The sequence below is a fragment of the Phyllobates terribilis genome, unplaced genomic scaffold (genome assembly GCF_046119375.1).
Source record: "Phyllobates terribilis strain yellow unplaced genomic scaffold, ASM4611937v1 Scaffold_1__5_contigs__length_1240528914, whole genome shotgun sequence".
In the NCBI taxonomy this organism is placed as follows: Eukaryota; Metazoa; Chordata; class Amphibia; order Anura; family Dendrobatidae; genus Phyllobates; species Phyllobates terribilis.
In genome coordinates this window covers 594,190,967-594,295,673 of record NW_027362761.1, presented here as the reverse complement: position 1 = coordinate 594,295,673, position 104,707 = coordinate 594,190,967, and the positions used below count along the sequence as shown (strand labels likewise).

Sequence of the window (104,707 nt, the reverse complement as noted above, 5' to 3'; positions counted from 1 at the left end):
CTCTTCAGCTGGAATTTTTCGTACATCTTCAACCAGCTCTCTCTCTAGGCCTTAACAGTTCTTTCTTTCTACAAATTTTTTTAAACAAAATCAAAGCATGAAAACAAGTCTTTCCACCATGCAACATCTTCCATACTGCCCTACGGTGGTGAATACCACTCAAGTGGTCCTACCTGGTTCGCAGGCAGAGATACCTGTTTCCAGCTGGCAGTCCTTGGCACCTGACTCGGTTCTCCAAGTGTCTCGTACGTCAGCATGACGGGCCTCCTCATTTCTCGAGTCGACATCCTCCTGGTGTGTTGTTCCTCAGATACCACGGGTTCTTCGGTTACAGGAGTTTCTTCCACCGCAATCATTTCCCGTGCTTCCTCAGGTGCTCTTGGAGCTGCCTCTTTAAGTCCCTGTACTTCTCCTGAATTGCCTGTTTCCGCATGGTCTGGTAATTCCTCTCCTCTGGAGTGTCGATCGGTCTCTTCAGTGATCCGTATTCGATCATCAGATTTCATTTGTACAGATTGTAAAAACAATTCATCTGTATTCCTTGGTACAAACTCTGGAGCCTTGGGACTTAGTTCACTCTCCTGAGGATGGTACATCCCTCTCCTTGCCGGTCCGAGAAATACAACGGTGTGCTCTTCCTCATCGGAACTTTCAAGGTCACTATCCACCTCCGGAGCTTCAATCTTTGGTGGCCTCTTAGTCGATCTCGGCCCATGTCGGTCTACTTCTGGGAAGCCTTGTCATGGTGGGAGATAATCACTGGGTAGTAAAAAATTCCAATGGACTATTCTGGTTTTATTGTCCTCTCTTTCCAATCGGATTTCATACACTGGACTGTCATTGGCTTTCCTCTTTACGACCAGGTACACTTTGTCTTCCCAGTAAGAATGAAGTTTTCCTGGACCACCTTTTTCACATACGTTCTTGACTAGCTCCTGGCTTCCTGATGTCAATTCCGCTCCATAACATTTTCAATCACAGTACTTCTTACTCTTTCTCTGTCCTTGCTTAACCACTTTGGACGCTATGTTGCATGCCTCTGCCATCCGTTCCTTTCATTTCCGAACGTACACTTCATACGTTTTATAGGTCTCTGACACCGTAGAACTGAACATGTCGATTGGCAGTCTTGGCGATCGTCCATACAATAGAAAGAAAGGTGAGTAACCCGTTGCCTCGCTCTTTGCAAGTTATAGGCATGTACCACTTTTGACAGAACTCTGCCAGTGTTTCTTCTCGTCAGCTGTTAAAGTGCACAACATCGACAATAATGTCTGGTTAAATCGTTACACTTGTCCATTACCCTCTGGGTGATAGGGTGTTGTGTGGGATCTCTGAATTCTACAGTACTTTCCTAGCTTGGCAAAGAGCTGGTTCTCAAATTCTCTTCTTTGGTCATGGTGTAACCTCGTATGGAACCCAAGCCTCAAAGCAAAATCATTGAAGATCTTCTCTGCCGCTGTTTGACTAGCTTTATTGGTGGTGGCATGTGCTTGAGCGAATCAAGTAAAATGGTCCATCACCACTAATATGCATCATAACCACCCTTGCACGTCTATTGAGACCATTTCAAATGGATGTTTGGATGTTGCCCATAGATGCACGGGTTGATGTGTTGGGACGTTTAACTTTCAGACACCCACACTCCCTGGTCACGTACCTCTCAATATCTCTCTGCATGTACGGCCAGAAGAAACGTTCAAGGATCAAGTTTGTTGTCCTTTCCACTCCCAGGTGTCCCATGTTTTCATGGAGTTCTTTGAAGACCAATCTACGGAATACTCTGGGTAGTACCAACTGCCGGTTTTGTCCTCCTTTACGATACAGGATACCGTCTTCACTGAGGTAGAGCTTCGTTCATTCTTTAACTTAAACAGATACTGCTGGTGACTCATTATCTCTCTCACTTTTACTTGGAAACCGATTTTGGTCCATATAAGGTAGTATTCTACCATTTATCTGATCTTCCCGTTGTGCTTTATGGAGTGTTCCTTTTTTTTACTTGTTGAATGAATAGGGGGTGATCTTGTTCGCTTTTACACTGGTTTCCACTGTCAACTGACACCACAATGGTGTGTCTTCCTCTTGATAAGCTTGTACTGCTTGGGTAGTGCTCTCAATTGCTTCCAGACTGACTTCCTCTGAGCAATCCTGCATGATCTCCTCAGGCTCTAGTGGCATTCTCGACAATCCATCAGCACCAGCATTGCATTTTCCTGGCCTATACTTAATGCTGATATTGAAGTACGCTAGTTCAGCGACCCATCTCTGACCCGATGCATTCAGTTTGGATGTAGTGAGGACATAGGTCAAAGGGTTGTTGTCAGTGTATACCTCAAACTGTTTGCTGTAGTAGAGGTAATCTCTAAATCATTCACAGATAGCCCATTTCAATGCCAGGAACTCCAATTTTCCGGAATGTAGATGGTAATTCTCTGCATCTGCCAATGTTCTAGAACAGTCACCGATGACTCTCAATTTTCCATCTTGATGCTGATACAGGGCAGCTTCCAGTCCAACTTGAGAAGCGTCACAATGAAGAATAAATGGTAAGTTGAAATTAGGATATCCCAAGCTGGGTGGTTTTACCAGGTAGTCTACTAGTTCTTCCAATACCTCCTGGGGTCTGCTGTCCAGAGAATCAGCTGTTGGGACGAAACGGCATTGTTTCTTTTAAGCCCGGCCCTACCCACGTTCTACGTTTTCTCCGTGGGTGTTGTTGACTCTGTCGTCCCTCCCAAGAGGAAGTATAGTGTGGCGGCAATCCTGGAGAAGTTTAGAACGGAAGTATGATAGTAAGAGAGAAATCCTAAGATCTGCCTCAACTCCCCGACAGTAGAGGGCCGCTTGTCTTTTAAGGCCAGTACCGCAGCGATTTCTGCTGGGTACATGGTATATCCTTCTCCAGACAAAATTTTCTCTAGAAATCGGACTTGAATTTTGAACAGTTCACACTCTTTTGGAGCCAACTTAACTGTGTTGTGGATACCACTGTAATACGGTCTTCACGTGTTCCACATGCTCCCGGAAGGTTTTGCTGTGTACCACATTGTCATCAAAGTACCGCTGGCAGATATTATCGGTCAATCCTTCTAAACATGTCACCATGCTCCTCAGGAATTCTGCTGGAGCTGAACTGAGCCCAAACGGTATGCGGATCCACTCATATAACCCCCACGGTGTGATGAATGCTGTCAAGGGTCTACTGCACTCTTCAACAAACCCTTGATAGTATGCTTTACCCTGATCGAGGATAGAGAACCAGGTACTTCCCGATAGGCTATCCAGAATATCTTGGATCTTTGGTATCGGGTGTCGATCAGGTACTGACTTTCGGTTTAGTTCCCGGTAATCACAGCAGAGTCTGAACGTACCGTCCTTCTTCTTAACACAGACAATAGGAGAGGAATAAGATGACTTTGACTTTTGGACCCAACCTCTGTTAATTAGATCTTGTAAATACTCTTTTGCTTCACGGCGTAATGGTTTCGGCACAGACATGTAACTTCTGGTTACTGAGGTCGCGTCTTTCAAATTGATTTTCAAATGCAATGACGGGATACAGCCTATATCAGAGTCATCTTTAGAGAATGCATGACTCTCTTCTCTCAGCATCTGTTTTGCTATCGCTATATCTTCAGCATACAGGTGTTCCATGGGTACTGCGGGATTCCGGGACCCCGAGGTGGGTCGTGCAATTTCCTCCCCTGGGCAACTCCGGTTCCTTGGTGGGGAGATTTAGTTCACGGTAGACCCCTGGGCTGGTCTCACACTGGCAAGATATACCGCTTTAACAGTTTCAATGTGACCTAACACAGTCCTTGGATCCAGTCTAATTTCGTGTTTGATGGTATTCATCACCAGTACTGTCACTCGAGCAAAGCCACAAGTAGGAATTGTAAGCACAGTCTCACCTTGAACTAGGCCTTCCGGAAGTTCTGAGGAGTCTTTTGGCACCAACAGTCTCTTCTGGACTTTTCTTCCTGGTTCTACCCGGACTCACCCCCACCATTTGGTTTGAAGGGATGATGGTTGGGCGCAGGCCTATCTTGACTTCTTTTAGGCCCATTGTTTTCTGTGCTTTCTTTACTCTATGAATCATATTTTCCGCCACGGCGTTGGGTATGGCGAGCGATGTGGCGATTGCATCCACCACCAGTGTCCCTGACTTGTGTTTCGTGATGACCTCACTGATTACATTATAACCCAGGATAGGATCCTCTTCCATGTTCTGATCACTGGTCACGAGAAAAGGTACCAAAAGCTCAATGGTGTTACTCGTCTTCGTGGCACTGAGTTGAAAAGTCACTTCCACCCAACCTATGAAAGGAATTTTGGCCTGGTTGACGGCTTTACCGTGGAGTTCTACTGGTCCTAAGAGTTCTTTTAGCTACTGAAGGCAGGTATGTGGCAGGTAGCGCCTTCTCCATTTTTAATTTAAAAGGCTCGCTGTGTCCCACAGTGCTTTTACCAGGAGTCCATCTAGCTGGCACTGTATAAATCACCTTTCATCAATTAGGCTGATGAGGCTCTCTTTACTGACTGAAGAACCCACCTCCCATGAGTACATCGTTTGACCTCTGCACTGGGCATTAAGTAACTGATGCCTCTGCCTCTCTTGCAGCTGTTGTAGACGGGAACACACTTGGGGATAGTGCTGATGCAGCCATTTTACTTCATGCTCCATTCTGGAGGTAGAAGAAATTTGGCTTTGCTTTTGGGGCCTCCTCCGTGTCGCTGTTACCTGTCACTCCACACTGGCAACCTCCTTTCTTTTAACCCAACCGACCGTGACCACTGGCACTGCTTGGCATAATGTCCTTTCTCACCACATCTTAGACAGTGGATTTATACCGTACTCTGATTTGATGAACAGCACGCTTCAGAAGCCGGGTATCTTCTGTTTTGGAACCCACTCTTGGGTCTCCGTGATACAGATTCTGGCCTGGAACGAATCAACTTTTTCACCTCAATCAACTCAGCTCACAGTTCTCCTATTGCTTCCTCCCAGTCAGCGCTGGCTGTCCTCTCTTTTGTTGGTGATTTAAGGTTCCTTCTCGGAGATGGCAGTGGAGGGTCTCCATGATGATCTTCGGACTGGCCACCGGAGGTCTCCAACTTCAGCTTACTCATTTTAGTGATTTTAGGAGCAGAGCCTTTCTTTAACCTCTGTTCGCTCTCTGACTCCAAACTAGCTGTCTCATTCATTTTTTCAATTAAGACTTCGTCCAGAATACAAGGATCCATTAGGTACTGTTTCAGCTGCAACTCGATGTCTTTGCTGATTAATCCCATTCCCAATGATCTCAAGAACTTTTTCTGGACTAGTCCAGCATCAAACTTCCCCTCTGCTTCTACATCTCTGGATGCAAACAACAGTCTATCCTTAAGTTCAATCGCTCTGACCAAGAAACTTTGGGGCGATTCATTATTTTTCTGTGAGATGTTAAGGAGTCGGTGGAACAATTCTGAAGTGCTCTCTTCTTTATACACTGTGTTCCAAATTATTATGCAAAAAGTGTTTAGGAGTGATAAGGTAAGAATTTTTTTGTTTGTCAGTTAAACTCATTGATGGTGATGTGTGTCAGGGCTCTTTATATCACTGTAAGCAATTTCAGACACCTGTGCTAGATAGTTTGGCAGGTGTGTCCAATGAAAGGCAAGACTACTTAAGAAGGCTGTCCCACATTATTAAGCAGCCTACATTTTCTGCCAAAATGGGAAAGAAAAAGGATGTGTCGGCTGCTGAGAAGCAACAAATTGTGGAGTGTTTAGGTCAAGGCAGGACTACAATCAACATTGCCAAGACACTTCATCCTGATCATCGCACAATCAAGAAGTATGTAGCTGATTCACAGTACACATGTGTGCGTGCTGATAAGGGAAAATTGAGGACTCTTTCCTACAGGCAATTACGTCAGGTTAAAAGAGCCGCGGCAAAAAAGCCTTGTCATAGCAGCAGACAAGTTTTTGAAGCTACTGGTGCCTCCAACGTCCCCCGAACAACAAGATGCAGGGTTCTTCAGAGGTTTGCAGCTGTGCGTAAGCCATCCTGTCGACCTCCTCTATCCACTGCACACAAGCAGAAACTGCTCCAATGGGCCAAACAGTACATGAAGACTGACTTCAAAACTGTTTTGTTCACCGATGAGTGCCGTGCAATGCTCGATGGGCCAGATGGATGGAGTGGAGGATGGCTGGTTGATGGACACCCCATGCAAACACGGCTACGTCGCCAACAAGGAGGAGGTGGAGTAATGTTTTGGGCTGAAATCATGGGGAGAGAGATTGTCGGTCTCTTTAGGATCCCTGAAGGGGTAAAGATGAACTCCATAATGTATGTTGAGTTTCTCAAACAGCACTTCCTGCCATGGTTCAAGAAGAAGAACCGTGTATTCCGCAGCAAGATCATTTTCATGCATGATAATGCACCGTCTCATGCTGCACATAACACATCTGCATCTCTGGCTGCTATGGGCATAAAAGGGGACAAACTTATGGTGTGGCCCCCATGCTCCCCTGACCTCAACCCCATTGAGAACCTCTGGAGCATCATCAAAAGGAGTGTCTATGATGGCGGGAGGCAGTTCACATCTAAGCAACAGCTCTGGGAGGGTATTCTGTCCTCATGCAAAACAATTGAAGCAGAAACCATCCAAAACCTGAAAAATTCAATGGACGAGAGAGTTCAGAAGCTCCTTTCGAACAAGGGGTCCTATGTGCAAATGTAACATCACCTAGAATAAAGTTTTGAGTTGAAAACTGCTTGATTTCAGTTTGTAATAACCTGCTAATGCTTATAATTTCAAAAATGACCATTTTTTTGTTCTTTATTAAAATGAAAAGGTTGAAAACTCTGCTGTGCATAATAATTTGGAACATGCATTTTGAGTGCAGTTTGAGTTTTTTATTTTTTTAAAAATATACTGTTATCATAGGCAGTTTGTACAAAAACCTTTCAATTGTACTCTAATAGTTATTTGACTGGAAAATTACAATGACTGGAATTCATATAGATAATTTGGGAAAATCTGAGAAAATATTATTTGCATAATAATTTGGAACACAGTGTAATGCCATTTTAAAATCATCTTCAGCTGTGGCAAGGTCAATTGACTCTTCATTTCTAGCATACTACGGAGGTTCAATCCTAGGCTGATCACTTTCATCACCCCCTCAATGATCTCATCTGTCTGGTAGCCTTTCTGTAATCCTGCATCAACCTGGTGCAACAAGTTCATGAGGTTAACTTCACACATAGCGTTTTTGCGGCGGTTTTCCAATGCAGCACATGCTGCATTAATTAACGTACCGAATTTGCATTGCGTTGCAAAACACAGCAGGACTATTTCTAGCGTGATCACGCCACGAATTTGCGGCCATGGAATTACATTGAAACGTAGCAAACCCGCAGGTAAATGTGGATTTGCTGCGTTTCAATTAAATTCAATGCAAACGTGCTGCATGTGGTACCCGGGATGAAGAGGAAAAATCAAAAAATAACCCTCTATACTCACCTGTCCGGCCCCCGCCCCGGCAGCAATCTTCTACTCCCGGCAGCCAGTGGTATACTACTGGGAGCAGGCTCGCTTCCAGTAGTATACTGTACTTAAAGGACCTGTGGTGATGTCAGTATCAGCTGATGGTCACGTAACCATCAGCTGAGCTGTCACGTGACCATTACTTTAGTGGAACGAACCTAATTGACATTGCTCAACCCACTTTCAACTAGCAGGGACTATGCTAGTCTGCTTTAATGATCTGGAGAACTGCCACTACAGGAACCAATATCTATGACTTCCTACATCCCCGGATGAATCCCCATATGGAGGAAGAAACGCGTAGGGATTGAATACTATACTATATAATTTCTGGCTGTGGGGGGAACATTAGCCCAGTCTCACACTTTTGGACTGCTCTTGTAAGGGTGCGGGAGCATTTGCATGGGCACGACAGGGGAGACTATCTGAATACTGAGATTCCTCTGTATGTCATCGAATCCTTTATGGGCACCAGCAGCTGCTGAGGAGTTGGACTTCTTGGTTCCCCAACCTGTGATACTTTTTCAAAGTGGTGAGACCGAACCATTTTTAATGAGCGCTGATTTATATTATTGAACTTTGGCACTTTACAGTAAGATTGTAATTGATCCTGTGGTACTATTTTTAAACGTCTTATTTAGTGATGAGCGAGTATGTTCTGTTAACCCTTTCGGCGAGTATGCTCGGGCCGAGCTCCGAGTATTTACAGCTGCTCGGTGATATGTTTGAATCGCTCCGGTGTGCATGATTTGCACCTGTTTGACTGCTTTAGTACATGTAAGGAATGGCTATTTCTTTGACAACTTTAATACATGTGAGGAATGTGTAAGAAATAGCCATTCCTTACATGTACTAAAGCAGTCAAACAGTCGCAAATCATGCACACGGGAGTGATTCAAACATAACAACAAGCAGCTGTAACTACTCGGTGCTCGGCCCGAGCATACTCGCCGAAAGGGTTAACAGAACATACTCACTCATCACTAGTCTTATTAGAAGTTATATTTTATTTATTGTTAGAACTTTTCTCTCCTGCTGAATACCCTGTTTATATATATTGAGAGTTGTCATAGGGACGGCTACAGCTCGGTAACCTTTTGTTGTATCCCTCGCAGCACCAATCCCCCTGCTCCTCAAGCTGTGTCTGCACCAATCCCACCCCCGCTCCTCATTCTGTGTCCATACCAATCCCCCCACTCCTCATACTGTGTCCTCAGCACCAATCCTACCTGCTCCTCATACTGTGTCAGCAGCACCAATCCCACTGCTCCTCATACTATGTCCATAGCACCAATCTTCATTGCTCCTCATACTTTGTCAGTAACAGCAATCCCTCCACTCCTTATACTGTGTTCGCAGCACCAATCCCCCCTTCTCCTCACGCTGTGTCCGCAGCAACAATTCCCCCACTCCTCACACTGTGTTTGCAGCACCAAGCCCCCCCACTCTTCATACTGTGTCTGCAGCACCAATCCCCCGACTCCTTACAGTGTGTTTGCAGCACCAATACCTTCCCTGCTTCTCATACTTATCTCATCCCCGCCCCATTGTCCAGACAGGATGGAAAAATCACCTTACTTTTACTAGAATGGATTTCAGCCGGTAAAATAATTGTGACCTACCCACTGAGGAAATATGTACGCCCAGGTTGCTATCCTCGCCAGAATCCGGGCTCCTTAGGTTTCCGTCAGCTATTTGCGGTCAAGTATGGAAGGACGAGTACTCACAAAATGACCCTTTCCACTACAGAAAAAACACCCCCCCCCTTACGCCGAACTTCAGGAGGGCCAATAAGATGAGTCACCCCCCCAACTGCACAAATTCCTCAGTTGACTCAGCTCGAGGTTCCCTTGACGTCAGGCCCCCTGAAAGTTGGAGTGTCTCTATTTGTCCCTGACAAAGGCGACGGTCCACACCATGGATAGCCAGAGACATGGCTGTCTCCAAAGAAACTCTCATCTCATACAGATCAAAGGCATCCTTTACCATCACAGAGAGCCCCTGACAGAACTGGCTACGGAGCGAGGGGTCATTCCACTTAGTATCTGTGGACCACCTACGGAACTCTGAACAATATTGCTGGCCAGTTTCCTGGCCGAAGCTGATGTAGTGTAGATTCGGCCAGAGAGACGTGGATGGAATCATCGTATATGTGACCAAGAGCCCAAAAGAATTTCTCATTCGTCCGAAGTGACTGAAAGTCAGATGGGAGAGAAAGTGACCAGGCTTGGGAGTCACCCTGAAGGAGAGAAACTACAACCCCCATCCATTGCTCCTCGGTACCTGAGGAGTGAGGACAAAATTTAAAATAGAGTTTACAGACCTCCCTGAAAATAAAAACTTATCCCGAAACCCAGAAAACATATCCAGTAGAGCGATTTTGGGATTGACGAAGGGTCGCTTGAGAACCGTGGGGCCTAAACCTGAGGTGTTAGGGTGCTGCAAAACAATGGGGCGTAAGTCTGCCACCTCAAGGCTGAGTTGCTGCAGTTGCCCTGCCAGAGTAGAGACTGGATCCATAATGGATCAAAAAAGGTAGGGGCCAGTGTTAATATCATGTTGGTGTTGGGACTTTGAGCGGTAACCAAGTCCCTAGAATTAGGGACTGAGGAATTAGGCTATCCCTGTCCCCCTGATTACTCCTGAAGGTAGAGATGCTGGGATTTTGTTCCTTGCTATGCGCCTCTATCTAAGCAGATCTTTTCCCTCCTCCACCAAGGGTAGTCGGAAGCTGAAGTGTAAAGGAACACACTAATTAGACTAACAAGGGAAGATGGACAGGGATAAATTAAAATACCAACTACAAAAAATACACGCACCAAACAACAGAGCGGGACACAGGGGAGTTAAAGGAAGGAGGAACAAAATAGTAGAGGAAGAGGATATGCACACAGACCAAAATTCCGAGCAACAATCTCCAGACCAATCTCCGAACTCTAACTCCAACCACAAACTTCACCTCCAGCTCCAGAACCAGTCAGCAAGAACTAACACTGGCAATCCCCAAGTGCCAGAGCCGAGCATATATAGCAGAGGGGAGTGGCCAACACTGAACAACAGAAACATTCCATGTAGGATAGCCTCAGGAGCTCAACTGTACAGATTAACCCTTACAATGCTAGCAAGTAAAAAACCTTCACTGTTTAATATGATGGTGACATACTTCTAACCATTGCAGGAGTTCATGAAACCAGGCACTGCGATTTTCTAGCTGCTCTCTGTCGTGGTATCCTCGTGACAGCCACCTAATCTTAGCTTCCCTCCTTGGCATAATAGCCCCTCCTTGCCGTGCCCTCACTGTGTCCCCTAAATTGCCCCCTCACACTATTCAGTCTCATTTCTGTTCCCCTGCACACTTTTCTCCCGCCCATAATGACTCCTCCCACTATTCCCCTAAATAGTCTCCTCACACATTCCCCCATGCTCTCCATACTGTCTCCTCCTACATCCCCATACCGTTTCTGCACACATTTCCCCTCCTCGTATTATTTCCTCACATATTCCACAATCCCAATACTCTCTCCTCACAGTTCCCTCCTGTTCCCCAAACGGTCTTGCTGACTATTCACAGTTCCCCCACACTGCCCATATTGCCAAGCTGTCTCTTCACAGGTCCTCCTCGCTCCCCATGCTGACATTATTTTTTCACAGGTTTTCTTGCTTCCCAAATTGCCAAGCTGTCTCCTAACAGGTCTCCCTGTGACCTCACCAATCCCACCACCCAGGTTTCTCATACTGTGTTTGCATCAATCCCCCTTCCCTCATACTGTGTCCGCACCAATCCCACCCTTGCTCCTCATTGTGTGTCCATACCTGTGAAGGAAGTATATAATTGTAAGGTAGACTAATGTCAGTAGAACAAATGGCTAAGGCTACATCCTCATATTGCCTCCACACGAAGGATATAGCATCTGCCTGCTCTTATGCAGAAATTAGGACCACAGGAGGGAAATCTCCTGGGAACATGTAGAGGTGTCAAACATGGCAGCTTCACAGAGCTAGTAAATGGCTGTAACTAGAAGGAATAGTTCCTATTGTCTGTATATAGAGAGGAAGAGAGGGGGAAGACACAGGATATTTTAAATGCCACAACTTGTCAATCGTCCACTCACAAACAGTATCTTTTTAAAGTGGCCAATCTGTGTCATCCTGGAAATATGACCCTATGATCACATCAAACTCTCGCCTACTGTGAATACCTTCAAAATGAACCTGAAGACCCTCTTCCGACAAGCCTACAACCTGCAGTAACCCTCGCTCCACCATACCGCTGCACGACCAGCTCTACCCTCACCTACTGTATCCTCACCCATCTCTTATTGATTTTGAGCCCTCGCGGGCAGGGTCATTGCTCCTCCTGTATCAGTTGCCGACTTGTATTGTTCAAAATGATTGAAATTGTTTGTGCTATGTATACCCCTTTCATATGTAAAGCACCATGGAATAAATGGCGCTATAATAAGAAATAATAATAATAATGATCATGTCAGAATTCCTGATGTCCTCCTACAGTTTGACTACTAGTGGCTGCTATAGTTCACCTTAATAATTGTGCTGCAATTCTACTCCTTACCACTGGAGGTTGTGTTCTGCAATTGCTCTTTACTAATTTGGCAGATTCTGAACCTGCGGAATCCATCTTGTTTCCTGTTTGGGCCTACTTAAAGCTACATGGATCTCTCATTCATTGCTTGAGTATTGTGTCTAGCTTTTAGCCTAGTTTCAGTCTCCAAATCCTGAAAATTCTTATCCAGACTGTTCTTTTTCATCTACGGATTATTTCCTACAACTCCTTTGCTTTATCCAAGAACTTCTACTGCCGCTTGCTGTTCCTGCTTGTGCTCCTTCGGCCATTGCTTTCCAGCAGTACTACGCCAGTATCATAACAGGACACTCAAGCCTTCATCATGGATGCCGCCGAGAAAAATTTGGAGGTTTGTTTAAATAAGATGAACTGTTTCCTTACCAACATTTATGCAGATATGCAAACACTAAAAACAAAATACATATTTGAAACTTAGACATCTCATAATGTTCACGTTTTTGGACAAGCTACACAGGATCTACAGAATATTGTGCAAGATTTAAGTAATAAGATTGCACTGCAGATCCTTCAATTGTAAAATCAACATATTTCTCCGGCCTCTCCACCCAGCCTTCCACTCCCACCTTTCAGGTTTGGCGGAGACCATGACAAATTTTGTGGATTCATCAACCAGTGCAGATTGTACTTTGGTGCACACCCTGCTCACTTCCATACTTACAGATCAAAAATTGTTGTATATCATTATGCTACTGACACATAAAGCATTAGCTTGGGCCAGCCTCCTTATTGAAACTCATGATGATCGACTTAATGATCTGGAGGCTTCACTAGCAGCCATAAGCAAGGTGTTTGATGACCCTAATCGTTGTCCAACAGCTTCAGCTACACTGATGGTTCTACGTCATCAGGGTAAGGTCTCTATTGCAAAATTCACCACAGAATTCAGACGGTGGGTGATTGATACCGAATAGAATAATGCTGCAAAATTATCTTTTTAAGAACGGACTAGCCAGCGCACACAAAGATGAACTAGCCCAGGCCACAAATTTTGATGACTTCATTCTCCATTGTATTCGTATAAACAACCGATTATCAGAGAAAAGATTGTAAAAGTGGAATTCAAACTGGTCCCGCAACAGTATCCGTTATCCACCTGCTTCAACCACCAGTCCCAGAGACTTTGAGGTGGTAATGAGTTCTCACATATCTGAAGTTGAATCCATGCAGGTCGACAGCCTGTTAAAATGTGAAAGTGCTGAGAGAAAAGAACAAAAGAACGGAGACTTCGGGAAAATCAGTGTTTTTATTGTGGAAAGACTGACCACATTCTCATCAATTGTCCCTCTCGACTACGTAAAACAGTGGCAGTGGTAGTGGATCCCAACTTTTTCGATGAAGAATCACTCTTGTCTGAACCAGCGCCTCCAGTGAATGCTGGCATACATTCAATTTCTTCTACTGCACTCTACATTAAAAAAGAAAACAAGGACTCTCATTGCTTCCTTTCTATCAAGTTTCAAGTTGATTCTCAATGGATTCCCACATCTGCCATGGTTGATTCAGGAGCACATGGAAATTTTATGACCATCTTTTTCGCAAAGGAACATGGGGTAAAAATTCAAAGCAGACTTTCATCTACTATCATGGAAACTGTTGATGGATCTCCACTAAATTGGGACTAGTGCATCAAGAGACTGAACCCTTAGAGATAATTATGGCACATTATCACCATGAGGTCTTATCCTTCTTACTAATCTCATCTCCACATTTCCCAATAATCTTGGGGTTGCCAGGGCTCCAGACTCAAAATCCCACAATCAATTGGGAAACCAAAGAAGTGTATTTTCCATCTACTGTACACTTCCCACAGGCTTCACCAAATGAAGAGGTTGGAGAGGATCCTGAACAGTCTTCTAAACTACCATCTATGTATAAGGAATTTGATGTATGTGACAAGAAAAATGCTGACAAACTCCCTCCTCATTGGCCATATGATTGTCCAATTGATCTATTGCCTGGAGCAGCGATATCCATTGGAAGCACTGGTCGAGCAGGAATTAAAAACACTCAAGGAATACATCGATGAAAATTTAACTAAACGGTTTATTTTTTGTTAATGTTGAAATATGTTTAGTGCAAAAACTCAATTCCGTGTATGTAAGTGTTCTATTGCTAGGTTTGTGTATTGTCTATAAAGTTTAAAAAAAACTCCCAGAGGCTCAGACACAGAAAAGACCATGTGACTGTGTTCAGTTTCCTGTGTCTGTGCATGAGATGAGAAGCAGCCTGCTGCTGCTGCACAGAGACACTTAAGATATGTATATTCCTGATTCCACAAAACCTATCATATCTGTACCTGTTTATGGCTAATTAAAGCTTTGTTCTGTTGTCAACACGCTTTGAGAGTATCCTGAATGATCCGCTGCCAGCAGGTTATGGGCCCAGCGTGACACAGAACTCCAGTGTAGCACAGAACCCCAGGAGTGACACAGAAGAGTAATACAGTAACAGAAGTCCAAAGCAAAAGCAGCACAGAGCAACAGAGAAGATGTCCACAAACAGGGATCACTGCAAGTTCTCAGTGCAAAGTCTCACCAATCAGAATTATCAATCTTGGAAATTTAAGGTAAAAACGCTGCTCATAAGAGAACAGGGCTGGCATCAGCACCCGGCGCACCCAGGCAAGTGCCGAGGCCCTGAGCAGGTGGGGGGGCCCTTTAGCGGTCGGACACCCCGCCGGGCTATGGGCGGAGGAGAGTGGTGCCAGCGCTCGCCCTCCCCCCCCCCCGCTTGCTCAGGGCCCCGGTAGTCGGATACTTACCTCTCCCCGTGCCTCCGCAGATCAGCTGTCTTCCTGCTGTGCGCTCCCTGTGACGTCTCAGGTCAGAGGGTGTGGTGATGTCTTTCCACCGTGCCCTTCCCTGAGCCATCACAGGCAGCGCAGAGCAGGAAGACGTAGCGGCAGCAGGTGAGGTGAGTATTTGATTTTTTTTTTTTTTAATGTATGGAGGCATGGGTCATTATATGAGGGGGTAACATCCTGCATGGGGCATTATATGGGGGTAACATCCTGCATGGAGCTTTATATGGGGGGTGACATCCTGCATGGGGCATTATATGGGGGGTGACATCCTGCATGGGGCATTATATGGGGGTGACATCCTTCATGTGGCATTTTAAAGAGAGGGGGGTGATATCCTGCATGGGGCATTATATGGGGGGGGAAAGGGACATCCAGTATGGGGCATTATATGGGGGGGAGGGACATCCTGCATGGGGCATTATATGGGGGGAAAGGGACATCCTGCATGGGCACTATATGGGGGGGAAAGGGACATCCTGCATGGGGCATTATATGGGGGGGAGAAGTGACATCCTGCATGGGGCATTATATGAGGGGTGACATCCTGCATGGGGCATTATAAGGGGGGAACAGCCTGCATCGGGCATTATGTGGGGAGAACAGCCTGCATGGAGCATTAGATGTGGGCCAGTATCCTGTATGGAGCGTTATAAGGGGACCAGTATCCTGTACGGAGCGTTATATGGGGGTCAGTATCCTGTACGGAGCGTTATATGGGGGGCAGTATTCTGTATGGAGCATTATATAGGGGCCACTATTCTGTATGGAGCATTTTATGGGGGCCAGTATACTGTGTGGAGCGATTCGCCGATTTCTGAGCTAGTGTTGAATTTACAATAGATATCACTCATGTAATGTAAGAAGTGAAATCTTTGCATTGTACTATACCTATATTTCTCTGCGGTATCTGTGCATCATGAATCGTGGTATGTGTTAAAGGGGCCACAGAGACTCTTTCGCCCGGGGTCCAGAAAAACCTGGAGCCGGCCCTGTAAGAGAAGGTACGTGAAAATATACGCAGGAACAAGTGCCTCATCCATTACCAGATGACTGGCTAGAGAAGGATCAGAAAGCACAAAGCACTCAATCTCCCTCAGATGATCAGATTGTGCATATATGCAAATGTGCAACTGCAAAAGAGATGTGGGATGAATTACAGAAAGTGCATGAGAGATCAAATATCAGCAATAAGCTTTATCTCATGAGAAAACTGTATCAGTCTAAGCTAAGTGATGGGCAGAATTTGCAGGACTATATAAGAAACACCCTAGAGATTGTGGAGCGTCTCATTGGAGAAGAAATTAAAGACTTTCATGTTGCTGCACTACTATTACGTGGTCTTCCAGAAAGTAATGACACACTTGTCACTGCACTAGATGCACGGCCAGATGATGAGCTCACACTAGAATATGTCAAAGGCAAGCTTGTAGATGAATTCAAGCGAAAAACACACAATGTAAGCAGCAGTAATGAATCTAGAGCAGAAACAGCATTAAATACACAGGACTTTACTATAAATAAGAGCAATCTAAGGGAAACTCGTAAATGTTTTGTCTGTAGGAAGCCTGGCCACCTTAAAGCAGACTGCAGAATTTGGAAAGCAAGAATGAGTCAGCTTAAAAAGCAGAACAGTGATCAAAAGGTGAAATCAGCTGTAGAGGAAAAGTCTGCATGTGTTGAAACTGCATTTAATACCAGTACAGGCTCATCTACAAAGCATATGTGGTGTATAGACTCTGGTGCTAGCAGCCATATGACGAATAACAAGGATTTCTTCACTGACCTTGATGAAAGCAAGTCAGAAAAGGTCATCTTAGCTAATGGTCAATATATGACTTCAGAAGGAGTAGGAGACGGCTACCTCCACTGTCCAGTTTCCTCATCACAAAGCAGAAAGATTCCAGTAAAGGATGTTCTCTATCTTCGCGGTCTTGAAAGCAATCTTCTGTCAGTTAAGAAGCTTACGCGAAAAGGGAATGTAGTTACTTTTAAAGACAACAGCTGCATTATATCAAAGAAGGGTCACACTCTTGCAGAAGGAAAAATCCAAAATTAAATTTATCAGCTAAAATGCAAAGAAAAAGTGTACAGTGCTAGACAAGATCTGCATAAAAACTGTATCCATATATAGCAAAGACGTCTTGGGCACAGAAACCCAGAAGCAATAAAGAAGCTAGGTCAACTTGCAAATGGTGTGGAAATCAAGCAATGTAGTCAAATGATGAAGTGCACTAGCTGTCTTAAAGAGAAAATGTCCAGAAAATCCTTTCCTAAAGTAAGCACCACTAGATCTGCACAGCCACTGGATTTGATACACACAGATGTTTGCGGTCCAATGAATGTTCAAACTCCAAGCAAGAAGAGATATTTTCTCACATTTATTGATGACTACTCCAGGTATACAGTCGCCTACCTGCTTCACAGTAAGGATGAAGTTCCACAGAAATATCTTGCCGTAGTATTTAACAAATTTGGAAGAATGCCAAAAGCCCTGCGTGCAGATAATGGGACTGAATATACAAGTGGTAAGGTGCAAGCCATTTTGAAAAAGAATGGAATCGTGTTCCAGACTACCATCCCATACAACCCAGAACAGAATGGCATTGCAGAGAGAAAGAACCGCACTCTCTGTGAAAGTGGAAGAAGTATGTTGTTTGATGTGAATCTACCTACAACGTATTGGGGAGAAGCCATCACGACAGCTTGCTATCTTCAAAACAGACTGCCAGGTAAAGCCACAAATAAAACTCCATATGAGCTATGGAACTGTGAGAAGCCTAATCTGAAGCACCTAAGGATATTTGGAAGCAAAATGTTTGTGTATGTTCCCAAAGAAAAATGTTCTAAGTGGAATCACATGCAAAGAAAGGAGTCCTGGTGGGCTATAGCGAAACTCAAACGGGATACAGAAACTTGCACCCAGAGACTAACACAGTAACAATCAGCAGAGATGTAGTGATTGATGAAAACTCAGTTTCGCTCAAATTCCATGAAGTTACACCAGTCATTCAAGCCAAGAAACAAGAACAAGAATCTCAATCACCAAACCCAGTCTGGATAAGCTCTGAAGCCAGCAAGAAAGAAACAGAAGAACCAAGTCAACCTCCAGTCAGGAGATCAGAAAGATCAAACAAAGGTATCCCAGCTAGACGTCTTTCTTATATGGTCAGAACACTTCCTGAGCCAGAACCACAGTCATGACAAGAGATGCAAAAACTGCCTGTCCACAAGAAGCAGAAGTGGATAAATGCCCCTAATGAAGAGATGGAGTTCCTTCACCAACTCCAGACATGGGAGCTTACGGAGCCACCACAAGGAAAAAGAGCTCTCGGATGTAAGTGGGTCTTCAAAAAGAAATATGACTCAGAAGGTAAAGTTCACCGATTTAAGGCAAGATTGGTGGCTAAAGGGTACTCGCAAAAGTATGGTGAAGATTATGATGCTACATTTTCTCCAGTTGCGAAGCAAACTACATTCAGAACTTTAATGTCCATAGCTGCAGTTGAACAGATGACAGTGAGACATTTTGACATCAAAACAGCCTTCCTACATGGTGATATTGAAGAAGAGTTGTACATGAGCTAACCCGAGGGATATATTAAAAAGGGTGAAGAGCACCTTGTTTGTAGAATGCAAAAATCTCTCTATGGACTTAAGCAGTCGGCAAGAGCATGGAACTCAAAAATGAACAAAGTTTTGATGGTTGAAGGATATTAAGGGTCTCAAGCTGATCCATGTTTGTATACAAAAATTGTAGCAAAGGAGTGGATATATGTTCTCCTATATGTAGACAATGTAATCATGTCTCATCGAGATGAAAAGGAAATTACAAAGCTATGTGAAATTCTCAAGCAGCACTTTCAGACCAAGGACCTTGGAAATGTGACGTATTATTTGGGAATCCAAATCCAGAGAGAGGAAGATGGGAGTTTTCTTCTCAATCAAAGTTCTAAAATTTCCGCAATCCTGAACCAATTTGCACTGTCAGAAGCCAAAGGTGCGTCAACACCAATGGATCCATCCTACTTAAAGTTGGAAGGAGAAGAAGATCTGCTACCCACCAATGAGAGTTACAGACAAGCTGTGGGGGCGCTTCTGTATATAGCAACCACAACTCGTCCAGATATTACAGCTGCAGTTGCAATTCTCTATGGAAGCAAGCCACGCCAAAGAGACTGGAACGCAACTAAGAGAATTCTACAATATCTTAAGAAACTCAAAGGCTAAATCTTAAGATATCTGCATCAGGAGATCTCACTCTCAGAGGTTATGTGGATGCAGATTGGGCTGGAGATATAAGTGATCGGAAATCAACAAGTGGTTACTTGTTCAAGTTAGGAGAAAATTAAATTTCTTGGTCCAGCAGAAAACAAATGTCAGTCGCATTGTCGCATTGTCTTCTACAGAATCAGAATATGTGTCAGCTGCTTATGCAAGTCAAGAAGTTATTTGGTTGAAACAACTTTTAGAAGATTTCGGCAAGCCACTAGCTCAACCAACAGCTATCTATGAGGACAACTAAGGATGTATTAAACTTGCCAGCAGTGAGAAGATTAGTGCAAGGACTAAACACATCGATGTTAAACATCACCACTTACGTGACTTTGTAGAACGTGGTGTACTAGAGTTTGTTTATTGCGAGTCTGACAAGATGTTAGCTGATGGTATGACAAAACCATTGCCAAGAGCCAAGTTTGAGGACTTCAGAACCGCAATGGGACTAACAGGATAAGTAGTTGTTGAGTGGGGGTGTTGGAATATGTTTAGTGCAACAACTCCATTCCTGTGTATGTAAGTGTTCTATTGCTAGGTTTGTGTATTGTCTATAAAGTTAAAAAAAAACAAAAAAAACTCCCAGAGGCTCACACACAGAAAAGACCATGTGACTGTATCCAGTTGCCTGTGTCTGTGCATGAGAGGAGAAGCAGCCTGCTGATGCTGCACAGAGACACTTAAGTTATGTATATTCCTGATTCCACAAAGCCTATCATATCTGTACCTGTTTATAGCTAATTAAAGCTTTGTTCTGTTGTCAACACGCTTTGAGAGTATCCTGAATGATCTGCTGCCAACAGTTAAAAAGAAAGATGGCTCCTTGATAGTGATGACCGAATATGTTCGAAAAACAATCGCAAATTTCAAATTCGGGATGAATGTGGCACATTCGGATTTGTAATCGGAAATCAGAGCATTTTTTCTTAAAATCTGCTGAAATCGGTAAAATTCGGTAAAAGTGCTGGAAATTATTGCGTTGCAACTAAAGTATTTTTAACACTTTGGCTAGGATAGTGGTGGTGTATGATAGTATAATAATAATTTTTATTTTTATAGCGCCAACATATTCCACAGCACTTTACAATTTTAGGGGGGACTTATACAGACAATACAGACTTTACAGAATAAGGATAACTCATATCAAAAGGAGTGAGGGCCCTGCTCGCAAGCTTACAGTCTTTTTTTTCTAACTTTATGTGTGCTGGCCAATCAAGGCGCAGGAAGCATCCACACTGTCCAGACACAAGGGCTTGTGACATTGGCTGCTAAAATCACATGTCCCTCTCTATATAAATAGCAGACATGTTGTGTTAGTGCCATTTTGTGATTATAACAGGTCACAGAGGCTGCTGACAGTGCTCCTGCATACTGAGAGATTTTAGCTAGTTGGATCGGCGGTTGCTTCTAAGTCAGATAGTTTAGGTAGCTAGTGTCTCGTGTGGCTGTGAAATCGACCTTCCAGCAGATTTTTTTTTTCTTGTGCCATTACACAAAGACAGTAAGGCACATGTCACAGAAGTCTGTTGTACACTGCTTCTATTGTGCTCCATGCACGAGTACACCTTTAAAAATCTATTTTTTCCAGTTGCTAACGTGCAACAGCAAGCCATAGTAGCCCACTTTGTCATTTTGTGGGGTTAAAATTCAGCTGTATGTAGAGCTCCTGCAGAGTTCAAAAACCTATTTTTTTCAGTTGCTAAAGTGCTACAGCAAGCAATAGTAACCCACCTTGTCATTTTGTGAGGGTGAAATTCAGCTGTATGCAGAGTGAAAAAAATAAAACATTTCTGTGACAAACGTGATACACCAGGCTAGATCTGAGTTTTGAAATTGTTTGGAGCATATCTTCTATGTTATAAAGGCCTCATCCACACTACAAAAATACTTCTCTTACTAACGTGATAAAGTAGGAGACATCTCAGGGTGCCAAGAAAGGGTGGATTTCTGCGATCGAGGGGGGCTGGTGATACCAGACAAACAGTGAAGGTGCAAGAGCCAAGGAACAAATGGAGGAGGAAGAGGTGATGGACAAGCAACTGTCAGGAGATGAAGAGGATAATCAACCTCTCTCTGTTGTTCGTGTTTGGCGGGAAGGGATGGAGGAAACAAGCATCAGTTACCCAGCCACCAACACAGTATGGGCTTGGACCTCATGGAAGAGCCTGACATATGAGTGCCTTTTTGCTGCACTATCTGCAACATGATCCCCGTGTAGTTATGATTCGAAATAGTGCTGACTTCTGGTTTGCCACTGTTAGATCCACATTACAAGAGTAAATTTTGCCAGATGCTTCCCACCCTGGAAAGTGACCCGTGAATGCTGGAGTATCGAAACACGCTTTTACACAACCTTAAGAGAGGTTTTTCCCCAAGTCAGTAGAGAGCCATACAGTGTGCATCGCAGCTCTACACTTCCAACCTCCGGCACATCAATTTGTCAACACCAAAACATTATCATCAGCAGCAGTCTAAGTGGCAGAAGCAATTTCTGTGAGTCCTTTCAGACATTTTTTAGACCAGCTCGTGCACCAGCACAACAGAGTACAAGTCTGACACGTGGTAAACAATTATAGAGGATGGTGCAGGAGTATCTAGAACTCAATATCAATACCATCAGGGAGGGTTTGGACCCTTTGAAATTTTGGTCTTCAAAAATGGTTGAGTGGCCTGAGCTAGCCTGCCACGCCTTGGAGGTTTTATCATGCCCGGCAGCCAGCCTTCTCTCAGAACGTGTCTTCAGCGCTGCTGGTGGTGTTCTGATAGATAAGCACAGCCGATTGTCCACTGAAAGTGTAGACCGCCTATCTTTCATCAAGAAGAAATAGTCATGGATCTCCAAGGACTTTTGCACCCAAATGACAGACTGTACAGACTAGGCGATGATGTAGTTTTTAGTGTGCTGCACTGATCTCCCGTAATTGCAGTCTATGTAATGTTTATGCTTCTGTGCCTACTGTTACTGCTGCAGATGTTAACACTCATTTTTTGAAATGTAAGTACTCCTGGTTAGGTCTCCTTCTGCTGGGTTGGCTATAGTGGAACATTATAGAATCATAGAATCATAGAATCATAGAATGGTAGAGTTGGAAGGGACCTCCTGGGTCATCTGGTCCAACCCCCTGCTCAAAGCAGGATTCACTAGATCATCTCAGACAGATGTCTGTCCAGCCTCTGTTTGAAGACGTCCATTGAAGGGGAACTCACCACCTCTCGTGGCAGCCTGTTCCACTCATTAATCACCCTAACTGTCAAAAAGTTTTTTCTAATATCTAATCTGTGTCTCCTCCCATTTAATTTCATCCCATTGCTTCTAGTCTTTCCTTGTGCAAATGAGAATAAAGATGATCCTTCTACAATGTGACAGCCTTTGACATATTTGTAGACAGCTATTAAGTCTCCTCTCAGTCTTCTTTTTTGCAAGCTAAACATTCCCAAATCCTGCAACCGTTCCTCATAGGACATGGTTTGCAGACCAGTCACCATTCTGGTCGCTCTTCTCTGAACTTGCTCCAGTTTGTCTATGTCTTTTTTAAAATGTGGTGCCCAAAACTGTACACAGTATTCCAGATGAGGTCTGACCAAAGAGGAGTAAAGACCGATAATGACTTCACGTGATCTAGACTGTATGCTTCTGTTAATACATCCCAGAATTGTATTTGCCTTTTTTTGCTGCTGCATCACACTGTTGACTCATGTTCAGTCTATGATCTATTAGTATACCTAAGTCTTTTTCACATGTACTGTTGCTTAGCTCTATTCCTCCCATTCTGTATATGCTTTTTTCATTTTTATTGCCCAGATGTAGTACTTTGCATTTTTCCCTTATTATAATAGTTATACTCTAGTGAAATTAATTCTTTGGTGCAGATATTTTTCTCCACACAGGGGTACACATGGTAAAATCTAAATTGGTTTTCTTACTACCTTGGTACAGTATATAAAGCAGGCTACATTTCATCTTTAAATTCCTTGGTGCAGATATTGGTCTCACAGGGATACACATGATAAAATCAAAATTGGTTTTCTTACTACCGTGGTATATAAAGCAGGCTACATTTCATCTTTAAATTCTTTGGTGGAGATATGTTTCTCCACACAGGGGTACACATGATAAAATCGAAATTGGTTTTCTTACTACCTTGATATATAAAGCAGGCTACATTTCATTTTTCAATTCTTTGATGCTGATATTGTTCTCCATACAGGGGTACACATTAGCGATGAGTGAGCACTAAATGTGCTCAACTTAGTGGTTCAGCAGTTTATCAAAACCTAACCAGATCTGCCAGAGCTGCTTGTGAAAGTGCACCACATGTGTGCTCATTTCAGAAAGTCAGCTACAGCTTCCACCACCTTCACAGTGGTTCAGCAGCACTTACAGCTTACCGACTGGTGTGCGATGTCACCACACATTGGAAATCAACGTTGCAGATGTTGGGAAGGATTTGTGAGCAGCAGAGGGAAGGATTTGTGAGCAGCAGAGGGCAGTTGTTGAGTACTAGCTTCAACATGCCCACTGGAATTCAGATCTGTCTCTGCACATAAGAGCTCATGAGTGGGCATGGATGTCTGACATCTGTGCCATCCTCCAAAACTTTGAGAACTCCACCACTCCATCACTGCAATAGCAACAAACACCACAGCTTCTCCAGAGACTGACTTCTTCAAAGAGGTCAGCATAGAATGAACTATAACACGCGGTCAGCTGATGGATCATGTGGCTATTTAAAGGGAGGTAGAAGTGGCACCAACAAACATCAGCTGACCACTAACAAACAGCTGCCAGCAAGAGACTGACATTAAACCTTGCTGGACTAAAAGGAAAAAACTACATTTAAATTACAGCATAGCCAGAGCTGCCACAAATCTCCAAATTATTTGTGACAACCAGCAAGCTAAGGAGATGGTGGCCTGTATTATCATGAAGGAGTTAGCTTGTTGTCTAGGAGACCGACCACCTCTGCTGTCTATCTTGTGAACATTGTGTTGAAGCTTGTAAGGATTAAGAGGTTACATTGGCAAGTCTGGTTTTTATATTAAAGATCCTGCTGTGCTTTTATAGTTTTAAGTGAGCACACAGAGACCATGGTTTCTGCAGCAGCGCATCCAGTCTGGGACAGTGACAGAGAAATTGCTGTATCATCAGGTTGAGGATGTGAGCCATGCAAGGCATGTATATGAGGTTGCGCTTGCGTAGGGCCGCCACCATGTTTGCACCATTATTGCACACAGCCTTCCCTTGCTCCAGGTTCAGTGGAGACAGCCATTGCTCAAACTCAGCATGGATAGCTGTTGTGAGTAGAGATGAGCGGTGTTCGACTAGAACTGTTTGCCAATCTCAAATTTGAGCTGTTTTGGGCAGTGTTCGAGTCGTTTGATGAACACGAACGATTTGCAAAAAATTTGGCTGTTCGAGGTTACGTTCGATAACTGTTCGTGCACCAAAAGCGTCATGCATGTTTGGCGCTATTTCGTGCACCAATCATGCAGGGATTGTCTGCCACTCACTGTAATGTCACAGCCATGGTGGTTGTGGCATTACAGTAATTGCCCAAATCGATGGGCACAGTGCTCACAGTGAAACATGAAAAGCCGGCAATTCATCAGCGGGAGAATGAGCAGGAGAATTTTCCCACGCTGGGACAGCATTGAGATGGCAGGCTGGATGGTAGCAGAACGCTGCCATCCAGCTTGTCATCCTTCAGAGATATTGCCTGCGCTCCGCCGTGTCTCTGAAGGATGGCAAGCTGGATGGCAGCGTTCTGCTACCATCCAGCCTGCCATCTCAATGCCGTCCAAGCGTGGGAAAATTCTCCTGCTCAAGCGGTGACGTCATTTGCCGGCACCGCATGCGCAGGAGAATTCTCTCACGCTGTCAGTGACGTGCATGAGGTGAAATGAGTTCATTGGACATGAACTCGGCTCATCTGGATGCCGTCACAGCGAGACACTGAGGAGCGCAAGCATGCCTGCGCTTCTCAGTGTCTGCTTCATGGCAAGCTGGATGGCAGCTTTCTGCTGCGATCCAGCCTGTCATGTCAATGTAGCAGAGCTGAAGGTGTCCTGAGAACCATGGAAAGGTAAGGATGAGGTTGGTTTATTATTTTACTTTTATTGCAGAAGATCGTTGACTTCAGCTGTAATGGGCGTGACGGTGAGTAGAGTTTAATTTAGAACATTAAAGAATTGTGTGTTTATTTCAATTAAAGGACTTTATTCTGGGTGTTTGTGGTTTTTTTTTTAACTTTGACTATGGGGTTAGTAATGGGGGTGTCTTATAGACGCCTCTCCATTACTAACCTGGGCTTGATGTCAACTGGCATTATAAGCTGACATCAACCCCAGCCCTATTACCCCACTGCCACCGCTACAGGGCAGTGGGAAGAGTGAGGCTAAGTGCCAGAATTGGCGCATCCTATGGATGCGCCATTTCTAGGGCGGCTGACGGCTGGTGTTTCTAGCCTGGGAGGGGGCCAATATTCATGGCACCCTTCCTGGGCTATTAATATCAGCCCCCAGTTGTCTGCCTAGCCTTTGCTAGCTATTAAAATAGGGGGGACCCCACATCATTTTTTTTTGGGTCCCCCATTTTAATAGCTAGTAAAGGCTAGGAATTCTGCTGGGGGCTGATATTAGTAGCCTGGGAAGTTCCGTGGGTATTACCCCCTTCCCAGGCTGGCTCAGCTGTCTGCTTAACCTCCGCTAGAGACTAAAATTACGGGGAACCCCACGCCATTTTTTTTTTAATAAATCCTTTATTTTAACACTAAATGACAAGAACACTAACCAACACTGTCACTGTACTTCTTATATATGTGACTGACATGTTTCTATCTATCTAATCTAAGTGTGATGCTCTATTCTTTCTGCTCCAAATTGTCGGGTACCGATGCTGAATTGCCGGCCGGCTTCTTTAAAGAGATGGTGCATGAAAACACTAATGCTCTATTCTATTCTATTCTGAGCAGTTTTTCAGCTTTTGGACACTATGTGTTTTTGTTTGCCTGCCATTGGTTTAAAACCGTGTTCGACGCTGTTCGACCGTGTTCGACGAACCGTTCGACGAACATGCCGGTGTTCGATGAACAGAACCGAACCTGAACACTATGGGGGTGGCTCAACACTAGTTGTGAGGCAGTGAGGGGGATCACATGCGAGGGACGGTATGTATCCCCCAGGATGTGCATAGAGGCATATTGAACCCGCTGGAGTGCATTGCAATCAGAGAAACAGCTGTGCTTGCAGTGAAAAATAAAAGTAAAAGTTTGGACTTGGTCAAGTTATTTGGCCAAGTCGGATTTAAGAAAACCTGACCTGGGCTTTTATTTTTTGAGTGATCTACAGCAGAGGTCCCCAACCGCCGGTCCGCGGACCAGGACCGGGCCGTTGGGGTTTTTCAGCCGGTCCGCGGCGCCGCTGACAGCAGAGAACATTATGCAGGACGGGGTGGGGCGTCGGGCGGGTCTTAGTGACGCGGCCCTCCTGCACAGCATGGTGTGTTCCTGACGGGGTGGGGCGTCGGGCGGGTCTTAGTGACGCGGCCCTCCTGCACAGCATGGTGTGTTCCTGACGGGGTGGGGCGTCGGGCGGGTCTTAGTGACGCGGCCCTCCTGCACAGCATGGTGTGTTCCTGACGGGGTGGGGCGGCAGGCTTTCCTCACTGACACGCCCCCGGCAGAACATGTTATGTGGTGCGTGCTGGGGCAGCAGACTGGCTTCAGTGACGCGGCTCCCGGTACCGGTGTTCAGTGTGTAGCACTGCTAAGCAGCAGCGCTGTATACACTGACGCTCAATGTACAATGCTGCTACTTAGCAGCGCTGTACACCGAGGTCCCGCCAGCATCCTCCCCATACAGCTCCACCCTTCCATAACCCCACCCCCATATGACCAAAGCCCCGCCCCCACCCCCACCGGGCCGTGGAAAACTGGTCTTGCTTAAAGCCGGTCCCTGGTGCAAAAAAGGTTGGGGACCTCTGATCTACAGGATGTTAGTGAGGCGGGTCACTCCCTCTAGCCCGTGTCTTACAACTGGTTCATGTTTGGGATTCACATTTAAACCTCAGCAAAGGTTTGGGTGTGTCAGTGGCTTGTTTGCTAGCTGCAAGCATAAGGCTCTGTGCACCGCGAGCTTGTGTGAAGGCATAACACAGACCTGTGAAGACAACGTAACGGATGCACCTCTGAGCAAAACAGCAACCAGTTTACACGGACTGTTTGGACCACCCAGCTGCGGTCCGGAGGACATCATTTTCATTTAAGTTGTAAGTTTTTGCAAATAAAGACATTTAAGTTAAACTTTGCTTGGGTCACTGCCTCATTACTTCACAGTGTGAACACCGTCGTACTACACTGTCCACAACTCTTGATCAGTTTGACTGCGATATCCAAGGCAAATTAATTGAAACACTGCCTGATTGCATTGAGCCCTGGCTGCGCAGTACGGAGGTGGGGGGGGGGTTATATCTGCACTGTTGGAACGTGTGTCTCATTAAGGCAGAGATTGAGGGCAAAGGTGGAGGCCCTAGAGGAGGTGGAGGAGGCAGAAGCACTGGAGGAAGTGTTAGATACAGAGGTTGTCCCGCAACCCTTGGGGATTCCAACACTTGCTGTCTAGTGACACCTTGGTATTTAGTGATTTAGTTCTCCATCACCTGGTGTGTAGTAGTTTTATTCTCCAATCCTAGCTGTTTAGTAGTTTAATTTTCTAACCCCTGTTGTCTATTAGTTTAGTTCTCCATGTTCTGGTGTGTATTTGTTTTGTTCTCCAACCATAGCTGTTTAGTAGTTTAATTCTCCAACCTTTGTCTATTAGTTTGGTTCTCCATCCTCTCTGTTCTCCCACTCCTTGCCCTGAGTGTCACCTTCCTCCTCTTCCTGCCCTGACAGCACAGTACAGTTCGCGTGCGCCTCAAGTATCTGAGTCTCATCAGGATCATCACCTCTGTGCAACCTTCCATCCTTCCAAGATCTCCTTCTCTATTTCCCTCTTATCTCTTCTTGCCACAATCGCATACAAGATTTGTCCCATGCATCTCCCCTATTGTGTAACTTGGTACCCCAACACATCAGACTCTCAGCTACTGTGGAAACCTTCAAAAGGAACCTGAAGACCCACTTCTTCTGCCAAGGGTACAATCTGCAGTAACCCATGCTCCACCATACCGCTGCACGACCAGCTGTACCCTCACCTACTGTATCCTAACTAGAGATGAGCGGTGTTCGACTCGAACTGTTCGCCAATCTCAAATTCGAGCTGTTTTGGGCGTTGTTCGAGCCGTTCGACGAACTCAAACGATTTGCAAAAAATTTGACTGTTCGAGGTTATGTTCGATAACTGTTCGTGCACCAAAAGCGTAACTGGATTTTTTCACAGTAATACTGTTAATCAACGTTAATAGACAGTTTCAGTGTACAGTGGGCGGGGGGAGGGGCAGGGGATGGATCTCTGCAGAAATAATGCCGATCTCCATTTTTTTTTTCTTTCCCGCATTTACAGTGGGGCGGTGCAGTCTGTCGGCCTATCAGCAGCGCACACACGCAGCGAAGTGCTTTTTTTTCACACAAGCAAGGGCATGTGTCATTGGCAGTGTATGTCACATGTCCTTGCCCTATAAGACCCAGCCATTTTCCCCGTTGCCACCATTTTCTCACTGCTGCAGCTGAGTGTTAGACGGCACCGCTGCTGCTGTGGGCGCTATACAGTATAACTGAGCGAATTTCCAGAGATAGGTTTAGGGAGTAGGGACTAGTTCTAATTGCAGCCCTTTTGAGGGCTAGCTTACAGCAGTTCATAGCACTTTTTGCCAGGCAGGTCTGTGCCAGTGCTGTATAAGTGTTTTTCACAGCATTTGGCTAAATGTAGCTCAGCCAATCCTTTTGGGCCTGTAGCAGTGTCTGTTAGTCATTGGAGTAGCCTATCTGTGTTGCAAGCTACGCCACCTGTGTATCTAATACCAATTTTTTACTGCATCTAAGCCAGGAAATCCTTTTGGGCATAGTAGCATTGTCTGGTAGTCAGTGGAGTAGCCTATCTGAAGCAAGCTACACCACCTGTGTATCTAATAATTTTTTTTTACTGCATCTAACCCACTAAATCCTTTTGGGCATAGTAGCAGTGTTTGGTAGTCAGCGGAGTAGCCCACCTGTGAAGGAAGCTACACCGCCTGTGTATCTAATGCTGATTTTTTACTGCATCTAACCCAGGAAATCTTTTTGGGCCTAGTAGCAGTGTCTGCTAATCAGCGGAGTAGCCCACCTGTGAAGGAAGCTACACCGCCTGTGTATCTAATTCTATTTTTTTTACTGCATCTAACCCAGGAAATCCTTTTGGGCCTAGTAGCAGTGTCTGGTAGTCAGTGGAGTAGCCCATCTGAAGCAAGCTGCACCACCTGTGTATCTAATTCTAATTTTTTACTGCATCTAACCCAGGAAATCCTTTTGGGCTTAGTAGCAGTGTCTCATATTCATTGGAGTAGCCCAGCTGTGAAGGAAGCTACACTGCCTGTGTATCTAATTCTAATTTTTTACTGCATCTATCCCAGGAAATCCTTTTGGGCCTAGTAGCAGTGTCTCGTAGTCATTGGAGTAGCCCAGCTGTGAAGCAAGCTACACTGCCTGTATATCTAATAAAATTGTTTTACTGCATCTAACCCAGCCAATCCTTTTGGGCTAGTACCACAGTTTGGCCACTCAGCTCTGCTCGGTTTCCATCCATCGTTTTTTGTGCAAACAACTACAGAGTTGCCAATTAGTTAACCACCAAAATGAGTGGCAAAAGGCCTGCTGCTGGTGAAAAGGGGAATAGGCGTGTTGGACAGGGAAAAAAAGGTTGTGTCCGTGGGGTAGGTGGTAAAGCAACAGTAACATCTGCAGAAGAAAGACCATCTTCCAGCCAAACTAAGATGTCTACTTCTTTTCGTGGACAATGTGATATGATCCCTTTCTTACGGACACGCCCATCGCTACAAATTCCAGATGAGGCACAAAAACAGCAGGTGCTTCAACGGATATCAAGTGCTCCTTCAAGTGGGCTCTCCTCCACCTCAACTTCAACATCACAAATACTCCAGTCCTCAGAGGTGTCACCCCAATCGCACTTGCTTCCTCACAGCTCCCAAGTCTCCAGCTGCCCATCTGAGTATGGGGTAACACAGATGGTTGAGTCTGCAGAGCTGTTTACTCATACTATAGCCTGGGAATCAGAGGTCTGCTCCAGAGCTTCTGTGAATCCAGACGAGGAAATGATCAGCACTGATGCCCAGAATGTTTATGAGTCGGATCCAGGACCAGACGCAGAAGGTTCTGACCATAATGTAGACCCTCGTTCCCAAACTGTAACTCCTGTTGGTGGAGACAATGAGGATGACGATGATGAGACTCAGATACCTGATTGGAGCGACAACTTGACTTTTCGGTCAGGGCAGAAAGAGGTTGGCTCTGAGGACGACGAGTGTGAGAACACACAGGGTGATGATGACGAGGTTGGAGATCCCACTTACTGTCAACCCACAGTCAGCCCGTCGATGAGGTCAGCAGAGGAGGTGGAGGAGGATGCTAGTGATGACGAGGTTAGGTTGCGCCTTCCTGGACAGAGACGGAGTACTGGAAGCACGTTAACAACTGCATCCTCAACCACAACTCTGCCTCTGACCACAAGTCGTGGTGACTCTTCAGGTCGCATGGGCTCTAAGCCTTGCATAGCCTGGGCATTTTTTGAGATCGCAAAGGATGACCCAACTCATGTTATCTGTAACATTTGTCACCAAAAGCTAAGTAGAGGCCAAAAAATCCATAGTTTGAGTACTTCATGCATGAACCGTCACACGGATATGAAGCATAAGTTGCAGTGGGAAGCTCACTGTGCTACAATGCGGCCTAGCGGGCCGGGCCAACCACCGTCTGCCCCATCTTGTGCATCCGCGGCCTCTTCATCCTCTGTGACTGGGGGGACAGCAGTCACACATGTTTTTGGACGCAGACCTGCCACCTCTTTACCCGCAACAGCCAGTGTGATTGGCAGGTCGTCAGTTCATTTGGAAGTAGAAACACCTGCTGGTGTTGAGCGCTCTCCGACATCGAGAGCACCACCTTTGGATCAAGGCAACATAACATGTCCACCTGCATCTTCCTCACAGACCGGCAGTTTGCCGAGGACACCCTACTCAACCCCGTCTAAGCACAACAGCCAGCCCTCGGTCCCTCAGATGTGGACAAGTAAAAGACCATTTCCTCCTAGCCATGACAAAGCTAAGAGGTTGAATTTTACCATCTGCAAGCTGTTGGCTACAGAAATGCTGCCTTTCCGCCTGGTGGACACAGAGGATTTTCGAGACCTTATGTCCGTCGCAGTGCCCCAGTACTAGATGCCCAGTCGCCACTACTTCTCAAAGAAAGCTCAGCCTGTGCTACACCAGCATGTCGCACACAACATCACCGCTTCCTTGAGAAACTCTGTGTGTGACAGGGTGCATTTCACCACAGACACTTGGATGAGTAGGCATGGACAGGGGCGTTACATGTCGCTGACTGGGCACTGGGTAACTATGGTGACAGCAGGACAAGGGGCTGTCAATCGAGTTGTGCGTCAATCCTCTTTATCTAGAAGTTCCTCCACTGCTTCTGCCTCCTCAACCTCCTCTCGGTCCTCCACCTACACCCAAAGCCTGTCTGGTAATGCCACCCGCGTTCTAACTGCGCAGAAGGAATCCTGCACACCTCCTTACTATGCTGGCAGCAGGGCTCAACGGCATCAGGCGGTGTTTACTTTGAAATGTCTGGGAAATGTGAGTCACACAGCTGAGGAGTTGTGGTCAGCTCTGGAGACCGAGTTTCATGAATGGTTGTCTCCACTGAACCTGCAGCCAGGGAAGGCCGTGTGCGACAATGCTGCAAACCTGGGTGCGGTCCTTCGCCGGGGCAATGTCACACACGTGCCTTGTATGGCTCACGTGTTGAACCTGGTTGTCCAGCAATTTTTAGCCCACTATCCCGAACTAGATGGCCTTCTGCAGAGGGCACAGTCGCTGTGTGCTCACTTCTGCCTTTCGCATCCCGCAACTCAACGACTTACATCTCTACAGAAGTCGTTGGGCCTGCCAGTTCACCGGCTGAAATGCGATATGCCGACACGGTGGAATTCAACTCTGCACATGTTGCAGCGACTGTGGCAGCACCGACGAGCCCTGGTGCAATACGTTATGACGTATAGCCTGGGCCAACGAGATCCAGAGGTGGGGCAAATCACCCTGCAGGAGTGGTCTCAGATCAGGGACCTATGCACCCTTCTGTACAGTTTTGAAATGGCGACGAAGATGTTTAGTGCTGACGATGCCATTATCAGCATGACTATTCCGGTCATTTACATGCTGGAGCACACTTTAAACAGTATTCAGAGTCAGGTGGTGGGACAAGAGGAGGGGGAGGAAGTACAGGAGGAGTCGTATGAGGAAGGGATAGCATCTCCAAGGTCCAGACGGTCGGCAGCACCAAGGCGGCAGGCATGGGAGGGTGGGGGAGAAGGATTAACGAGGGCGCATGGTGCAGCCAAACTGTTGAGGAAGGTGCATGAGCTGAGGAAGAAGTGGCGGACGAACTGGCGATGGGCATGGAAGACTCATCAGATGAGGGAGACCTTGATCACATTTCTGTTGTGTGAGGTTGGGGGGAGAGGGCAGAGGAAGGAAGCATGATTCTTACCTCGCCACCAACACAACAAGGACTTGGCCCTCCTGGATGCACAAGACACATGAGTGCCTTCTTGCTGCACTACCTGCAACATGACCCTCGGATTGTCAGAATTCAAAGTAATCCCGACTACTGGGTTGCCACACTCTTAGATCCCCGGTGCAAAAGTAAATTTGCCAAAATAATTCCTGCCATAGAAAGGGATTCACGCATGCAGGAGTATCAGCAGAGCAGAGGCTGTTACAGAATCTTACATCTGCTTTTCCACAAAACACCAGTGGTGCACGTAGTGAATCTCACAGTTCTAACTTGCCAACCGTGGGACTGTCGAGTCTTCATCACTCAAACCGTAACAGTAACACCGTATCTGCTGGTAACAGCAATTTTGTGGAATCGTTTCTCCAATTTTTTAGACCATCCTTTGCAAGGCCACAGGAGACAAGAAGTCTGACACATAGTCAACGCCTAGAGAGGATGGTACAGGAGTATCTCCAAGTGAACATCGAAGCAATGACTGTGTCACTGGACCCTTGCTCATTTTGGGCTTCCAATCTGGAAAAATGACCTGAGCTCACCACTCACGCCTTGGAGATCTTGTCGTGCCCCGCAGCCAGCGTTCTCTCTGAACGTGTGTTCAGCGCTGCTGGTGGTGTGCTGACAGATAAGCCCACGCAGCTGTCCACTGAGAATGTTGACAGACTCACATTCATAAAGATGAACAAATCATGGATCCGCAAGGACTTTTCTACCCCTGTGTCATTCTGGGGAGACTAAAAGCTTGAGGATTTTGGAAAATCACCTCACCAACCATTTTAAGCAACTCTGGGGCAATTGATGCCACTTAAGTGGTGTCTGTGCCACAATTTTTGGAAAAAATGGAGACTCTTTTTGGAGTCCCCTTGCTGTGTTTTACATGACGTTGGCATCGTCAATTCCAGGTGGGTCGGGTCACTCCCCCCCTTTTAACCGTAAGAAACTACATACACTATGGCTTGGGGTAACACAGATGGCTGAGTCTGCCGAGCTGTTTACTCATACTATAGCCTGGGAATCAGAGGTCTGCTCCAAAGCTTCAGTGTCTGCTAGTCAGCGTAGTAGCCCAGCTGTGAAGCAAGCTACACTGCCTGTGTATCTAATAACAATTTTTTACTGCATCTAACCCAGCCAATCATTTTGGGCTAGTAGCAGTGTCTCATTGTCAGCGGAGTAGCCCATCTGAAGCAAGCTACACCACTTGTGTATCTAATAACATTTTTTTACTGCATCTAACCCAGGAAATTCTTTTGGGCTAGTAGCAGTGTCTCGTAGTCAGCGGAGGAGCCCATCTGAAGCAAGCTACACCGCCATTGTATCTAATAACAATTTTTAACTGCATCTAGCCCAGGCAATACTTTGGGCCTAGCAGCAGTGTCTGCTAGTCAGCGGAGTCGCCCAGCTGTTAAGCAAGCTACACCGCCTGTAGATATAATTACAAATGTTTAACTGCATCTAGCCCAGGCAATACTTTGGGCCTAGTAGCAGTGTCTGCTAGTCAGCGGAGTAGCCCAGCTGTTAAGCAAGCTACACCACCTGTGCTTTGGACACTTAATTTTTTCAAACACTTCGGGCCTCCGGAACACTCAGTCAAAAGCATCGGGGAGGCGCCCCAAGGCAAAGGGGCTGGGACTGTCGGTAGAACGCCTTGCGGCGGACCGCCAAGCTCGATCCTTATAAAAGCTTTTTAACTGCAGCAGCTTTAGTGGACGCTACTGGAGCTGTAATTACCGTGACTGCTGGCACCAGACTTGCCCTCCAATAGATCCTTGTAAAAGGATTTAAAGTGTACTCTTTTAAATTACAGAGCCAATTTAAATTACAGTAAAGAGAGGAGAGAACAAGGCGCAATGGGTGGCTCAGTATTGCAATTGTTAGAGGGGTGTGGGGATGGCTACTAACCTTGTGAAGTTGTGCACCCCTGATGAAGGTGGCTGAGTCCACCGAAACGCGTTACACCTGATGAAGGTGGCTGTGTCCACCGAAACGCGTTGTGTGTATTAATAAATCAGTCCTTTTAATATTTTTGCCCTGTTATTGGCGCTCTGGTACCGCTATTCATATTCACTGAATTTAAATTACAGAGCTTAGACCTGCCTCCACCGCGGGGGGGTCTCGACCCACCAGCGGACAGGCACCAGTATTGGGAGAGGGGGGCTGGCTGTCAGGGTCCACCGCGGCTCTGGCACAACCCCGGCGACACGGAGGTCGCACGGGCAGGAACTGCCTGGCCGTGTCGGCTTCGCACTCCAGCATAGTCCCTCTGCCCGCTCGCGCCCGTAACCTCAAAGGGATGCGCAAGCGGCTTTTCTTCCCAGGGCTGTTCCCCGCCCAGCAGGAACGTGTGGGAGCTCAGGTCGGCCTTCCACTGTACTCCCTTACCTCCCTCACCCTCTTTCCTTCTTCCGTTCTCCATCTAACCCCTCGGCTCTGTGGTGTCCGCTCTCCCTCCAGCTCTCTCCTTCTCACAGGTGGACTACCGCGTGTATTCACACTGTGGCGAATCTTTTGGGCCCAGGCATAAGAAGTCGTCGAGGTAATGGATGATATGTGCCCCCTTAGAAACGTCCATGACGACCCATTCGAGGAAGCAACTAAACGCCTCAAATAGTGAGCAGGATATGGAGCACCCCATGGGCAAACAGCGATCTATATAGTATGCTCCTTCCCAGAAGCAGCCCAATAGACGGAAACTATTCGGAGGCACAGGTAGTAAGTAACCGGAGCGCCCCCTCAATGTCTGTTTTGGCCATTAGGGTGCTCCTTCCCAACTTCTTGACCCGCCTGATTGCCTTGTCAAAGGAGGTACAGTATATACTACTGTACTTGGTTCCGCGTCGATGTTGTCGTTTACTGACCTGCCCCTTGGATATGACAAATGGTGGATTAGTCCGAATGTATTGGGTTCCGTTTTTGGCACGACTTCCAACGGGGATACCACTACGTCTTGTAAGGAAAGCGTTCTGAATGGAACTGCCATTCGACCTAAAGATATATTTTTTTTTAATTTTCTTGTCACGACGTCTGGGTGTTGGTAGGCTGATTTTAGATTTTTACTCCAGCTTTCCTTGATTTTAGAACAGCTTGACATGCCTATATCTGTGTCTGCCCCTCCTTTTACTCCTCCACCTCTTTTCTTTTCACATGACTATATGTACTTGTCACATTTCCATGTGTTAGTTGTGTCTTCTGAGCAGTTTGTCAGCTTTTGGACACGTTTGAAGGTGTTTTCTATGTGTTTCTATGTGTTTTTGTTTGCCTGCCATTGGTTTTAACGGTGTTCGACGGTGTTCGACGAACCGTTCGATGAACCGTTCGGCGAACATGCCGGTGTTCGACGAACCGAACCCGAACACTACGGGGGTGGCTCAACACTAATCCTAACCCATCCCTTATAGATTGTTTGTGCGCCCTCGCTGGCAGGGTCCACTCTCCTCTTGTACCAGTCGATGACCTCTTTTCACATGTAAAGCGCCATGGAATAAATGGCGCTATAATAATAAATAATAATTATACTACTTGTACTCTGGGTCAATTGATGGCACTTTATTGGTGTCTGCCCCTAATTAGATGTGCTTTGGCAGCTTTGGGCCCATTTGAAGGTGTTATATATGCATTTGGCTTTGTCCCCCATTGAATCCAATGGCGTTCGGCAATGTTTGGCTAATATTTGATGAATAAATCCGCGAATATTGCAAAATAGGCTATCGTACTCAGAACCGAATATTGAAATATTCGCTCATCTCTATTTCTGAGCAGTTCTCAATCCATAATGGCACAATCAGGGCTGCCCTCTATAACCTCTAATATATGTTTTTGTGATGGAGAGTCTAATGAGTGCTATTCGAAACAACACTAGCATGCGAGGGGTTGTTATTAAAGACCATGAATATAAATGCTCTTCATTTGCAGATGACATTTTGGGATATCTTTCTAATCCCCATATATCTCTCCCTCCTCCATGGTGGCAGAACTGGGCAGGTTTGGGAATTGGTCAAACTTTAAAATAAATGCAGATAAATCAGAGGCTCTCAACATATCGTCGCCCTCTCAGATGACTCAATCCTTGAAACCTAACTTCCCCTTTAAAAGGCCTATTGATAACTCAATCACTTACCAAACTATTTACTCTGAATTTTCATTCATTTTAGTCTAAATTGGATAGAGATTTGACTTCATGGAACCGTGCTGAGTTCTCATGGTTTGGCAGGATAAACACTATAAAAATGACAATTCTTTCAAGGTCGTTATTTCTTTTCCAAACCATCCCAATTTATATTCCCTCTCCTTTTTGGAAAAAAAAAAACAACGTGCTCTCAATAATTTTGTGTGGCCCTCGAGCCGTCCTAGGATCAGATTCAGTACGTTAACCAGAACTAAGGACACAGGTGGCACAGGTTTACCTGACTGCCGTAGATATTTCTTAGAAGTTGCTCATTCCCGAATCCTGGATCTGATTTGTGGATCACCCTCTAAGTGCTGGGCTACCATTGCTCAGGACTCCTGTCCCCTCTCTATTCCCGCCCTTCCATGGATCCGGTCTTATGTCCCCCGTCGTAAAGACGTCCCATTATGTTTTAGTACGGGTCATTCTCACAAAATTCTATTTATTTCTCGCCCCTAGAATCCTTTGGTTGACCCTTCTGGCTCCCTTTCCCCATTACAGATAATCCTGGATTTCCATCAGGTTCCTCCTCTAGTTCATTTTTAAATAGCTAAAAAAAAACAGAAACCCTATGCCTTTACCAGATTGCTCCTCAAGGCCTTCTTCTACCCCTCACATCCATTTTTCGTGAAGATCCCCCCACACTGCGTCCTAATTTTGAATATATTCAATTACAACACTTCTATTGATCTATACCAAACAAGTCAGACTCGGCCCGACTCCTATCCACATTTGAAAAGCTATGCATCTCCTCAACAAATGTGCAACACACAATTTCAATCTTATATAAACTACTTTATGCTTTTGACGCACCCCCTGGGCCGTGGGGCACCCGGAGCCGGGCCTGTTGTAGATGCGGGGGGTTGTAGTAACCCTGGCGGTGACCCGGTCCGTGACCCAGGGCGGTCAATCCAAGGCGTATTTATATGTGTATAGATGTTGTATGATGTCCGACTACGCCACCTGTGGATTGCGGTTACTGATAACAGCCGCTGCGGAGCAGGCCGCTGAAGCTGGGGGTATTTGCAGCAAGTGTAGTATAACTCCCCACAGGAGGAGTGTAGCTTCAGGGCAGCGTGTGTGAATGATGGTGGTTGTGCAGGGCGTCCCAGTGCAGTGAGACAAGATAGTGCAGTCCCAGGGTCTTTACTCACAGTTATCAACTTCCAAGTTACAGACGTCAAGGCAACTTCCCACTTCGTGCTGGGCATACTCAGTGAGGGTCTCAGTCCACCCTCAGGTATCTCCAGAGCACTTATCAGGACCCCGATCAGTGTACCTTTCTCTGGCCTCTTCCTGTACCTCACACCCAGCACCACTTTTATCCAGTACCCTAGGGGCCTTAGCGAGCGACGTATGTTCCGTCCCCTGGTCCTATGTGGCTACCTTCTTAGTGCAACTGGTGTGGATTATGGTTACAGCACGTTGAATACTGCAGCCTCCGGTTTCTAGTTGAGCCTTCAATGTCTCTCCACTAGTTGAGGGATCCGGTTCCCTATTCTGGCCTTGACCCCTCTACCTCATGGTAGCAGTGGGCGTACGGGTGGCCTTCTGCACGGCCCGTACCCCTAGGGTCCCTTCACTCTTCGTTCCTGGAGCCTCTCTTGCTTCCTTCTTACTTCTCCTTCTTACCAGGCTCAGGCCTCCTGGCTAGGCCTGCCTGTGGAGCAGAGCTCCTAAAGAGCCTCTGCCCCTGTCGCTTCTCCTCCTCAGACCGAACACTGATCTAAGATTGTTCCTCCCTTTTATACCTCCTTCACATGTGCTCCCAGGATCTACGTTCTCCACCCCATCCACTACATAGTTCCCCCTCTCTAGCTGGTTCCCCCCACTCCAGCCAGGGACCAGGGACTGTGCTCTCCCGTGGGAGCAATCTCGCCCTGTCCCCCGGAAATGTGGTGTAGTGAATGCGGGTGTTAGGGTCCTGAGCCATACTCCTTCCTTACCTGAGAGTGAGATACCACACCTCTGGGTGAAATGCAATACCTCTGTGGCGACCAAACCCTCAGGGGCGCCACACATCCCCCTGGTAAAACACAGCACGTCCGCAGGCTGGAATAGAGTAAAAGACAAGACAAGACTAATTAGGATATGCAAAACTTTCAAGACTTATCAAATATAACATTGTCAACACCATATACTTTTCCTTTATGGGAAACATTTTTCCTCTTTTAACGTTGCTGGGTACATTTGTGGCACCCCAGGGGTCTGGTTTTCCACAGTAACAGCAATGTTATGTCTGAGAGCAGGTGGGAGGTCTCTTATTCAGGGATCCTATGCATGCCACACCTCCTGCCCAGTCCTGGGAGGGGAAGAACTTCCCCTATATAAACCTAGGGCTGAGGCAGGGTGAGTGAGTAGAGAAGAAGCAGAGAAAAGAAGCAAATATAGGAAGAAACAACAGGAGCTCTGTGGGAGCAGTGTTACAAGGAGTCAGGGGCTGGCAGCTGCAGAGCTCGCCCTGACTGAGAAGTTATCACCGGACCCGGAGTCCGAGGCTGTGGGGACTAACTCCTATCCAGCAGCAGAAACCGACCGGCAGGGGATTGCAGGTCATCTGGCCCAGAAACCCGAAGGCCCCGAGTCACCGGCCATACGGGTGAGCACCACACGGTACACTCAGGGACGTGGGCTACTTATACCCGCCTCTAGCAAGGTAGCCAGAAGAGTATCGTTAGTTTGGGAGGCCTACAACTCCGCCTGGCCAGGGGAGATCCCATCTGCTCAAGGACTGACCAGGCCCCAATCGCTAGCCAGTACTCCGGGAGGGTCTATCTTTGTCACCAGTAAAGACCCTGAACTACACAGTACCGTCTCCGAGTGGTTCCTGCTACCCCCATCATCCACGTCGGCTGCCCTGAGGCCATACCCCTCCCGTTGGGGGTTATACTATCACGCTGCACAATCCTACCACCGGCCTCAGCGGTCTGCCCTGCAGCAGCAGCTCCCTGGCTGCACTCAACGGGTGGCGTAGTCGTCCAACATCTACCGCTAAAACAGCGCCACTTAGTCTGACTCCCTGGGCACGGACCGGATCACCGCCACGAGACTACAACCCTCAACAGATCCGGCTCCGGGTAAGCTCCCGCGTGCGCAACGCAGCGCGACACAGGCCCAGGGGCGCGTCAACTTTTGGCGTAGTCGGCAGGATCTCGTGCCCGCAACCACCGGGTACTGCGTGCCTGAAAAAGACTGTGAAAACTTACCCGTGGTGAAGATTCCCGCCATCCGGCGCCATCTTCCGCTTTCTTCCCGCCATCGGTGGAGTTTTCCCGCCATCTGGCGCCATCTTCGGCCTTCTTCCCGCCATCCGTGGAGTTTTCCCGCCATTGGACGCCATCTTGAGGACGCCGCGCGGGAAGAAGAGGGGCGTGGACTCCGAAAACGCGCGAGAACTGAAGCCCCGCCTCACGTCCGGACGTTGCGTAAGGTCCTGGAAGGAGCCCAGCAGACGCCGACGTCACAGGAGCGCGACGGAAGGTCCTCAACCCTGACGATCCACTGCGGAGCCGCGGCCTATGGAAGAGGATCATCGCAAGGTAGGCCACGGTCCACTAGGGGGGAGAAGGATGTCGGATACGGAGGAGAGCTTCACCGCTCCAACCCCCGCCAGCGCCACCGCTGTTGCGGTCATGCCTTTCACCATGCCCTATATCCCGGGGGCAGCCTGGCTACCCCAGTACTCAGGGGAGTCACATACCCTGCAGGACTTTAGAGAAAAACTGGATAGCCTCTTCCAGGTGTACCCCCTCACAGAAGAGCAAAAAGTAAGCATCCTGGTGGCCCAATTAACCGGGGCAGCCCAAAGGGAGGTAAAGTCCTGGCCACCTGGGGGGAGGACTGTCGCAGGGATACTAACCCGGCTGAGGGACACCTTTGATACCCGCACCTCAGCCGAGATCAAGCTTAGATTCTACGGGTGCAAACAGCGGGCACATGAGAGTATAAGGGACTATGCCCTGAACCTACAAGAGGCCCTGAGAGCCATTAAGCAGACCGACCCTGACGGCATGGGAGACGAGGACAGGCTGTTAACTGAACAATTTATAGAGGGTTTATATTGCAATGCCCACCGAACCCAGTTGCGGGCAATGGCCTTACAGGACCCTCATCTGGGATTTGCACAGTTCAAGGACAGAGCCATCCGGGTGCTCCGAGAACCGGCACCAGGTGGCGTTGTGACCCACAGACGCCCCACTACCACCTACCACCAGGAGGTGGCGCCCTTGTCGGCAGGGCCTGTGGGAGCTGATGCGCAGGCTTTGAACAATGACTCGGCTCCAGACCTGCACCATCAGGTCCAAGAGCTAGCTAAAAGCGTTGCTGCGCTAACCCGAACTGTGCAGTCTTTACAGGTTTCCACTCCAGGGAAGATCCAGCTGGCATCCGGACCGGAGGACATCCCGTGGCGTCGACCAAGGAGGACCCCACCGGCCAGAGGAAGACACAGCGACCGATACAACGAGGACGGACGACCCATCTGCCGCCGCTGTAATCAACCCGGACATATGGCAAGGTACTGTCCTTTAAACTGGCACAACCTAGGGTAGAGGGCCAACCCCTAGGAAAAAGATCATCAGGCCCATGAAACTGGCGCGACAAATATGTGGGAGGACGTCCAGTCTTGCCTGTGGTACTGGATGGCATTCCTATGAGTGCCCTACTGGACACCGGGTCACAGGTCACCACCATCCCATACGTGCTCTTCAAGCAGTACTGGAATGACTCGGATATTACCCGCTACCCTGACGACGACTTGAGTATCATCGCCAGCAATGGTCAGCCCGTGCCACAGATCGGATTTAAAGAGGTGACCATTAAAATTGGTAGAGTTGAACTGGCAGCACAGGGACTGATCATTGTAGACATTGACAAACACGAGAGTCACCCAAAGATAACTCTAGGAACTAATGTAATTGAAAATTGTCTTGCAGAGGTGATTTTCCTTTTACAGCAGGTTGCCAAGAACGCCAGCTCCGGCGAGCAGCGAGTGCTCCAAAAAGAGATCCGGGCACTGATGCGACGGCAACAGGTGGAACTCTCCGGCGGTGAGATTGGTAGCGTGAGAATGTGTGACCCTTTCCCTATTGCCATGCCCCCAAAAAGTGAAATGATGATTTGGTGCCGGGCAGCTATTGGTCTGAGAGGTAGAGATTACCAGGCAATGGTAGAACCAGTTTACTCAGACAGTAGGCCCACCATCTTGACAGCACGGGGGGTGGTTAATGTACGCCATGGGAGGGTGCCCGTTCGCATAATCAATATCGGGAAGAGGGAAGTGTACCTGCCCCGGTATGCCACGCTAGCCAAATTATATACCATTAACCAAAATGCTATACAATCTGTGGAACCCTTGCCTCCATCTCACCCGGAGGAAGGTAACGGCTCTAAGAAAACAATGGAGGACTGGTGTCAGCAACTACATTTGGGTACTGATTCCACTCCCTCACATCAGAAACAGGGAGTCTATCGGGTGGTTCAAGAGTACGAGAGAGTGTTTAGTAAACACCCGTTAGACTTCGGGCGAGTCAAGGGGGTAGAACACCACATCCCCACGGGAGACCATCCTCCCATAAAAGAGAGGTATCGACCCGTACCCCCTGCACACTACCAACACGCCAAGGGGATGCTTAGAGACATGAAGGAGGCTGGGGTGATCAGGGATAGCTGTAGCCCCTGGGCAGCTCCACTAGTCTTAGTCAAAAAGAAAGACAACACCATGAGGATGTGTGTAGATTACCGGAAAATCAACCGTATCACACACAAGGATGCGTACCCCTTACCAAGGATAGAGGAGTCTTTGGCTGCTTTAAGATCTGCTAACTTCTTCTCTACCTTGGATCTCACTAGTGGGTACTGGCAGGTTCCTGTAGCAGAGGCGGACCGGGAGAAGACCGCATTCACCACCCCGATGGGACTTAGCGAGTTTACCTGCATGCCGTTCGGACTCTGCAACGCACCAGGAACCTTCCAACGATTAATGGAGTGCTGTCTGGGCCATAGAAACTTCGAGACGGTCCTGTTGTACCTGGACGATGTCATCGTATATTCTAAGACTTATGAGGACCACCTGAAACACCTGGCGGAAGTGTTCGAAGCTCTGGCAAGCTACGGCCTAAAGGTGAAACCCTCCAAGTGTCACCTCCTGAAACCAAAGGTGCAGTACCTGGGACACGTGGTGAGCGCTGACGGAGTGGCTCCCGACCCTGATAAGATCACCGCAATTAAGGAATGGCCAAGTCCCTCCAGTGTAAAGGAAGTGCGGCAGTTCCTCGGGTTGGTAGGCTACTACCGCAGGTTCATCCCCGGTTTCACCAAAAAGGCAGCTCCTATGCAGAACCTCCTGATAGGCCAGTCCCGGAAGGCCAAGAACCAGAAGCCGCCCTTCAGATGGGAGAAGTTGGAAGAGGAGTCCTTCCGCCAGCTGAAGATGGCCCTCACGGGGGATGAAATCCTGGCGTACCCGGATTACAGCCAGCCCTTTATCCTCTACACCGACGCAAGTAACATCGGGCTAGGAGCCGTGCTGTCCCAGATCCAGCAGGGGAAAGAACGAGTAATCGCTTACGCCAGCCGAAAACTGCGACCCACCGAGAGAAACCCTGAGAATTACAGCTCATTTAAGATAGAGTTCCTGGCAGTGGTGTGGGCAGTCACCGAACGCTTTAAGCAGTACCTCGCTTCTTCCCGGTTCGTCGTGTACACGGATAACAACCCGTTGACACACCTGGACACAGCAAGACTCGGTGCCCTAGAGCAGAGATGGATGGCCCGTCTGTCCAACTACGAGTTCACAATCAAATACCGGGCAGGACGCTCCAATACCAACGCGGACGCCCTGTCCAGGATGCCAAACCTACCGGACGTAGGAGAAGATCCAGAGGGACTGGAAGAAGTCGAACTCCCTGCGTTCCACCGGCATGGGACTATCCAGTATTCCCACCGGGTAAGGAGTAAGCAAGCCGCTACGTTTAACCCCTTGCCTCACTACAACTGGGAGGAAACGCAAGACAGTGACCCTGCCGTCCGACTGGTGAAGGAGATGCTGACTCGGCCAGAGGCTCGCCTTGACCCAGACGCTCCGGAGGAAGCCAAGCAACTGTGGGCTGAGAAGAGTCGACTGTTCCTTTATAAGGGGAAGTTGTGCCGCAGAATGGTTAACGCCCGGACGCATGAACTAATCTGGCAAGTAGTGGTGCCACGAAGAGACGCAGCCATGGTGATGGAGGCATACCACGACGGGGCTGGACACTTCGGATGGAAGAAGCTGGAGTTCCTGCTGCGCGAGCGGTTCCACTGGGTAGGCATGAGGGGAACCATCGAGAGGTGGTGCAGAGACTGTGGCCCGTGCAACCTAAGAAGGAAGGACCGTGCCAGCCAGAAGACTCCCCTGCAGTCCATCGTCACCCGGCAGCCGTTGGAACTGGTAGCCTTGGATCATGTAAAACTGACCCCAAGCATAAGTGGCTACGTCTACGCACTAACCATCGTGGATCACTACTCCCGGTTCTTGGTTGTCGTCCCCGTCAAGGACTTAACAGCTCGAACAGCAGCGAGAGCCTTCCAGCAGCATTTCTGCCATCCACACGGGTACCCGGACCAAGTGTTGACAGACCAGGGACCTGCCTTTGAAGCGGAGGTCTTCCAAGAATTCTGCACTCTGTATGGCTGCCGGAAGATAAGGACGACACCCTATCATCCGCAAACTAATGGACTTTGTGAGAAAATGAACCAGGTGGTAATGGATCTTCTGAAAACGTTGCCCCTGGAAGAACGCAGTCTGTGGCCTGAGAAGCTGCCCGATCTGGTGGACCTATACAACCACATCCCGGTAGGTTCCACCAACTGTACCCCGGCTTACCTAATGAGGGCGAGACCTGGTAAGTTACCTGTTGACCTGGAAATGGGAGTCCTGACACCTGAGGACACTTCACCAGAAGCAGACTGGGACACAGAGAGGCAGCAGCAGTACCGGAGAGTACAGGAGAGCGTGGAGCGAAGTCTCTGTCAGGCTAGGGAAAGACAAGAGAAAACTTACAACCAGTATGCTCCCGCTGTTCCCCTGGTACCCGGAGAGCAGGTCTTGAAGAGAAAAAGACGGCTCCACAAGTTGGACGACCAGTGGGAGAAGGACCCGTACACCGTACTGCCCTCAAGCCACGACAACCCAAAGGTCTGTACCATCAGTAAAGACGGAGGGGAAACCACAACCATTGTATCCCGGGATCACCTGAAGAAGTGTCCCGAACAGCTACGGAACCCTGAAGAGGAACAAGAAGACCCTCGACCCGTAGAGGAAAGGGAAGACATGGTTAATACTGTGCTCGGAGACTTCCCTCGGTCTTGGACTCAAGTCAATGGTGCAGTTGTGGTACCCGTACTCACCTTCCTCCAACCAGCATCCCAAGCACCTACGGAGCAACAGGTAGAGCTGGAAGAACAGCCGGTCCAGGAGGCAGAAGACCCCACACCAGCAGACCAGGAGGATCAACCCTCTGCTTGCAGTGAGCCTGCCATATCCCTAGTGAGCCAAGGGGCCCGTAGACCGCTGCCCAGTTTACCCTTAACAGCTCCTACACCCTGTAGTTCAGGGCCACTAGGGGCCAGTTACCCGCACGTTGGAGGATTTGAAGTGTATAAATTGTTTTATTTGTGGTTACCTGTTTATTGTTGCTTGTGTATAATTATGTGTTTCTAGTTATTTTTAGGAGTCCTTGGTGGATTTACCGGGAATCCTTTGTACATAGTTGGAGCGTAACCCAGGACGGACTAAAGACTGTTAAGGACTCGGGGCAGGACAGACCCCTACCTGGTTACGTCTCCCTGTTTTGGTGAAATGGACACCTTGCTTTCTTCAAAGACTGCACCCGGTTACGGACATGCCGTGACCACCTTTATGTGTTTCTTTATTGTTATTGTTATATCTTGTTATGTTTTTCTAAAATATGTTTAGTCCCGGAGTACTAAATTTCACTAGGGGGGTATGTGGCACCCCAGGGGTCTGGTTTTCCACAGTAACAGCAATGTTATGTCTGAGAGCAGGTGGGAGGTCTATTGGTCAGGGATCCTCTGCATGCCACACCTCCTGCCCAGTCCTGGGAGGGGAAGAACTTCCCCTATATAAACCTAGGGCTGAGGCAGGGTGAGTGAGTAGAGAAGAAGCAGAGAAAAGAAGCAAATATAGGAAGAAACAACAGGAGCTCTGTGGGAGCAGTGTTACAAGGAGTCAGGGGCTGGCAGCTGCAGAGCTCGCCCTGACTGAGAAGTTATCACCGGACCCGGAGTCCGAGGCTGTGGGGACTAACTCCTATCCAGCAGCAGAAACCGACCGGCAGGGGATTGCAGGTCCTCTGGCCCAGAAACCCGAAGGCCCCGAGTCACCGGCCATACGGGTGAGCACCACACGGTACACTCAGGGACGTGGGCTACTTATACCCACCTCTAGCAAGGTAGCCAGAAGAGTATCGTTAGTTTGGGAGGCCTACAACTCCGCCTGGCCAGGGGAGATCCCATCTGCTCAAGGACTGACCAGGCCCCAATCGCTAGCCAGTACTCCGGGAGGGTCTATCTTTGTCACCAGTAAAGACCCTGAACTACACAGTACCGTCTCCGAGTGGTTCCTGCTACCCCCATCATCCACGTCGGCTGCCCTGAGGCCATACCCCTCCCGTTGGGGGTTATACTATCACGCTGCACAATCCTACCACCGGCCTCAGCGGTCTGCCCTGCAGCAGCAGCTCCCTGGCTGCACTCAACGGGTGGCGTAGTCGTCCAACATCTACCGCTAAAACAGCGCCACTTAGTCTGACTCCCTGGGCACGGACCGGATCACCGCCACGAGACTACAACCCTCAACAGATCCGGCTCCGGGTAAGCTCCCGCGTGCGCAACGCAGCGCGACACAGGCCCAGGGGCGCGTCACATTCCTTTATCAAAACATTATAAGTGCACTTTTAATAACATTCTTTTTTTTCTCATAAAACATCATAAACTACTCTTCTCTTGTATAAACACATGTTTGCATATAAAACTTTTTCATATAAAACATTCTTCATATCAGACATTAGTCATATCAAAACAATTTCAAGTAAAACTTCTCATTAACTGGTACTTCTCATTAACTGGTCACAGCGCAATTTGCAACCAGGTGTCCATTCTTTCTAAGGTGCAAATTAGCAAACAGGAACATGAGGGACCCGTCCCAAACCCTCAACGTAGGCCCTGGGGTGGCCTCAGGGCATAGATGATCCAGTCTTTGCACCGCGTCTTCGGCCACCTCCAACGGGTTTTTATTCTGAGTTCATTTGTTGTAGGTTCTTATAAAACCAATAGGGGGCACTTTAGGAAGTGCAACTATTTACAAGATCAGTTTGTGGCTGCTCCCAGTCCTCAGCCGGTTAGTCTCTTGGTACCCTTTCCGGGTAACTAAACGAACACACACAAGTTTTTCGATTTTGGAACTGCACCCTTCCAGGCAACTGGCAAACAATTGAACTAGCACACGTTAACGGGTAACATAAACACTGGTGAACGTTCCTCTTACTATACTTAGTAAGGGTGCTCCCTCCGGGGAGGCTCTGGCCCACCGCAGGCTGACTCAGCCGGATCATCAGCGTGGTGGAACGTTGTCTCCACCCGATGGACATTTAGGGCATACCAGCCCCTGGCTCCGCGGTGTCTGGTGTAGGACACGGTGTCCCCGGGATACAGATCCCGATCTGGGTGTCCCTCCGGGAGGCGGGACTCCACATCCCTCCTGTTTATGAAGAGGTCTGTGTCTGTCAGCGGGTCCCGGACGAACCCCTATCCTGCCTCCAAATTAAATTTTACGACGGTTCCGGTGATGCGGGGACCGTGAGCGGTCTGCTTATCCCGGCGGGCCCGGGCCTTCTCCTCCATGTTCCTTGCCTCGAGCTGCTCCCACCGCACGCGGCGCAGTTTCCGCTCCTTCTCTAGCTGGGCCAGCTCCCGACGACAGAACTCTTTACGGCGGGCTGCGGCCGCCCTGCTCTCTTGGGAGAACCCCATCAGGTCCTCCCCAGCCTGGTCCCACTCGAATTGGGCCTCGTCTTCCGGTAGCTGGGAGACGGCGAAGGCGGGCTGCGGGGCGGGCAGGAGTGAAGGCCACTGGTCCTCTACCTCTGCGGATCAGTCCCAGGGGAACCGCCCATACACCCACGCGGGTGTCGGAGGGGGCGGCTCTTGGAGGGGGCCTAGGAGCGGGCCGACATCGATGGTGCCCGGGGATAGTTCGGGGGCTTGGAGGGCGCTTAGAACTGGCGCGCCCTGGTATGCGTATGGTGGGCACATGGCGGCTTCACCCAGGATGAAAGGGCCTGGCTCGGGCATCGGGAGTGGGATGGCTTTGGTGACGCCCGGGATCTGCGGCTCCACCAGGGGGCTCAGGAGCAGGTCGACGCTTGCAGCGTCCGGGACAGGGGGACTCCCCTTACCTGCTCCTGCGGCCGCTCCTGCGTCAGACGCGGCCTCTTGACCTCGGTCTCGGTCCTCGGAGGCTTAGGCGCTGCCGGTGCTGGGCAGCGTTACTGGCTGCTGGACCGCCATCCTTTGCTCCATCTCCCTCTTCCAATCTGCGATGGCGTCTCGCTACGCCCTGGCCATCCTCCGGCCCTGATCTTCCATGCCGGCGAGGAGGAATTAGGTGTCCTCCCGGGGAAGCTTGGCCACTAGATCCTCCAGGGTATAAGGCTCTTCGGCCTGTAGCATGTCGCTGGCAGGGTCTCTGGTGCTGCCACGGTCCATGTCCTTTCCCGGGTGCGGCCTGCCTGGACTAATCCAGACCACACCTTCTCTCCCACTTTTCTTCGCTCCTCTCCCCTTTCTGTGGCGGTCCCATGGCTGCTGGCTGTCAGTCACACCTGGGGGCGTCTCCCCCAGCTTGATGGACACATTCATGCGTATGGCCACAGCTGTAGGAGGCTTGCTGCGCTTTTGGCGCCATTCTGGGACCCACGATGGGAGGTTCTGCCTTGCTGTTGTTGGTCACGCCCATAATGGCGTCCGTTCATGTGGGGCGGACGCCACATTCAATATAGAAAACAGTCTGTAGGCGCGCAATACCGTTGATAAAGGAGGGTTGCGAATCCTGCCGACTACGCCAAAGTTGACGCGCCCACTGGGCCGTGTGGCACCTGGAGCCGGGCCTGTTGTAGATGCGGGGGGTTGTAGTCACCGTGGCGGTGACCCTTTCCGTGACCCAGGGCGGTCAATCCAAGGCGTATTTATATGTGTATAGATGTTGTATGATGTCCGACTACGCCACCTGTGGATTGCGGTTGTTGATAACCGCCGCTGCGGAGCAGTCCGCTGAAGTTGGTGGTATCCCTATTCTGGCCTTGACCCCTCTACTTCCTAGTAGCAGCGGGCGTACGGGTGGCCTTCTGCCCGGCCCGTACCCCTAGGGTCCCTTCACTCTTCGTTCCTGGAGCCTCTCCTGCTCCCTTCTTACTTCTCTTTCTTACCAGGCTCAGGCCTCCAGGCTAGGCCTGCCTGTGGAGCAGAGCTCCTAAAGAGCCTCTGCCCCTGTCGCTTCTCCTCCTCAGACCGAACACTGATCTAAGATTGTTCCTCCCTTTTATACCTCCTTCACATGTGCCCCCAGGATCTATGTTCTCCACCCCATCCACTACATAGTTCCCCCGGAAATGTGGTGTAGTGAATGCAGGTGTTAGGGTTCTGAGCCGTACTCCTTCCTTACCTGAGAGTGAGATATCACACCTCTGGGTGAGATGCAATACCTCTGTGGCGACCAAACCCTCAGGGGCGCCACACTTTCATCTTTCCCATAAATCGCATGGCAACCAAAGCCCAAGGGACAAATTACAAGATTGTCTCCAGGTGGTACTGGGGTCCATCGGTTCTACACAAGTGGTTCCTAGACACCTCAAACATATGTTGGCGTTGCGGGGCATGTGAGGGCACTTTACTTCATATATGGTGGTCCTGCGGAGCTTTGGTAGCGTTTTGGAAAGATGTTCACAGGATAATTCGGGAAGTTACAGGTATCCTAACAAACCAGAAGCTATTTTTCTATGTATGTTCTCCATGTCGGGAACTAGTTTTAAAAAATCACTCCTGAGACACTTGTTCCAAGCAGCAAAAACAATCATCCCCCATCACTGGAAAACCACTGAAGTTCCATCTTTTGAAGAATGGTTTACAGAAATTGCAAGACCCCAACACATGGAATTACTAATCACACATTCCCAGGAAGAGAGGAATAAAATAGCCACCAGGTGGTTCCATTGGGACTCCTTTTTAGCCTCTCTTCTATATAGATCCATTGGAAGCCACCGCTCTTAATAATATATCCTTCTACTAAAACGCTGCACCTCTCCTGACTGTTAATCTTTATGCAGTTTGATCTCTGTTTATGACCCCCTCTTACTATTGTTCTTTTTCCGTCTTCTAACCTATTCCTCTTTTCATTCTCTTTTCTCAGGTTTGTTTATATCTGCCTGACTTATGCAGTATTTCCTTTAGACCCTCTCCTCAATCCTATCCTCTTCCTAGGATCTTTTCCCCTTAAAATATGTTTGGGAGTAGAGGACTCTCACAATTTCATGTTATATACTATTTATCCAGATTTGGTTTTCTAAAAGTTCTCGTGACCGCGTCTCTAATTGTTAATGGGTATTTTGTTTTTCCCTGTATGTTAACCCCTTTACAGCCTGTGACGTCTTAGTACGTCACAGGCTACCTCCCCCGGTTCAGTGAGGGCTTCGGTGCTGAGCCCGCACTGAACAGAGCACATGTCAGCTGATTATTACAGCTGACATGTGCCCGCAACAGCCGCGGGTGGAATCGCCATCCACCCGCGGCTGTTAACATGTTAAATGCCGCTGTCAATCTCCGACAGCGGCGTTTAACGCGCGCTTCCGGGAAGCGCATCCTAAGCCCCGCCCATCGGCGACCCCGTCATGTGATCGCGGGTCACCGATGGGCGCGCATGACAACCCAGGGTCTGCAGCAGACACTTGCGGTTGTCATGAGCTAGTCGCTATGAGCGCCACCTAGTGGTCGCTCTAGGGCAGTGTAGATGTTATATGTGATGCTGGGCGTTGTAGTGCAGGGTTTGATGGCGCAGCAATAATCAGTCCACAACTTAATGGCGGTTTCCTCTTATCTTTACTGGCGGTGATTAGGCAAACCGGGACTAGGGTACTGGCTAGAAGTGGAAGTCCGGGCAGCCTGGAAGCAAGTAAGGAATCCACCTCACCAAGTGAAGTTGGAGGCCTTCCCTTTCCACTAATCTCTTTGGCCCTGCTGCTTGTAGCTGTGCGGTGAGTCCCTGAGTGCAACGTCTTTGTGCTCACCCGTATGGCAGGCAGCTCGGCCCTTGCTGATGTGTCCCTCCCATGTGGCGGTGCTGGGCCCTGCGGTGCTGCTGAGCCTCCGGGCGTCTGGTGGGGCCAGGAGACCTGCAGTCTCCTGCCCTCCGGTTTCTGCTGCTGGGCCTTCAGTGCCCCACAACCTCGGACTCCCGTGTCCTGTTCCTCTGTGTTGGTTCCTTCTGGGGTGAACTGCCGCGCAGCTCCACTCCCCAGCTCCTCTCTCGTCGACGTCCTCACTTCAACTCCTCACTCTAAGTCACTCTAAGTCCCCAGTCACTCTAAGTCTAACTAACCCCGTCCCCAGATCCCTGTTGCTAAGGGGAGGTGTTCCCCTTGCTGGTCTGGAGCCAGGAACGTGTTGCATGTTAGTATACCTGACTAGGAGACCCCCTGCTTGCTTCCAGGCACGGTATCACCTCTTGTGAGAGAGGCAATGCCACTGTGGCAACAGGACCCCCGGGGGTGCCACAATCACGTAAGTTCCTTCTGCAGCTCTGGCCTAGCAGGGGTCACCGGGTTTTCCCACAAGGCCCCAAGTCTCTCTCAGACGTAGTCTATTAAAACATTATTGAGCCTCCCATATACAAACCGGCCCCTCCCAACCTGCTGTCCTAATCCCAGCCGACCCTGGTACCGTAGGTTATAGCTGGAAGTGACGGCCCTGTTCATTCATGTTGTCTCTCTGCAATCGCAGGCATGCCTCTCCTGGCGCTGTCTCCTCGCGGATGTTCTCGGCTTGACCGCCGGCGGAAGTCTCTTGGGCTTGGGGCATGAAGGACTGGGCTTCGGCTCCTGATAGGTGACGTCTGCTCTCCGAGGCTTGACCGGCATAGGATGTAGATCCAGGTCGTGAACGGCGCAGTCTGAACTCTGAGTCTCACTGGGCATTGTCTGGACCTTGTCTGCAAGCAGCCAGCACCCTGCTTGTGACGCGCACCCTGGGCCGTGGGGATACTCGGTGCCGGGCCGGAAGATGCTGGGGGGAGATGTCACAGTGGCGGTGACCCGGTCCGTGACCCAGGGCGGTCAATAAAAGGGGATCTTATAGGGGATTTATAGTTTTTAAAGTTAATGTTCGTGATGTCACCTGTGGTATGCGGCTATGTGGAGCCGCTGCTGCGGAGGAAGTCCTCTGGAGCTGATGTTAGTGCAGCAGTGTTGGTGTGGCTCTCCACAGATAGAGCTTAGCTCCAGAGCAGTGTAGATGCTATAGGTGGTGCTGGGCATTGTAGTGCAGGAGTGATGGCGCAGCAGTAATAACTGACAGAGACAGTGGGGTGCAGTCTTCAGAGTTTACTCACAGTTCCTAAGTTCCTCAGGTTGCACTGTACAGGTTACAGCCTCCCACGTCGCGCTGCGTTCACCAAGCAGGAGTTCAGCAATCCCTCAAGCATTTCAAGAGTACTTAACGGGACCCCTTTTTATGTTCCTTCCTCGGTCGTCTTCCTGCGCTGGCTCTCACCCTCTTGCCCTGCGCCTCGCCAAACAACGTCCCAAGCCGGTATCCTCGGATCCTTCTGGGCAACCTGGAGTTCCCTGATCCTATATGGTTACCTTTTCGGCGACTTGAGTGCGGATGTGGCAACTGCACCTTGAAAGTCAGAAGCCTCCGGTTTCTAGTCGAGACTTGAAGTAACTCGGCTAGTTTAGGGACCGGTTCCCTTTCTGCGGCCTGATCCCTCAACCGCCTGGCAGATTCGGGCGTACGGGTGGCCTCCAGCACTGCCCGTACCCCTGGAATCCCTTCTTGTTCCTGGAGCCTTTCTCCTCCGCTCCCCTCTCTTTCTCTCTCCTGGGCTTCTCTCACTAGGTCCCACTCTGGAGCAGAGCTCCTGAAGAGCCTCTGCTCCTCAGACTGATCACTCAGACTGTTCTCCCACTTCTCCCTTCACACCCAAGATGGCTTCCTTTTATATACTCCTAACAAGTGCTCCCCTAAACTACATCCTCCACCCACACCCACTACATGGTTCCCCCTCACTTGGTTCCCCCCACTCCAGCCAGGGACAGGGCTCAGCAGAGGAGCAGCATATCTTGCTGGTCTGGAGTAGTGTAGTGTTGGATGCAGGTGTTTGGGTCCCGGGCAGCACTCTATCCTTACCTGAGAGTGAGATACCACTCCTCTGGGTGAGATGCAGTACCTCTGTGGCGACTGAACCCTCAGGGGCGCCACATACCCCCTTGGTAGAACACAGCACGTCCGCGGGCTGGAACAGAGTAAAAACAAGGTATTTTACAGACATGCAATTTTTTAGAATGCATTCACATAGAAGAATTTGCACACAACTTTTCTTCCCTTTATGGGAGGCACATTTTCTTAAACGTTACCGGTTACTTTTATCAAAACATTATAAAATTTTCTTTAATAAAACTTTCTTCACATATATAAAACATTTGTCATATAAAACATTTCTCTTAAAGCTACAGTGAGATCCATAACCAGGTGTCCATCTCACTGGTGAAGGTGCAACTTGATGAACATGAGGGACCCGTCCGAAAACACCCAACGTAGGCCCTGGGCGTGGCTGCAGGGCATAGATGATCTAGATGTTGGACCATGTCTTCGGCCACGCCAAACAGCTTTTTGTTCTGAGGTCATTTGTTGTAGATATAAAACCAATAAGGGGCACTTTAAGAAGCGCAACTATTTACAATTGACAGTTTTTGGCTTCTCACAGTCCTCAGCCTACAAATCTTTTTACCCTTACCGGGTAACTGGGTAACACACACAAACTCTGTTAACTTGCAGTGTCTCTGCCATACCTTTCCAGGTAACTATATACAGTTTCTATAGACACACAGTTCAACAGTAGGGTTCCCGCCGGGGGAACTACTGATTCTTACCGACTGACCCAGCCGGGTCTTCAGCCTCGTACTGCGGGGGCATGTCCTTTCTCTCCTTCGCCACCTTGTAGACTTGGAGGGCATACCACCCGCGCTCTCCCTTGTGACGGGTGAAGGTGACACGGTCACCGGGATAGAGGTCTCGGCCGGGATGCCCCTGTTGGAGGTGGGGTTCTACGTCCCGCCGGTTGACGAAGACGTCCCGATCCGTCTGCGGCTCTCTGATGAAGCCCCACTCGGCGTCCAGGTCGAACTTCACCACCGTCCCCTCCAGGCAGGGACTAGGTGTAGTGGGTCTTGCCTGGGGGGCCCGAATCTTGGCTGCCGTGTTTCGGGCCTCCATCTGCTCCCACCGCACCTGCCGGTCGTGTCGCTCCTTCTCCAACTGCCGGAGTTCCCGTCTGCAGTGCTCCTCCCGACTGAAGGCCTGGGCCTGGGTCTCCCGCGGGAACCCGATGAGGTCCCCCTCCTGGTTGTCCCACCAGAACTCCTCTCCCTCTGGGCAGGTAATCGGGGGCGCAGGTGTGGGAGTCAGGGGGGTCCCTGCTGGCCTTCATGCTCGACGGACCAGTCGTAGGAGGGGGTTCCGTACCCCCACTCGGATGCGGGGGCAGGTGGCTCTGGTAGGGGGCCCAGGAGCAGGTCAGCGGAGTGGGCACCCGGGGACGGGGTTTCCGCCAGAGGTAGGTCTTCTTTTGCGGCGCCCGGGGTAGGAAACTCTGGGGTCAGGAGCAGGTCTGGGGTGTGCGCGCCCATGTACGGAGGCTCCGCCAGGGGGCCCAGGAGCAGGTCAGCGGTGCCTGCGCCCGGTACAGGAAAACTCTTCCTACCTGCTCCCGCGGCCGCTCCTTGGCTGTTCTCTGCCTCCTGGTCCTGGTTTGGCTCTACCGAGGCTGGGGCGCTGCCGGTGGAATCTGGTGCCTGCTGCCGCCTGGCCCTTATCTTCCCCAGCACCTCCTTCTTCCAGCTGGCGATGGCTGTCCTCTCGGCCTCTCCTACCCGCCAGCTGAGCTCACACATCTCCGCGTGGAGGAACTCCGCATCCTCCAGGGTCAACTTGTAGATCACCTCTTGCAGGGTAAGAGGTGTCTCGCTTTGCTGCAGGCCACGGACCGGGGTTTCATGCTCACCTCCCTCCATCTTGCCTGCCGGGTGCGGTCTGTCTAGACTGGTGGAGACCACACCTTGTCTCCCAGTTTTCTTCTCTCCTCTCCCCTTTCTGGGGGGGTTCCATGGCTGCTTGCTGTCGTTCACACCTGGGGGCATCTCCCCCACCTTGATGGACACATCTATGTACATGGCCACTGCTACTTGGGGCGTTTTGCACTTTTGGCGCCATTCTGGGACCCGGCCCACGATGGGAGGTTCTTTGTTGTCTTTGAGAGCGCACATAATGGCGCCCGTTCTTCTGGGGCGGGCGCCACATTCAGTATAGAAAACAGTCTCTAGGTGCACAATACCCGGGGATAACGGGTTGGTTCGAATCCTGTTCGTGACGCCAAATATGACGCGCACCCTGGGCCGTGGGGATACTCGGTGCCGGGCCGGTAGATGCTGGGGGGGAGATGTCACAGTGGCGGTGACCCGGTCCGTGACCCAGGGCGGTCAATAAAAGGGGATCTTATAGGGGATTTATAGTTTTTAAAGTTAATGTTCGTGACACCACCTGTGGTATGCGGCTATGTGGAGCCGCTGCTGCGGAGCAAGTCCTCTGGAGCTGATGTTAGTGCAGCAGTGTTGGTGTGGCTCTCCACAGGTAGAGCTTAGCTCCAGAGCAGTGTAGATGCTATAGGTGGTGCTGGGCATTGTAGTGCAGGAGTGATGGCGCAGAAGTAATAACTGACAGAGACAGTGGGGTGCAGTCTTCAGAGTTTACTCACAGTTCCTAAGTTCCTCAGGTTGCACTGTACTGGTTACAGCCTCCCACGTCGCGCTGCGTTCACCAGGCAGGGGTTCAGCAATCCCTCAAGCATTTCAAGAGTACTTATCAGGACCCCTTTCTATGTTCCTTCCTCGGTCGTCTTCCTGTGCTGGCTCTCACCCTCTTGCCCTGCGCCTCGCCAAACAACGTCCCAAGACAGTATCCTCGGATCCTTCTGGGCAACCTGGAGTTCCCTGATCCTATATGGTTACCTTTTCGGTGACTTGAGTGCGGATGTGGCAATTGCACCTTGAAAGTCAGAAGCCTCCGGTTTCTAGTCGAGACTTGAAGTAACTCGGCTAGTTTAGGGACCGGTTCCCTTTCTGCGGCCTGATCCCTCCACCGCCTGACAGATTCGGGCGTACAGGTGGCCTCCAGCACTGCCTGTACCCCTGGGATCCCTTCTTGTTCCTGGAGCCTTTCTCCTCCGCTCCCCTCTCTTTCTCTCTCCTGGGCCTCTCTCACTAGGCCCCACTCTGGAGTAGAGCTCCTGAAGAGCCTCTGCTCCTTAGACTGATCACTCAGACTGTTCTCTCTCTTTTCCCTTCACACCCAAGATGGCTTCCTTTTATATACTCCTAACAAGTGCTCCCCTAAACTACGTCCTCCACCCACACCCACTACATGGTTCCCCCTCACTTGGTTCCCCCCACTCCAGCCAGGGACAGGGCTCAGCAGAGGAGCAGCACATCTTGCCCCTCCTACTGGTCTGGAGTAGTGTAGTGTTGGATGCAGGTGTTTGAGTCCGGGCAGCACTCTATCCTTACCTGAGAGTGAGATACCACACCTCTGGGTGAGATGCAGTACCTCTGTGGCGACTGAACCCTCAGGGGCGCCACACTGGCACATGCTTCGTGCTGCGGCCTGTCACTCTGGCTGCAGCGTCTTCTCCTGTGCACATCTGCACCTTGCACTCTCTTAGCGCCAAAGCCCCCTACGATTTGGCACTCAGGGCTTTTATATTCCAGAATTCTGTCATGCATGGCACCTGACCAGGTCCTACACCAGAACTCACTCCCCCTGCAATTTTTCTGGTGCCATTTGGTTCCACTTGATTTTGCCTGGCCAGTAGATGGCAGTCTCTAATTATTAATGGTACATCCTGCAAGGGCTCTTCAGGGATTTCATTGCTTATTACAGAGAAACGGAGGAGTAGAGGAGAGAGGTAGTTGGGTAGTAGAGTTAAGGACAGACTGGAGAGGTGCCAGAGTGTTAGCAGGAAGGTCACAGAGGAGTATATTGCAATAGTCGAGGCGGGAGATGAGGGCACTAGCATTTGAGTAGATTCAGGGTTGAGGAAAGGACGGATTTTGGACATATTTTTGAGCTGGGGGCGGCAGGAGGTGGTAAGGGCTTGTATGTGCTGTGTGAAGACCCGGGGTCTTCTGTGAGCATAATACTACTCAGACAACACAGGGGGAGGGTAAAACAGTGATGCAATATTTTATTGAACCACCAAACAGACAATAAACACATAGAACAATCCCAGCAAATACCCAAGATGGTGCAAAATTACATAGTCTCACCCTTCCGCTGGCCGGCCAGGAATAGAGCAGCTGCGACTTTGGGATTTCCAGGACCAACTATCTCAACCACTGACCCCCTGCTTTTGGTGGGCCCCCACAGAGAGAGGGTGGGATGAGAAGGTAGCATGGGAATGGGAGACGCTAAATGTGTGGTTAGTGATATATGAGGAGATCCAGGAGAGGACAAGGTCTTTGTCACCAAGTGAAGAGAAAATCAAGTGCACAAGTGGTGCGGTGTGATTTGGAGAGATGAGTAAGCTCTCCTTCAGTGATGGTGAGGAGGAAGGTTATGGGGGAAGGGTATTGGTCTGTTATATGGAAGGGATTTGGTGAATCATTAGTAAAGACTTGTCTGATTTGTTCAGTTTTGTTTTTGAAATGTGTGGCAAAATCTTCTGCAAAGATGAGGAAGGTTGGAAGGGGCAATGGTGGGCCGAGGAGGCACTTGAAAGTGTTGAATAACTGTTTGGGGTTGTGGGATGAAGAAGTTAGGAGTATGTGTAACCTCTGGTTCTAGTGCAACTGGGCATTTCTTTACAGTATTCTATGGGGGTGTTCACTTTCACTCCTCCCTCCCAGAAGCTGCAGGAACTAGGAGGGAGGATTAAAAGAGCAAGCCCCCCAGAGAAGACTCTAAACAAGCACACAGTTGCACTACAACTAGATACCACCATCACTATATGTGACAATGGGGATGGGGTTTCATGGTGATGTGCAGTGTTAGTTTTCCACCACACATAACGCTTTGCATTTAGCCCAAAAAGATCTCCTTTGGTCTCATCTGACCAGAGCACCTTCTTCCACATATGTGGAAGACCAAACTAGGCCCTTCCCAGCTTGATAATAGCCCACAGCTGTCTGCTTGACCTTTGCTGGTTATGAAAAATATGGGGAATCCTACATCATTTTTTTTATAATTTGTATATTAAAAAGGTTAAATAAGGGTAAAAAACATAATTTAGTGCCATTTGAAAGGCACTAATGGATGCACATTTATATGTAGGGGGCTTGTGACATTAAATATCAAAAGGACATCGATTCTATCTTTTATCTATCTATCTATCTTTCTATCTATCTTATATCTATCTATTCTATCTCTCTTTTATATAAGATTGCTTTATTAGTTTGTAAACTTGCTTTAAATTAGATAGAAATTTACAGTATGTAAAAGATGATGTAAAAAATGCATGTCATACAGATGTTATAAGAAAGAGAGGTGAGGAAAAAATCACACGCTCGCATGACATAAGTTGAAACATATGGATTCGACTCGCCCAATTTTCTAGAGCAACATTAGAGCTATTTTTATATGCTAATGTGAGTGAGCCCTTAGATGTAAACCCCGATGTAAGTGCTCAGCGTAGAGTGCAAGTTAAATGTAATCCAAAGTGTTCTCAAATATAGCTACAACTCAATCCACAAGAAAAGCAAGTCTCCACTAAGGACCGTCATCAGTCAGTGAAAATGTGTTACCATTTTACTGGTAGCAAAGGCTCTGGAAAAGTGTTCTGGCTCCTCGCCCCCTAAAAGAAACCCAGCGACTTCTGCTCTTCTAAGTCCACATGCCCCGCCCCTCCTTCTAAGCTCCAGTGTGCCTAAACCACATTTAGAGTTCACATGTTGGGCATTTCTGTAAAGATACAAGCCTGCTTAATTTACTGGTGCTTGCCTCCAAAAAAATGAGCTGGTCACTACCACGTACTGGTCACTACCACATACTGGTCACTACCACGCACTGGTCACTACCACGGCAGTTTGCAATTTTCACTCAGCCACATCCATTGCTGCATGTTTCTGGAAAGCAACCATGGAGTCAAATCATCACTTCACTTGTAGATAAATTCTCAGAGGGGTGTAATTTTCAAAATTGGGTCACTTGAGAGGATATTCTGCTCTTCAGGCACTTAGGAGCTCTGTATATGGAGTCCGAAAACTATTTTATGGTAATTTGTTCTCCAACAGTCAAATAGCACTCCGTCCCTCCCGAGTCTCGCTGTGTGGCTAAGCAGTACTCAGGGCCGGCGTCAGCACCCGGCGTACCTGGGCAATTGCCGGGGCCCTGGAAAATCAGAGGGGCCCACCGCCCACTCACTGTCGGGGCCCGGGCCCAGCCGCCCACTCACTGTCGGGGCCGGGCCCACACACCCACCCGCCCACTCACTGTCGGGGCCGGGCCCACACACCCACCCTCCCACTCACTGTCGGGGCCGGGCCCACACACCCACCCGCCCATTCACTGTCGGGGCCGGGCCCACACACCCACCCGCCCACTCACTGTCGGGGCCGGGCCCACACACCCACCCGCCCACTCACTGTCGGGGCCCTGGCCGTTCAGTGACGCAGGCGCTGCTTGATTGCCGGCACTCCCCCCAGACACGGCCACGCGCTGTCCGGCTGTGTCTGCTAGTAATGACACGGCAGGGTCGACGGCACTGCACCTTTAATTGTGCTTGTGTGTCGCTCCTGCCGCATCATTACTAGCAGACACAGCCGGACAGTGCGCGGCCATGTCTGGGGGAGTGCCGGCAATCAAACACCGTCGGAGGTCCTGCACAGATGGGGGAGGCGGCCCGGACCCGACCGCAAGTGGGCCCCTCTGATGTTCCAGGGCCATGAAGTCTGTGACACGCCGGGGGCCCTGCACTGCCCCATACCCGAGGAGCTGCTGGACAGGACACTGGACCGGGGACAGGTGAGTGAGGCTTCCCCAATCCCCATATTAAAAATATTAGTAATGGGTCTGTGTGAGTGCATGTATGTGAATGTCAGTGTATATGACTGTGTATATATATTTGTCTGTTTTATCTATGTGTATGTCTGTATGTGTACATATGTCTGCGTACCGTGTGTGCGTGCGCGTGTCTGCGTACCGTGTGTGCATGCGCGTGTCTGCGTACCGTGTGTGCGTGCGCGTGTCTGCGTACCGTGTGTGCGTGCGCGTGTCTGCGTACCGTGTGTGCGTGCGCGTGTCTGCGTACCGTGTGTGCGCGCGCATATGTCTGCGTACCGTGTGTGCGCGCGCATATGTCTGCGTACCGTGTGTGTGCGCGCATATGTCTGCGTACCGTGTGTGCGCGCGCATATGTCTGCGTACCGTGTGTGCGCGCGCATATGTCTGCGTACCGTGTGTGCGCGCGCGTGTCTGCGTACCGTGTGTGCGCGCGCATATGTCTGCGTACCGTGTGTGCGCGCGCATATGTCTGCATATGTGAAGGATGAGGGGGCAGGCTGGGCCATGTGTACTATATATATATTTCTCCGCCGTATCTGTGCATCATGAATCGTGTATGTGTTAAAAAGGCCCACTGAGACTCTTTCGCCCGGGGCCCAGAAAAACCTGGAGCCGGCCCTGGCAGTACTGTCAGTGGCGTAGCTAGAGTCTGATGGGCCCTGGTGTAAGATTTGGACCGGAACCTCTCCATCCTGGTATACACTATATGTGTTTACCAAATTGGGAAACTCCATATAATACCCCTCACTAAACACTATAAAATGTAACTTTTATTAAATATTCAATTAAAATGCACACTGGGTATTAAACAAACATCACTGATCTACCTAAACTTTCTAATATAATCACTCATATGTTTGTTCGGATGGCCTCATAGGAAGCCACCATTCGTGGCAGAATAGGAAGGTAGTTTATACTAGCACATGTCCCCCCAACATGTTTCAACGCTTCAGCGCCGTCGTCAGGGACATTGGCTTGAATTGTCCCATCCCCTGATGATGACGCTAAAGGTAGTTTAGGTAGATCAGGGATGTTTTTTAATACCCAGTGTGCATTTTAATTGAATATTTAATAAAAGTTAAATGTTATAGTCTTTAGTGAGTGGTATTATATGGGGTTTCCCCATTTGGTAAATGTTGCATAAGCATTAGTGTTGAGCGAGCATGCTCGACACTGCTCGGTACTCGCCCGAGTATCTCACTACTCGGGATGTTTGGTGAGCACCGAGCATTTTCGGGTTACTCGGGCAGGAGCTCGGGTCTCCGCCCTGCATGTGTGGTGCTCTTTACAGAGCCAATGAACATGAAGGGATTGCCAGCCAGTCACTGTAATGCCGCAGCCATGTTGGTTGTGGGCATTACAGTGATTGGCTGGCCGCACAGCATCACCTCGAGTATTTAAAACCGGGCGCCGCCATCTTGGACACAGTCGCTCCGGATCAGACAGTGTAGGGACAGTGCTGCTGATTTAGGGAGAGATTTATACTGAAAAATAGGTAGTGTAGGGTCTGTAAAGCCTTCCAAATCAAACAAACAGTCCTTCTGAGGACTAATATCCATCCCAGATATCAGGCAGGCAGGCAGGCTATATAGGAGAGGCAGTGATTATACCAACAAGCACTGCATTACAGTCCTGTGTGCTGCTGCTGCTCAAATTGCTAGACTTAGCCCCTAGTCTCAGGGGTCAGGAAAAATGCTTTTTTTTTTTTCCCCTCAATCAGACTGTACAAATAACCGTCTTATTAACCTTTTGTTATTTCCCCCCCCCCCAAAAAAAAAAAAAAATTGAGTGTGTCTGTGAGTGCTCAGACACAAATATATCTGTTTAAAACAGTCTGGTTTCGGCCAGATAACTAGAACTGTGGTTTTGCAGTTCCATGGTTCAAATCTCTGTATTATCCACTTTTTTGCCTTTTTTCCATAAATAAAACCGGTTTGAGTGTCTCGCTGACTGTTCAGACACAAATATATCTGTTTAAAAGATTCTGGTGTAGGCCAGAGAAATAGAACTGTGGTTTTCCTCTTCCACGGTTCTAATCTCCTTTTCATTACCCTTTTGCCATTGATAGTGCAAGTGTAAGCTATTTTACTTCATTTACAATGGGCAAGGCGCGTGGCAAGGGACGTGGAACTGGATGTTCTGGTGATGGTGCGTGCAGAGGTCGGGGCCGGGGCCAAGGTGAAAATGTGCCACAACCAACAGCCACATCTTCTCGCTCCCAGTTCTTGACCGAATTACTAGGGAAGCACACAACAACACCAGTATTGCGAACTGATCAGTGTGAACAGGTTATTAATTGGATAGCAGATAATGCTTCCAGTCACCTGGGCACCACCACCTCCAGTCTGTCTTCCACACGGTCAAGTCTTAGTAGCCGTGAGTCTCGACCGCATACTCCTCCTCACTCTGATGCTCCTTCCTCCCACCCATGCCGAGTGTCGTCAGACAGCAACTGATCCCACACTTGGACACTTTAAAGAGCTGTTCACTGGTTCATTTCCATATTTGGGCCCCTCGCCTGCTCCGCTTGAAGTGGTGGAAGAGGAGATCCCATGTAGCGATGTCCAAATATTTGAACAGCCACGGCCACAGGAAGGCGACACTGGCAATTTGTCATAAGAGGTGGACAATGACGAGACACAATTGCCTCGAAGTGAGGAGGAGGATCGTGGTGCGACAGTGGAAGAGGAGGAGGTGGTGGATGATCTAGTAACTGACCCAACGTGGCAGGAGGACACGCAGAGTGAGGCCAGCAGCACACAGGGGGAGGGAGGCAGAGTACCCCAACAGGCAGGAAGAAGCATTGTGGTGGCCGCAGACAGAAGGCGGGCAACCGTTCCCCGTAATACCAACACGAGGGAAGTTGCCAGTACAACCGGTAGGTCTTCCAGAGTGTGGAACTTTTTTAAAGACTCTGCTGATAACCCCAAAAAGGCTATTTGTACCACCTGCCAGGCCAGCATCAGCATGGGTGACAAAACTACCAGCCTGACCACCACCAGCATGATCAGGCACATGTCAGCAAAGCACCCGACTTTGTGGGGCGAACCCCAGGGTCCACGACCAGTGTCAGCGGGTGTCACCACTGCTTCTTCCGCTGTTGTGCGTGTAAGAGAACCCCCTGTTGTGCGTGCAAGGCAATTCCCTGTCCATACTGCATGCAATGATGCCCCCTCCTCTCAGTCTTCACTTGTTATGGCAGTTTCTCAAGAAACAGCATCAACGTCCACGTCCCACCGCAGCGTTCAATTGTCCATATCCCAGACCTTTGAACGAAAGCGCAAATTCGCAGCCAACGCCCCACAGGCCACAGTCCTAAATTCGCACATTTCACGACTGCTTGCGTTGGTAATGCTGGCTTTTAGGCTGGTGGAGACGCAATCCTTCCACAACATTATGGCGGTGGCCGTCCCTCAGTACTCGGTCCCCAACCGGCACTATTTTGCCCGGTGTGCCATCCCCGCACTACACAAGCATGTGTCCCAAAACATCTGCCGTAACAACGCAGTTACTGGGAGAGTCCACCTGACAACGGACACGTGGACAAGTGCTTGTGGCCAGGGATGGTACATCTCCCTGACGGCACACTGGGTAAACATAGTGGAAGCCGGGACACAGTTGGACCTTGGGACGGAACACATCCTCCCCACACCGAGGATTGCGGGCCTATGTCAGTCAGAGTTGCCCCCACAGTGTACAGCTCCTGCACATCATCCTCCTCCTCCTCCTCCTCCTCATGTTCAGCCTCCATCTCAGATATCACCACATCAGTTACAAGCTGGAAGCACTGCAGTACTGCCTCAGCCAAGCGGCAACAGGCTATGCTGAAACTCACAAGCTTAGGTGATAAACCTCACACTGCTTGTGAGTTGTGGACAGCTGTGAAAGAGCAGGCAGATCTGTGGCTGAGACCGCTGAACCTACATCCAGGCATAGTCATGTGTGACAATGGCCGTAACCTGGTGGCGGCTCTGAGGCGAGGCGAGATCACACACGTACCATGCCTGGCTCATGTGCTTAACCTCGTGGTTCAGTGGTTTCTTAAATCGTACCCCGAGTTGCCAGATCTGCTCGTCAAAGTACACCGCCTGTCAGCTCATTTTCGGAAGTCGGCTACAGTTTCCGCCGCCCTTGCTGTGTTGCAGCAGCGTTTGCAGCTTCCGGCACACCGACTGGTGTGTGATGTCCCCACACATTGGAACTCTACCCTCCACATGTTGCAAAGGATTTGTGAGCAGAAGAGAGCAATTATGGAGTACCAGCTACAACAAGGCCGTCGATATTCAGGTCAGACTCCACACATAAGACCTCATGAGTGGACCTGGATGTCTGACATATGTACCATCCTGACAAACTTTGAGGAGTCCACCAAGATGGTGAGTGGCGATGACGCCATCATTAGCGTCAGCATCCCACTTGTCTGCCTTTTGCAACACTCTCTGCAGAGAATTAAAGAGGAAGCATTGCAGCCAGAGTATGATGAGATGGATCAAGAAGCCGTAGCGGGCGGTTACACACAGCCCAGCCTCATCTCATTCCAACATGCATTGGGGGAGAGGAGGAGGTGGAAGAACAGGAGCTGGTATCATGCGCTGTAGACGGTAGTACCTGTACAACTGTCATACCGTCGGTTCAGCATGGGTGGCCTGAGGACAGGGGGGAGGAGGAGGATGAGAGCATGGTCAGTCGTCATCTTGGTGAGGACACGGAAGTCTTGCCCGTTACCAGTCTGGCACGCATGGCTGACTTTATGTTACGCTGCCTTAACCGTGTCCCTCTCGTTGTCAAAATGTTGGGTGACAGTCATTACTGGTTGGTTACACTTTTAGACCCCCGCTACAAGGAGAACTTTCACTCTCTTATTCCTGAGGTGGAGAGGTCTACAAAATGGGACAGTACCAGAAGGCCCTTGCTGCAGAACTGTTAAAAATTTTCCCATCTGAACATGCTAGCAGCAGAGGTCACAGTTCGTTGCCCAACCAAGGCGTACAGGCGAGAGAGACGCAACTCCAATCCAGCAGAGGCAGGGGAACACTGTCAATGTTCCGGGACAGTTTTCTGAGACCCGCCCAGCTTAAAGGCCCTGAGGCGCGGGGTACTCTCACAAGGAGTGAAAAGTTTCAAAAGATGGTGAGGGAGTACCTTGCCGACCGTACCAGCATCCTCTGTGATTCCTCTGTGCCTTTTAATTATTGGGTATCCAAGCTGGACACTTGGAATGAACTCGCTCTGTACGCCTTGGAGGTCCTGGCCTGCCCTGCCGCTAGCGTGTTATCGGAGCGTGTTTTTAGTGCCGCTGGGGGAATTATAACTGATAAACTCACTCTCCTGTCAACTGACAATGCTGACAAGCTGACCCTTATCAAAATGAACAAGGGCTGGTTTGGACGAGACATCTCATCACCACCAAATGACAGCAGAGTAACATCAAGTCAAATCCACTGTGTTATTTCAGGAGGTGTATTCCCATGCACCGCTTCACACCCACACATGGGTATACGCTTCCTCATTTTGTTTGTTTTTTGCTCTTCTCCTTATCCTCAGCCTCCACCACCACTATACCACAAGGGTGACCGTGTTCCGTGTTGCCAGCATTGCAAGTTCATCCGTCCTAATTTTTGGCAGCTTTTGCTTGGAAGGCATAGGCAAAGACGAGACCCACTCCCCAATAATGGGAATAATGTTTTTAATATGCTGTACTGCATGGCTCTTGTAAGGGGCATTAAAATCATCTTGTTAAGCTACTGTGACCTCCACGTCTCTTCCAAGGGGCATTGATATTGTCTTTTTATTCCACTGTAACCTCCACCACTCTTCCAAGGGGCATTAAAACCGTCTTGTTAAGCTACGGTGACCTCCACGTCTCTTCCAAGGGTCATTGATATTGTCTTTTTATTCCACTGTAACCTCCACCACTCTTCCAAGGGGCATTAAAACCGTCTTGTTAAGCTACTGTGACCTCCACGTCTCTTCCAAGGGGCATTAAAACCGTTTTGTTAAGCTACTGTGACCTCCACATCTCTTCCACGGGGCATAGATATTTTGTTTTTTATTCCACTGTAACCTCCACCACTCTTCCTAGGGGCATTAAAACCATCTTGTTAAGCTACTGTGACCTCCACATCTCTTACAAGGGGCATTGAAATGTTGTTTTTAATTACCTCTAACCTCCACGACTCTTCCAACGGGCATTCCATTTCCTCCTAATTTTAGTCAGCTTTTGCTTTTCAATGCATAGGCGAACACTAAGGGAGACTCACTCCCCAATAATGGGTAGAAGGTTTTTAGTACGCTGTAATCCACGTCTGTTTCAAGGGGCATTGCAGTTCCTCATAATTTTTGGAAAGCCTTCCATTCACTGCTTAGGCCAACAGTGTACAGGAGACCCAGTTGCTATAAATGGAAAAAAGGTTTACTTAAGGCCCTCTGACCTCCATGTCACTTCCAAGGGGCATTGGAGTGCCTCGAAATTTTTGGTAGGCATTGCACTCACTGTATGCCCTATAACTGTGTAGCCGAACCGCTCCTTTTGGTACAGAAACATTTCCTACAAGACATGTGTGGTTGACTGGCCTGATATTGATGTAAATGGTCCCTCTTCCTCCTGCTCTTTCTCCTTTGCCACCACCTCATCCATCATTCATCACCTGACGCTTTGTTTTAACGGGAGTCATAGAACTGGGATAGTAGCAGGAAAACATCCAGCAATCCTCGGAGGAGGTAGGATATGTGCCAAAACGCTGACCACCTCAGGCCTAGCCGCTACTACATACATGCGCTTGCATTCCAAGGAGCAGAGAGCTAAGGAGATGGATGGCCTTATGATCATGAATAATTTACTCGTGTAGGAGGCAGACCAATGCTGCTGTCTACCTTCTAAACTTTGTGTTGAAGCCTGATTGACCCAGGACCCGCAATCCTCTATGTCTGGAGAACGTGTTGCATCCCAGTGTCCAACTGTGTCCCGGCTTCCACAATATTAGCCCAGTGTGAAAGCGTCAGTGAGATGGACCATCCCTGGCCACATTCACTTGTCCACGTGTTTGTGGTTAGGCTGTCCTTCCCACTAAATGCACTGGGGAGGGCACAGGTAATGTTTTGGTATGCGCACTTGTGTATAAGGCGCACCGGGACAAATAGGGGCGGCTGGGGACCGTTTATGAACACCCGGCCGCCCCCAGGCAGCTTGGGACCGTGTGTGGGCACCCGGGCGCGGGGCGGCTGGGGACCGAGTATGGACACCCGGCCGCCCCCTGGGGCTGGGGACCAAGCGTGGACACCCGGCCGCAGTGTGGCTGGGGACTGAGTATGGATACCAGGCCGCCAACGCAACCATGACTTGGTGGCCAGATTCCGCCTCCACATGCCTAAAAGGCCCAATTTCAAGTGCAAGCAAGCAGTATTGTATTGCAACCTTGGGGGTGGGTGGGTGGCAGGCTGAATACTTGCGCTTGCATTGCAAGGAATGGAGGAGGTACAATTGAACACTGCCCTGGGACAAGGACTTGCACGGGGATAGTTGCAAGTCTGCATCTTCTGATGCGGCAAGGATCACTTCTGATGGGCACACTTTTAGGCAGTGACCTGGGTGTCAGAGATGCTTCCAGGGGTCTTCCCCATGCTGTTACCATGTCTTTTCAGCACTGTATGCATGTGTCACACAGCACATGAGCAGATAAGGTTGTAAAATGTTAAAATTACATTTCCCGGTGAATGCATTTGTCACGGTTGAAAGCAATACAAAAGTGCAAAAACGCACAAAAAATGCTACTTGTGAACATAGCCCAAGGTGTGGAGGAGTATTTTTGTTTTTGGTTATTTATTTTACCTTATACACAAGTCTTTACCCTGGAAAGGATGTTCCTTTACATATTTCACAGGAAAACCGTTTCAGTTTAGTTTTTGAACGTTTTATTGTGAGCCCGTAAAAGTGGCTTAATACCTCTGACCACGTTGTTGACAGCAGAAAAAGGGGTCAGAAATGCTTCCTGGGGCGATCCCAATGCTGTCCCCATGTCATTTGAGCACTGTCACTATCGTTTTGGGCACTTTTTAGGCTTTCTACAGACTGCCGGGGGTGCCGCCGCAAAAATGCTCGGGTCTCCCATAGACTAACATTTGGCTCGTTGCTGGGGTCGAGCACTCGAGTATCACAGTGAGCTCGGCCCGAGCTTCCAGCACCTGAGCATTTTAGTGCTCGCTCAACACTAAATAGCATCCCTCCGGGCTATTTATATTCCTCTTGTTGGTAGACAGTATATGTATGCATATGTGTGTGTTTAGTGACAAGGTCACTGGCGATGTATGTGAGGGGAGATATGTGTCACGGAGGTTGCTGTCTTCCGTGATGTGAAACCCAGAAGTTTGTCTCAAGCATGTTAGGTGCTAAGGAGGTTAATCAGACATCTTGGGTTGGGTTTTTGTGAGTAGGTGTGAGATGGGTGGGATGCCTGCTCACCATATCTCCACCTCAAGGGTGTGGCTGGAGAAGTAAAATCTCCATAATTGAGGTTTTTTTTTTCCTGTGATGTGTTTTGGAGACAGAGGAGTCTCCAGTGAGAACTGAAGCGTAGTGTAACCTGTGCGGGCGAAACCTACAAGTATATGTGTTACACGCATGCCACTAGGTTCAGATAGGGTGAGACGGGTTTCATGAATTCTTTGGAATCCTGGGGGAACCGTTACTCATGGCGACCATAGGCTGCAGCTTCTCTCAGGCACACGATAGATTCCATTGCTGACCAGACACATCTGACAAGAGTCTTCATAAACACGTCTTCAACAACTGTTAAGAGGAGACTTTGTGCAGCAGGCCTTCATGGTAAAATAGCTGCTAGGAAACCACTGCTAAGGACAGGCAACAAGCAGAAGAGACAAGTTTGGGCTAAAGAACACAAGGAATGGACATTAAACCAGTTGAAATCTGTGCTTTGGTCTGATGAGTCCAAATTTGAGATCTTTGGTTCCAACCACTGTGTCTTTGTGCGACACAGAAAAGGTGAACGGATGGACTCTACGTGCCTGGGTCCCACCGTGAAGCATGGAGGAGGAGGTGTGATGGTGTGGGGGTGCTTTGCTGGTGACACTGTTGGGGATTTATTCAAAATTGAAGGCATACTGAACCAGCTTGGCTACCACAGCATCTTGCAGCGGCATGCTATTCCATCCGGTTTGCGTTTAGTTGGACCATCATTTATTTTTCAACAGGACAATGACCCCAAACACACCTCCAGGCTGTGTAAGGGATATTTGACCAACAAGGAGAGTGATGGGGTGCTACGCCAGATGACCTGGCCTCCACAGTCACCAGACCTAAACCCAATCGAGATGGTTTGGGGTGAGCTAGACGGCAGAGTGAAGGCAAAAGGGCCAACAAGTGCTAAGCATCTCTGGGAACTCCTTCAAGATTGTTGGAAGACCATTTCCGGTGACTACCTCTTGAAGCTCATCAAGAGAATGCCAAGTGTGTACAAAGCAGTCATCAAAGCAAAAGGTGGCTACTTTGAAGAACCTAGAATATAAGACATATTTTCAGTTGTTTCACACTTTTTTGTTAAGTATATAATTGCACATGTGTTAATTCATAGTTTTGATGCCTTCAGTGTGAATGTACAATTTTCATAGTCATGAAAATACAGAAAAATCTTTAAATGAGGTGTGTCCAAACTTTTGGTCTGCACTGTAGAATGACTGCAGACTTTCATCACAAACTTATACAACCACTTTAATGCTTTTAAAATAAATACAAATGTAGTAACCCTTATCTTAACTTGTCAGACATCACAATAATTTATCAACATATACATGTATCATGTAATCTTACAAGTTATGGATCCTTACATGTGTACAGGATCAGAACCACAATCTGTACAGAAAAACATCACCAGAACCACCATCAGTACATGAATACATCACCAGAACCAGTACATACAGTTATGATCAAAAGTTTACATACCCCTGCAGAATTTTTGCTTTCTTGGTCATGTTTCAGAAAATATGAATGATAACAAAAAACTTTTTGTCCCCTAATGGTTATTGGTTGGGTGAAGCCATTTACTGTCAAACTACTGTGTATTCTCTTTTTAAATCTTAATGACAACCAAAAACATCCAAATGACCCTGATCAAAAGTTCACATACCCCAGTTCTTAATACCGTGTATTGCCTCCTTTAACATCAATGACAGCTTGAAGTCTTTTGTGGTTGTTGTGGATGAGGTTCTTTATTTTCTCAGATGGTAAAGCTGCCCATTCTTCTTGGCAAAAAACCTCCAGTTTCTGTAAATTCCTGGGCTATGTGGCATGAACTGCGCGCTTGAGATCTCCCCAGAGTGGCTCAATGATATTGAGGTCAGGAGACTGAGATGGCCACTCCAGAACCTTCACTTTGTTCTGCTGTAGCCAATGACAAGTCGACTTGGCCTTGTGTTTTGGATCATTGTCATGTTGGAACGTCCAAGTACGTCCCATGTGCAGCTTCCGGGCTGATAAGTGCAGTATTTGCTGATAACGTGCTGCTTTCATCTTTCCCTCAACTTCTACCAAGTTTCCAGTGCCTTTTTAGCTCAAACATCCCCAAAACATCAGCGATCCACCTCTGTGCTTTATAGTAGGAATGGTGTTCCTTTCATCATAGGCCTTGTTGACCTCTCTCCAAATGTAACGTTTATGGTTGTGGCCAAAAAGTTCAATTTTGGTCTCATCACTCCAAATTACTTTGCTCCAGAAGTTTTGAGGCTTGTCTCTGTTCTGTTTGGCGTATTGTATGTGAGACACTTTGTGGCATTTGCACAGTAATGTCTTTCTTCTGGCAACTCGACCATGCAGCCCATTCTTCTTCAAGTGCCTCCTTATTGTGCATCTTGAAACAGCCACACCGCTAGTTTTCAGAGAGTCCTGAATTTCAGCTGATGTTATTTGTGGGTTTTTCTTTGCATCCCGAACAATTTTCCTGGCAGTTGTGGCCGAAATGTTAGTTGGTCTACCTGACCGTGATTTAGTTTTTACAGAGCCCCTGATTTTCCATTTGTTAAAAACAGTTTGAAGGCTGCTGACTGGCATTATCAATTCCTTGGATATCTTTTGGTATCCCTTTCCTGTGTTATACAGATCAACTACCTTTTCCCGTAGATCCATTGACAATTCTTTTGCTTTCCCCATGACTCACAATCCAGAAACGTCAGTGGCTGGATGAAAGATGCAAGAGTCTGTCTGGATCCCAGAAACTCACTCAGCTTTTATGCACTGTTGGCAGTGGATCATTCAGGATACTCTCAAAGTGTGTTGACAACAGAATAAAGCTTTAATTAGCTATAAACAGGTACAGGTATGATAGGCTTTGTGGAAATAGGAATATACATATCTTAAGTGTCTCTGTGCAGCATCAGCAGGCTGCTTCTCCTCTCATGCACAGACACAGGCAACTGGATACAGTCACATGGTCTTTTCTGTGTGTGAACCTCTGAGTTTTTTTTTTTTTTTTTTTTACTTTATAGTCAATACGCAAACCTAGCAATAGAACACTTACACAGGAATGGAGTTGTTGCATTAAACATATTCCAACACCCCCACTCAACAACTACTTATCCTGTTAGTCCCATCGTGGTTCTGAAGTCCTCAAACTTGGCTCTTGGCAATGGTTTTGTCATACCATCAAAACTTTGTTCATTTTTGAGTTCCATGCTCTTGCCGACTGCTTAAGTCCATAGAAAGATTTTTGCATTCTACAAACAAGGTGCTCTTCACCCTTTTCAATATATCCCTCGGACGGCTCATGTACAACTTTTCTTCAATATCACCATGTAGGAAGGCTGTTTTGATGTCAAAATGTCTCACTGACATCTGTTGAACTGCAGCTACGGACATTAAAGTTCTGAATGTAGTTTGCTTCGTAACTGGAGAAAATGTAGCATCATAATCTTCACCATACTTTTGCGAGTACCCTTTTGCGACCAATCTTGTTTTAAACCGGTGAACTTTACCTTCTGAGTCATATTTGTTTTTGAAGACCCACTTACATCCGAGAGCTCTTTTTCCTTGTGCTGGCTCCGTAAGCTCCCATGTCTGGAGATGGTGAAGGGACTCCATCTCTTCATTAGCGGCATTTATCTACTTCTGCTTCTCGTGGACAGGCAGTTTTTGCATCTCTTGCCATGACTGTGGCTCTGGCTCAGGAAGTGTTCTGACCATATAAGAAAGGCGTCTAGCTGGGATACCTTTGTTTGGTCTTTCTGATCTCCTGACTGGAGGTTGACTTGGTTCTTCTGTTTCTTCCTTGCTGGCTTCAGAGCTTATCCAGACTTCAGTGTTTTGTTTTTCAGTGTCTGGGTTTGGTGATTGAGATTCTTGTTCTTGTTTCTTGGCTTGAATGACTGGTGTAGCTTCATTGAATTTGCGCAAAACTGAGTTCTCATCAATCACTACGTCTCTGCTGATTGTTACTGTGTTGGTCTCTGGGTGCAAGATTCTGTATCCTGTTTGAGTTTCGCTATAGCCCACCAGGACTCCTTGCTTTGCATGTGATTCCACTTAGAACATTTTTCTTTGGGAACATACACAAACATTTTGCTTCCAAATATCCTTAGGTGCTTCAGGTTAGGCTTCTCACAGTTCCATAGCTCATATGGAGTTTTATGTGTGGCTTTACCTGGCAGTCTGTTTTGAAGATAGCAAGTTGTCGTGATGGCTTCTCCCCAATACGTTGTAGGTAGATTCGCATCAAACAACATACTTCTTCCACTTTCACAGAGAGTGCGGTTCTTTCTCTCTGCAATGCCATTCTGTTCTCGGTTGTATGGAATGGTAGCCTGGAACACGATTCCATTCTTTTTCAAAATGGTTTGCACCTTACCACGTGTATATTCAGTCCCATTATCTGCGCGCAGGACTTTTGACATTCTTCCAAATTTGTTAAATACTACGGCAAGATATTCTTCAAGTTTCTGTGTAGGGAACTTCATCCTTACTGTGAAGCAGGTAGGCGACTGTATATCTGGAGTAGTCATCAATAAATGTGAGAAAATATCTCTTCTTGCTTGGAGTTTGAACACTCATTGGGCCGCCAATATCTGTGTGTATCAAATCCAGTGGCTGTGCAGATCTAGTGGTGCTTACTTTAGGAAAGGGTTTTCTGGACATTTTCCCTTTAAGACAGCTAGTGCACTTCATCATTTGACTACATTGCTTGATTTCCACACCATTTGCAAGTTGACCTAGCTTCTTTATTGCTTCTGGGTTTCTGTGCCCAAGATGTCTGTGCCATATATGGATACAGTTCTTATGCAGATCTTGTCTAGCACTGTACACTTTTTCTTTGCATTTTAGCTGATAAAGTTAATTTTGGATTTTTCCTTCTGCAAGAGTGTGACCCTTCTTTGATATAATGCAGCTGTTGTTTTTAAAAGCAACTACATTCCCTTTTTGTGTAAGCTGCTTTACTGACAGAAGATTGCTTTCAAGACTGGGAACATAGAGAACATCCTTTACTGGGATCTTACTGCTTTGTGATGAGGAACCTGGACAGTGGAGGTAGCCGTCTCCTACTCCTTCTGAAGTCATATATTGACCATTAGCTAAGATGACCTTTTCTGACTTGCTTTCATCAAGGTTAGTGAAGAAATCTTTGTTATTCATCATATGGCTGCTAGCACCAGAGTCTATACACCACATGTGCAGTTTCAACACATGCAGACTTTTCCTCTACAGCTGTTTTCACCTTTTGATCACTGTTCTGCTTTTTAAGCTGACTCATTCTTGCTTTCCAAATTCTGCAGTTTGCTTTAAGGTGGCCAGGCTTTCTACAGACAAAACATTCACGTGTTTCCCTTAGATTGCTCTTCTTTTAAGGAAAGTCCTGTGTCATTAATGCTGTTTCTGCTCTAGATTCATTACTGCTGTTTACATTGTGTGTTTTTCGCTTGAATTAATCTACAAGCTTGCCTTTCACATATTCTAGTGTGAGCTCATCATCTGGCCATGCATCTAGTGCAGTGATAAGTGTGTCATAACTTTCTGGAAGACCACTTAATAGTAGTGCAGCAACATGAAAGTTTTTAGTTTCTTCTCCAATGAGACGCTCCACAATCTCTAGGGTGTTTCTTATATAGTCCTGCATATTCTGCCCATCACTTAGCTTAGACTGATACAGTTTTCTCATGAGATAAAGCTTATTGCTGATATTTGATCTTTCATGCACTTTCTGTAATTCATCCCACATCTCTTTTGCAGTTGCACATTTGCATATATGCACAATCTGATCATCATCTACACTGAGGGAGATTGAGTGCTTTGTGCTTTCTGATCCTTCTCTAGCCAGTCATCTGGTAATGGATGAGGCACTTGTTCCTGCGTATATTTTCACGTACCTTCTCTTACAGGGCCGGCTCCAGGTTTTTCTGGACCCCGGGCGAAAGAGTCTCTGTGGCCCCTTTAACACATACCACGATTCATGATGCACAGATACCTCAGAGAAATATAGGTATAGTACAATGCAAAGATTTCACTTCTTACATTACATGAGTGATATCTATTGTAAATTACACAATAGCTCAGAAACCGGTGAATCGCTCCACACAGAATACTGGCCCCCATAAAATGCTCCATACAGAATACTGGCCCCTATATAATGCTCCATACAGAATACTGGCCCCCATATAACGCTCCGTACAGGATACTGGTCCCCTTATATCGCTCCATGCAGGATACTGGCCCACATCTAATGCTCCATGCAGGCTGTTCCCCCCACATAATGCCCGATGCAGGCTGTTCCCCCCTTATAATGCCCCATGCAGGATGTCACCCCCCCATATAATGCCCCATGCAGGGTATCACCCCTCATATAATGCCCAATGCAGGATGTCACTTCTCTCCCCAATATAATGCCCCATGCAGGATGTCTCTTTCCCCCCCATATAGTGCCCCATGCAGGATGTCCCTTCCCCCAAATATAATGCCCCATGCAGGATGTCCCCCCCCACCATATAATGCCCCATGCAGGATATCACCCCCTCTCTTTAAAATGCCACATGCAAGATGTCACCCCCCATATAATGCCCCATGCAGGATGTCACCCCCCCATATAATGCCCCATGCATGATGTCACCCCCCCATATAATGCCCCATGCTGGATGTCACCCCCCCATATAATGCCCCATGCAGGATGTCACCCCCCATATAATGCCCCATGCAGGATGTCACCCCCCATATAATGCCCCATGCAAGATGTCACCCCCTCATATAATGCCCCATGCCGGATGTCACCCCCTCATATAATGCCCCATGCAGGATGTCACCTCCTCATATAATGCCCCATGCCTCCATACATTAAAAAAAAAAATCAAATACTCACCTCACCTGCTGCTGCTGCTCAGCTCTGGACTCCAGCATCTCCGGCGTCTTCTTGCTCTGCGCTGCCTGTGATGGCTCAGGGGAGGGCGCGGTGGAAAGATGTCACAGGGAGCGCAGAGCAAGAAGACAGCTGATCTACGGAGGCACAGGGAGAGGTAAGTATCCGACTGCCGGGGCCCTGAGCAAGCGGGGGGGAAGGACGAGTGCTGGCACCGCTCTCCTCCGCCCATAGCCCAGCGGGGTGTCCGACCGCTAGAGGGCCCCCACGCCTGCTCAGGGCCCTTGCACTTGCCTGGGAGCGCCGGGTGCTGACGCTGGCCCTGTTCTCTTATGAGCTGCATTTTTACCTTAAATTTCCAAGATTGATAATTCTGATTGGTGAGACTTTGCACTGAGAATTTGCAGTGATCCCTGTTTGTGGACATCTTCTCTGTTGCTTTGTGCTGCTTTTGCTTTGGGATTCTGTTGCTGTATTACTCTTCTGTGTCACTCCTGGGGTTCTGTGTTACACTGGAGTTCTGTGTCACGCTGGGCCCATAACCTGCTGGCAGCTGATCATTCAGGATACTCTCAAAGCGTGTTGATAGCAGAACAAAGCTTTAATTAGCCATAAACAGGTACAGATATGATAGGTTTTGTGGAATCAGGAATATACATATCTTACGTGTCTCTGTGCAGCAGCAGCAGGCTGCTTCTCCTCTCATGCACAGACACAGGAAACTGAGCACAGTCACATGGTCTTTTCTGTGTCTGAGCCTCTGGGAGTTTTTTTTTTTAAACTTTATAGACAATACACAAACCTAGCAATAGAACACTTACATACACAGGAATGGAGTTGTTGCACTAAACATATTTCAACATTAACAAAAAATAAACCTTTTAGTTAAATTTTCATCGATGTATTCCTTGAGTGTTTTTAATTCCTGCTCGGCCAGTGCTTCCAATGGATATCGCTGCTCCAGGCAATAGATCAATTGGACAATCATATGGCCAATGAGGAGTGAGTTAGTCAGCATTTTTCTTGTCACATACATCAAATTCCTTATACATAGATGGTAGTTTAGAAGACTGTTCAGGATCCTCTACAACCTCTTCATTTGGTGAAGCCTGTGGGAAGTGTACAGTAGATGGAAAAGACACTTCTTTGGTTTCCCAATTGATTGTGGGATTTTGAGTCTGGAGCCCTGGCAACCCCAAGATTATTGGGAAATGTGGAGATGAGATTAGTAAGAAGGATAAGACCTCATGGTGATTATGTTCCATATCTATCTCTAAGGGTTCAGTCTCTTGATGCAGTAGTCCCAAATTTAGCGGAGATCCATCAACAGTTTCCATGATAGTAGATGAAAGTCTTTTTTGAATTTTTACCCCATGTTCCTTTGTGAAAAAGATGGTCATAAAATTTCCATTTGCTCCTGAATCAACCATGGCAGATGTGGGAATCCATTGAGAATCAACTTGAAACTTGATAGAAAGGAAGCAAGGAGAGTCCTTGTTTTCTTTTTTAATGTAGGGTGCAGTAGAAGAAATTGAATGTATGCCAGCATTCACTGGAGGCGCTGGTTCAGACAAGAGTGATTCTTCATCGAAAAAGTTGGGATCCACTACCACTGCCACTGTTTTACGTAGTCGAGAGGGACAATTGATGAGAATGTGGTCAGTGTTATGTTCTGCTACCAGAGCTAAGGAAAGAGAGGAGATCTGTCCCTACGATAGAACTCAGCTTAATCCCTACGATGTAACAGGGGACCTGATCCTGCGATCAGACCTGCTAAAGTCCTAAGCTAGTCTGTACGGAGACCTATAGATGTGGGGAAGGAATCCCTACAAGTACTAAGGACTGGGAGGAAAATGGGACACCTCCTAACAGAAATAGTAGCAGACAGACAAACAAACAAAATATATAGAACATAGAGGGCCGTAGACCAAGTAAACTAACAGAGTTAGATACAGAGCACAGGCTAGCTAGAAAGTAGTTAAACAATGAAGTCCAGCAAAGCCAGAAGGGCGGAGCAGGATTAAATAGGTCAACAAGGTCATGTGACCAGCAAAGGAAAAAACCTAAGAACAAGGTTCTAACAGTCAGTCTTTCCACAATAAAAACACTGATTTTCCCGAAGTCTCCGTTCTTTTGCTCTTTTCTCTCAGCACTTTCACATTTTAACAGGCTGTCGACCTGCATGGATTCAACTTCAGATATGTGAGAACTCATTACCACCTCAAAGTCTCTGGGACTGGTGGTTGAAGCAGGTGGATAACGGTTACTGTTGCGGGACCAGTTTGAATTCCACTTTTACAATCTTTTCTCTGATAATCGGTTGTTTATACGAATACAATGGTGAATGAAGTCATCAAAATTTGTGGCCTGGGCTAGTTCATCTTTGTGTGCGCTGGCTAGTCCGTTCTTAAAAAGATAATTTTGCAGCATTATTCTATTCGGTATCAATCACCCACCGTCTGAATTCTGTGGTGAATTTTGCAATAGAGACCTTACCCTGATGACGTAGCACCATCAGTGTAGCTGAAGCTGTTGGACAACGATTAGGGTCATCAAACACCTTGCTTATGGCTGCTAGTGAAGCCTCCAGATCATTAAGTCGATCATCATGAGTTTCAATAAGGAGGCTGGCCTAAGCTAATGCTTTATGTGTCAGTAGCATAATGATATACAACAATTTTTGATCTGTAAGTATGGAAGTGAGCAGGGTGTGCACCAAAGTACAATCTGCACTGGTTGATGAATCCACAAAATTTGTCATGGTCTCCGCCAAACCTGAAAGGTGGGAGTGGAAGGCTGGGTGGAGAGGCCGGAGAAATATGTTGATTTTACAATTGAAGGATCTGCAGTGCAATCTTATTACTTAAATCTTGCACAATATTCTGTAGATCCTGTGTAGCTTGTCCAAAAACGTGAACATTATGAGATGTCTAAGTTTCAAATATGTATTTTGTTTTTAGTGTTTGCATATCTGCATAAATGTTGGTAAGGAAACAGTTCATCTTATTTAAACAAACCTCCAAATTTTTCTCGGCGGCATCCATGATGAAGGCTTGAGTGTCCTGTTATGATACTGGCGTAGTACTGCTGGAAAGCAATGGCCGAAGGAGCACAAGCAGGAACAGCAAGCGGCAGTAGAAGTTCTTGGATAAAGCAAAGGAGTTGTAGGAAATAATCCGTAGATGAAAAAGAACAGTCTGGATAAGAATTTTCAGGATTTGGAGACTGAAACTAGGCTAAAAGCTAGACACAATACTCAAGCAATGAATGAGAGATCCATGTAGCTTTAAGTAGGCCCAAACAGGAAACAAGATGGATTCCGCAGGTTCAGAATCTGCCAAATTAGTAAAGGGCAATTGCAGAACACAACCTCCAGTGGTAAGGAGTAGAATTGCAGCACAATTATTAAGGTGAACTATAGCAGCCACTAGTAGTCAAACTGTAGGAGGACATCAGGAATTCTGACATGATCATTATTATTATTATTTCTTATTATAGCGCCATTTATTCCATGGTGCTTTACATATGAAAGGGGTATACATAGCACAAACAATTTCAATAATTTTGAACAATACAAGTCGGCAACTGATACAGGAGGAGCGAGGACCCTGCCCGCGAGGGCTCAAAATCAATAAGAGATGGGTGAGGATACAGTAGGTGAGGGTAGAGCTGGTCGTGCAGCGGTATGGTGGAGCGAGGGTTACTGCAGGTTGTAGGCTTGTCGGAAGAGGTGGGTCTTCAGGTTCATTTTTAAGGTATTCACAGTAGGCGAGAGTTTGATGTGATCATAGGGTCATATTTCCAGGATGACACAGATTGGCCAGTTTAAAAAGATACTGTTTGTGAGTGGACGATTGACAAGTTGTGGCATTTAAAATATCCTGTGTCTTCCCCCTCTCTTCCTCTCTATATACAGACAATAGGAACTATTCCTTCTAGTTACAGCCATTTACTAGCTCTGTGAAGCTGTCATGTTTGACACCTCTACATGTTCCCAGGAGATTTCCCTCCTGTGGTCCTAATTTCTGCATAACAGCAGGCAGATGCTATATCCTTCGTGTGGAGGCAATATGAGGATGTAGCCTTAACCATTTGTTCTACTGACATTAGTCTACCTTACAATTATATACTTCCTTCACAGGTATGGGCACACAATGAGGAGCAGGGGTGGGATTGGTGCGGACACAGTATGAGGGAAGGGGGATTGATGCAAACACAGTATGAGAAACCTGGGTGGTGGGATTGGTGAAGTCACAGGGAGACCTGTTAGGAGACAGCTTGGCAATTTGGGAAGCAAGAAAACCTGTGAAAACATAATGTCAGCATGGGGAGCGAGGAGGACCTGTGAAGAGACAGCTTGGCAATATGGGCAGTGTAGGGGAACTGTGAATAGTCAGCAAGACCGTTTAGGGAACAGGGGGGAACTGTGAGGAGACAGTATTGGGATTGTGGAATATGTGAGGAAATAATACGAGGAGGGGAAATGTGTGCAGAAACAGTATGGGGATGTAGGAGGAGACAGTATGGAGAGCATGGGGGAATGTGTGAGGAGACTATTTAGGGGAATAGTGGGAGGAGGCGTTATGGGTGGGAGAAAAGTGTGCAGGGGAACAGAAATAAAACCGAGTAGTGTGAGGGGCAGAATAGTGAGGGGGCAATTTAGGGGACACAGTGAGGGCACGGCAAGGAGGGGCCATTATGCCAAGGAGGGAAGCTAAGATGAGGTGGCTGTCACGAGGATACCACGACAGAGAGCGGCTAGAAAATCGCAGTGCCTGGTTTCATGATCACCTGCAATGGTTAGAAGTACGTCACCATCATATTAAACAGTGAAGGTTTTTTACTTGCTAGCATTGCAAGTGTTAATCTGTACAGTTGAGCTCCTGCGGCTTTCCTACATGGAATGTTTCAGTTGTTCAGTGTTGGCCACTCCCCTCTGCTATATATGCTCTGGCACTTGGGGATTCCAATGTGTTAGTTCTTGCTGCCTTGTTCTGGAGCTGGAGGTGAAGTTTGTGGTAGGAGTTGGAGTTCGGAGATTGGTCTGGAGATTGGTGCTCGGAATTTTGGTCTGTGTGCATATCCTCTTCCTCTACTATTTGGTTCCTCCTTCCTTTAACTCCCCTGTGTCCCACTCTGTTGTTTGGTGCGTATATTTTTTGTAGTTGGTATTTTAATTTATCCCTGTCCATCTTCCCTTGTTTGTCTGGTTAGTGTGTTCCTTTACACTTTAGCTTCCCACTACCCTTGGTGGGGGAGGGAACAGATCTGCTTAGATAGAGGCGCATATCAAGGAACAAAATCCCAGCATCTCTACCTTCAGGAGTAATCAGGGGGACAGGGATAGCCTAATTCCTCAGTCCCTAATTCTAGGGACCTGGTTAGCGCTCAAAGTCCCAACACCAACATGTTATTAACACTGGCCCCTACCTTTTTTGATCCATTATGGATCCAGTCTCTACTCTGGCAGGGCAACTGCAGCAACTCAGCCTAGAGGTGGCAGACTTACGCCCCATTGTTTTGCAGCACCCTAACACCTCAGGTTTAGGGCCCACGGTTCTCAAGCGACCCTTCGTGGATCTCAAAATCGCTCTACTGGATATGTCTTCTGGGTTTCGGGATAAGTTTTTGCTTTCAGGGAGGTGTGTATACTCTATTTTAAATTTTGTCCTCACTCCTCAGGTACCGAGGAGCAATGGATGGGGGTTGTAATTTCTCTCCTTCAGGGTGACTCCCAAGCCTGGTCACTTTCTCTCCCATCTGACTTTCAGTCACTTCGGACGATTGAGAAATTATTTTGGGCTCTTGGTCACATATACGATGATTCCGTCCACGTCTCTCTGGCTGAATCTACACTACGTCAGCTTCGGCCGGGAAACCGGCCAACAATATTGTTCAGAGTTCCGTAGGTGGTCCACAGATACAAAGTGGAATGACCCCACGCTCCGTAGCCAGTTCTGTCAGGAGCTCTCTGGTGATGGTAAAGGATGCCTTTGATCTGTATGAGAAGAGAGTTTCTCTGGAGGCATCCATGTCTCTGGCTATCCATGGTGTGGACCTCCGCCTTTGTCAGAGACAAATAGAGACACTCCAACTTTCAGGGGGCCTGGCGTCAAGGGAACCTTGAGCTGAGTCAACTGAGGAATTTGTGCAGTTGGGGGGTGACTCATCTTATTGGCCCTCCTGAAGTTCGGCGTAAGGGGGGGGGAGTGTGTTTTTTCTGTAGTGGGAAGGGTCATTTTGTGAGTACTCGTCCTTCCATACTTAACTGCAAATAGCTGACGGAAAACTAAGGAGCCCGGATTCTGGAGAGGATAGCAACCTGCGCATACATACACTGTGTGCAGAATTATTAGGCAAATGAGTATTTTGATCACATAATACTTTTTATACATGTTGTCCTACTCCAAGCTGCATAGGCTTGAGAGCCAACTTCCAATTAAGTAAATCTGGTGATGTGCATCTCTGTAATAAGGAGGGGTGTTGACTAATGACATCAACACCCTATATAAGGTGTGCTTAATTATTAGGCAACTTCCTTTCCTTTGGCAAAATGGGTCAGAAGAGAGATTTGACGGGCTCTGAAAAGTCCAAAATTGTGAGATGTTTTGCAGAGGGATGCAGCAGTCTTGAAATTTCTAAACTTTTGAAGAGTGATCACCAAACAATCAAGCGTTTCATGGCAAATAGCCAACAGAGTCGCAAGAAGCGTGTTGGCCAAAAAAGGCGCAAAATAACTGCCCATGAATTGAGGAAAATCAAGCGTGAAGCTGCCAAGATGCCATTCGCCACCAGTTTTGCCATATTTCAGAGCTGCAACGTTACTGGAGTATCAAAAAGCACAAGGTGTGCGATAGTCAGGGACATGGCCAAGGTAAGGAAGGCTGAAAAACAACCACCTTTGAACAAGAAACAAAAGATAAAACGTCAAAAATGGGCCAAGAAATATCTTAAGACTGTCTTTTCAAGGGTTTTATGGACTGATGAAATGAGCGTGACTCTTGATGGGCCAGATGGATGGGCCAGAGGCTGGATCAGTAAAGGACAGAGAGCTCCACTCCGACTCAGACGCCTAGCAAGGTGGAGGTGGGGTACTGGTATGGGTGTAGTATTAACATGAAAAATGGCTATTTTATATTTCAAATCCATATTGAAATATAAACCAGACATATCAGCATTTGTAGATATTCTACCTCAGTAGACTAGGGGTCATTAGTCCAGACATACTAAAACATTAGGTTAAGTTTGCTACGTCTGAGGTTTAATCTGTATTATTGAAGGGAATTAGCGTTTTGTATACGCTGTGTTTGTCATCCGATGTAGAACCAGAGACAGACATTGCACAAAATTGTAAATAAGACTGCAAGCATATGACTTAAGATGGAGAAGCTTATTGTAGTACCAAAAATATAAGTGGCTATCTGAAACCCATTATGATGTATCCAACCTTTAATCAATATTCTAATTATATATTCTGTGTTAAGGTATACTTTATCTGTAAATGTATCTCACTGATACATAGCTTCTTAACACAATATACTGTCTGGGAAGAAAACCTTGTTCTGATTTATAACCCGGTGTAGGATTTACTCTTATCATATGTAAACATTATGACAGAAGAAGAATGGTCCGTGAACAGGTCTTGTCCAGTATTGCTCATCTGTGATAGCTGGCCACTGTCACGGGATTTGAATGTTGGACAACAACCTATGAACTTTCATGCTTACGTAATATTAGGTTGGGTAAGCGTTTTTCTAAAGTATAAAGCTGTTGAAGAATTCAGTTATGGCAGAAGCCAGGACGCTCTTCACAGTGTAGGACCTAGCATGCATTCTCTGCCCAACGCTGAGCGCTTCTCCAGCTGAAGTTTCCGGACAGATGATGTATATACTACTAGGGAAATCTTTCTCTTCTTCTATCCAATAGTAATGTAACCTTTATAAGTATTTAACCTTAGTAACCTTTAATCTACAAAAGTGTACGCAATATCATAATATCATACTATTCCTTTGATTCTGTATTTTATCTTTCAAATTAACTATTATAAATAAAATTGTGTTATATTACAAGTGGTTGCCTTCTTTAAAGCCGTATCCGAACCTTATTGCTAGAAACTTGGCAATACATAATTTGGCGTAGTCGGCAGGATACGCAGAAGGCTCAGAAGTTCTTTTTATTGGAAAGTAGAAGGGACTTTGTGTGATATTGTGATATTGCGTAAAACATGCCTCTCTTTAAGAAAAAAAGAGGTTGCAAGTGTTTCTGCAGAAATTCCAGGGTGGGAGCAGGCTCCTTACCATATTTTGGCCAAAGAGTGGTCGCAATGTGTTGGATTAAGTGAATCATGGGACAAATGTTTGAATGATGCTGAACCTGATGATGTTGTTGAATGCTTGCAAAAAGTGAGAGTGGAAAAAAAAGCAGGAATTGGGTGCTGTGAGCAGGAGAGGATGGATTTTGTTACATGCATGTAGAAAACAGCTTGAGGAAAGAATGCATATATTAACAAAAGTTCAGGAATTGGAAAGATAGTTGTGTGAGGCCCAGAATGCATTGGTTATAGCACAGTGTCAGAATAAGTTATTAATGGACAGATGTGATGGATATCAGCATGTAGCAAAAAAGGCAGCAGTATGTGTAGCGCAGTATAAATACAGAAGGAGATGAGGGAAGGTTAATAAAAAGAAAGTAGCTTTGGCCATAGCCAAATCAGGGATAGAGTGTAGCCCTCATCAATGGGATGGTGTCCACAGGGATAAAATAGACGGTATTGGTACTGACGAGATGTGGAAATTGTATCAAAAGAGAGGACTTAATAAAAAGTCAGAGGTTTCACATAATAGAAAGGTTACAGCAAAAGATTCTGAATCCCCACAGCAGGGGCCGGGCGGGACACGGGGAGAGAGAGGGCCCACTCCCTCCTCGTCGCCAGCAAAGCCCACAGCACCGGGGTTTGAGGATCTTTATGCTGAAGTTAAATCCTTGATACAGGAATTCAAAGCCCAACAGAAGGGGGCATCATTTTCTCCTAATAAGATGTCTTCATCTGAAATGGAGGATCGATGGAGGGAGACAGATAAAAGTGATTGACATGCTGGCCACGCCCCACAAATTTTGTTAGATACAGGGGCGGAGGCCAAGTTGATTAATGGAACTCCAAAACAATTCAGTGAGTGCAAGATTATAACTACAGAATTAGGAAGAAAGCAAATTGAGGCAATTCAGGACAGAGCAAAACCAGGAGTTAGTGGAATCTCCACATTGCATGAGAAGGTAAGCAAAGTCCCTGTGGGACTTCAGGAGCAGGAGATACCCTTTGAACAATTGATTCCTGAGCAGAGGAAACAAGTGTGGTTTACAGAAGGGTCAGCTAGTTACCAAGGTAACAACCGTGTGTGGAACGCAGTGGGCTATCAGACTACTAGTATACATAGCAAAGAAGTATGGGGAAAAGAGTTGTGGCAAGATATCTGGGCAATTGTGCAAATAATTAAAGTGACTGTGTTTCATGTTGATGCTATTTGTGCTTCAGATCCCCTGGAAAGACTCTTCAACCCAGTAGCAGACGAACAGTCCAAAATATCAGTCACTGAATCCAGTAAAGACTGACACCACTGAGGAGCTGCTCGGACTGACACCACTGAGGAGCTGCTCGGACTGACTCAATGGGCACAGACCAGTGGGTGCCCATCAGGTTAGATGTAATCAAGGAAACAATTATGAAATATCCAGTATGCCAACATTCACAACAAAGACCTGTCCCTCATGTTGTTAGGGGTCAAATAGCCCAAGGTAAACTACCTGGACAAATTTGGCAGGTAGATTACATCGGCCCCCTTCCACAAGATGGAGGGTGTATGTATGCACGGCCGTGGATACATACTGAGGGTATATGATAGCTTGTCCGTGTAAAACGGCCAATGCTAACAGTACCCTTAAAACCATGGAAACCATAATATTATATTACGGCATTCCATTGCAAATTCAGAGTGACAATGGTAGTCACTAGTGTTGAGCGAACGTGCTCGACACTGCTCGGTACTCGCCCGAGCATCACGCTACTCGGGATGTTCGGCGAGCACCAAGCATTTCCGGGTTACTCGGGCGGGAGCTCGGGTCTCCGCCCTGCATGTTTGGCGCTCTTTACAGAGCCAATGAACATGCAGGGATTGCCAGCCAGTCACTGTAATGCTGCAGCCATGTTGGTTGTGGGCATTACAGTGATTGGCTGGCCGCACAGCGTCACCTCGAGTATTTAAAACGGGGCGCTGCCATCTTGGACACAGTCGCTCCGAATTAGACAGTGTAGGGACAGCGCTGCTGATTTAGGGAGAGATATAAACTGCGAAATAGTTCATGTAGGGTCTGTAAAGGCTGCCAGAACAAACAAACAGTCCTTTTCAGGACTAATATCCATCCCAGATACCAGGCAGGCAGGCTGTATAGGAGACACAGTGGTTATATCAGCAAACGCTGCATTACAGTCCTGTGTGCTCCTGTTGCTGAAATTGCTGGACTTAGCACCAGGTGTCGGGGGCCAGGAAAAATCCTTTTTTTTTCATCTAAATCCTCCTTATTTTTTCCTCCTTCACACTGTACAAATACCCGTCTTATTAACCTTTTGGTGTCCCCCCCCCCCCAAAAAAAAAAAAGCGTGTCCCTGATTTTTCAGACACAAATATAACTGTTGAAAATAGTCTGGTGTAGGCTAGAGAAACAGAAGTGTTGTTTTGCACTTCCACGGTTTAAACCTCTGTATTATCCATTTTGGACCATTTGTATCTAAAAAAAAAAACAGTTTGAGTGTGTCGCTCACTGTTCAGCCGCAAATATCTCTATTTAAAAAAGTGTGGTATACCCCAGTAAACAATAACTGTGGTTTTGCCATCCCACGGTAAAAAATCTCTATTATTCAGGTTTTTGTATTTTTTTCCGTAAAGGAAAACAGTAGTGTCTCCTGACTGTTGTGACACAAAAATATATCTGTTGAAAATAGTCTTGTGTAGGCCCGACATCCCAGTGTGGTTTCGCAGTTCCACGAGTCAAATCGCTGTACTATCCAGTTTTGGGCCTTTGGTATCTAAAAAAAAAGCAGTTTGAGTGTGTCGCTCACTGTTCAGCCGCAAATATCTCTATTTAAAAAAGTGTGGTATACCCCAGTAAACAATAACTGTGGTTTTCCTCTTCCACGGTTCTAATCTACTCTTTATTACCCTTTTTCCATTGATAGTGCAAGTGTAAGCTATTTTACTTCATTTACAATGGGCAAGGCGCGTGGCAAGGGACGTGGAAGTGGACGTTCTGGTGATGGTTCGTGCAGAGGACGGGGCCGTGGCCAAGGTGAAAATGTGCCACAACCAAGAGCCACATCTTCTCGCTCCCACTTCTTAACCAGAATTACTAGGGAAGCACAGAACAACACCAGTATTGAGAACTGATCAGTGTGAACAGGTTATTAATTGGATAGCAGATAATACTTCCAGTTACCTGGGCACCACCACCTCCGGTCTGTCTTCCAGACGGTCAACTCTTAGTAGCCGTGAGTCTCGACCGCATACTCCTCCTCACCCTGATGCTCCTTCCTCCCACCATGCCGAGTGTCGTCAGACAGCAAGTGATCCCACACTTGGACACTCTGAAGAGCTGTTCACTGGTCCATTTCCATATTTGGGCCCCTCGCCTGATACGCTTGAAGTGGTGGAAGAGGAGATCCCATGTTACGATGCCCAAATATTTGAACAGCCACGGCCACAGGAAGTCGACGTTGGCAATCTGTCACAAGAGGTGGACGATGACGAGACAGAATTGCCAGGAAGTGAGGAGGAGGATCGTGGTGCGCAAGTGGAAGAGGAGGAGGTGGTGAATGATCTAGTAACTGACCCAACGTGGAAGGAGGACATGCAGAGTGAAGCCAGCAGCACACAGGGGGAGGGAGGCAGAGTACCCCAACAGGCAGGAAGAAGCAGTGTGGTGGCCGCAGACAGAAGGCAGGCAACCATTCCCCGTAACACCAACATGAGGGACGTTGCCAGTACAAGCGGTAGGTCTTCCAGAGTCTGGAATTTTTTTAAAGACTCTGCTGATAACCCCAAAAAGGCCGTATGTTCCACCTGCCATGCCAGCATCAGCAGGGGTGACAAAACTACCAGCCTGACCACCACCAGCATGATCAGGCACATGGCAGCAAAGCACCCGACTTTGTGGGGCGAAACCCAGGGTCCACGACCAGTGTCAGCGGGTGTCACCACTGCTTCTTCCACTGTTGTGCGTGCAATAGAACCCCCTGTTGTGTGTGCAAGGCAATCCCCTGTCCATACTGCATGTAAAGATGCCCCCTCCTCTCAGTCTTCACTTGTTATGGCAGTTTCTCAAGAAACAGCATCAACGTCCACGTCTCACCGCAGCGTTCAATTTGTCCATATCCCAGACCTTTGAACGAAAGCGGAAATTCGCAGCTAACGCCCCACAGGCCACAGACCTAAATTCGCACATTTCACGACTGCTTGCGTTGGAAATGCTGCCTTTTAGGCTGGTGGAGACGGAATCCTTCCGCAATCTTATGGTGGTGGCCTTTCCCTCGGTACTCGGTCCCCAGCCGACACTATTTTGCCCGGTGTGCCATCCCCGCACTACACAAGCACGTGTACCAAAGCATCTGCCGTGCCCTCAACAACGCAGTTACTGGGAGAGTCCATCTGACAACGGACACGTGGACAAGTGCTTGTGGCCAGGGACGGTACATCTCTCTGATGGCACACTGGGTAAACATAGTGGAAGCCGGGACCCAGTCGGACCTTGGGACGGAACACATCCTCCCCACACCGAGGATTGCGGGCCCTATGTCAGTCAGAGTTGCCCCCACAGTGTACAGCTCCTGCGCATCCTCCTCCTCCTCCTCATGTTCAGCCTCCATCTCAGATATCACCACATCAGTTACAAGCTGGAAGCACTGCAGTACTGCCTCCGCCAAGCGGCAACAGGCTGTGCTGAAACTCATAAGCTTAGGTGATAAACCTCACACTGCTTGTGAGTTGTGGACAGCTGTGAAAGAGCAGGCAGATCTGTGGCTGAGACCGCTGAACCTACATCCCGGCATGGTCGTGTGTGACAGTGGCCGTAACCTGGTGGCGGCTCTGAGGCGAGGTGAGATCACACACGTACCATGCCTGGCTTATGTGCTTAACCTCGTGGTTCAGCGGTTTCTTAAATCGTACCCCGAGTTGCCAGATCTGCTCGTGAAAGTACGCCGCCTGTCAGCTCATTTTCGCAAGTCGGCTACAGCTTCCGCCGCCCTTGCTGTGTTGCAGCAGCGTTTGCAGCTTCCGGCACACCGACTGGTGTGTGATGTCCCCACACGTTGGAACTCTACCCTCCACATGTTGCAAAGGATTTGTGAGCAGAAGAGAGCAGTTGTGGAGTACCAGCTGCAACAAGGCCATCGATATTCAGGTCAGACTCCACACATAAGACCTCAGGAGTGGACCTGGATGTCTGACATATGTACCATCCTGACAAACTTTGAGGAGGCCACCAAGATGGTGAGTGGCGATGACGCCATCATTAGTGTCAGCATCTCACTTGTCTGTCTTTTGCAACGCTCTCTGCAGAGAATTAAAGAGGAGGCATTGCAGCCAGAGTATGATGAGATGGATCAAGAAGACGTAGCGGGCGATTACACACAGCCCAGCCTCATCTCATCCCAACGTGCATTGGGGGACAATGAGGGAGAGGAGGAGGAGGAGGAAGAACAGGAGCTGCCATCATGCGTTGTAGACGGTAGTACCTGTACAAGTGTCATACCGTCGGTTCAGCGTGGGTGGCCTGAGGACAGGGGGGAGGAGGAAGAGGAGGAGGAGGAGAGCATGGTCAGTCGTCATCTTGGTGAGGGCACGGAAATCTTGCCCGTTACCAGTCTGGCACGCATGGCTGACTTTATGTTACGCTGCCTTAACCGTGACCCTCGCGTTGTCAAAATGTTGGGTGACAGTCATTACTGGTTGGTGACACTTGTAGACCCCCGCTACAAGGAGAACTTTCACTCTCTTATTCCTGAGGTGGAGAGGTCTACAAAAATGGGGCAATACCAGAAGGCCCTTGCTGCAGAACTCTTAAAAAAATTCCCATCTGAACACGCTAGCGGCAGAGGTCACAGTTCGTTGCCCAACCAAGGCGTACAGGCGAGAGAGATGCAACTCCAATCCAACAGAGGCAGGGGAACACTGTCAACATTCTGGGACAGTTTTCTGACACCCGCCCAGCTTACAGGCCCTGAGGCGCGGGGTACTCTCACAAGGAGTGGAAAGTTTCAAAAGATGGTGAGGGAGTACCTTGCCGATCGTACCAGCGTCCTCCGTGATTCCTCTGTGCCTTTTAATTATTGGGTATCCAAGCTGGACACTTGGAATGAACTCGCTCTGTATGCCTTGGAGGTCCTGGCCTGCCCTGCCGCTAGCGTGTTATCGGAGCGTGTTTTTAGTGCCGCTGGGGGAATTATAACTGATAAGCGCACTCGCCTGTCAACTCACAATGCTGACAAGCTGACCCTTATCAAAATGAACAAGGGCTGGAGTGGGCCAGACTTCTCATCACCACCAAATGACAGCAGAGTAACATAAAGGCAAATCCACTGTGTTATTTCGGGAGGTGTATTCACATGCACCGCTTCACACCCACACATGGGTATACGCTTCCTCGTTTCGGCTGTTTAATCTTCTTCTCCTTATCCTCAGCCTCCACCACCACTATACCACCAGGGTGCCAGCATTGCAAGTTCCTCCGTCCTTATTTTTGGCAGCTTTTGCTTGCAAGGCATAAGCAAATACTATGGGACACCCACTCCCCAATAATGGGACTTATGTTTGTAATATGCTGTACTGCATGGCTCTTGTAAGGGGCATTGCAAGTTGCTCCGTCCTAATTTTTGGCAGCTTTTGCTTGGAAAGCATAAGCAAATACTATGGGACACCCACTCCCTAATAATGGGACTTATGTTTGTAATATGCTGTACTGCATGGCTCTTGTAAGGGGCATTGCAAGTTGCTCCATCCTAATTTTTGACAGCTTTTGCTTGGAAAGCATAAGCAAATACAATGGGACACCCACTCCCTAATAATGGGACTTATGTTTGTAATATGCTGTACTGCATGGCTCTTGTAAGGGGCATTGCAAGTTGCTCCGTCCTAATTTTTGGCAGCTTTTGCTGGGAAAGCATAAGCAAATACTATGGGACACCCACTCCCCAATAATGGGACTTATGTTTGTAATATGCTGTACTGCATGGCTCTTGTAAGGGGCATTGCAAGTTGCTCCGTCCTAATTTTTGGCAGCTTTTGCTGGGAAAGCATAAGCAAATACTATGGGACACCCACTCCCCAATAATGGGACTTATGTTTGTAATATGCTGTACTGCATGGCTCTTGTAAGGGGCATTGCAAGTTGCTCCGTCCTAATTTTTGGCATCTTTTGCTGGGAAAGCATAAGCAAATACTATGGGACACCCACTCCCCAATAATGGGACTTATGTTTGTAACATGCTGTACTGCATGGCTCTTGTAAGGGGCATTGCAAGTTGCTCCGTCCTAATTTTTGGCAGCTTTTGCTGGGAAAGCATAAGCAAATACTATGGGACACCCACTCCCCAATAATGGGACTTATGTTTGTAATATGCTGTACTGCATGTGATGTGCCCCCTGGGCCGTGTGTACACATGTGTGGGATACCCGGTGCCGGGTCTCTGGGGTCTGTAGTCTCCGTGGCGGTGACCCGGTCCCGTGGCTCAGGCTGGTCAAACCAGTGGCAGTCTTTCTTAGGTTTTGAGGTTAATTGTCCGACTGCGCCACCTGTGGATTGCGGTCAGGGAGTACCACCGCTGCGAGGCAGACCGCTGAGGCTGGTGTTGTGTGCGCAGCATAGAATGGGATAACTCCCCTCGGGAGGAGTATAGCCTCAGGGCAGTGAGTGTGGATGATGGGGGTGATGGTGCACGAGCAGGGTCTTTGCAGTGCAGTTCAGGGTCTTTACTGATGATTATAAGGTAGACCCTCCCGGGGGAGTACTGGCTAGCATAAGAGGCCTGGTCAGTCTGTGAGCAAGCTGGAGTTCCCCTGGCCAGGTGGAGTTGTAGGCCTCCCCGTCTGTCTGCACTCTTCCTGGCTACCTTGCTGTAAGCGGGTAGAAATAGCCCACGTCCCTGAGTGTACCGTGTAGTGCTCACCCGTATGGCTGGTGACTTGGGGCCTTCTGTTAGCCTCCGCTCCACGACGGCAGTGCTGGTCCCTTGCTTGTGACTGAGCCTCCGGGCTTCTATGGCCAGAGGACCTGAAATCCCCTGCCGGCTGGTTTCTGCTGCTGGATATATAAGTCCTCACAGCTTCGGACTCCTGTGTCCGGTTCCTATTGTCTTCTGCCAGGGCGAGCTCTGCACAGCTTCCAGCCCCTGGTCTTTAGCTCCTAGCTCCTACAGAGCTCCTTGCTGTTACTTTCCCTTGCTCTCACTCTGACTCTGACTGTTCTCTGACTCACTCAACCCCGCCCCAGATCCAGTTTATAAGGGCAGAATTCTCCCCTCCCAGGATTGGGGCAGGAGGATGTTGCATGTTTAAGGGATCCTGACCAGGAAACCTCCCACTTGCTCTCCGACGTAATATCTCTATTACTGTGGTGACCAGACCCCTGGGGTGCCACACATGGCTCTTGTAAGGGGCATTGCAGTTCCTCATAATTTTTGGAAAGCTTTCCTTTCACTGCTTAGGCCAACAGTGCACAGGAGACCCAGTTGCTATAAATAGAAAAAAAGGTTTAGTTAACGCCTTCTGACCTCCATGTCATTTCCAAGGGGCATTGGAGTGGCTCGAAATTTTTGGTAGGCATTGCACTCACTGTATGCCCTATAACTGTGTAGCCGAACCGCTCCTTTTGTTACAGAAACATATCCTACAAGACATATCTGGTTGACTGGCCTGATATTGATGTGAATGGTCCCTGTTCCTCCTGCTCTTTCTCCTTTGCTACTGCCTCATCCATCATTTATCACCTGAAGCTTTGTTTTAACGGGAGTCATAGAACTTGGATAGTAGCAGGATAACATCCAGCAATCCTCGGAGGAGGTAGGATATGCGCCAAAACGCTGACCACCTCAGGCCTAGCCGCTACTACATACATGCGCTTGCATTACAACAAAACAAAGCAGATGCTAACTTCTATCATCCTCATCATGTTCCTCACCTTGGCACTCTCAACTCCCCTGATGGAGAAGCCAGGGCCCACCGGAGGAGTCTGATAGTCCGGTGGGCTCGGCCAATGCTGCCCTAAAGCAGGCCAGGCTAAGAAAAGTGTGGGAAAGGTTACCGGGACAAATAGGGGTGGCTGCGGACCGAGTATGGACACCCGGCCACCCCCTGGAGGCTGGGGAGCAAGTGGGGACACCCGGCCACCAGGCGGCTGGGGACTGAGTATGGATACCAGGCCGCCGACACAGCCATGGCGTGGTGGCCAGATTCCGCCTCCACATGCCTAAAAGGCCCAATTTAAAGTGCAAGCAAGCAAGCAGTATGGTATTGCAGCCTGGGGGTAGGTGGGTGGCAGGCTGCATACTTGCGCTTGCATTACAAGGAATGGGAGAGGTACAATTGAACACTGCCCTGGGACAAGGACTTGAATGGGGATAGTTGCAAGTCTGCAACGACAGGTGCAAGGTGGGAGGCATCTTCGCATGTACCATGAACAGGGGTTTGGCATGCACACACTACAGCGGAATAGGCTCTCCTTCCCACTAAATGCACTGGGGAGGGCACAGGTAATGTTTTGGTATACGCGCTTAATCTTATGTATAAGGCACACCAGGACAAATATGGGCGGCTGGGGACTGAGTATGGATACCTCGCTGCCGAAGCAGCCATGAGGTAGTGGCCAGCTTCGGCCTCCTCCAAACTAAAAGGCCCCATTTCAAGTGCAAGCTAGCAGTATGGAATTGCAGTCTGGGGGTGGGTGGGTGGCAGGCTGCACACTTACACTTGCATTAAAAGAAAACATAGCAGATGCTAACTTCTGTCATCATCATCATGCTCCTCACCTTGGCACTCTCAACTCCACCGATGGAGAAGTCAGGGCCCACCGGAGGAGTCTGGTTCTCTGGTGGGCTCGTCCAATGCTGCCTAAAGCAGGCCGGGCTAAGAAAAGTGTGTGGGGGATGTTCCAAGGAGAAATAGGGGCGGCTGGGGACCGTTTATGGACACCCGGCTGCCCCCAGGCGGCTGGGGACCGTGTGTGGACACCCGGCCGCGGGGCGGCTGGGGACCGAGTATGGACACCCGGCCGCTGGGTGGCTGGGGACTGAGTATGGATTCCAGGCCGCCAACACAGCCATGACGTGGTGGCCAGATTCTGCCTCCACATGCCTAAAAGGCCCAATTTCAAGTTCAAGCAAGCAAGCAGTATGGTATTGCAGCCTGGGGGTGGGTGGGTGGCAGGCTGCATACTTGAGCTTGTATTGCAAGGAATGGAGGAGGTACAATTGAACACTGCCCTGGGACTAGAACTTGCATGGGGATAGTTGCAAGTCTGCATCTTCTGATGCGGTAAGGATCACTTATGATGGCCACACTTTTAGACAGTGACCTGGGGGTCAGAGATGATTCCAGGGGTCTTCCCCATGCTGTTCCCTTGTCTTTTCAGCACTTTATGCATGTGTCACACAGCACATGGCCAGATAAGGTTGTAAAATGTTAAAATGACATTTCACGGTGAATGCATTTGTCACGGTTGAAAGCAATACAAAAGTGCAAAAACGCATAAAAAAATGCTACTTGTGAACATAGCCGAAGGTGTGGAGGAGTATTTTTGTTTTTGGTCATTTATTTTAACTTATACACAAGTCTTTACCCTGGAAAGGATGCTCCTTACCATTTTTCACAGTAAAAAAGTTTCACTTTCGTTTTTGAACGTTTTATTGTGAGCCTGTAAAAGTGGCTTACTACCTCTGACCACGTTGTTGACAGCAGTGACCTGGGGGTCAGAAATGCTTCCTGGGGCGATCCCCATGCTGTCCCCATGTCATTTGAGCACTGTCACTATCGTTTTGGGCACCTGTTAGGCTTTTAAAAGACTGCCGGGGGTGCCACCGCAAAAATGCTCGAGTCTCCCATAGACTAACATTGGGCTCGTTGCTCGGGTCGAGCACCCGAGTATCACGGCGAGCTCGGCCCGAGCTTCGAGCACCCGAGCATTTTAGTGCTCGCTCAACACTAGTAGTCACTTCAAGAACAGGAAGGTTGCAGAGTTCTGCTCAGAACTTAATATTGAGTGGATCTTTCATATCCCATATTATCCTCAAGCCGCAGGATTGGTGGAGCGGATGAATGGGTTATTGAAAGAACAGTTGAAGAAATTGGGAAATGGAAACTACAAAGGGTGGAGAAAACATTTAAGTGAAGCCCTTAACATTCTTAATAACAGACCAGTTGGAGAACAGGAAACACCGTTAATGAGAATGATTACCCCCAATTTACAGATCATGCCTTTAAAAGCTACTACCACAGGACAGACAGTTCTCTATTGGGAACTAGAGCCAGGGGCTCCGGGACCTTATAGAGCCACCCCACAGGCTGCAGGACTAGATTTACACTCTCATGAGGAAATGAGATTAGAAATAGGGATTGTAAAGGCAATCAGAACTGCTATAGGATTACAAATGCCTCCTGAGCATTTTGGTCTTATAGCTCCAAGATCAGGTTTGGCCCTGAGAGTAATTCAAGTGATGGGAGGAGTGATAGATCAGGATTATCAAGGTGAAATCAAGGTACTCCTGTTGAATAGTGGGGATAGTGACTTATTGATCCAAAAAGGAGACAGGATAGCTCAATTAATAATTTTGTCTATCCAGAAATTGAAAATAATCAAGGGAACAGCTCCTACAATAATAACAGTTGGAGGAGACAGCGGTTTTGGCTCCACTCATTTTCTGAATGATGGTGCAAAAATCTGGGTGAAGCAACCTGGAGATAAAGGTCCTCCAGAACCTGCAGAGGTGATCCCCCAAGGAGCAGACAATGTGTTAATAATGATGAAGCCAGGACAAGAGAAGTGGGAACATGTTACTGTAGACAGGTGTTATCTCTGAGACTAATGTATAGATTTCCATTTTAGATTCAAAATTGGAGATGGTGGATGATCGGTGTAACAGGCATGGTCCTTTTGGTCTCTGTCACTACCCAACCGTTATACAGATGGGAAAGAGAAACGCCGGACGAGGAGAATGAGGCTTTATGGAAAATTAAGCAGAATTTATGGAGTTACTTGGCGCAACTGACAAACATGAGCCATTTTTCTATTGTAAAGACTGCTACAGCTACAAATGTGTTGGAAACTTGTATGGTAGCTATACCAACCCCCTTACGACTGTGGACCAAATTGATAGGGGGATTTATCCAAGATGAGGAGGTGGAAGAAGATGTGCTTCAGAATTATACATACAACCCATATTACACTTGTATAGACTGTACTGGAGAAGATTTTATTACTGAAGATATGATCACTATAAAGACTCAAAACATTGCATCTGTTGAAGTTATTCCTTTGGGATATGGCATTGGAGATAAATAATATATGGTTTCAGATAACCAAGGGTGGATTGTAGTATGAACATGAAAAATGGCTATTTTATATTTCAAATCCATATTGAAATATAAACCAGACATAATCAGCATTTGTAGATATTCTACCTCAGTAAACTAGGGGTCATTAGTCCAGACATACTAAAACATTAGGTTAAGTTTGCTAAATCTGAGGTTTAATCTGTATTACTGAAGGGAATTAGCGTTTTGTATACGCTGTGTTTGTCATCCGATGTAGAACCAGAGACAGACATTGCACAAAATTGTAAATAAGACTGCAAGCATATGACTTAAGATGGAGAAGCTTATTGTAGTACCAAAAATATAAGTGGCTATCTGAAACCCATTATGATGTATCCAACCTTTAATCAATATTCTAATTATATATTCTGTGTTAAGGTATACTTTATCTGTGAATGTATCTCACTGATACATAGCTTCTTAACACAATATACTGTCTGGGAAGAAAACCTTGTTCTGATTTATAACCCGTTGTAGGATTTACTCTTATCATATGTAAACATTATGACAGAAGAAGAATGGTCCGTGAACAGGTCTTGTCCAGTATTGCTCATCTGTGATAGCTGGCCACTGTCACGGGATTTGAATGTTGGACAACAACCTATGAACTTTCATGCTTACGTAATATTAGGTTGGGCAAGCATTTTTCTAAAGTATAAAGCTGTTGAAGAATTCAGTTATGGCAGAAGCATTGTGGACCTGTAAAGAGGACGCTCTTCACAGTGTAGGACCTAGTATGCATTCTCTGCCCATCGCTGAGCGCTTCTCCAGCTGTAGTTTCCAGACAGATGATGTATATGCTACTAGGGAAATCTTTTTCTTCTTCTATCCAATAGTAAGTATGTAACCTTTATAAGTATTTAACCTTAGTAACCTTTAATCTACAAAAGTGTACGCAATATCATGATATCATACTATTCCTTTGATTCTGTATTTTATCTTTCAAATTAACTATTATAAATAAAATTGTGTTATATTACAAGTGGTTGCCTTCTTTAAAGCCGTATCCGAACCTTATTGCTAGAAACCGGCCCACTTGCTCCAGGGTACAGCTTACGGCAAGGTAATAAAGTAGCAATGTTCATATCACAATGTCCATATAGCACCGGGTATTACCTTTGCCGGGTATAGCTGTCTCAGTCCGTTACTCTGCCACCGCTGTGGCTCTGCGGCTTCCCAGGTAGGGGTCTCCAGCCGTCGTTCCCTCAAAGGCCACTGACATCCACACAGGATCCAGGCTCTGCCTTCCAGGACTCTTACTCAAGCAGGCTCTCCCTCAAAGGCCACTGACATCCGCACAGGATCCAGGCTCGACCTTTCAGGTACCAGGCTTCACTTCAAAGCCGCTGCCTTCCAAGGCCACCAGCATCCGCACAGGATCTAGTCTTTGCCTTCAGGCTGCCAGGCTCCACGGTATCACGGTATCCCACACACATGGGGAACAGGCCTCACACCTCTCACACCGAACACACCTGTCTCAAATTAAGCAGGTTTATATATGCTGTGCACAGACAGCCACATACTGACAGGACCTTGCTGATGTCACAGTCATGTGATCAGTCAGCTGTGTGTATAGGTCCTGTGTGCTGTCCCAGTCATGTATACAGAGCTTTACTGTGCATGCAGGACCTGTGTGCTGTCACAGTCATGTGACCAGTCAGATAAAGGGGAAGGTACATGGTCCGGTAAGCACATCCTGGACCATTTACAGTAATGCTAGCAACCTGCTGCATTACATATCCCCCCCTCTGTTCAAACTTGTGGGGTTGAACACATAATATACACAATAACATTATAACCCCCAGCTCACATATAGACCATGAACTTTACAATTGTGCTACTCAGCCCCTGGAACCTTAGTCAATGACATTAGCCCATTCCTTAGGGACCTACCATTTGTCACTGTCACTGACTTCGTCAGGTCACCTTTCCGGGTCGTAACTTTGTCAGGTCTACCCCGCTCCCAGCGGTCAGTTGTAATCTTGTCAGGTCTCCCCCGCTCCCAGCGGTCAATCGAAACCCTGTCAGGTCTTCCCCGCTCCCAGCGGTCAATACAGCAGCGCGACTCACATGCCCCGGTATCTAAGGTCCGGTTCGACTCCGTACTGTCCCATCCTCTATTGGGTCGTTTGTATGGGCTGCTCAAACCGGAGTTACTGGAGGTCTCACTACCTCTAAACCCACACCCACTACTCTCAGGACATCCTAAAAGGTCCCTAACTTCAGCTGTAGCTGTTCTGTTATTTAGGGGGCCCTTTCTCTGTCGGGTCTCACTATTTGTAGACGGCTTCCATCCTCTGCTGCTCAGATGATGCTGTCTATCTACTCGCAGTCTAGCGAGATTCAATTGTTCTACCTCCTGCAGGTAGGTCACTCGGTACTCAATCAGCATGCGTATATATTCTAGGCTTTCTTCTGTTCCTACAGCAGAGAAGGACACCATGCCGTTTTCGTCTGGTATCCAGTCCTGTTGATCACGTGGACTGCTTACTCTCATCACACCAGACTTTTTGACCATCATCTGCATGGCTCGACCGCTTCTCCCAATGAGCTTTCTCACCAGAACATGAGGCACCCAGATGACCTCTTCACGCATACTGTGAGCTTTCCTCCTAAGCTCCAGTTGTCTAACGGCTTGCTCCGTCTTCAACCGGAGAAACCGCTTCGTGCGAATACATCGCCAGTGCATATCACTTAGGATCGCCACCCTCTTCACTGTGACTTCGGTCGTTGACAGGACCACCAGCTGTTTAGCTTCTGAGGTCAAGTACACCTTACAGGCTCCCACAGCCTTCTTAAACTCTTCATGCACGGACTCACGGGTGCATTCTTCCCTCAAGTCCTCGGGTACATCTACGAGGCACTTGTACCGAGACGTTTCGGTCTCACCAGTGGTTTCCAGACGATCAACCAGCTCAGGTTTCAGGGACAACTGACTTCCAGCTTCTTCACCCTGGACGCTTCCCCTGAGCTGACTCACAGCTACCACTTCACAACTTTTCGTCTTGACCACCTCCACTTCACCTTTATCTTCCAACACCATACTTTTAGCTCTCCTCAGGTCCACCTTCTCAGGGTCTAAGGGAGTAAGTGCAACTTGTTTGCCTTTTCCCTTCTCCAAGGAGACCTCGTTCACCACGTGACACTTTGCTAGGCGACCTTTGAGCTCTAAAACTTCTCCTTCCAGCTCAGTTACTCGCCTCTCAGCGGCCCGTCTCTGAAGCTCTTCCTGCTTCAACTGCTCTTCCAGCAGCAGAGCTCTCTCAGACCTCTCCGTCTCCAATGTGCCCACTCGGCTCCCAATAGCCAGTCTCTCACGCTTCTCTTGCGTCCACTGGGTTTGTAGCAACTCCTTGAGCTCCCTGATCTCGGCTCTTACTTCCACCGAATCATCCAAGCTCGCATCACTCGAGGAGGTATCTGTTTCACACCTCCCCTCACCAGCGGCCAACTCCTGGCCCTGGTCTGTGGCTTCTCTGACGGACTCCTCCATCTTTTTCCGCTCAGCTTCCATCTTGCTGACTGTTTCTTTAAGGCACGTCTCCGCCCTCTGGAGAGTATCACAGGACATCTGTAGCTCCTTCACCTGAGCTTCCAGATCTAGGGTCTTTCCCCGGAGACCATCATTCTCCTCACGGGTGTCTTGCAGAGTGGTCTCAACCACTTGGCGCACTTGCTCTGCACCCGCCTTATCCTCCTCTAGTTTTTCCTTCACCTTGAGGAGATCCTCATAATCTCTCTTACTCTGTTGCAGTTCCCTACTGCGTTCACCACACACCTTCTTGGAGTCACACAGCTCCTGGTTGAGCTGTTTGCACAGTCGTTCTAGGATTTGTTCACGTCCAGAAACACCATCCTGCCGCGCCTCTGTGACACCCCAGGGGTCTGGTTGCCACAGTAACGTAATGTTATGTCTGAGAGCAGGTGGGAGGTCCTTTAGTCAGGGATCCTGTGCATGCCACACCTCCTGCCCAGTCTTGGGAGGGGAAGAACTTCCCCTATAAAAACCTGGGGCTGAGGCAGGGTGAGTGAGTAGAAGAAGAGAAGAAGTAGAGACAGCATAGGAAGAAACAGCAGTTACAAGGAGTCAGAGGCTGGCAGCTGCAGAGCTCGCCCTGACTAAGAAGATTTCTAACCGGACCCGGAGTCCGAGGCTGTGGGGACTAACTCCTACCCAGCAGCAGAATCCGTCAGCCAGGGGATTTCAGGTCCTCTGGCCCAGAAGCCCGAAGGCACGGTCACACGCGTGGGACCAGCACCGCCATCGTGGAGCGGAAGCCATTAGAAGGCCCCGAGTCACCGGCCATACGGGTGAGCACCACACGGTACACTCAGGGACGTGGGCTACTTACATCAGCCTCTAGCAAGGTAGCCAGAAGAGAACAGTCAGTTTGGGAGGCCTACAACTACGCCTGGCCAGGGGAGATCCCATCTGCTCAAGGACTGACCAGGCCCCGATCGCTAGCAAGTACTCCGGGAGGGTCGATCGTTGTTACCAGTAAAGACCCTGAACTATACAGTACCGTCTCTGAGTGGTTCCTGCTACCCCTATCATCCACGTCGGCTGCCCTGAGGCCAAACCCCTCCCGTTGGGGGTTATACTATCACGCTGCACAATCCTTCCATCGGCCTCAGCGGTCTGCCCTGCAGCAGCAGCTCCCTGGCTGCATTCAACGGGTGGCGTAGTCATCAACTATTTACTACTAATAGACTGCCGTCCAGTTTGACTCCCTGGGCACGGACCGGGTCACCGCCACGAGACTACAACCCTCCACGGATCCGGCTCCGGGTAAGCTACCGCGTGCGCACCGCAGCGCGACACAGGCCCAGGGGCGCGTCACCTCCTTCTCAAGCTTCAACTGCAAAACTTCTTCCTTGATTTTGCGGCGGTCCTCCTTAATTGCGTAGAACATTTCCTTCCAATGGTTAATTTCCGCGTTGCTTCCCTCCACGTCTCGCTGCCAGTTCCTCATAACCTGGTATATTTTCTGCTGTTCAGACTCCAGGTTCAGCTGGTCTGCGGACACGTCACTCTGACACTGTTGCCTGATAGGCTCCAGTTCCTGGTCATGACTGGCCACCTTCTCTTTCGGGGCTGTCAGATCCTGATCCGTCAGTCTCAGTACCGTACTGGAGGTTGCTACTGGAAACGTCACCTCCTCTTCTACCTCTAAAGGAGGATCCACACTTGAAGCATAGGCACACAGTACTACATTCTTTTTATTTTCATTTTCAGCCAAGTCTACAGGAGCAACCTTTTTGTGGCCCTTGCGCCGTCTACGAGATGGGGACTCTCTCACCTCGTCTAGCCCCTCTTGACTGAACTCACTTTTTACTTTCATAGTGTCACAGTCAGCTACGGGGTCTGTGTCACTACCCATGGTGTTGTGGACTAACAGGTCACCTCCCACTTTGACGTCACCCCCTTCTACTGGAGTTACCCCGTTATCAACGGTCACATTGTCATTTTTAGGAGGCACCAACCCACCACCAGTAACAATTTTCAGTTTTCTACACTCCACACTCTTGTGAAAATCTGCCCCTTTTTTAGACTCCGCCCCCTTTTTAACAACCACACCGGCAGGGTAATTTTTACACAAAAAATCAGCAGTAGTCTTAGGACTCAGTTCACAACATCTCTTACCACCTCCCCGGGCACTCTGGGACAACACTGGCGCCCCCGGAGAGTCCATAGAATGGTCCACTGCCGCCATTCCATATGGTGCCCACAGCTCCTGCGGTTCCTGCACCATGTCCAGTAAAAGTTTCCCAAATACCTGCTCCGGTCCCAACCGGCCCTTCAACCACTCAATAGCTCCAGACAGATCTGCTGCTTTGCTCACAGCCATCGCGGTACACTGTTCACACTAGCACTTCATCGCTCTCCCGGAAAATTTTCGTGGCCCCACCAAGCCACCGCAAAACCGGATTTGAGTGCGATGAGAATCTTCGCAACCCCGCCGAGTTGCCGCAAGATGCTTTATACTTCGTGAGCCCCGCCGAGCCACAGCAAACCAGGTTTGAGTGCGACGCCAATCTTCGCAACCCCGCCGAGTTGCCGCAAGATGCTTTATCCACACTCGTCGTCCTGTGCCGTTGCCCCTAGCAACCGGGGTTGTCGTTGCCACTAGCAACCGGGCTGCCGTTGCCCGCACTCTCGAACCATATGTAAGGCAGCGCTCGTCATCATACTGGGGGTAACTCGCTTCGCTGCGTCAATCAATGCACACGTGCAATGTCTTTACGTTTTTCACACAGTGTTGCAGTTTATTATGGCACTTCATAAACCGCTGTTCACACACAGTTCATCTTAGTCCGCCACCGGCAGGTTTACACACATAAACAATTCATGAGCCAAGTGGCACACCGGCCCACTTGCTCCAGGGTACAGCTTACGGCAAGGTAATAAAGTAGCAATGTACATATCACAATGTCCATATAGCACCGGGTATTACCTTTGCCGGGTATAGCTGTCTCAGTCCGTTACTCTGCCACCGCTGTGGCTCTGCGGCTTCCCAGGTAGGGGTCTCCAGCCGTCGTTCCCTCAAAGGCCACTGACATCCACACAGGATCCAGGCTCTGCCTTCCAGGACTCTTACTCAAGCAGGCTCTCCCTCAAAGGCCACTGACATCCGCACAGGATCCAGGCTCGACCTTTCAGGTACCAGGCTTCACTTCAAAGCCGCTGCCTTCCAAGGCCACCAGCATCCGCACAGGATCTAGTCTTTGCCTTCAGGCTGCCAGGCTCCACGGTATCACGGTATCCCACACACATGGGGAACAGGCCTCACGCCTCTCACACCGAACACACCTGTCTCAAATTAAGCAGGTTTATATATGCTGTGCACAGACAGCCACATACTGACAGGACCTTGCTGATGTCACAGTCATGTGATCAGTCAGCTGTGTGTATAGGTCCTGTGTGCTGTCCCAGTCATGTATACAGAGCTTTACTGTGCATGCAGGACCTGGGTGATGTCACAGTCATGTGACCAGTCAGATAAAGGGGAAGGTACATGCTCCGGTAAGCACATCCTGGACCATTTACAGTAATGCTAGCAACCTGCTGCATTACAGTATGCATATCGCATACATGCAGTTACATGACTGTCCTCTCTTGCCGCCTGCAAGGCAGAATCCTAACAGCGAGCAATGCGCAAGCTGTGAGAGTTCAGAAATCTGCAGACTTTCATCACAGATTTTTATTTATTTATTTTACTCACTTATATAGAACCATTAATTCCACAGCGCTTTACATACATTATGGGCACTGTCCCTGTTGGGGCTCACAATCTAAATTTGCTATCAGTATGTCTTTGGAGTGTGGGAGGAAACCGGTGAACCTGGAGGAAACCCCGGCAAACACGGGGAGAACATATAAACTCCTTGCAGATGTTGTCCTTGGTGGGATCTGGAAACCCCTCATTTTAACATGAAGTAGTGTGTGGTAGGACGACTCACTCATCTTCATCAGAAGTAGACTCAGAACATGGTTTCCTCTTCAGGTTTACTAAACGGCATAAAGCTCTGCAGGTTCGATAAAATAAACACGGCCTTCCTGGCATAACGACAAAACAAAAGATAAACAATAGCAGAGTCCATAGGAGTGTGGGGTTCGCCCAGACTGGTTGTAGTACAGCCTTCAGCTCCACCTGAGGCCAGAACTTTCCAGTCTGGAGACCTTGCCTCTCCAGACACAACAGAAAAAAGATAGTGACTGAGTATTTAACTCTGCTCAGACACACCCTGAGGGGAGGTAGGATGAATGACTTCCCACCCGATCTCTATGCCATTCACACAAAACCACACCCTTTGTAGGTGAATCAACCCCCAATACATAACATGCCGGAGAATAATTCATGATTTAGTTCACACAGGCCAGCAGCCGGAGTGACACATACCTCCCCTCGCATATAACACCAGTGACTCTGTCACAAGTGTAACATGCCCAATTCTAACAGCGTGTATTATACTCATTGTAAGGATTTGGCTCTTCTCGCCGGTTCCAGTGGTCATCACATGATCACTCATATGCGATTTTCATACTTCCCAACTCTCTGTGAAGCAGGGGCTGTAGTATTTCACTGAACATTGAGAGAGTCACGAAAAGCAGCTCATCGTCCCGTGACTGTAAGTATGCAAATTACATAAGTGGTCACATGACAACTCAAACCGCTTGAGCCAAGAAGATGGAGTGGACAAATTGAATTCTTGCCCGGGGTGCCGGAAAACCTAGATACACCTCTGACTAA

General features: G+C 48.1%; 1 long non-coding RNA gene across 1 annotated transcript; it reads left to right on the top strand.

Moving 5' to 3' along the window:
• The first annotated feature begins 7,693 nt into the window (after positions 1–7,693).
• LOC141169504 (uncharacterized) lies at positions 7,694–96,964 on the top strand. Its single transcript, XR_012252297.1, has 3 exons — positions 7,694–7,841; positions 85,358–85,519; positions 95,968–96,964. It is a non-coding gene; the product is annotated as an uncharacterized lncRNA (long non-coding RNA).
• The last annotated feature ends 7,743 nt before the right edge of the window (positions 96,965–104,707 follow it).